We start from the raw sequence: 134,980 nt of genomic DNA on the forward strand, positions 1-134,980 counted from the left end.
GGCAGGGGACATGGGGGCCGGGGGGGGCTGGATATCCTGGGTCTCCTACATCCTCCGCAGGTGTAGAGGTCTCCGACGGACGAGGAACCAGGATGCTGGGGGAAAAAGAGAGCAGCATGCGCCTCTAGGTGCTGCTGCACAGGACGGATAACAGCTACACTAGCGCTGCTGGCAAATGGAGCTACTCCTTTAGCTCCCCCGAGGGGATAATGGCTATATTGGTGCTGCTGGTTTTGAGGCAGGGAAGGTCTCCTGCAATGTCTGTGCAGCACCTGGCGCAGCGGGGCCCGATCCTGAGAAGTGCCAACACAAGTGCCTCCTGACGGCGATGGCTGGGCCTGGCAGCGCCCTGTGGCCTTGACGAAGTTTCGTAATTGAAGCTGCGTCCTTGTGTCTCTTCTGGCCCCACGTAGTGCCAGGGACTTGTGGCCGAGGCGCCTGGGACTCAGGACTCCTGGGTTCTGTTTCCGGTTCTGCTGCAGACTCCCTGTGAGAAACCAGCCATGTTACTTCCATCCCCCCCCCCCCGCCTCGGTTTCCCCGTCTGTGCAGGCAGCTCACAATGTATATTTCACAGTAAGGTGCCACCTAGAGATCTGGTCTGAGCTCAGTGCCCTGTTGTGCCAGTCCCTGCCCAGAGAGCGCCCAGTCTAAATAGGCAAAGGCTGGAAGGGGAAACCGAGGCAGCAAAAGGGGAAGAGACTTGGCCAAGGTCACGCAATTAGGTTGGTGGTAGAGGTAGGGAGAGAACCCAGGAGTCCTGATTCCCAGCCCCCGCTGCTCTAACCACCAGCCCCCACTCCCCTCCCAGAGCCAGGGAGAGAACCCAGGAGTCCTGGCTCCCAACCCCCCCTGCTCTAACCACCAGCCCCCACTCCCCTCCCAGAGCCAGGGAGAGAACCCAGGAGTCCTGGTTCCCAACCCCCCGTGCTCTAACCACCAGCCCCCACTCCCCTCCCAGAGCCGGGGAGAGAACCCAGGAGTCCTGGCTCCCAGCCCTATGTCCTTACTCACTAGATCACATTGCTTGTCTAGCTAAATTTCACATCAGCCCTTTCTTATGCACAAAGCCGGGCCTGAGCACCCCTCCGGCGCCAACACAGGAATCCAACCTGCGGCTGCCAGCTACACCAGCCGTGGCAACAATGATTCTCCTGGCCTACGGCTGGCGGGATGGGCATCGGCCTCTGAGCTGCTAGCAAGGCGTTAACCCTTCAGGTGCTGCAGGGACGCCAGGTTGCAGCAGCCTCAGCAAGATTGTTCTTGTGCAGCAAGATAATTATCTGACCATGTTCTCATGCGTCGCGAGCTGGGGTTTTGATTTCAACACCGTGTTTCCTGTTTTTCAGGAGTCCCCCTCTGCTGGAGGGCATCCAGGAGCTGACACCCCCACCCCGAGATCGAGGGCTGGGGGCCTCTCAGGGGCAAACACTGATGGGGAACAGAATCAGGGCCAGACTCCAGTTGGGGGTCCATCGGCCTTAGCTCCATTGGAGTCAATGGGGCCAGGCCTCCAGCTGGGATCACAGAATCTCAGGGTGGGAAGAGACCTCAGGAGGTATCTAGTCCAACCCCCTGCTCAAAGCAGGACCAACCCCAACTAAACCATCCCAGCCAGGGCTTTGCCAAGCCAGGCCTTAAAACCTCTAAGGATGGAGGTTCCACCCAGTTCCCTCAGCCTCTCCTCAGAAGTCATGTGCTCCAGCCCCTTAATCATTTTTGTTGCCCTCCGCTGGACTCTTTCCAATTTTTCCACATCCTTCTTGTAGTGTGAGGCCCAAAACTGGACACAGGACTCCAGATGAGGCCTCACCAGTGCCGAATAGAGGGGAATGATCACATCCCTCGACCTGCTGGCAATGCCCCTACTTATACAGCCCAATGTGCCGTTAGCCTTCTTGGCAACAAGGGCAACTGCTGACTCATATCCAGCTTCTCGTCCACTGTAACCCCCAGGTCCTTTTCTGCAGAACTGCTGCCCAGCCATGCGGTCCCTAGTCTGGAGCAGCGCCTGGGATTCTTCCATCCTAAGTGCAGGACTCTGCACTTGTCCTTGTTGAACCTCATCAGGTTTCTTTTGGCCCAATCCTCTAATTTGTCTAGGTCCCTCTGTATCCTGTCCCTACCCTCCAGCGTATCAACCACTCCTCCCAGCTTAGTGTGAGCTGCAAACTTGCTGAGGGTGCAATTCATCCCATCATCCAGATCGCTAATGAAGATGTCAATGGTCCGGAGCTTCATTGGAGTCAGTGGGGCCAGATCCCCAGCTGGGCTCAATCGGCTGTAACAACACTGAATTTACATCAGTTGGGGATCTGGCCAGATAGAATCTGTATGTGGAGGGGGAGCCCAGGACTCGGCTAGCAGGGGGCTGTGGGTCAGGATTGCGGGGCACTGACAGAGCTGGGGTGTGAGGGGAGCCAGTGCTCTAGGCACAGGCTGAAGCCCCGCTGCCCTGGCCTAGGACAGACTGTGGGCTTGGCTACACTGGAGAGTTGCAGCGCTGGTGGAGGCTTTACAGCGCTGCAACTTAGTCACCGTCCACACTTGCAAGGCACATCCAGCGCTGCATCTCCCTGGCTGCCGCGCCGGCTGTACTGCTCTGCCTTGGGTATAACTAGTGCAGCGCTGGTGATGCAGCGCTGGAGTGCAAGTGTAAACAGTGATTAATCTTACTACGCTGTAACTGACCTCCGGAATTTTCCCATAATGCTTTTAACTAAATTACTCTCTTTGTTTTGTTATGATGCCTCTTTGTTTTGTTGTGAACTCGGGGCTCTGGGAGCTGCTTATCTAAAAAACAAACACAGCTCCTGTTTGCTGTGAATGAGGCAGGCAGGGGGATGAATGTCTACAGCTAGTGTTTGCTTGAGGAGAGAAACAGCACGGCGGGGCGGGGAGTCCATCGGAGCAGCTGCTTATCTGGTCTGCAGGCTATTTGCATTTAAGAGTGAATGAGGGGTTGAGGAAATGGTCTGATTTTGCAAGGCAGGGAGCTGACACACTATGTCAGCTCCAAAAATCCACTCTCTCTCTCTCCCCTGCTCCCTGTCACACTCCACCAGGGCCGGATTTAGGAAGTGCGGGGCCCAATTTGAACAGTTTCGGCAGGGCCCTGGCAGGGAAGACTTAAAAAAAAAAACATGTAAAAAACCACGTGGGGCTTGTACTCACCGGGTGCTGCTCTGAATCTTCGGCGGCACTTCGGCGGTGGGTCCTTCACTCGCTCCAGGTCTTCAGCGGCACTGAAGGACTCGCTGCCTAAGACCCGGAGCGAGCGAAGGACCCGCCGCCAAAGTGCTGCTGAAGACCCGGAGCACCGCTAGGTGAGTAAAAATTAAAAAGGCGCCTCTAGCCAGGGAAGGGATTCTCACTGGGCGTGGGGCCCTCTTAGGCACGGGGCCCGATTCGGGGGAATTGGTGGAATAGGCCTAAAGCCGGCCCTGCACTCCATCCCACCCCCCTCTTTTGAAAAGCACGTTGCAGCCACTTGAACGCTGGGATAGCTGCCCATAATGCACCACTCCCAACAGCGCTGCAAATGTGCACACACCAGCGCTTTCCCTACACAGCTGTACGAACACAGCTGTAACTCCCAGCGCTGCACAGCTGCAAGTGTAGCCATGGCCTCAGTTGCAAAAAGCTCCCTGGAGGTGGAGGCCTGAAATCTGTCCATCAGTTCTTATCTCTCGTGCCTTCTGCTCTGAGAAACGGCCTCTGATACTCAGCGAGGCAGGAGGTTTCTCAGTCGCTCAAGGTGATCAGGAGATACCGAGCCGAAGAGCCGATGAAGCTGATCATGCTGATAGCTACGGCTTCCTTTCTGAGGCCTTTGCTGGGGGATCAGGGCGCCGGGTGTGACCCACCTGCTCGGAGCCGGTGGTGCTGATGTGCGTGGTGCTGCCAATTTCATCTCGCGGGGCGGCGTTCGCAGAGCTCCTGCCTTGCGGCCCGGCGAGCACCTGAACCCGGTGCTTGGGCGACACGGCCCAGAGGTGGGGCAAACCGGGGCCAGGTGGGGTGACGGAGACCCTCTCTAGGGGCCCGAATGCGAGGGAGATTGATGTTTTGGGGCAGTGGCTAGAATCCTGGTCTGCCCATCACCGTGGCCTCTGGGGACCTCGCAGTTTTTAACACATTGATCCTAGCCACCCTCCCTGCCCCCCGTGGGGCTGTTATCTCCAAATTGGTGGTGGGGAAACTGATGCACAGAGCGCCTCTTGCCCGAGGGACTGCATAGCGAGGGTTGGAACCCAGGTGTGCTGGGTCCCAGTCCTTCCTCTCGGCTGGATTTGGGCCCTGATTCAAGCTGCATTGGGGCTTCATTAGGGGATGATCCCAAGGGACCATTCCAGCCTAGGAACTATTGAAGGACTTGTGGTAAAGGGGCTGGGTTGGGACCCCGGACAACAGGGTTCAATTCCTAACCCTGACATTGACTTGCTGGGCGTCCTTGCTTCAGGTCCTCTCTGTGCCTCAGTTTCCCATCTGTAAAGTTGGGTGTAATCATCCTTCCCTATGTAGTATGTGCTTCAGGACAGGGAGTGTGTCTGGCCTGACTGGGGCTCCAAGCCCGGTCCAGGGGGGTTCGTGCAGTGCCCAGCGTGGTGGGGGCCCAGATCAGAAGTGATGCCCCCTAGAGGGGAAAGTCCCCATGTCTCGTTCCCCACCCAGCTGGGGATCTGGCCCCACTGACGCTAAAAGAAACATTTTCCTTAAATAGAGCAGGACAGGGACGTTAAGGCAGCCACTGACGCAGGCAATCGGACCCCCAAAGAAACAGAGCTAGACCCCTTTAAACACAGCTACAATCCTTTTATTAATGAGCCTTTAAACCCTTCCCTGGGAATTCCCAGCCCCCTTCCCATGGCGAGAGTTGAGTCTATGAAACTATTTACATTGGGAAGGGCAGCTGCAGCGGCGCCAGCTGGGAGAATGATTCAGGGATGCCTCACCCGCAGGCTCCAGGGCATGTGCTGAGCTGAGAGGTCAGGAACTGGGGCTAAATACCCAGCGGGCGAGATGGTGGGTGGGGATGAGCCCCTCAGTGCCCTTTCCTTCCCATTGTTGTGCCCTGGCCACCGTGTCTATGACCCTTGTGCCGGCGGCCATCTTGTTGCGCCATCTTCCACAACCAGCCTAGTGTGTGTGTGTGTGTGCGGACGCGTGTGTGTGTGTGTGGGGAGGAGGCATAGACTGTGGGTCCCAATGCTGAGGCCCAGCAAGCTGTTAGAAGCCTGAGTTGCCTTTGGCGCCATGGCAACGGGACCCACCACCCTGTTGGCCGGAGACAAAATGGCTGACCCAGAAGAATGGCAAGATGACTGCTGCATGTAGTACTGTATTTGCTTTGGAGCAGCCTTGGGACTTTTCCCCGGGGAATGAAGACCAAGCAGTGGCCACCTTCCCTAGACAGATGTCAACTGGTGTTGCATAAAGAAACAAGATGGCTGCCCAGTGTTGGCATATAACACGAAAGCTCGTGGCAAAACATGCGCCTGGGTGAGGTGAAGAAGGGATGGGATCCGCTCAAGCGAACAGAAAATGGCGGCCGTCACAGCCCTCCCCAGACTGGGGTCAAACTAGGCCATGTAGAAACAAGATGGCCGCCATGCGCAGGCTGAAGAGAAGCCTGAATTTGCTGCGCTGCTATAAGAATGTGGCCTGCGCTATGGGAAGGCAACATGTGGGAATTTGTTCTAGTGGGCAGGGGTAGTATGGCTCTTCCCCCTCCGTATTGTTCCCCCCCCACACACTTAAAAAACAAGCTGGCCACTGCAAGTAGGCAAAACTAGGCCACATGCAACCAAGATGGCTGCCTTGTGCAGGCTGAAGGAAGCCTGGATTTGTGGTGGTGCCACGAGAAGGGCTCCCTGATGGTAAAAAAAACCTGTGGAGACTTTGTGTGGAGGGGACAACCACAAAAGATGCCCTAGAGGGACATCAAGCCATGCCACTTCCAGACCAAGATGGCTGCTACGGGGAGGCTGAAGGGAAGGCCAGGTGTCGTGAGGACGGGGCTCTGATGCACAGAGATGCAGCCTGCAAACTTAGCCCCGCCTGGTGGCGCCACAGGGCCGACCTGGCCTGCCATCAAGAGTGCTGCTCAACTAAGAAGATGGCTGCCGTGCATAGGCCGAAGCCAGGCTGGAGTTGAAGAAGTCAGGGGGAGGCTGGCCAACGGAGCGGGGATGGGGGCAATGGGGGATGAATGGGTGGGGGGCGTCTCGTGCCATTTCCCCTCCCTGGTGCCCCCTTCACAGGAGCAAGGCGGACCCGAGCAAGACCAGCCAGGCTGAGGCGCTCAGCCCCGCCCGCGCCCCCTTCCCGCCGCTCGGCAGCTTGACGCCTGGGTTGTTTCGCCGCTCGCCCGCCGTGGTGATGTGGTGGTCGTCCCGGATGAGGTCTTCATGGTTCTCGTGATCCTCATGGTCCCTGTGGTCCGGTGGCAGGGGCGTGGCAGCGGCCGTGACCCTGGCGGCGGCAGTGACTGTGGTGGCGGCAGCGACCATGGCGGTGACCGTGGCAGTGGCCGTGGCATTGGCTGTGGCGTTGGCCCCGTGGCCGGGCATGACCTCCAGCGGGGGGATTTTGGGGGCGAAGAAGGTCTTGTTGGCCAGGTCCTCGTTGCAGAGGTGGCCGGAGCAGCAGGAGCCCACCAGGTTGACGGCTGCACTGCCCCTCGCCTCCTTGGTGCAGTCCTTGTTCTGCACGCAGCCCTTGAGGGGGCGGCTCAGTGAGAAGTTGCCTGGGGGAGACGGACGGGGGAGAGTCAGGGGAGGCCGTGGCACTGGGGGTGCTGTGCTGCAGGGAGCAGGGTGAGGGCCCTCCCCAGGCCCTTGGTGCTGGCCCCAATGCACCACTAGGGGGTGCTGTGCTGTAGGGAGTGGGGGGCCCCTCCCCTGGCTGTCAATGCTGGCCCCGATGCACCACTAGGGGGCGCTGTGCTGTGTCAGCAGGGTAGGGGCCCTCCCCAGGCCGTTGGTGCTGGCCCCGATGCACCACTAGGGGGCGTTGTGCTGTGTCAGCAGGGTAGGGGCCCTCCCCAGGCCGTTGGTGCTGGCCCCAATGTGCCACTAGGGGATGCTGTGCTGTAGGGAGTGGGGGGCCCCTCCCCTGGCTGTCAGTGCTGGCCCCGATGCACCACTAGGGGGCGCTGTGCTCAGTGCTGGGTTTACAATGGCGCCAGTGGCTCCATGGTCGAAAGGGGCCCAGGCTGCACCGCTTGCACTGCGCCCCAAGACCCCACTGGCTCCCCCTGCCCACCCCTTGCTCTGCTCCGCCCCCTTGCCCCACCCCCTGCTCCTCTCTGCCCCCTGGCCCCACCCCCCTGCTCCGCTCCGCCCCCTTGCCCCACCCCCTGCTCCTCTCTGCCCCCTGGCTCCACCCCCTTGATCCTCTCTGCCCCCTGGCCCCACCCCCTTGATCCTCTCTGCCCCCTGGCTCCACCCCCTGCTCCTCTCTGCCCCCTGGCTCCACCCCCTGCTCCTCTCTGCCCCCTGGCTCCACCCCCTTGATCCTCTCTGCCCCCTGGCTCCACCCCCTGCTCCTCTCTGCCCCCTGGCTCCACCCCCTGCTCCTCTCTGCCCCCTGGCTCCACCCCCTGCTCCTCTCTGCCCCCTGGCCCCACCCCCTTGATCCTCTCTGCCCCCTGGCTCCACCCCCTTGATCCTCTCTGCCCCCTGGCTCCACCCCCTGCTCCTCTCTGCCCCGTGGCTCCACCCCCTTGATCCTCTCTGCCCCCGGGCCCCACCCCCTGCTCCTCTCTGCCCCCTGGCCCCACCCCCTTGATCCTCTCTGCCCCTTGGCTCCACCCCCTTGATCCTCTCTGCCCCCTGGCTCCACCCCCTGCTCTCTGCCCCCTGTCCGGACCCCAGGGCACCTCCGGCTCTGGGCAGTCCCTGCTTCCCACCACCTGTGGGCCCCACCTGGCTCCCCAGAGCTGAGCTGCCTGGGACTGGGGCAGAAGCCCGGCCAGTCTCAACCTGGGGGCGGGGGGGGGAGGAACGGGACACATTGTGGGGGGCTTGGCTGGGCCCCTGCAGGCAGGTGGGTCCTGAGGGAGCCCAGTGGGGCTGATCACACCACTCCCGAGGGGCCGGAGCGATTCCCGGCCCCAGGCCCAGCCCGGCAGACACAGGCCCCTCCCAGCAGGGCCGGTGAGTGCGGCCGGGAGGCAGCGGGTGGGGAGTGGGATTCTGGGGGGTGCTGGGCTGTGGGGGGGGGGAGGATCTGTGTGTGTTGGGCACTAGGGAGTGGGGGGTGCTGGGCAGTTGTGGGGGGGCTGGGGGTGCAGGGCAGGGGTGGGGTGCAGGGCGCTGTGCATGTGTGGGGGGGTAATGGGCATGGTGGGTCCGGGGGGCTCTGGCCATAGGGAATTGGGGGGGGGTGTCCCGGTGGGGGGGGGCTGTGGGGCACGGCATGGACCCGCCCCCAAGGGAAGGGGCAGGCTGGCAGCACAGGGCTGGCTGGGCCAGTGTGTGTCAGGCGGCTCCCGTCTGTAACCAGTGCCCTGGGCTGGGCTGGGGGGATCGGGGCCGCCTCTGCCAGGCCCCATTGCCCCGGCCGGCCCCTCGCTCTGGGGACCGACCTCCCCACACCAGGCTCCATTGCCCCATGGGGGCCCACAAACAGGTGTGGTGCCAGTTCCACAAAAGGTTAATCCGGCCCTGGCTGTGCCGTAGGGAGTGTGTGTGGGGGGAAGGGGGTGCCCTCCCCTGGCTGCTGTGGGGGGGGAATGGGGGGCCCTCCCCTGGCTGGGGTGTAGGGAGTGTGTGTGGGGGGAAGGGGAGCCCTCCCCTGGCTGTGCTGTAGGGAGTGTGTGGGGGGGAAGGGGGGCCCTCCCCTGGCTGTGCCGTAGGGAGAGTGGGTGGGGGGAAGGGGGGCCCACCCCGGGCTGTGCCGTAGGGAGTGTGTGTGGGGGGAAGGGGGGCCCTCCCCTGGCTGTGCCGTAGGGAGTGTGTGTGTGGGGGGGACGGGGGGCCCTCCCCTGGCTGTGCTGTAGGGAGTGTGGGGGGGGGGAGGGGGGCCCTCCCCTGGCTGTGCCGTAGGGAGTGTGGGGGGGGGAAGGGGGGCCCTCCCCTGGCTGCTGTGGGGGGGAATGGGGGGCCCTCCCCTGGCTGTGCTGTAGGGAGTGTGTGTGTGGGGGGGGAAGGGGGTGCCCTCCCCTGGCTGTTGATGCTGGCCCCATGCACCACTAGGGGGCGCTGTGCTATGGGCCTGGAGTGGGGGATCCTCCCCAGCAGTCAGGGCTGGCCCCATGCACCACAAGGGGGCGCTGTGCTGTAGGGAGCGGGGGACCGTCCCCTGGCAGTCAGGGCTGGTCCCATGCACCACTAGGGGGCGCTGTGCTGTAGGGAGCGGGGGACCGTCCCCTGGCAGTCAGGGCTGGCCCCATGCACCACAAGGGGGCGCTGTGCTGTAGGGAGCAGGGGACCGTCCCCTGGCAGTCAGGGCTGGTCCCATGCAGCACTAGGGGGCGCTGTGCTGTAGGGAGCGGGGGACCGTCCCCTGGCAGTCAGGGCTGGCCCCATGCACCACAAGGGGGCGCTGTGCTGTAGGGAGCAGGGGACCGTCCCCTGGCAGTCAGGGCTGGCCCCATGCACCACAAGGGGGCGCTGTGCTGTAGGGAGCGGGGTGCCGTCCCCTGGCAGTCAGGGCTGGCCCCATGCACCACAAGGGGGCACTGTGCTGTAGGGAGCGGGGGACCGTCCCCTGGCAGTCAGGGCTGGCCCCATGCACCACTAGGGGGCGCTGTGCTGTAGGGAGTGGGGGACCGTCCCCTGGCAGTCAGGGCTGGCCCCATGCACCACAAGGGGGCGCTGTGCTATGGGCCTGGAGTGGGGGATCCTCCCCAGCAGTCAGGGCTGGCCCCATGCACCACAAGGGGGCGCTGTGCTGTAGGGAGCGGGGTGCCGTCCCCTGGCAGTCAGGGCTGGCCCCATGCACCACTAGGGGGCGCTGTGCTGTAGGGAGCGGGGGACCGTCCCCTGGCAGTCAGGGCTGGCCCCATGCACCACAAGGGGGCGCTGTGCTGTAGGGAGCAGGGTGCCGTCCCCTGGCAGTCAGGGCTGGCCCCATGCACCACTAGGGGGCGCTGTGCTGTAGGGAGCGGGGGACCGTCCCCTGGCAGTCAGGGCTGGCCCCATGCACCACAAGGGGGCGCTGTGCTGTAGGGAGCGGGGTGCCGTCCCCTGGCAGTCAGGGCTGGCCCCATGCACCACTAGGGGGTGCTGTGCTGTAGGGAGCGGGGTGCCGTCCCCTGGCAGTCAGGGCTGGCCCCATGCACCACTAGGGGGCGCTGTGCTGTAGGGAGCGGGGGACCGTCCCCTGGCAGTCAGGGCTGGCCCCATGCACCACTAGGGGGCGCTGTGCTGTAGGGAGTGGGGGACCGTCCCCTGGCAGTCAGGGCTGGCCCCATGCACCACAAGGGGGCGCTGTGTTGTAGGGAGTGGGGGACCGTCCCCTGGCAGTCAGGGCTGGCCCCATGCACCACAAGGGGGCGCTGTGCTGTAGGGAGCGGGGGACCGTCCCCTGGCAGTCAGGGCTGGCCCCATGCACCACAAGGGGGCGCTGTGCTGCAGCAGCGGCTGCCTTTCCGGGCGTGGGGGGATGCAAAGCCAGAGCACGATTTGCAAAGATCTGCCAGGCCCTTGGCCCCCCGTCGGGGCACGAACCCCGGTGTCCCGGCCAGCCTGCCGCCGTAGTGATTGCACCCGGCTCCCCTGAGCCGCCCTGGCTTCCCGCCCGAACCGGCTCCCCGCGGTGGCCAAACAGCTGCCGCGCCTCGCCCCAGAGGGGGCTGCCTCCGAGTGTCCCGCCCGGGCCTCACCGACTCTCATGGTGACGTTGCCGTGGAAGCAGCCCTGGTACCCGTCGTAGCACTTCACCACCGTGGCGTTGCCGGGGGAGCAGGCCTCGTTGCCTTGGCAGCTGTAGCACTCCAGCCCGTTGGGCACCCGGGCGCTCTCGTTCCCTGGCGACCGGACAAAGGGGGGGCAGTTAGAGAGGAGGAGGTGGGGGTTGGCCCCTCCCTGCCCCCCCCCCGGTGGGGCACTTACCCATCGGCTGCAGCGCCATGGCCCGGATGTCCAGCCGGGAGTTGCAGCGGCTGCTGTTGCAATTGTGCACCTGGGAGAAGGCCAAGATGCCGTGCAGGTCCACGCCCTTGTCGTTGGTGCCCGGTCTGCCCAGGCCGCAGCCCTTCTCGCCCACCAGGAACTGCCCGTGGCCTGGGGAGACAGCCGGGGGGTGAGCGAGCCGGCAGAGAACCCAGGCGTCCTGGCTCCCAGCTTCCCCCCTCCCCCGCAGCCCTAGCTCCCCTCCCAGGCCTGGAGACAGAACCCAGCCCCCCTGCTCTAACCCACTAGATCCTACCTGACGTCCCTCACAGAGCTGGGGAAAGAACCCAGGAGTCCTGGCTCCCAGCTCCCCTTGCTCTAACCACTAGATTCCCCTCCCCTCCCAGAGCCAGGGAGAGAACCCAGGTGTCCTGGCTTCCAGCTTCCCCCTCCCAGACCTGGAGACAGAACCCAGCCCCCCCCCACTCTAACCACTAGACCCCACTCCCCTCCGAGAGCTGGGGATAGAACCCAGGAGTCCTGGCTCCCAGCCCTCGCCCCGAGGGCTCACTCACTCCATTTCACGGCTGCCACGGTTTCCATGCACAGTTGGGTGTTGTCAGGACACGAGATCGTCTTCATCTTCTCGGGGCTGCAGCCGCCGTCGCTGCGCTCCACACAGCTGTGGCACTCCAGGGCCGTGGCTCCTGCACGGGGGGAAGGAATCTCTGTGAAACCCGGCGTGGCTGGCACGCCCGTGGGGGGACCTGCCTGGGCCTGTCCCCGGCGGTGGGGGGACCCCTAATCTCTCAAAGGCGGGTGACGTTTGTGCGTTTCCCCAGGTCATTTTGCACGGCTGTTTGCACGGCTCCCTCTCCTCTTTGCACGGATTCTCACCTGCTTTGGGTGCAGATTTGAACCCTTCCCTCACCACTTTTGCACTTTTCCATGTGAAATTGCACGTTTCCCTGTGTAATTCCGTCTGTACAATGTTCACCTTTGCCTTATAATGTTGCATGTCAAATGACACGGAGACCACGTGACATGGGACCACGTGAAAGTGAATATGCAAATTTGCAAGGAAAGGTGAAAATTAGCATGTCAAATTACACGGAAATATGAAAATTGACATGTTATTTTTCACCTTTCCCTTACAACTCTGCCTGTGAATTTGTATGTTGTCCTATGTCATTTGCATGTCATCTTATATGCCAATTTTCACCTTTCCCACATAACTTGGCATGGCAATTTGGACCCTTTCCCGGGTAACACGTTTCCCTGTAATTTTACGTCAATTGTCCCCTTTCCTCTCCTCGTGGATTGGTCCCCAAACTGCTGCTTCATAAACGTGCCAGTGGGTGTGTCCGCATTTAATGGCCCTGCGCGTCTTCAGAGACATTCGGTGGCACGTGTCCTCTCCCCCTTGCACCAGTTTGAACGCACTAGACGTGCGCTCCCTTGCCCACCGCTCTGGACTCCCCCACCCCCGGCTCTGTACATTCGCACGGGGGTGACCCACCTCCCCACCCTCGTTGCGTTATTTCAAGGGTACATTTGCAGAGATTTGCAGCCTTTCCCCTGCTCTTTGCACCGTTTTCTCCAGGCGTTCCCACGGACACTTGCACGGGGGGGGGGGGTTCTTCTTTGCACCATTTGTCTGGGAACTTGCACTTGCATTTTCACCTCTGTTTTGCACCGTTTCTCACCGACCTCCCTCTTCACCTCCCTCCTCCGGTGGGTGGCTGTGTCAGCTCCAGGATGGGGGTGACCCCACCCCGGGGTGAGGCTGGCGTCCCTGGGAGAAGTCCTCCCATTTGGCACTATGCCCCAGACCCATTCCAGGTGGAGCGACCTGTCCCAGCATGCATGGCACCTCTGCCCCCCGCCCCAATCCCATGGCCCTAACGGCTCCCCACTCCCATTCCGGCACGGGGAGCGGAGTCAGTACCCTGCCCCCAGAACTGCGGTGAGCTGGGGGGTCCCCTGGCCAGGAGATCCTAGAGGGGAAAGCCCCCTGCCCCATTCCCCACCAGCCAGCCCCCCGGATGCCATCACTCAGTCATTCTCTCGAAGGAGCCGGGTTTCCCTGCCAGATGCAGCTGAGATGAAAACACCCCATCAATCCGCCCCGGGCCCGATCGACCCCTCCAACCGGGGCGGGGGGGACCCATGCCCCGGCCCGGCCCCCGGGTGAGCTCCCTGGCCCCATACCTTGGAGGAGCAGTGTGGCCGCCAGCAGGAGAAGGGCACCGGCTCTCGGGGGGCAGGGGGCTCCCATGGCTGCGTCTGCCTGGACCAAGTGGGTTCTCTCGGCTCCCGGCAGCTTCCACGCGACTCCAGCTGCCAGCGCCAAGCTAAGATGATAAATAAGAGGAGGCAGACGGGGCGGGATGTCCCCGCCTCCCCCTTGCGCGTCCCACCCTCCCTGGCTTTGGTGTGGGGCCCCAGGCCGGCGATTATTCACGTTGCCTCCCCAGCGCCAAGCCCCGGCGCGTCGGTACCAGGGCGGTGGCTCTCCCAGGAACCGGCCCGGCTGGTCGGGGGAGCGGGCGACGCCTTGGCAGGGCGGCTTCGACGCCGGGGGCTCAGCGCAGGGCGGGAGCAGGAGCCCGGGGGGGCTGGGGAGGCCCCCTGCAATGGCAAGGGGTGAGTGTCCCCAACCAGCTCCCCATGGCGCGGTGCCCTGTGCCCAGACCCCTGCCCTGCTCCCTGGGGCTGTATCGCTGCCCGAGGGCACTGAGATCAGTGCCTGGCGCCTGGCATGAGCTGGCACCGAGGGCCCAGCCTCAGCCCTGGCCCGGAGGAGTCACGAAACACGCAGCCAACATGGGGGCTCATATGTGTGGCAACCAGCCCCTTAGACAGCAGGTCTAGTGGTTAGAGCAGGGGGGCTGGGCGCCAGGTCTCCTGGGTTCTCTTTCCAGCTCTGGAAGGGGAGTGGAGCCTGGTGGTTAGAGCAGGGGGCTGGGTTCTGTCTCCAGGTCTGGGAGGGGGAAGTTGGGAGCCAGGACTCCTGGGTTCTCTCCCTGGCTCTGGGGGGGGGGGGGGAGGGGAATCTAGTGGTTAGAGCAAGGGGGCTAGGAGCCAAGACTCCTGGGGTCTCTTCCGGCTCAAGGAGGGGAGCAGGGTCTGGTGGTAAGAGCAGGCGGGGCGGGTTGGCAGCCAGGACTCCTGGGTTCTCTCCCCAGCTCTGGGAGGGGAGTGGGGGCTGGTGGTTAGAGCAGGGGGCTGGGAGCCGGGAGTCCTGGGGTCTCTCCCCAGCTCTGGGAGGGGAGAGGTTTTGATGGGTTTGTGGGCAGGGCCACCCAGAGGATTCAGGGGGCCTGGGCGCTTTGGCGGTAATTCAGCGGCGGGGGGTCCTTCTGCCCCGGAGCGGAAGGCCCCCCCGCCACCGAATTGCTGCCGAAGACCCGGAGCGGAAGAAGCTCTGGGGCCCCGGGCCCCGCGAGAGTTTTCCGGGGCCCCCGGAGCGAGTGAAGGACCCTGCTCCAGGGGCCCCGAAAAACTCTGGTGGGGGCCCCTGCGGGGCCCGGGGCAGATTGCCCCCCCCCGGGCGGCTCTGTGTGTGGGGCTGGGTCGCTCTGCCCACCCTGCAGCGCAGCCCCCACCCAGGACCCCGATCCCAGCCTGGGGGGACCCCGAGGCTGCTCCGGCCCAGCAGGAGGTAGCTGGGGGAGGGGAGGAACAGGCCCGACATCCAGGAAATTGGGGTGCAGCTGGGAACCGACCCCCAAGTCCAGACACGCAGGTGCCCCTCCCTTGTCTCACCCGCTCCAGGGCGAGTCCTTCCCTTGCCCAGAGCCGGTACCAGGCAGCGCCTGAGTCACTGGGGCCAGGGTGTGGGGAGCACTGGGCCCCCTTGTCCCAGGCCCAGGAAACAGAGACACACCCAGGGAAAGACTCACAGGGAGGGGGTGGGACAGGAGGCCCTTCCCCTCTAGGGGGCGCCAGCCCCACCTGGCTCTGGGGCGGGGACAGCACCACCCTCCGAGGATCTGTCCTTGGGGGACGGGGATCGAGTTGGTTTGGGGGAGGGGGGCTGGGAGCCAGGACTCCTGGGTTCTCTCCCTGACTCGGGGGGGGGGGGGGGAGTGGGGAGTGGAGTCTAGTGGTTAGCGCAGGGGGGCAGGACTCCTGGGTTCTGTCCCCAGCTCTGGGAGTGGGGTCTGGTGGTTAGAGCAGGTGGGGCTGGGAGCCAGGACTCCTGGGTTCTCTCCCTGACTCGGGGGGGAGGGGGAGTCTAGTGGTTAGCGCAGGGGGGTTGGGGGGGCAGGACTACTAGGTTCTGTCCCTGGCTCTGAGAGGGGAGTGGGGTCTGGTGGTTAGAGTGGGGGGTGGCCGGGAGCCAGGACTCCTGGGTTCTCTCCCCAGCTCTGGGAGGGGAGCAGGGTCTAGTGGTTAGAGCAGGGGTGGCCGGGAGCCAGGACTCCTGGGTTCTCTCCCCAGCTCTGGGAGGGGAGCGGGGTCTAGTGGTTAGAGCAGGGGGGTGGCCGGGAGCCAGGACTCCTGGGTTCTCTCCCCAGCTCTGGGAGGGGAGCGGGGTCTAGTGGTTAGAGCAGGGGGGGCGGGAGCCAGGACTCCTGGGTTCTCTCCCCAGCTCTGGGAGGGGAGTGGGGTCTAGTGGTTAGAGCAGGGGGGGCCGGGAGCCAGGACTCCTGGGTTCTCTCCCCGGCTCTAGGAGGGGAGTGGGGTCTGGTGGTTAGAGCAGGGGGGGGGCTGGGAGCCAGGACTCCTGGGATCTCTGCCCAGCTCTGGGAGGGGAGTGGGGTCTGGTGGTTAGAGCAGGGGGGGTGGCCGGGAGCCAGGACTCCTGGGATCTCTCCCCAGCTCTGGGAGGGGAGTGGGGTCTGGTGGTTAGAGCAGGGGCGGGGCTGGGAGCCAGGACTCCTGGGTTCTATTCCACCGCCTGCCTCGCGTGCGCTTTGCATTACGTGCAGAGGGCTGGTTTCTACCAGGGCACTCAGCCGGGTTCCCCAGGGCCTGGACGTGCCCCGTTGGGATGGCAGCGGGTGGCTTTCCCCCCGCTGCTGGCGCCAGGCGGCAGGGCCGGCCTTACGGATGGGCACTGGTGGCGACTGCTGCTCGGGGAGCCCGGGCAGGAAACGGGCACCTGGGCTCACTTCGCCCGCCGGCCCTACCCGGAGGACAAGCTCTTCCTAATGAGAACATAAGAGCGGCCGGACTGGGTCAGCCCAAGGGTCCATCTAGCCCAGTGTCCTGTCTGCCGACAGTGGCCAATGCCAGGCGCCCCAGAGGGAGTGAACAGAACAGGGAACCATCAAGTGACCCATCCCCTGTCGCCCATTCCCAGCTGCTGGCAAACAGAGGCTACAGGCACCATCCCTGCCCAGCCTGGCTACTAGCCACCGATGGACCCGTCCTCCATGAACTTATCTTGTTCGTTTTGAACCCTGTTACAGTCTTGGCGTTCACAACGTCCCCTGGCAGGGAGTTCCCCGGGTTAACCGGGTGTTGTATGAAGAAATACGGCCTTTTCTTTGTTTTGTTCTTGGGTTATGACAAGGAGTAAACACCACGTCCGTGTCTACTTTCTCCACACCTGTCAGGATTTAAAGCCCTCTCTCATATCCCCCCGTAGGCGGCTCTTTTCCAGGCTGAAAAGTCCCAGTCTTATGAATCTCTTCTCATACGGAAGCCGTTCCACCCCCCGAATCATTTCTGTTGCCCTTTTCTGAACCGTTTCGAATTCCAATCGATCTTTTTTGAGATGGGGCGACCGCATCCCCGCCACGTCCCCTTCCCGGAGCTCTCCCTGTGGGGTGGGGGACGGGCAGCACCGCGGCCCAGGCGAGGGGGCTGGCGCCAGCTCACACAGCCGAGCAGGGGCGACGCCAGGCCTTGCAAATTCAGTGCAGGCCATGTCATGTGGCGTGAGCGCCCTCTAGGGGCGAAAGGTGGTCAGTACTCCAGGCAGTACCCCAGTTCTATCCCAGCTCTGGGAGGGGAGTGGGGGCTAGTGGTTAGAGCAGGGGGGCTGGGAGCCAGGACTCCTGGGTTCTCTCCCCGGCTCTGGGAGGGGAGTGGGGGCTGTGGTTAGAGCAGGGGGGGCTGGGAGCCAGGACTCCTGGGTTCTCTCCCCGGCTCTGGGAGGGGGGTGGGGGCTGGTGGGTCAGAGCAGGGGGGGCTGGGAGCCAGGACTCCTGGGTTCTCTCCCCAGCTCTGGGAGGGAGGTGGGGGCTGGTGCTCAGAGCAGGGGGCTGGGAGCAGGACTCCTGGGTTCTCTCCCCGGTTCTGGGAGGGGGGTGGGGGCTGGTGGTCAGACCAGGGGGCTGGGAGCAGGACTCCTTGGTTCTCTCCCCGGCTCTCGGAGGGGGGTGGGGGCTGGTGGTTAGAGCAGGGGGGGCTGGGAGCCAGGACTCCTGGGTTCTCTCCCCGGCTCTGGGAGCGGAGTGGGGGCTGGTGGTCAGAGCAGGGGGGGCTGGGAGCCAGGACTCCTGGGTTCTCTCCCCGGCTCAGGGAGGGGAGTGGGGGCTGGTGGTCAGAGCAGGGGGGGCTGGGAGCCAGGACTCCTGCGTTCTCTCCCTGGCTCTGGGAGGGGAGTGGGGGCTGGTGGTTAGAGCAGGGGGGGCTGGGAGCCAGGACTCCTGGGTTCTCTCCCCGGCTCAGGGAGGGGAGTGGGGGCTGGTGGTCAGACCAGGGGCTGGGAGCAGGACTCCTGGGTTCTCTCCCCGGCTCTGGGATGGGGGTGGGAGCTGGTGGTTAGAGCAGGGGGGCTGGGAGCAGGACTCCTGGGTTCTCTCCCCCGCTCTGGGAGGGGGGTGGGGTCTGGTGCTCAGAGCAGGGGGCTGGGAGCCAGGACTCCTGGGTTCTCTCCCCGGCTCTGGGAGGGGAGCGGGGGCTGGTGGTCAGAGCAGGGGGGGCTGGGAGCCAGGACTCCTGGGTTCTCTCCCCGGCTCTGGGAGGGGGGTGGGGGCTGGTGCTCAGAGCAGGGGGGCTGGGAGCAGGACTCCTGGGTTCTCTCCCCGGCTCTGGGAGGGGGGTGGGGGCTGGTGCTCAGAGCAGGGGGGGCTGGGAGCCAGGACTCCTGGGTTCTCTCCCTGGCTCTGGGAGGGGGGTGGGGGCTGGTGCTCAGAGCAGGGGGCTGGGAGCAGGACTCCTGGGTTCTCTCCCTGGCTCTGGGAGGGGGGTGGGGGCTGGTGCTCAGAGCAGGGGGCTGGGAGCAGGACTCCTGGGTTCTGTCCTGGTTTGCATGCGGCGGGAGGGGATTTCTGGCCGAGGGGAGGGGACGTGGGGCTCTGGGGCTGTGTCAGGCTGTTTGTGCCAACGCAAGAGCGGCTCTTGGGCAATGTCCTGTCATGTGGGCTCCTTGGGGAAGCGGCCGCCTGGCGCGGGCCCGGGGGAGCCCGGGGCTGGGGCGCCGAACCCAGAGGAGCCCTTGGAGCATCGCTGAGCCCCAGCCCAGGTACCTGCCCCCCAGGCCCTGCCCCCCAGGCAGGGGGGCTGGAGCGGGCCCCACCCTGGGTAGGGGGAGAAGGGCTCAGGGAAGCGCCCGGTGCGGCCCCCTTGCCCCAGGGATGGGCCACAACCGGGTCCTCTGCTGCTCCCAAGGGCCCCCCTGGGCTGCAGGCGTCAGTGGGGCGCCCCACACCTCCTGGCTCGTGGGGCTCGGGCTGGGGGAGCCTGGCAGCGCTCAGAGGGGCCGGGAGCCTCCAGCCTGGAGCCAGACCCCGCGCTGGCTGCACCAGCCCCCGGGGGCCCAATGTCTGGGGCCGCCCCCCTGCAGCGCCCCACTGCCTCTGCTCAGCCGGCTCCCGGCATCAACTGCGGCCGCAGGGTCCTAGTGCCCACCCGTCCCGCAGGCAGGGCAGCCTGACCTCCCCCCCAGACCCTCCCCCCGCCCCAGGCAGCCCCATCCCCCACCCCCAGGGAGGCTACAGTGAAGGGCAGCAGGAGGGGAGGAGGCACCCACGTGATGCCAGCCCCCCCCCGCCCCCGGGGTTCCTGGACCTGGGAGGGGCCCTAGGAGCACGTGCAGTGACAGTGGTGGGGGTGAGTGTGGTGCGGGGGGGGGGAGGAGAAGGGGGTCCCTCCCCCAGAGCTCACTGCTGCTGGGGGGGAGAGGGCTGGGGGGAGTCCTCCTCTCTGGCCTGTCTGCACCCCAAACTCCTCATCCCAGCCCCACCCCACCCCAGAGCCCACCCCCCCAGCCAGAGCCCTCACCCCCCCCCACCCCAACCCTCTGTCCTAGCCCTGAGCCCCTCCCACACTCCAACCCCCCAGCCCCAGCCAGAGCCCTCACCCCCCCAACCCTCTGTCCTAGCCCTGAGCCCCCCCCACACCCCAACCCTCTGTCCTAGCCCTGAGCCCCCCCCCACCCCAACCCCCCAGCCAGAGCCCTCACCCCCCCACACCCCAACCCTCTGTCCTAGCCCTGAGCCCCCCCACACCCCAACCCCCAGCCCCAGCCAGAGCCCTCACCCCCCACCCCAAGCCTCTGTCCTAGCCCTGAGCCCCCCCACACACCCCAACCCCCCAGCCCCAGCCAGAGCCCTCACCCCCCCAACCCTCTGTCCTAGCCCTGAGCCCCTCCCACACTCCAACCCCCCAGCCCCAGCCAGAGCCCTCACCTCCCCAACCCTCTGTCCTAGCCCTGAGCCCCCCCCACACCCCAACCCCCCAGACCCATCCAGAGCCCTCAGCCCGCCACTCCACAACCGTCGTTCCTAGCCCTGAGCCCCCCCCACACCCCAACCCCCCAGCCAGAGCCCTCACCCCCCCACACCCCAACCCTCTGCCCTAGCCCCTCCCACCCCCTTATCCCCAGCCCTACCCAGAGCCCTCACATTTTTACATTATTAAATACAAGGCAGGTGGGGCGGGACTTGGATCTGTTCTGGGCATCACCAAAAATTATACAAACCTGCCACCCCTGCCCTCCTCTACCGCAGCCCTGGGGTCCCCCCCCATCGCTCCCTCCCCCCATCACTATCCCGGGGTCTAGCTCCATGGCCCCCGGTCAGAAGGGGAAAGGGACGGGACCAGCCCTCCTGTGGACAATGCTACAAACTCCCTCCTGGCCAGAGGCACCAAATCCTCCCCCCTGGAAGGGGTTACGGAGCTCAGGGAACCTGGCTGGCCCCTGACCCAAAGTACCAATAAGGGGGGGGGGGTTTGTGCGCTTTGTTTGGGAGCTGTTCGCTCTTGGGATTAAGAGGGACCCGACAGCAGCCCAGGCTCTGCAGATCTTTCTGCCCCAGTGTCGCATGGGGCCAGGCCAGGCGGGTTAGTTTCACTTTGTTTTCTCGGCTTGGGAATGTGGCTCGGCTGGAGGGGGGTTTCGCCCTGTTTTGCTGTGAGGCTGGAGGGCTCCTCTGGGCTCTGTGACTCTGACCCCCCTGGACAGTTATTTCCAGCCTGATTTCACAGAGATGATTTTTACCTTTTTCTTTCATTAAAATTCGCCTCTTAAGAACCTCATGGATTTTGCAATGTCTTAGATCCAAGGGGTTTGGATCTGTGTGGTCACCAGGACTCACTGGCGAGGGGATACTCTCAAGCCTACCCAGGAAAAGGGGGTAAGGACTTGGGGGGAGGAATTAGTCTCCAATCTGCCCAGGAAAGGTGCGGGGGGGGGGTGTTAGGGACTTGGGAAATATTGGGGGGAAGGCAGAGTTCCACGTGGCTCCCCCCTACGATTGGGAACACGCTTGGTGGTGGCAGCTCCCTGTTAACCGAAGCTGGTAAATAAGCTTCGGGGGCTTTCATGCGGGTCCCCACATCTGTACCCCAGAGTTCAGAGTGGGGAGGGAACATTGACAGCACCATCCTTCCTTCCCTGAGTACCTCTCTCTCCCCATACACCCCCTCTGTCTGTCTGTCTGTCTAGCTACCAAGCCCCAGGCACCCCCCTCTGTCTGTCTGTCTGTCTGTCTAGCCAGCCCCAGGCACCCCCCTCTGTCTGTCTGTCTAGCCAGCCAGCCCCATGCACCCCCTCTGTCTGTCTGTCTAGCCAGGCAGCCCCATGCACCCCCCCTCTATCTGTCTTTCTGTCTGTCTAGCCAGCCCCAGGCACCCCCCTCTGTCTGTCTGTCTGTCTAGCCAGCCCCAGGCACCCCCCTCTGTCTGTCTGTCTGTCTAGCCAGCCCCAGGCACCCCCTTCTGTCTGTCTGTCTGTCTAGCCAGCCAGTCCCATGCACCCCCCTCTGTCTGTCTGTCTGTCTGGCCAGCCCCATGCACCCCCCTCTGTCTGTCTGTCAGTCTAGCCAGCCCCATGCACCCCCTCTGTCTGTCTGTCTGTCTGTCTGTCTAGCCAGCCCCAGGCACCCCCCTCTGTCTGTCTGTCTGTCTGTCTGTCTAGCCAGCCCCAGGCACCCCCTTCTGTCTGTCTGTCTGTCTAGCCAGCCCCAGGCACCCCCCTCTGTCTGTCTGTCTAGCCAGCCCCAGGCACCCCCCTCTGTCTCTGTCTGTCTCTTTCTGACAGTGGTTCCCACACGACCCTGTCGCTGTCCCATCCCTGAGGCTGTGCCGCTGGCTGTGCCCACATCTGCTCCTGCCCAGCAGCGGTGGCGGGGGAGGCTGGGGGAGGAGGAATCTGTTCAGCACTAGCTGGGAACAAGGGGGGAGGCATCACGGGGGACATGTCAGCCCGGGTCAGACCAGGGGCCCATCTAGTCTGGTGTCGGGGCTCAGCGGGGCCAGCCCCAGTGGTGTTACCTGCACACATTGGGGTACCCACCTTTCCCCAGTCCGTGGGGCTCCGGGTGTAACTAACCTGTCAGTGTCAGCACCCCACACAATCCGTGGGGCTCTGGGTGTAACTAACCTGTCAGTGTCAGCACCCCACACAATCCGTGGTGCTCCGGGTGTAACTAACCTGTCAGTGTCACCCCCCCCCCAATCCGTGGGGCTCCGGGTGTAACTAACCTGTCAGTGTCACCCCCCCCCCAGTCCGTGGGGCTCCGGGTGTAACTAACCTGGTCAGTATCAGCACCCCACACAATCCGTGGGGCTCCGGGTGAAACTAACCTGTCAGTGTCACCCCCCCCCAGTCCGTGGGGCTCCGGGTGTAACTAACCTGTCAGTGTCACACACCCCCCCCCCAATCCGTGGGGCTCTGGGTGTAACTAACCTGTCAGTGTCACCCCCCCCACCCAATCTGTGGGGCTCCGGGTGTAACTAACCTGTCAGTGTCACACACACCCCCATCCGTGGGGCTCCGGGTGTAACTAACCTGTCAGTGTCAGCACCCCCTCCCCCCAATCCATAGGGCTCTGGGTTTGTGCTACTTCTGCGGGTGTGCGGGGCCTTTCTGCAGGGAATGAGCCTCCCCCAGGAATATCCCCCGTAACCTCCATTCATTAACAATCGCCAGAGCCAGCCTGCACCCGCCCAGTCCGACACTCGCAGGCCAGGATCCGGCGCGGGTCCAGCCGGGGGCTCCCGTGTCTGCCCGGTGTCACTGGCAGAGCGCTGAGGTCCGGCAGCTCTGAGCTGGGGGCTGGGGCCTGGAGCTGGTTCCCCAAGAACTTCCTTTTGGACCCCAGTTTATACGGTGAAACCGCGGCACCGTAACCAGTCCTGACACCGCGGTTTGACTAGCCAGGCCTGACACAGAGTAACGATGCTCAGCCCAGCCTACCCCCCCCCCTAGTGAATTCACACCCAGCCACATGAATTATGTAACAGGCAGAAACAATCAAAGAACCAGGCCGAGACCAGACAGCCAAACCACAGGGAAGTGGGGAGGATACAGATCAAACACTGCAGCAATGAGGATTTCACACCCCAGCTACTGAGACGTGGTTTCTTGCCAGACAGCAGCTACCAAGCGACGTTTTCTGTAAGCAGGTTAAGCTGAGTTTCTGTGGCTGGCGATAGCGGGGGGCATTAGGACGGGTCCCCTTCTCACCAGCCTGACCTAACAGTGGGTGCAGAGGAAGGTGCAAGTGGCAGGACAAGCTGCCCGAGGGAGCTGTTCCTTCCTGACCCTTGCGAGGGCGGGGAGCTCACAGCCTGGAGCATGGGGGTGACAGTTGTTCTAATCCACCCCAGAGCAGTGGGTCTCAAACTTTTGTACTGGTGACGCCTTTCACATCGCAAGCCTCTGAGTGCGACCCCCACTTATAAATTTTATATATTTAACACCATTATAAATGCTGGAGGCAAAGCAGGGTTTGGGGTGGAGGCCGACAGCTCACGACCCCCAGTAATAACCTCGTGACCCCCGGAGGGGTCCTGACCCCCAGTTTGAGAACCCCTGCCCTATAGGAACCCTGGATTCTCCCATTGGCTGTACAGACCTCCCCTGCTCCCCGTGAGCTCTTCTCAAGCCTAGGACCTCGGCAAGGTCCTGTAGCAGTGAGTTCCACAGGGTAATTTTGCATCGGTAACTATATGTCGGTTAATATTTACCTATCGTTATCATGAGAAGCAGCAGTGGGACTGATATGGCACCGATGCGCCCCACGCTTGGATCAGGGCCCCTGCAGTGTGCCAGGTGCTGCAGACACCAACGTTTTCAGTGGGGCAGGACTCGGGGGCTGTATCCCTGGCTCTGGGAGGGGAGTGGGGTTAGTGAGCTAGAGGGGCTGGGAGGCAGGACGCCTGGGTTCTATCCCCAGCTCTGGGAGGGGAACGGGGTCTAGTGGGTTGGAGTGGGGGATGTTTGGGAGCCAGGACACCTGGGTCCTTCACTCACAGAGAGGCCTGATCCAATGTTAACCCTTTCCCTGCAGAACACTGACGAGTGTCCAAGAAAATGCAGCCCAGTGATTCCAGGCAGGTCCTGAAGGGGGCGCTGCTCTGCTCCCTGCTCGCAGCTCTGCTGCTCCAAGGTACTGACACGTCTCCACAGAGTCCAGTCCAGTGGGGTCCTGTGTTTACTGGTGGGGGCATGGGCTGGGACCAGGACGCCTGGGTTCTCTCCCCGGTTCTGGGAGGGGAGTGGGGGCTGGTGGTTAGAGCAGGGGGGTGGGGGCTGGGAGCCAGGACACCTGGGTTCTCTCCCCGGCTCTGGGAGGGGGGTGGGGGCTGGTGGGTTAGAACAGGTGGGGGCTGGGAGCCAGGACACCTGGGTTCTCTCCCCGGCTCTGGGAGGGGAGTGGGGGCTGGTGGTTAGAGCAGGGGGGGCTGGGAGCCAGGACTCCTGGGTTCTCTCCCCGGCTCCGGGAGGGGAGTGGGGTCTGGTGGTTAGAGTGGGGCTGGGGGGCTGGGAGCCAGGACTCCTGGGTTCTCTCCCCGGCTCCGGGAGGGGAGTGGGGTCTGGTGGTTAGAGTGGGGCTGGGGGGCTGGGAGCCAGGACTCCTGGGTTCTGTCCCATCCTCTCCCCTCTCCTCTCTCCCAGTGGCCGTCGGGCTGGAGTGCTACAGCTACAGGGGCACCTTCACGGGCAGCTTCTCCCTGGGTGAGGTGCCCAAGGTTACCTGCGGGCCGGCGCAGAACGTCTGTGCCGAGGGGCTGATCGTCTTGAGCATCGGTAACGCTGCCCGGAGAGCTGGGCATCCCGGGACTGCGCCACTCCCCGAGGGATCATCAGGGGGCTGAGCCGAGAGGGGGCAGGGTACCGGGCTAGGTGGGGCCATGGGCTGATCTGGGCCGGGGGGGACACCGGGCATGATGTGTCTGTGGGGCTGATCCTGGGGGGGCAGGAGGGGGCGGGATATCAGGGTGGCTGGGCCTGGGGGGCTGGTCCTGGGGGGGGCGGGAGGGGGTGGGATATCAGGGTGGCTGGGCCTGTGGGGCTGGTCCTGGGGGGGCGGGAGGGGGGGGGATATCAGGGAGGCTCGGCCATCGGGGCTCAACCGGGGGGGGCCGGAGGGGGCGGCATATCAGGGTGGCTGGGCCTGGAGGGATGGTCCTGGGGGGGCGGGAGGGGGCGGGATATCAGGGTGGCTGGGCCTGGGGGGCTGATCCTGGGGGGGCAGGAGGGGGCGGGATATCAGGGTGGCTGGGCCCGTGGGGCTGATCCTGGGGGGGCAGGAGGGGGTGGGATATCAGGGTGGCTGGGCCCGTGGGGCTGGTCCTGGGGGGGGCGGGAGGGGGTGGGATATCAGGGTGGCTGGGCCTGGGGGGCTGGTCCTGGGGGGGCGGGAGGGGGTGGGATATCAGGGTGGCTGGGCCTGGTGGGCTGTTCCTGGGGGGGCAGGAGGGGGCGGGCTATCAGGGTGGCTGGGCCTGGAGGGATGGTCCTGGGGGGGCGGGAGGGGGCGGGATATCAGGGTGGCTGGGCCTGGGGGGCTGATCCGGGGGGGGCAGGAGGGGGCGGGATATCAGGGTGGCTGGGCCCGTGGGGCTGATCCTGGGGGGGCAGGAGGGGGTGGGATATCAGGGTGGCTGGGCCCGTGGGGCTGATACTGGTGGGGCGGGAGGGGGCGGGATATCAGGGTGGCTGGGCCTGGAGGGATGGTCCTGGGGGGCCATCAGGGGCCCGCAAATCAGGGTGGCTGGGCCTGGGGGGCTGATCCTGGGGGGGCAGGAGGGGGCCGGATAACAGGGGTGCAGGGCCGTGGGGGCAGATGCTGGGGGGGCAGGAGGGGGCGGGATATCAGGGTGGGTGGGCCTGGGGGGCTGGTCCGGGGGGGGCAGGAGGGGGCGGGATATCAGGGTGGCTGGGCCGGGAGGGATGATCCTGGGGGGGCGGGAGGGGGCGGGGTATAAGGGTGGCTGGGCCTGGGGCGCTGATCCTGGGGGGGGCGGGAGGGGGCGGGGTATCAGGGTGGCTGGGCCTGGGGGGCTGGTCCTGGGGGGGCAGGAGGGGGCGGGATATCAGGGTGGCTGGGCCCGGGGGGCTGATCCTGGGGGGGGCGGGAGGGGGCGGGATATCAGGGTGGCTGGGCCCGTGGGGCTGATCCTGGGGGGGCGGGAGGGGGCGGGATATCAGGGTGGCTGGGCCTGGGGGGCTGATCCTGGGGGGGCAGGAGGGGGCGGGATATCAGGGTGGCCGGGGGGATGAGCTGTGGAACTCCCTGCTGCCCCTTCACTCTCCCGCGGGGGGGTCCCGTCTCCCAGGGGGCCCGCGGATGCTGGTGGTGATGAAGAAGGGCTGCCACACGGCGCCGTCTCGGGACCTCTCCGGCATCAGCGAGGGGCCGTATCTCCCCAACTACTATCACACCCGCTTCTGCAACGCCAGCCTCTGTAACCACCGGTACCGGGACAACAGCCGCGTCCCGGCCTTTCCCACAGGTACCAGCCTCATCCTGCGGGGGGCGCCGGGTCCCATCCGGCCCCAGGCAGGGACTGGCTGGCTCGGGGGGGGCGGGAATGGGGCAGGGCCCTGTCCCCTCTAGGGGGCGCCGGGTCCCATCCGGCCCCAGGCAGGGACTGGCTGGCTCAGGGGGGGTGGGAATGGGGCAGGGGCCTGTCCCCTCTAGGGGGCGCCGGGTCCCATCCGGCCCCAGGCAGGGACTGGCTGGCTCAGGGGGGCGGGAATGGGGCAGGGGCCTGTCCCCTCTAGGGGGCGCCGGGTCCCATCCGGCCCCAGGCAGGGACTGGCTGGCTCAGGGGGGGCGGGAATGGGGCAGGGGCCTGTCCCCTCTAGGGGGCGCCAGGTCCCACCCGGCCCCAGGGCGGGACTGGCTGGCTCAGGGGGGCGGGAATGGGGCAGGGGCCTGTCCCCTCTAGGGGGCGCCGGGTCCCATCCGGCCCCAGGGCGGGACTGGCTGGCTCAGGGGGGCGGGAATGGGGCAGGGGCCTGTCCCCTCTAGGGGGCGCCAGGTCCCATCCGGCCCCAGGCAGGGACTGGCTGGCTCAGGGGGGCGGGAATGGGGCAGGGGCCTGTCCCCTCTAGGGGGCGCCGGGTCCCATCCGGCCCCAGGCGGGGACTGGCTGGCTCGGGGGGCACCAGACCCGATCCCACCCACAGCTATTTGGGGTGCTCTGTGTGAACTGATTTTCTGGGTCTCAGCTCAAGTCCTAATGGGTTTCTCCCCCCCCCCCCTCGAGCCCTGTCTGATGCGCTTGGGTTTCTGCATCTCCCCTCGTCCCGCCGCCCCCCCACTCTGTCTAGGTCTGGGGGGCTGGTTCCTCACCCCTTTCCCTTCCCCCCCCTGCAGCGCCCCCAGACAACACCTCCAGAAGCCTCCTGTGCTACACCTGCATTGGGACCAGCCCGGAGAGCTGCTCCCCGCGCCGCGCCCAGCAGAGCCAGTGCCATGCCGACACCCCGCTGTGCTACGAGGGGACAGGCACGGCCACCATCGGTAGGGACGGGCGGCCTCGGAGCTGCCGGGTGGGGGGCAGCCGGGACTCTTGGGTTCCCAGGGAATGGGGCATGGGGCCTTTCCCCTTTAGGGGGCACCGGCCCTGATCCGGCTGCAGGCCGGGGCCTGGCTGGCTTGGTGGGGGGAGCTGGAGGGGTCAGGCCCTGTCCGTGGCACTGGGGAGAGGGCTGGAGCGAGAGGCGTCCCAATGGCTGGTTGGGCGTGTCTAGGCCTAGGGAGGGCTGGTGGGGGGCACATCGGGGTGGGGGACCTGGGGGATGTCCAGTGGTGAGGGGGATGGCTGGATGGAGAGGTGTGTGTGGGTGAAGGGACTGGACGGATGGCTGGATGGATGGATGGACGGACAGATGGATGGATAGGGGAGTGGATGAATGGACGGGCGGATGGACAGATGGATGGATGAACAGATGGATGAACAGATGGATGGATGGGGGACTGGATGGATGGATGGACGGACGGATGGATGGATGGGGGAGTGGATGGATGGACGGATGGACAGACGGATGGATGGATGGACGGACGGACGGATGGATGGATGGACGGACGGACGGATGGATGGATGGACGGACAGACGGACGGATGGATGGATGGGGGAGTGGATGGATGGATGGATGGATGGATGGATGGATGGGGGACTGGATGGACGAATGGACAGACAGATGGATGGACGTACGGATGGATGGATGGATGGACGGACGGATGGATGGATGGGGGAGTGGATGGATGGATGGATGGATGGATGGACGGACGGACGGACGGATGGATGGATGGGGGAGTGGATGGATGGACGGATGGACAGACGGATGGATGGATGGACGGACGGACGGATGGATGGATGGACGGACGGACGGACGGACGGATGGATGGATGGATGGAGTGGATGGATGGACGGATGGATGGACGGACGGACGGATGGATGGATGGACGGACGGACGGATGGATGGATGGATGGGGGAGTGGATGGATGGATGGATGGATGGATGGGGGAGTGGATGGATGGACGGACGGACAGACGGATGGATGGACGGACGGACGGACGGACGGACGGATGGATGGACGGACGGATGGATGGATGGGGGAGTGGATGGATGGATGGACGGACGGATGGATGGGGGACTGGATGGACGGATAGAGGTGTGGACAGGGCTGGCTGGCTGGAGGGCTGTATACGTGGCCGGCGGGGCCGTGGGGTGCGTCCGGGGAGGGACAGACAAGCAGCCCTCTGACCTTCTCTCTCTGGGTTTCCCAGGGGACTTCGTGGTCCCCATCTACCTCCGCTCCTGCCAGGCATCGGGCTGCGCATCCATCACGCCGGCCGACCCTTGGCTGAATATCCAGCTCGAGAAAAGGTCCTGCTGTGCTCAGCCCCTGTGCAACCACGCGCCGGAGCCGGCACCCACGGAGCCGGCACCCCTCCCCTCGCGCACAGCCCCCACCAATGGCAGCCCCCGGCCTGGGCTGTCCCTGCCTGCGCTGCTGCTGGGCGGGCTGGGCCTGCTCTGGGATCAGGGCAGGGGATGGAGGCTCCCCCTATAGACGACCCCTCCCAGTCCTGGGGGCACCATAAAGTCCGTCAAGCCAGCCACAGCCCAGCTCCTCCCAGGCTCCCCAGCTCCCACCGTGCCCAGCTCCTCCCAGGCTCCCTGGCTCCCGCCGTGCCCAGCTCCTCCCAGGCTCCCGCCGTGCCCAGCTCCTCCCCGGCTCCCGCCATGCCCAGCTCCTCCCAGGCTCCCCGGCTCCCACCGTGCCCAGCTCCTCCCAGGCTCCCCAGCTCCCTCTGTGCCCAGCTCCTCCCCGGCTCCCCGGCTCCCGCCGTGCCCAGCTCCTCCCCGGCTCCCCGGCTCCCGCCGTGCCCAGCTCCTCCCCGGCTCCCCGGCTCCCGCCGTGCCCAGCTCCTCCCCGGCTCCCCGGCTCCCGCCGTGCCCAGCTCCTCCCCGGCTCCCCGGCTCCCGCCGTGCCCAGCTCCTCCCCGGCTCCCGCCGTGCCCAGCTCCTCCCCGGCTCCCACCGTGCCCAGCTACTCCCAGGCTCCCCGGCTCCCCCCGTGCCCAGCTCCTCCCAGGCTCCCCGGCTCCCGCCGTGCCCAGCTCCTCCCCGGCTCCCGCCGTGCCCAGCTCCTCCCAGGCTCCCCGGCTCCCGCCGTGCCCAGCTCCTCCCCGGCTCCCGCCGTGCCCAGCTCCTCCCAGGCTCCCCGGCTCCCGCCGTGCCCAGCTCCTCCCCGGCTCCCACCGTGCCCAGCTAATCCCAGGCTCCCACCGTGCCCAGCTCCTCCCAGGCTCCCCGGTTCCCACCATGCCCAGCTCCTCCCAGGCTCCCCGGCTCCCGCCGTGCCCAGCTCCTCCCAGGCTCCCCGGTTCCCGCCGTGCCCAGCTCCTCCCAGGCTCCCCGGTTCCCACCGTGCCCAGCTCCTCCCCGGCTCCCTCTGTGCCCAGCTCCTCCCAGGCGCCCCGGCTCCCTCTGTGCCCAGCTCCTCCCCGGCTCCCACCGTGCCCAGCTCCTCCCCGGCTCCCGCCGTGCCCAGCTCCTCCCAGGCTCCCCAGCTCCCGCCGTGCCCAGCTCCTCCCCGGCTCCCACCGTGCCCAGCTCCTCCCAGGCTCCCCGGCTCCCTCTGTGCCCAGCTCCTCCCCGGCTCCCCGGCTCCCGCCGTGCCCAGCTCCTCCCCGGCTCCCCGGCTCCCGCCGTGCCCAGCTCCTCCCAGGCTCCCCGGCTCCCACTGTGCCCAGCTCCTCCCAGGCTCCCCAGCTCCCGCCGTGCTCAGCTCCTCCCCGGCTCCCGCCGTGCCCAGCTCCTCCCCGGCTCCCCGGCTCCCGCCGTGCCCAGCTCCTCCCAGGCTCCCCGGCTCCCACTGTGCCCAGCTCCTCCCAGGCGCCCCGGCTCCCGCCGTGCCCAGCTCCTCCCCGGCTCCCCGGCTCCTGCCGTGCCCAGCTCCTCCCCGGCTCCCCGGCTCCCACTGTGCCCAGCTCCTCCCAGGCGCCCCGGCTCCCGCCGTGCCCAGCTCCTCCCAGGCTCCCCGGCTCCCGCCGTGCCCAGCTCCTCCCCGGCTCCCGCCGTGCCCAGCTCCTCCCAGGCTCCCCGGTTCCCGCCGTGCCCAGCTCCTCCCAGGCTCCCCGGTTCCCGCCGTGCCCAGCTCCTCCCAGGCTCCCCGGCTCCCGCCGTGCCCAGCTCCTCCCAGGCTCCCCGGTTCCCACCGTGCCCAGCTCCTCCCAGGCTCCCCGGCTCCCGCCGTGCCCAGCTCCTCCCAGGCTCCCAGGCTCCCGCCGTGCCCAGCTCCTCCCAGGCTCCCCGGCTCCCGCCGTGCCCAGCTCCTCCCAGGCTCCCCGGCTCCCGCCGTGCCCAGCTCCTCCCCGGCGTCCCGGCTCCCGCCGTGCCCAGCTCCTCACAGGCTCCCCGGTTCCCACCGTGCAGCTCCTCCCAGGCTCCCCGGCTCCCGCCGTGCCCAGCTCCTCCCAGGCTCCCCGGCTCCCGCCGTGCCCAGCTCCTCCCAGGCTCCCCGGCTCACACCGTGCCCAGCTCCTCCCCGGCTCACACTGTGCCCAGCTCCTCCCAGGCGCCCCGGCTCCCTCTGTGCCCAGCTCCTCCCAGGCGCCCCGGCTCCCGCCGTGCCCAGCTCCTCCCAGGCTCCCCGGCTCCCATGGAGATGCTGCCCAGGGCTCTTTAATACCCGTCACTCTGGCACTGTCCCCGCTAGGTGTGGTCATGGAGCCCCTGCATGGCTGGCGACTGCCCCTCCCCCAAACTCCCCGCCCCGATCGTGCTTCATGTGGGGACTGGGGATTTCTTTGTAAACATGCAGTGGCTGAGCCGGAGACCCCGGAGCTGCCCCATCCGGCCAGGCCCAGGGTATTCAGTGGGAGCTGAGAGCCGGGGGCCCCGGATCAGCCCCACGGGCCCATCTACGCCGGGGTCCCACCTCCCCCTCGCCCCTGAATCGGCCCCACGGGCCCTGTGACGGGTCGTAGCTCCCGGGTGCCGTCTGGGAGCTGTTGGAACTGCTGTGCCCCCTTGATTATTCAGAGGGGCCGGCTCAGCCAGCCTCTCCAGGCCCTGTTATCCCCCAACACGACAGCAGGTGGCGCCACCCACCCAACTGAGTTACCTGAGTGCTTTACCGAAGCCACCCAATCGCCAGCTCCCCCGCCTGGCGCCCCCCCTGGAGCATAAACCCGAACGGGCCCGTCTGGCACCGCACAGGGACCTGGCGAGTGCAGGCTCCCCCCTCGGTGTGGGGAAGGGAGGTGTGACAGTTACTGGTGGCCCCCCTTTAATAGCTTACAAGCGGCCCGTAGGGGGAAGCAGAAGCCTCACGTACACAGTAACCAGAACTTTTGAACTGTCTTTTCTCTTCTGCCTCAAAGCAGAGAAATCTTGCTCCAAGCCGGTTTTTACTAACCAGATAACAGGAGCTCGGGGTTTGACACCCACCAATGAATTGTTAACACGGCTTGGTCTTGTCTGAAAGTGTATAAAAAGCTTGTGAAACTTGTTATGCAGCAGAGTTCTTTGTACCTGAGTACAAGGCTCGCCTTTTTTCTGCAGAATAAAGCAACCTTTCCTTATCCCTGTCAGGCTGTTATTGGCTCTCTGCTAGACGGACCCGATATTTCGGGAACAGAGACAAGGAGCCTGCATTAGCCAAGCGGACACGTCACTCAGAACCCCTCTGGTTCAGTTAAACCACGTGGATTAACTACAAAGGAGCGAACTGAAGTGATTAGAAGTGACCGCAGACAGATCACAGCAGATTACCCAGCAAACAAACCAACCACAACCTGGGGGTGATCCTGGTGCTTGTGTATTTCCTCAGTGAGCCATCAACAGCGTTTGGCCTGTTTCCTGTTGTACCTGAAAGGCTGCTCGGGGGTGTTCCCACCCTCACGACATGTCTCAGGAACACGCGCGTAGCCAAACTTCGTACCGCCCCGTACCATGCGCGTACACGCAACTTACCAGGAGAGTAATGTGCAACAGATTCAGACTTCTAGAATGATACCTCGCAAAGCAGACTTTGTACGAGCCGTAGAATTGTATGACAGTGGTGAATGTAGGGGTGTCGGGTGTCACAAGCCCATCTACCCTGGTATCCTGCTCTGTCCCTGCCCCCTGGATCAGCCCCATGGCCCGTCTACCCCAGTATCCTGCCCCCTACCTTGCCCCCTGGATCAGCCTCATGGGCCCATCTACCCTGGTATCCTGCTCTGTCCCTGCCCCCTGGATCAGCCCCATGGCCCGTCTACCCCAGTATCCTGCCCCCTCCCTGCCCCCCGGATCAGCCCCCGCAGCCTCCCTGTCACAGTCCGCGAGTGGCCAGTGCCAGCAGTGTGTGGGTGGGGGCGGTAGGTGCTGGCGATGGCGTGCAGCACCCTGGGGAAGCGCTGCCCCTTCTCTTCAATGGTGATGAGGTTCTGGATGTAGGAGAACATGGTACAGGTCTGCGGCTTCACGCAGGTCTACAGCAACCATGGAGACCTTGGCATCCCCTAGGGAGAGGGCTAGTACTGGGGAGAGAACCCAGGAGTCCTGGCTCCCAGACCCTCCTGCTCTAACCACTAGACACCACTCCTCCCCCAGACTGGAGATAGAACCCAGGAGTCCTAGCTCCCAGCAACCTGTCCCATCTGCCCGCCCGCTCTTGCTCTAACCACTGGCCTCCACTCCCTGCAGTGCAGCGCCCCCTGCTGAGCCCTTGTAGGGATATTAAATAAGGTTTATATTAGACATGGTTTATATAAAAATGATTTATTGTTAGAAATAATGTATTGTTAATTGATACTTTATAAGTGAAGGTTTATATTAGAAGTAAATGTGATTCCCAACATTTAGCCTCTAACCTGCAAGCCACCAGCGGTGTCTGTGTGAAGCCTGCTCAAAGAAATACTTTGCATAAAACTTGTTAAACATTAATTAACGCTAAGTAAGCCAAAACAGTAGCTGCTAGAGTGTATAAATAGAGACCCCCACCCTCTGTAAGTTTTCATCTCACTTTATCTTTGATTGTTAAAAGACAGGGAGTCTCACATAACTTGGTAACACCCCAAAAGGTAAAGAGACAGTGAAATAAATGTAATTAAGACAGAGAATGTATGTGAATGAATGCCTAGTTTAAATAATGAATGAATGGTTAGGGAGTTACCAGCCTGAAGAATTCAGTGTCGGCTGAAGAAGGTGTCAAGTGGAATCAACCAGATGACCCCAACTGGAAACCACCCAGCACACCTCAAAAGCATTAAAAACAAACATCTGATACCATGGAGCCAGCCACCTGCTGATTGATTTAGCAACAGCAGAATGAAGCAACTCTCATGGCCTGACATAGGAATAAATTCCTATAAAACTGGACTCTGAAGACTGAGGCCTTTGAGTCTCTGGTTCTGCTGCCAGCCTCCAGGAGCATCAGGTGCATCTGACGCAGACGCGGCTCCATCCCCATGACCAAGATACCTGGCCAGTAACTTGGCATGAGCAACGTCTAGGCTGGTAACTATAACACCTATACAGAACCTGAGTGTGTGTGTGTGTGTGTGTGTGTGTGTGTGTGTGTGTGTGTGTGTGTGTGTGTGTGTGTGTGTGTGTGTGTGTGTGTGTGTGGAATAAGTAGTGATAGAAATAAGTAGTAAAACGTTGTTTGCTTTACTATTATATTTACAATAAATGTGGCATCTTTGCCGTATCCCTCTTAATCAGACCCTGCTGGTGTTTAGTATATTGGTGTAACACCTGCCCCCCGCCATCTGAGCCATGCCCCGGCCCAGCCCTGCTTAGCATGAGCTGCCGGGGGCGGCGCACCAAACAGCCCCCATCCGCCCCCTAGAGCCTCAATCTCCAGCCCAGCCTGCCCAGGGAGCCAGGTGGTAAGAGAACGTGGGGTGCCAGGCAACCGCTCCTCATCCTTCTTAAAGAGCCAGAGGCCTGGCCGTGGGTGGCACCCCACAGACGCCCCTTTCTTTGAGTGATTCTCCCCCCACGTCCCCTCCGCTGGGCCCCAGCAGGGGAGGGAACGGCTACAGGAGCAAAGCAGCCAACTTCTGGGTTGGAAACATCACACTGGGATGTTTCACTCGGCGCTGAGATGCAGCCACCTCTGGGGCGGGGCAGCCAGGGATGAGAGACACCTAATGCCGCATGGGGACGGCTCGCCTGGCGCTGAGATGCAGCCACCTCTGGGGTGGGGCAGCCAGGGACCAACCGCACAGTGACAAAGTGTCGGTGGCAGGAGGGGAAGGGGGCCCGTTAGCCCATCGAGGTGGGGCCTGTGGACATAGGGCGGATTTATGACAGCAGAGCAGAAGGAGGAAGCTGCTGGGGCTTCCCCCGGGTGTCTGGCTGTTGTGACGTGCCCAGGAGGGGGCCGGGTACAAGGTTATTGGGCTCCAAGGTCTGTTCGTCGGCCCCGGGCCGGGTGGGCCCATCCCTCCTCTCACCACCGGGTTGTGCAAGAAAAGCACAGAGCGGCGGGGCCGCCATGGCTGACGGCTGAGAGCCCCAGGCACCTGCCCTGCTGGGATCGTCCACTGTATGAGGAGGGCGTGGGCAAGGGAGAGAACCCAGGAGTCCTGGCTCCCAGCCCCCTGCTCTAACCCCTAGACCCCACTCCCCTCTCAGAGCCGGGATAGAGCCCAGGAGTCCTGTCTCACCCCCACCAACCCATAGACCCCCCACTCCTCTCCCCAAGCCAGGATAGAACCCAGGAGTCCTGGCTCCCAGCCCCCCTGCTCTAACCACCAGACCCCACTCCCCTCTCAGAGCCAGGGAGAGAACCCAGGAGTCCTGGCTCCCAGCCCCCTCCTGCTGTATCCACTAGCCCCCACTCCCCTCCCAGAGCCAGGGAGAGAACCCAGGAGTCCTGGCTCCCAGCCCCCTCCTGCTGTATCCACTAGCCCCCACTCCCCTCCCAGAGCCAGGGAGAGAACCCAGGAGTCCTGGCTCCCAGCCCACCCCCTGCTTTTGGGCTCGGTTAACCCACCCCAGTACCCTGTATCAGGAGAGCCGATGCCAGGCGATAGGGCGGTGCCAGTTCCCACACCGTGGGGCTGCCGTGGGGCATGGTGGCTTGGCCTGTGCTGGGCTCCGCTGGGCCGGGGGGTGGCTGTGATGGGGGCTCCCGAAGCCCTGCTCTGTGGTCGCAAATGGTGTGTGAGCGACAGGGTAGGACGGCCAGACGGCCAAGGAGCGGCTGCTTCCTGTGAATGACCCCCCACCTCTGCTGGCCCCCAGCCGCCCCCTCACCCCCCTGTCCCTCCAGCAGGCTTCTGCCTCTCAGCCAGGCTGGGGCTGGCCAGAACCTGCTGTGTCGGCAGCAGGTGGGACATCATCCACACAGGGACCCCTCGCCCGGCGCTGGGATGCAGCTGGCTCTGGGGTGGGGCACGGGGGGCTGTTTACACAGGGACCCCTCGCCCGGCGCTGGGATGCAGCTGGCTCTGGGGTGGGGCATGGGGGGCTGTTTACACAGGGACCCCTCGCCCGGCGCTGGGATGCAGCTGTCTCGGGGGTGGGGCGGGGGGGCTGTTTACATGGAGACCCCCTCGCCCGGCGCTGGGATGCAGCTGTCTCTGGGGTGGGGCGCGGGTGCTGTTTACATGGAGACCCCCTCGCCCGGCGCTGGGATGCAGCTGGCTCTGGGGTGGGGCGCGGGGGCTGTTTACACAGGGGACCCCTCGCCCGGCGCTGGGATGCAGCTGGCTCTGGGGTGGGGCGCGGGGGCTGTTTACACAGGGACCCCTCGCCCGGCGCTGGGATGCAGCTGGCTCTGGGGTGGGGCGTGGGGGCTGTTTACACAGGGGACCCCTCGCCCGGCGCTGGGATGCAGCTGGCTCTGGGGTGGGGCGCGGGGGCTGTTTACACAGGGACCCCTCGCCCGGCGCTGGGATGCAGCTGGCTCTGGGGTGGGGCGGGGGGGCTGTTTACACAGGGACCCCTCGCCCGGCGCTGGGATGCAGCTAGGTCTGGGGTGGGGCGGGGGGGGCTGTTTACACAGGGACCCCTCGCCCGGCGCTGGGATGCAGCTGGCTCTGGGGTGGGGCGGGGGGGCTGTTTACATGGAGACCCCCTCGCCCGGCGCTGGGATGCAGCTGGCTCTGGGGTGGGGCGGGGGGGGCTGTTTACACAGGGACCCCTCGCCCGGCGCTGGGATGCAGCTGGCTCTGGGGTGGGGCGGGGGGGCTGTTTACACAGGGACCCCTCGCCCGGCGCTGGGATGCAGCTGGCTCTGGGGTGGGGCGGGGGGGGCTGTTTACACAGGGACCCCTCGCCCGGCGCTGGGATGCAGCTGGCTCTGGGGTGGGGCGGGGGGGCTGTTTACATGGAGACCCCCTCGCCCGGCGCTGGGATGCAGCTGGCTCTGGGGTGGGGCGGGGGGGGCTGTTTACACAGGGACCCCTCGCCTGGTGCTGGGATGCAGCTGGCTCTGGGGTGGGGCGGCTGTTTAGTGAAGAAGCCAGTGGTCAGCGTAGGGGAGGGGGGGGGCGTCAGAATAGAATTGTCTTATTTGGCGTCCCACCCGGATGCCTGGGTCCATTTTCGGTTCGCTACATTTAAAGGGCCCTGCCTTTTTTCTCACCATACTAATGAACGGGGGCGGGGTTCAATTCACTCCCCCCCCCCATACTGCTATGGGGTGGGGTGGGGGGTGCGTCCCATCTGTGCCGGAGAGGGGCTGGCACATCCCCGCCCATGGGGGACCTGAAGGGGGGTGCGGGCCAAGGGCAAGTCTTTAGGGTGCCCCCTAGTGGTGGATCTAAGCGGCACAGGGCCGGGGGGGGGGGCGGGGGCCGGAGGGGGGCTACAGAACCAAGCGGAACCACCTGACACGTCCCAGGCCAGCAGCCTCACGTCTTTGGGACCAGGATTCCTGTCACCCCCCCACCCCCCCCACCAGAAAGCCACCAGCTGGGCAGTGCAAGGGTTTGTGAGTAAGAGACTTTATTAAAAACAGAGGGGGGGGGGGAAGCGCCGGGCAGGGGGCCCACAGAGGGTTAATGGGGACTGAAAGCAGCAGCAGTAATTCAGGGAAATGGGGAGCGACCCCCCCCCCGATCTCTGGGATCCCTCCCTTTAAATGTGGGGAGTCTGAAGCATGTAATGTGATGGGGGGGGAGTGAGTTCCTCATAGCTACTAAGAGCTGGTGTCAGAACCCAGGAGTCCTGGCCCCCAGCCCCCCGCTCCAACCCACTAGACCCCACTCCCCTCCCAGAGCTGGGGAGAGAACCGAGGCGTCCTGGCCCCCAGCCCCCCTCACAGCCCCAGGCAGGCTATTCCCAGCACCACCAGCAGGGGGCAGAGGCGTAGGCCGGGCGCCTGGGAGCTGTGGGTCCCGGGATTGGGGTGCTTTTGGGCGGGGCGGACGGTGGATTTGGGGTAGCCGATTTTCTTGCCGGGCTCGGTGGGGCGGGTGCGGGGGCGGGTGCTGTGGGGCAGGTCCCCCTTGTCGCCGGGGTGGGGGTCGGGTAGCTCCGTGCTGTTGTCGTAGCCGTTGCCCTCTGGGTCCAGATCGTCTGGCTCCGTGCGGTCGTCGTAGCCGGTGACGTCTCGGTCCGGATCGTGCGGCGCCGTGTGGTCGTCTGGCTCGGGCGGCACCGTGGGCGCCGTGCCGTGGCTGCGCCCGGGGTGGTTGTGGTCTCTCCTGGCCGTGGCGGTGGTGAGGGGGTGGTCGCCGACGGGGCCGGAGGAGATTGTGTGGTGGACGGAGACCTGTGCCAGGGCCCTCTGCCCGTTGCAGTAGCTGCCGGCGCAGCAGGCGCCGGCCTGGCTGAGCTGCAGGGGGCCGACGTGGCGGCTGGGGGGCACGGCGCAGGATGGGGCCTGGCAGCTCCACACGAAGATGGGCACCGCGAGCTTCCCTGGGGGCACAAGCGGGACGTGTGTGAGAGGGACGCCAACCTTCCCAGGGTGCCATGGGGCAGCCGTCGGGTACCATGGGAGAGACGCATCCCGCCAGGCTTCCCAGAATGCAATGGGGGCAGCCATTGAGAGGTCCATGGCAAAGGGGTGGTTGTCATGGCAACTTTCCCAGAGTGCGGTGGGGTGACCATTGGGTGTCATGAGGGTGTCATGGGGAGTGCAACGGGGCAGCCATTGGGTCCCATGGGAGAGAGGCATTGGGCCAACCTTCCCAGAATGCAATGGGGCGGGTATGGGGGCGCATAGGGGGCCAGAGGCAGCGCCCTGACCCAGGCAGTGCCCCAGCCAGCAGTGCCGTCCCGGTCACTGGCGGGGGGTGTGCGCAATGCACCCCAAGGACAGCAGGGGGAGCCAGTGTTGCTGGGGTATAAAGCCCAGCATCACCCCACGTCACCACCCCCACCTGCTGTGAGGGTGCCGTTGCCGTGGTAACAGCGGGCGTCGTCACCGTCGCACGTCACCCGCTCCAGAGTGTGGGGCTGGGGCCTGAGGCTCAGGCCGGCGTAGCACTGGGTGGGGCCGCTGGGGGCCGGAGCTGCAATGAGACACGGATCAGAACCGGCGCCCCCTAGAGGGGACAGGCCCCTGCCCCATTCCCTGCCCCCCTGAGCCAGCCACTGCCCTGGGGCCGGGGGGGAGCCGGCGCCCCCTAGAGGGGACAGGCCCCTGCCCCATTCCCGCCCCCCTGAGCCAGCCAGTCCCGCAATGGGGCTGGGTGGGAGCCAGCGCCCCGTAGAGGGGACAGGCCCCTGCCCCATTCCCCGCCCCCCTGAGCCAGCCAGTCCCGCAATGGGGCAGATGGGAGCCGGCGCCCCCTAGAGGGGACAGGCCCCTGCCCCATTCCCGCCCCCTCTGAGCCAGCCACTGCCCTGGGGCCGGGTGCGAGCTGGCGCCCCCTAGAGGGGACAGGCCCCTGCCCCATTCCCCGCCCCCCTGAGCCAGCCAGTCCCGCAATGGGGCGGATGGGAGCCGGCGCCCCCTAGAGGGGACAGGCCCCTGCCCCATTCCCTGCCCCCGAGCCAGCCAGTCCCGCAATGGGGCCGGATGGGAGCCGGCGCCCCCTAGAGGGGACAGGCCCCTGCCCCATTCCCTGCCCCCCTGAGCCAGCCAGTCCCGCAATGGGGCAGATGGGAGCCGGCGCCCCCTAGAGGGGACAGGCCCCTGCCCCATTCCCGCCCCCCTGAGCCAGCCAGTCCTGCCCTGGGGCCGGGTGGGAGCCGGCGCCCCCTAGAGGGGACAGGCCCCTGCCCCATTCCCGCCCCCCTGAGCCAGCCAGTCCCGCAATGGGGCCGGATGGGAGCCGGCGCCCCCTAGAGGGGACAGGCCCTGTGTCTCATTCCCGTTACCTGTGCCCTGGCCGGGGCTCCCCAGCCCCAGCCCCTTGGCGTTGCACTGGTCCGACTGGCAGTAGCGGACATTGGCCTGGATGTGGAGGAATCGGCTGGGCGCAGCGGGGGGTTCGGTCCCTCCCTTGGGGTGTCCAGCTCTGCACCCCCTTTGGATCAGAGTCACGGACATGCCCCCTGGGGAGAAAGAGCCACGCCAAAGGCAGGTGAAGACAGTAGCAGGGAGTTCCACAGGCCTTGGGGAGGGGCCCATCTCTGGGGAACTCCTGGGTTCAGCCCCATGGGCCCATCAAGCCGGTGTCCCGCCTCCTCCCTGCTCCCTGGATCAGCCCCACGGGCCCATCTACCCTGGTATCTGGCCTCCCTGCTCCCTGGATCAGCCCCATGGGCCCATCTACCCTGGTATCTGGCCTCCCTGCTCCCTGGATCAGCCCCACAGGCCCATCTACCCTGGTATCTGGCCTCCCTGCCCCCTGGATCAGCCCCATGGGCCATCTACCCTGGTATCTGGCCTCCCTGCCCCCTGGATCAGCCCCACGGGCCCATCTACCCTGGTATCTGGCCTCCCTGCTCCCTGGATCAGCCCCACGGGCCCATCTACCCTGGTATCTGGCCTCCCTGCCCCCTGGATCAGCCCCACGGGCCCATCTACCCTGGTATCTGGCCTCCCTGCTCCCTGGATCAGCCCCACGGGCCCATCTACCCTGGTATCTGGCCTCCCTGCTCCCTGGATCAGCCCCACGGGCCCATCTACCCTGGTATCTGGCCTCCCTGCTCCCTGGATCAGCCCCACGGGCCCATCTACCCTGGTATCTGGCCTCCCTGCCCCCTGGATCAGCCCTATGGGCCCATCTATCCCGGAATCCTGCCCCCTCCCTGCCCCCCTGGTTTCAGCCCCATGAGCCCATCAAGCCCGGTGTCCCGCCTCCTCCCTGCCCCCTGGATCAGCCCCCTGGGCCCATCGAGCCTGGTATCTGGCCTCTCTGCACCGCGGGGGTGTTACCTGCGCTGAGGGTGACGGCAGCTTCCATGCAGGCGCTGGGGGCCGGGGCGCAGGACTCGGTGCCATTGTGGGTGATGATGCTGTGGAGGCGTTTACCCCCCCGGTCGCGGAGCAGGACGGAGCTGTGGCTGTGACAGCGCAGGGAGCCGGTCTCTGCGGGGAGACAGACATGGGGTGTGTGTGTGTGTGTGCTGCCCCCTGCTGGAGGAGCTGAGTCCTGCTGTGTGTGTGTGTGTGTGTGTGTGTGCTGCCCCCTGCTGGAGGAGCTGATTCCTGCTGTGTGTGTGTGTGTGTGTGTGCTGCCCCCTGCTGGAGAAGCTGAGTCCTGCTCTGTGTGTGTGTGTGTGTGTGCGTGTGCTGCCCCCTGCTGGAGAAGCTGAGTCCTGCTGTCTGTGTGTGTGTGTGTGTGTGTGAGTGTGTGTTTCTCTGTGGGCTGTGGTGGGTCTGTGCACGTGATGGTTTGTGGGTCCCTGTGTGTGTTAGTGGTTGGGGGAGGCGAGCAGTCGTGGGTGTCTAGAATTCTGCGTGTGCACTCACAACAGAGGCGGTGCCTGAGCCAGTGAAACAACAATACCACAGGTTATGCCCCCTAGGGGCTACGCAGGGGGGAATCCTGGCTCCCAGCCCCCTCCTGCTGTATCCACCAGCCCCCCCTTCCCCTCCCAGAGCCAGGAGAGAACCCAGGAGTCCTGGCTCCCAGCCCCCCTGCTCTAACCCCCCAGCCCCCACTCTCCTCCCAGAGCCGGGGAGAGAACCCAGGAGTCCTGGCTCCCAGCCCCTCCCCGCCCAACCACCAGACCCCGCTGCCCTCCCAGGGCCAGGGAGAGAAACCAGGAATCCAGCTCCCAGGCCCCGCCCTCTAACCACCAGACCCCCCCCCCACCCTCTGAGAACCCAGGAGTTCTGGCTCCCAGCCCCCCTGCTCTGACCCACCAGCCCCCACTCCCCTCCCAGAGCCGGGGAGAGAACCCAGGAGTCCTGGCTCCCAGCCCCCCTGCTCTGGCCACCAGCCCCCACTCCCCTCCCAGGGAGCCCAGGATTGGTACCTGGGATCAGCAGAGCAGAAGCCAGGATTGCCAGCAGTGCCGCCGCCGGTGCCCCGTGTCCTGCCCCGGGGCGCCCCATGGCCCCAGAGAGCCCGGCTGCCGGAGAGACGCAACCCCCCTGGGATCTGCGCAGTGTGTCCGAGGGGGCGAGTCTCAGCCACTTACGGGACTGTGTGTGGGGGGGAGCCTCTAATTTATACCCCACCCGGCGCTGCTCAGCCGGATTGCACCACGCAGCCGCTTCCGCAGCTCTGGTGCAATGACTCCATTGGGCAACGGGTACCACCACGGCCCCTGGCTAGAGACGGGGGGTACCCAGGCCCTGGAGGTGGGGGCAGCCGGGGTGCCCCCGCGACACCCCTCCCCATGCCCAATTTGCTCCCTGTTCTCCTCGCCATCCCAGTCCCCGTCCCTCACGCCCGGGGGAAGTCGGGGATTCGGCTCGTGATCTGCCCGGGGGCTGCCCCCTGCTGGAGCCCTGCTCTGTGTGTGGGGGTCGGTGGGTGGGTTCGCCGTCCCCCAGCGCCTCGGTGGGCAGTGGGCCCAGGGCCGAACAATCCAGCACCGCGTGTGGGCGCTGGACGGGGGGAATCTGGGCCGGAGGGAAGGGGGACGCTGGGGGTGAGACCTACACAGGAATCTCCCCCTCACACACATGGACACACAAACACACTCACTCAGTACCGCGTGCATGGGCAGCTCGCTGAGGCACACACCCAACACACGTAGGGACAGCCAGCCTGGCCGGTGTGCACCGCACACACAATCACACCACAACGGCCCCGGGGGGGGGGGGGGGGCGACGCGCTAAACCCGGGAGCGCAGCAGCGAGCGACACAAACGCCCGAGCGGGTGTCAGAAAACGGCCCGTTTGTGTCCGGACCGAACCTGCCGCGCACGCGGCGCCGGGCCGGCTTCACCCGCCGAGGGGCCGTTTGGCTTCGGCTCGGGCTGGTCTCAGGGAAAACCAGGGACGGGCGAGCTCAGGGGAACCTCTGCACAGGCCAAAAACGCTCCCAGGTGAAATAACGGGGGTTTCTGCTGCTGGCGTTGAGACAGGCCCAGGGCCGTGCGGGCGGCGGGTAACTGGGCACGAGGAAACGCTGGGCATGTGACTGCAGCCACACGTCACCGACCAGAGCGAGGGGCGTCGGCCGGACACACAGCAGGGGGCTGGGGAGCAGCGACGCCGGAAGAGATTGGGGGCGACGGGGGAGAATCACCCAAAGCTGGAGCCAGCCGGGCTAACGCCGTCCTGGGCTGGAGACATGAGGGGCTCCAGGCGGAGCAGGGAGGGGAGTTTCCCTCTGGCGCTGACCCGGGGGGTGACGCTGCTGGGCCCTGGGTCGGGTTCTGGGGCGCCCAGTCAGCCGGGAAGGGGTCAGTCCGGCTAGAACTGGAGGGTTAGGGCCAATATTTGAAGTCAGGGTTCGGATTTACACTTAGGGTTACAGGTCACTTGAGGTTCAAGGAACCCGCGCAAGGTTAAGGTTACGAGACGTGCTCAGGTCAGGCTTAGAGCTGCTCCCGAGGGTTCGGGCTGAGATTGGGAGTCAGGGAAGGGGCTACAGAAGACGTGGCTTTGACCTGCGTAAACCCTGCGAGGAGCCCTGCCCTGCGGGGAGAAGGGCGATCCCAGCGCCTCTCTCCCAGCCTCACACAAAGAACCTGCGGTGGCGCTAGGGAGTCCGGGGTGTCTCGTCTGACGAGGGGGGATGTGCCAACAGCGGGCAGAGTGTCCCGTTTCCATCTGTCCCTCTCTCTGCCCAGAGACCCCACAGAGACAATCCGCAGCCCCCCACTCAGAGCAGTTACCAGCCAGTCGCCTGAGAACTTTCCCCACCGACGACCAGGCTTTGGTTACATCGTGTTCTCACTGCAGCAGCTCGGGAAGGGATTTCCTCCCTTTCCATGGGCTGTGGAAGCCGCGGATTATTATGCCAATGCCCACGATGCGAATGGTCCCCGTAATGCGTCTTCATTCCCAGGCGCCCGCTCCCAGGGGTTGCTGGAGTCCGGGGGGGATGTGAAACAGCCCAGAGACTCTCTCCACCTCTCCTGCAAAGCCTCCGGGTTCATGGTCACCAGCTACCGGATGGAGTGGGTCCGTCAGGCCCCTGGGAAGGGACTGGAGCGGGTCCCCGGTACCCACAGCCCCCATGGGAGCAGCGCACACTACGGTGACGCAGCCAAAGGGCGACTCAGCAAGGCAGGCGCTAGCAAGCCCAGGGAGTCGGTAGGTCAGATCCCAGGGGCAGCAAGTCTAGGGGGAAAGCAATGGACGACCGTTGGCAGTTTTACAGAGATGTTATTAAGGGCACAGGAGCAGATTATCCCCCTGCGTAGGGAAGACAGGACGTCTGGCAAGAGACCAGCCTGGCTTAGCCGGGAGATCTTCAGTGATGTGAAACTCGAAACAGCCCTGCAAAAAGCAGAAACTCGGTCAAATGACAAAGGATGAATATAAACAACGAACACCCGTCTGCAGGGACAAAATGAGAAAGGCCAGGGCAGAAAACGAGATCAAACCAGCCAGAGACATGAAGGGTAACAAGAAAACACCCTACAAATACATCAGAAGCGAGAGGAAGCCCAAGGACAGGCCAGGCCCATTGCTCAGTGCGGGGGAAAGGCAGTGGACATGGCAGAGGTGCCCAGTGACGTCTTGGTGTCGGTTTCACCAAGGAGGTTGGTGGCGATGGGACGTCTAACGTAGCGAATGGCAGTGAAAATGGGGTAGGATCAGAGTCTAAAATCGGGAAAGAACAAGTCAAAAATGACGTAGGCAAGTTAAATATCTTCAAACCCCCCGGGCCTGTGAACTACACCCTAGAACACTCAGGGAGCCGCCTGGGGAGGGATCTGAGCCATTAGCGATTATCTCTGAAAAGTCCTGGAGGACGGGAGAGATTCCAGAGACTGGAAAAGGGCAAATCTAGGGCTGGTCTACACTACGCCGGCTACTGCGAGGTGGGTGCAAGACTGGTGGGAAAAGCGTTCCCAGGGAGTCGTTATCAGTGACTCACCGTCAGGCTGGAAGGACATAACGAGTGGGTCCCGCGGGGGTCGGTTCTGGGTCCGGGTCTGTTCAGTGTCTTCGTCAATGGTTTAGATCACGGCAGAGAGAGCCCACTGGTAGAGCCTGCAGACAACAGCCAGCTGGGAGGGGCTGCAAGGCCTTTGGAGGACAGGACAGGGTGAAAATCCAAACTGAGCTGGACAAACTGGAGAAATGGTCTGGTGTAAATCGGGTGAAATTCCATCAGGACAAATGCCAAGTGCTCCACTTCGGGAGGGACAATCAGCTGCACACACACAATGGGACATGGCTGCCTAGGAAGGAGCCTGCGGGAAGGGACCAGGGGGCTCAGAGTGGGTCGCAAGTGAAATGTGAGTCACCCGCGTGATGCTGTTGCACAAACAGCGACCGTCAGGCTGGGCTGTGTCAGCAGGAGCGTTGTGAGCACGACACGAGACGTGATTCTCCCGCGCGGCTCCGCGCTGGTCAGGCCTCAGCTGGAGGGTTGTGTCCAGTTCTGGGCGCCGCATTTAATTCAGCCAACTTGAATTGTTGGGATGATAGTTAACAAAATGGGCGTGAAACATTTTCCAGTGTTTACGATGGTGCCATACAGGCCCCTTCGCCCTCACGGTCTCGCCCCCCACACAGTCGAACCCCCCCCCCCCCCCCCCAATTTCAATCCCTGGGGAGACACTGCTCGGAGCGGCGCCCCGGGGAGGATTCGAAGCTCAGCCGCAGAGCGAGCGATGCCAGGAGCTGCCGTGACCCCGTCTGTCCGTCCCTACGCGGGAGCAGCTTTGCTCACGGCTGGTCAGTTGAGCGGAGGACGGGGGGACATGAGCCAGCGGCTGGGGGTTGAAGCTGGATAAATTCACCGTGGGAACAAGGCATCGGGGTTAACCAGGGAGGGGAATGAACCGTGGGGACGAGTCCCCGAGGGGCGCGGGGGATTCTCCGTCTGGGCAGGGCTGTGTCTCACACCTCTGCTCTGGCGCCCGCAGGGCAGGGCAGGGGAGATCTGACCAGATGTAACGGGATGTGGCTTTCCTGAGGCAGGCTGGGCTGCAGGACACCTGGGTTCTCAGCCCAGCTCTGCTGCTGGCTGCCAGTGAGACTCGAAGCCCGTCACTGCCCCGCTGCAGGGCTCAGTTTTGCCATCTGTCAAATGGGCAGAATGATGCTTGTTGAGTCTGTGTCTGTGCAGCGTCCGACGCCACGGGGCCCTGATCTCAGCTGGGGTCTGAGCAGCGTCCAGTGTGACGGGCCTGGATCTCTGCCAGGGGGTCCCTGGGGTGTCTGGCACATGGTCACCCCGCTTTTCATCTACTGCTACCATAGCACGAAGAGGAAATACCACCACACCGAGCTCCACAACACGAGTGACACGAATGCACAGCGACACGCACAGGCTGAGCGTGAACCCACGTGCCCCCCCCCCCGGCCATATAAAGCCGCACGCACCCCCCCCCCCCCCCGGCACCTTGGGCTGTTGTTTATTGCTGGGCTGACGGAGGCTTGTTGCTTAACGGCACCTTTCCCAACGAGGGCTGATGCAAGCAGGGAGCCGGAATCGCCCCGTCCCTGGGGGTGTCTCAACCGCCCCTGTGTCTTGGCAAAGCCCTGGGGTCCCGTGCGGCCACTTCTCGGCCGCGCGTGTGTCACTGTCAGGTTCAAAACCACCGACACAAATAAACACAGAGCCACCGAACAGCCCTGAACCCAAGAGACCCCTCGTCTGGCCCTGGGATGCAGCTGCCTCCGGGGCGAGTTAGACAGGGCCCCCTCGCCCAGCCCTGGGATGCAGCCACTTCTGGGGTGGGGCACCACCGGGGCTGTTTATACGAAGCAGTCAAGGCAAGGTGGTGGTGGGGGGGGGGGGGAGGTTTGGGCGGGGCGTTGCGGGAGGCGCTTTAGGGACATGGGGGAAGGTTGGAGCAGGATGAGAGTGTCAGGAGGGTTGGGGGTCACAGAGACTTGAGGGGGGTGAGAAATGGGCCCGGTGTTAGAGGAGGGCTGGGGGGGGGGGAGAAGGGAAATCAGGGGGAGTGGTTGGTTTGGGGGAACAGGGACTCAGAGGAGGGGATGGGGCCCAGGCTGCCTCTGGGAGGGGAGTGGAGTCTAGTGGTTAGAGTCGGGGGGGGGGGCCTGGGAGCCAGAACTCCTGGGTTCTCTCCAAGCTCTGGGGGGGAGGGGGGGGTCTAGGGAGAAGGGGTGGGTATGGGTGGACACAGAGCAGGGCCCCCCCCCCAGCAGGGTGGGGGCAGGGGGACAGACACTCAGCAGAGAAACAGACACGGTCCCAAACTCCCCCCACCCTCCGCCTGCGAGGCCCAGCAGCCCTACAGCGCTACACAGCTGCCTAAACCCACAACCACACACCCCACACCTCAGCCTCTGGCGCCACACGCACAGAGCCACCCCTCCCCCAGTTCCCCAGGCAGAGCATCACACACACAATCACACCTGCCGTGGCAAAAATATACTCCAGCCACAGCCCCGGCAGCAAACACAACCCCCCCCAGCTACACTCAAACCCCAGAGAAAAACACACACTGCCCCCTCACTAGCCGCCCACACTCCCAACCCCTCAGACTGTAACGCAGCCAAAGCACAACCACACTCCCAACACACCACCAACAAAGCCACACACACAATGCAACACAAACACAGCCACAATCAAACACGCACAATACACAAAACCACACACCCGAGGCTGCCAACACGAGGCACTCAAATACCCAGCGCCACCACACGCAAAGCAAGACCGCCACAACATGCCCCAGGGTGTGTGTGTGTGTGTGTGTGATTGCGAGGGGGTGGTGGGGTGTCACACAAACACCCCCCCTCCCCCAGTGCTGGCATGTTCTCACTTCCCCCGCACCCGCTGCCAGCAGCAGCCCAGGGGAATCCAGGCACCCCCCAAATCACTCCATGGGGTCACCCCCACTCTGCTCCTGGAGCCAACTTCCCTCCCCCCACACACCGGGACCCACACAGGAACTTCAGGCAGCTCCCCCTGCTGGGCAGAGCGGGAATTACAATAAAATAAAGTTTATTAACGAAATAAACCATAAATAATCAAATAATCATAATAATTAATAATATTAATAAAAACTGGGTTGTGGCCTGTCAGCTGCCAGCAGATGGGTGAGGGGCTGGGGAGGGACCCCCCGGGGGGACCCCAGCAGAGGGGTTGAGTGGGACAGGCCTTAGCATAATGGGAAAATAAATTATAGACCTTCAAATCCACGGAGATATCCCAGGGGAACAGGCCAGGGGGGCGGCCCACACAGCGTGTGGGTGTTGGGTGAAGAACAGAGTCAGTGGACTCCCAGCCCCCCCCCCCCACTCTAACCACTAGACTCCTCTCCCAGAGCCAGGGAGAGAACCGAGGCGTCCTGGCTCCCAGCCCCCCTGCTCTAACCACTAGACCCCACTCCCCTCCCAGAGCTGGGAGAGAACCCAGGAGTCCTGGCTCCCAGCCCCCCCTGCTCTAACCACCAGCCCGCACTCCCCTCCCAGAGCCAGGAGAGAACCCAGGAGTCCTGGCTCCCAGCCCCCCCTGCTCTAACCACCAGCCCCCACTCCCCTCCCAGAGCCGGGGAGAGAACCCAGGAGTCCTGGCTCCCAGCCCCCCCCTGCCCTAACCACCAGCCCCCACTCCCCTCCCAGAGCCGGGGAGAGAACCCAGGCGTCCTGGCTCCCAGCCGCCCGCTCTGAGTCGCCCGACGGGGCATTAGGAGCTGCTGGGCAGCAGGACGAGCGCAGCCAGGAGGGCGGCGCCGCAGAGCAGGGCTGGCTGGGCCACGAGCCGGTGGCCGGCCCGGCTCCTCCTGGACGGGGGGAGGGCGCCCGCCTGGTTCCAGCTGTTGCAGAAGTTGCCATGGCAGCAGCGGGCCTGGACCCCGGCCAGGCGCCTGTAGATGGAGGTGTAGGGGGCATCGCACCAGGCCGGGGTGGCGCAGCCCTTCAGCACCGTGCCCGGGCCCGTCAGCTCTGGGGAGGGGAGGGGAGGGCAGGAGAGTGAGCTGGAGCCTGGAGCCTGGAGCCGGCCCCCAGCCCCCATAGCGAGGTGCCCCCTGCCCCTCCCCCCCACGGCACAGCGCCCCCTGCCGAGCCCCGGCCCCTCCCCCGCCGAGCACCCAGCCCTGCGCCCCTGCCGAGCCCCCAGCCCCTCCCCCGCCGAGCCCCCAGCCCTGCGCCCCCTGCTGAGCCCCCAGCCCCTCCCCCGCCGAGCCCCCAGCCCTGCGCCCCCTGCCGAGCCCCCGGCCCCTCCCCCGCCGAGCCCCCAGCCCTGCGCCACCTGCTGAGCCCCGATCACCTCCCCCTCCGTGGCGCCAGGCCTGCGGCCCCTGGCGAGCCCCCGGCCCCGCCCCCGCCGAGCCCCCGGCCCTATGTCCCTGCCGAGCCGCCCGCCCCTCCCCCGCCGAGCCCCCAGCCCTGCGCCCCCTGCTGAGCCGCCGAGCCCCCAGCCCTGCGCCCCCTGCTGAGCCCCCCTCCCCTCCCCCGCCGAGCCCCCGGCCCCTCTGCCCCTGCCGAGCCCCCGGCCCCTCCCCCGCCGAGCCCCCAGCCCTGGCCTGGGACCCCTGGCAAAGCCCCCACCAGCCTGGTGCCCTCGGCCGCACCCCCTGCTGAGCCCCCAGCCCCTCCCCCGCTGAGCCCCCGGCCCCTCTGCCCCTGCCGAGCCCCCGGCCCTGCGCCCCCTGCCGAGCCCCCGGCCCTGCGCCCCCTGCTGAGCCCCCAGCCCTGCGCCCCCTGCCGAGCCCCCAGCCCTGCGCCCCCTGCCGAGCCCCGGCACCTCCCCCGCCGAGCCCCCAGCTCTGGCCTGGGACCCCTGCATAGCCCCCCCCCCCCAGCCTGGTGCCCTCGGCCGCACCCCCTGCTGAGCCCCCAGCCCCTCCCCCGCAGCACGGCGCCCCCTGCTGGGTCTGCAGCTCTGCGGCTACTCACCGTGGCTCCCCACAGCCTCCATGCAGTGGGTCATGGGCCCCTGGCACTGCACCGAGGTGACGTTTTCTGGGGCGCAGCCGTGGCTGGAGTTCCCTTCGCAGGCGTAGCAGGTGACCCCGTTCAGGGGCAGGGGGGATTCCTCGTAATCTAGGGGGAAACAGGGTCAGAATGGATCACTGGGCAGCCCGAAAATCAGCTGACGCCCCTCACTCCCGACCTGCAGCCCCCTGCCAGACCCCGCCTGGCTCCACCCAGCTCTGCCGGTGCCCCTCACTCCCGACCCGCAGCCCCTGCCAGCCCAGCCCTGCTCCCCAGCTCTGCCGGTGCCCCTCACTCCCGACCCGCAGCCCCTGCCAGCCCAGCCCTGCTCCCTGCCCCCAGCTCTGCCAGTGCCCCTCACTCCCGACCCGCAGCCCCTGCCAGCCCAGCCCTGCTCCCCAGCTCTGCCGGTGCCCCTCACTCCCGACCCGCAGCCCCTGCCAGCCCAGCCCTGCTCCCTGCCCCCAGCTCTGCCGGTGCCCCTCACTCCCGACCCGCAGCCCCTGGGTTACCGTGGGCGTCGTTATTGCACAGGCTGGAGTTGCAGCATTGCAGTAGGTAGAAGCTGTGCTGGTTGTGGAAGCCCAGGGGCTCCTGGCACTGAGAGATCTGCCCGCAGCCTTTGATGCGCCGCTCGTCCTGGGGAAACTCTGGGGACAGAGACAGTAGGGGTGACGTGGGGCCTGTCCCCTCTAGCGGGCGCCAGCTCTGATCCGGCCCCAGGCAGGGACTGGCTGGCTCAGGGGGGTGGGGAATGGGGCAGGGGCCTGTCCCCTCTAGGGGGCCCCGGCTCTGATCCGGCCCCAGGGTGGGGCCTGGCTGGCTGAGGGGGTCTCCAGCAAAGAGGTGGAGGCCTGTCGGACGCTGGGGCCTGGGCCCCCTATGTGGGGCAGGGAGGGGGTCTCGGGGCGGGTCCCTGCTCACCTTCGGGCATGGAGATGGCCGTGATGTCCACACACTGCTCCCGGGGGTCCTGGCACCGGATCCGCATCAAGGAGGGGCTGGAGCAGGAGTGGTCGGAGGAGGAGCAGGAGAGGCAGTCCAGGCTGGAGGTGGAGGGGAAGGTGCTCAGGGCTGTGGGGGGAGAGAGGTGGGGGTGAGCAGGGGACAATGGGACCCCCCAGGGCAGGGGGAACAGACTGGAGGGGAATGACCCCCGCTGGCTCTATGGACTGACCGTCTGGCGCCCCCTGGTTGCAGAGGTCGGTAGCGCACTGCTCCTCCGCCAGCATCACAATCTGCCCGTGGGAGAGGAAGGAGATGGAATTGTTGGGTTTCCCCGCCACGTCGCAGCCCTTCTGGATCCGCTTGGAGACCTCGGAGCCTAAAGGGGGTGGGGGGTAGAGGAGACAGAGTCATTGGCAGGGCTGGGCCACAGGAGCCCAGAGCTGGGCTAGCAGGGGGCTGCGGGTCAGGAGTGAGGGGCACCGGCAGAGCTGGGGGGAGCTGGGGGCTGCGGGTCGGGAGTGAGGGGCACCGGCAGAGCTGGGGGGAGCTGGGGGCTGCGGGTCGGGAGTGAGGGGCACCGGCAGAGCTGGGGGGAGCCGGGGGCTGCGGGTCGGGAGTGAGGGGCACCGGCAGAGCTGGGGGGAGCCGGGGGCTGCGGGTCGGGAGTGAGGGGCACCGGCAGAGCTGGGCTGGCAGGGGCTGCGGGTAGGGAGTGAGGGGCACCGGCAGAGCTGGGCTGGCAGGGGCTGCGGGTCGGGAGTGAGGGGCACCGGCAGAGCTGGGCTGGCAGGGGCTGCGGGTCGGGAGTGAGGGGCACCGGCAGAGCTGGGGGCTGCGGGTCGGGAGTGAGGGGCACCGGCATGGCTGGGGGAGCCAGGCCTGGGCTGGCTGGTCACTGGGGGGCACTCACGGGCGATCATGGTGAGGACAGTCGTGCGACACCGGCCCTGCTGCTCCCCACAGTCCTCCGTCTCCTGGCAGCTCCGGGCCCCATCACAAGAGTAACATCGCAGGGCCGCCGCTGGGGAGAGATGTGGAGCAATTGGAACAGAACCCACGAGTCCCAGCCCCCCCCAGGGCCGGGGAGAGAACCCAGGAGTCCTGGCTCCCAGCCCCCTGCTCTGAGCACCAGCCCCCACTCCCCTCCCAGAGCCAGGGAGAGAACCCAGGAGTCCTGGCTCCCAGCCCCTCCCCCCACCCCGCTCCAGTTCCCGGCTGAGGTGAATCAGAGCGAAGGGAAGTGAGCGCTGGGCTCACGTGTCGCCCCCCCCCCCAGGGGGCTCTGAAGCGGTGGCGAGGAGCTGCTCCCCCAGGGGACTCCCGGCCCGACCCCTGCCACAGCCCCAACCTGGCCCGGGACGTGTCCGACTCCTGCCCGCCCCCCCGCTGCGTCCCCCCCTTCCAGGATCTGACTCAAGACTTAGAGCCGGGAGGAAAACCACCGAGCGGCTGCCCCCGTCCGCACCCACATCCTGCCTGCACCTCCCAGCTGGGGGGAGAACCCAGGAGTCCGAGCACCCAACCCCCCGTCTAACCACCAGCCCCCACCCCCCTCCCAGAGCCGGGGAGAGAACCCAGGAGTCCTGGCTCCCAGCCCCCCCTGCTCTAACCACCAGCCCCCACCCCCCTCCCAGAGCCGGGGAGAGAACCCAGGAGTCCTGGCTCCCAGCCCCCCTGCTCTAACCACTAACCCCCGCTCCCCTCCCAGGGCCGGGGAGGGAACCCAGGAGTCCAGGCTCCCAGCCCCCCTGCTCTAACCACTAACCCCCGCTCCCCTCCCAGGGCCGGGGAGAGAACCCAGGAGTCCGGGCTCCAGCTCCCCCGCTCTGACCCACCAGCCCCCGAAGCGGGAAGGGAACCCCGGAGTCCGGGCTCCCGCCCCCCCCACCTTGGCTCAGCAGCGCGCCCAGCAGGACGCAGCCCCACACGGACTCCATCGCCTCGGGGCTCGAACCTGCGGTCGCGACGCGGTGACTCCGTCCTGCCTCTGGCCGCTCTGCGCTGCCGGCCCGCGCCGGGGCCGCCTTATGACCCCCCCCCCCGCCCCCAGCCTGGGACACACCCCTCCCCCCACCCCCCCGGGGCGGGGCGGGGCTGGGCGGGGCTGCGGGGCCCAGGAGATGGGGCGGGGGCTCTTGGGGGGGTGGGTATCTGGGGGATAAACAGCAGGGGGGGCTGGGGGTTGTTCCCTTGGGTGGGCAGTGGGGGAAACAGCTCGGGGGGCTGCCTGGGGGGTCCCTATCCACAGGTGCTTGGGGGAGGGGAGCTCCTGGAGGGAAGCAGGATATAGGGTTATGGGGGGGAGGCGGGTGACCCTGGGTCATGTCACCCCTCGTGGCCAATGCCAGGGGAGGATAACAGCTCTACTACTGCTGCGCTGCGGAGCCAAAGGTCCCAGGCTCTCTAGCCATGCTCCCCCCATGGGGCCAGGGCACAGCGGAAGGAGGATCCCCCCTCCCAGAACACGGCCCTGGCCTAGCTGGGGCACCCCATGGACCTTTATGGGGTGCAGAATCCCGGGGTGATGGGCACCCTGTTACAGCACCAGAATATGAGTGGTTTGAATGAGGGGACTGGGACCCAGGACGCCTGGGTTCTCTCCCCATCGGCAAGGGAAGTGGGGTCTAGTGGTTGTGGTGGGGAGGGGAGCCAGGACTCCTGGGTTCTCTCCCCAGCTCTGGGAGGGGAGTGGGGGCTGGTGGGTTAGAGCAGGGGGGGCTGGGAGCCAGGACTCCTGGGCTCTCTCCCTGGCTCCGGGAGGGGAGTGGGGGCTGGTGGTTAGAGCAGGGGGGGCTGGGAGCCAGGACTCCTGGGTTCTCTCCCTGGCTCTGGGAGGGGAGTGGGGGCTTTCTCTGGCCTGTGGTAGCAGGTCAGGCTGGATGGTCACAAGGTACCGTCTGGCCTTGGAGTGTGTGTGTGTGTCGGTGTGCGGGAGGGGTGTGTGGCGTGTGTGTGACACATGGCCATGTTCACAGTCATCCCCAGCTGGCTGATTTGAGCAGAACACGTCTGGAAGAAATTCAGCACCGGGCCCAGACGCCCTCCCGCCCACTGGGGTGGAGCGAGGGGTTGTTCAAAATCACACATCCAGACACACACGGGTTCTCGTGCGTGCGCACACACACACACACACACACTCTCCAGCTCATACACACACTCTCCAGGGTCTTGCATACACCAACACAAACACACATCTCAGTTCTTGTGCACACACACACACACCCTGGTTCTCACACGCACACACACAGAGAGACACACACAGCCTGGTTCTCTCTCTCTCTCACAGACACACACTCTGGTTCTTGCACACACACACACAGCCTGGTGCTCATGCACACACACACACACACCAGCTCTCTCTCTCACACACACACACACCCTGGTTGACGCACACAGACTCCCCCTGTTGCCCCCCACCCCAACTTGTTTTATGAAGCAAAAATGTCTGGCTCTGTTCAGCACAACTCGGGAACGGAAACTGGACGAAAAGATCCACAAACCACTTCCCCTTCCTGAGCTGGACAAAACTAGTGACGCTCCTGCCCCCGCACCCCGATTCCACCCCTTCCCATCCCCCCACAGATTCCCCCCCCCAGCCCCACTTGCCCCCTCCTCCCTGCACCGGGACACTGCCAGGGTGGGTGGTTGCTTGTCGCTTGCCCAATGTGGCTGGGGGCGGGGGGGAGGTTAATGACCGGCCAAGGACAGGACTTTACCCCCCGGTCTGTCTGCCCCATTGCGCTGCCCCACGGGCCCAGCCTGGCTCGCCGGGGCCTGGTTCTCTGGCCGGGGGAGCTGCCCCCCCGGCTTCTCCCCCAGCAGAGCTGAGAGCTGCTGAGTCTTTAACCCCAAGTGGTTTTCTCTGCCATGTCGCTCGGGCCTTTGAGTTCAATGCTTCGGTGCCACCCCCAGGCTAGACAGGTCGGTGGGAGGCCAGATGCCAGGGTGAGGGGTGGGGCAGAGATAGCCGAGAGATGTGGCTGGGATGGCTAAACCCCAGCACAGATCCCCACCCGAGATCGGACCCTGTCGTGCCAGGTGCCCCACAGACACCCCCCCTCCGAGATCGGGGCCCCATCCTGCCGGGGGCTGCTGGGACACATGGCGAAAGCAGCCCCCGCCTCCAGGAGCTGCCAGCCTAAAGAGGTTCATTCTCCCCTGTTCTACAACTGGGGAAACTGAGGCAGGGGGCCTACCGCCCTGGGCTCCCGGTCACAGCGGGAGTTTGCGGCCAAGCTGAGACAAGGACCCAGGTGTCCTGAAGCCCACAAGCCGGGCCCATCAGCCCCCCCAGGGAGCCAGGCCCTCGATGTGGGAAGCAAAGGGGAAGGGAGAGCCCCCCCCCAACCGTCCTGCCCCGTTTCCACCCGCCAGGGCACCAGGCCCGTGTGCATCATTGAAACGTGGCTCTAACAAGAAAGGAGAAGGAAGCGCCCAGCACGGGGTGAGCTAAGCGATGGGTCAGCCAGTGACCTCATAACGCAAATAGTCTGGAGGGAAGTGGGGTCTAGTGGTTAGAGAGGGGGGGGGAGGCTGGGAACCAGGACTCCTGGGTTCTATCTCTGGCCCGGGGAGGGGAGTGGTGTCTAGTGGTTAGAGCAGGGGGGCCAGGAGCCAGGACTCCTGGGACCTCTCCCAGCTCTGGGAGGGGAGTGGGGGCTGGTGTTAGAGAGGCGAGGTTGGGAGTCAGGACTCCTGGGTTCTCCCCCCTACAGGGCTGACGTCTCACCTACAAGAGGCCCCTCCCCTCCCCGAAACCCAGGTCAGACTGAATCACCGGGAATTCCTGGTGTGACATCTGCCCCCCCCCCCCCGGCATTGCTCACGTGCTGCCCCCCCGGGGAACCCAGCCCCCCCCATCGAGGGGGGGTCCCAGGGATGGGGAGGCAGGGTCCTTATCTGGCCCCCACTGGGGCTCCTTCTGCTGTCCCCCCATCAGTGCCAGCCCCCCCCATGCTGCCTGGCAGCCCCCCAGGGGCCCTCTCCCCACAGGCTCTGTGCCTGCGGCCCCCCCCCAGCCTGAGGCAGTTGCTATGTCCCTCTGCAATCCCCCGGGCAGCCCCCCGCCGTGTGCCCCCGGCTCCCCCCCCGCCTGGCGGGGTGCACGGAGGGGCACAGGTGACACGCCAGGGCCGTGCCCCATGGCAGGCTGGGGTGGGGGGAGGGGGGGCTCCCGGCCTCTCCCAGGAATCCCAGGAATTCTCCTGGCCCAGCCCCAGCGACTCACATCCCTGCTCCCTGTGCCAAGCTATAGGGATCCAGTGTGTGTGTGTGGGGGGCTGGGAGCCAGGACTCCTGGGTTCTCTCCCCAGCTCTGGGACGGGAGTGGGAGTGGGGTCTAGGGGTTAGAGCGGGCAGCTTGGGGCCAGGACTCCTGGGTTCTCTCCCCAGCTCTGGGAGGGGAGTGGGAGTGGGGTCTAGGGGTTAGAGCGGGCAGCTTGGGGCCAGGACCCCTGGGTTCTCTCCCCAGCTCTGGGAGGGGAGTGGAGTCTAGGGGTTAGAGCGGGGAGCTTGGGGCCAGGACTCCTGGGTTCTCTCCCCAGCTCTGGGAGGGGAGTGGAGTCTAGGGGTCAGAGCGGGGAGCTTGGGGCCAGGACTCCTGGGTTCTCTCCCCAGCTCTGGGAGGGGAGTGGAGTCTAGGGGTTAGAGCGGGGAGCTTGGGGCCAGGACTCCTGGGTTCTCTCCCCAGCTCTGGGAGGGGAGTGGAGTCTAGGGGTTAGAGCGGGGAGCTTGGGGCCAGGACTCCTGGGTTCTCTCCCCAGCTCTGGGAGGGGAGTGGAGTCTAGGGGTTAGAGCGGGGAGCTTGGGGCCAGGACTCCTGGGTTCTCTCCCCAGCTCTGGGAGGGGAGTGGAGTCTAGGGGTTAGAGCGGGGGAGCTTGGGGCCAGGACTCCTGGGTTCTCTCCCCAGCTCTGGGAGAGGAGGGGGGTGCAGTGGATCAAATCAGGGGTTGGCTGGGGGCCAGGACTCCTGGGTTCGCTCAACCGCCCCCACTTGTGCCTTTCCAGGAACCCTTCAGCAGCCCCTCCCACAAGGCCTTGGGACGCTTGCGGGGCGGCTCTTGCCACACAATCTGCCAGCCTGGGGGGAGTGGGGGGTGTCCAGGGCCTCATGGGAACCCCCAAACCACCCAACCCCCCGAAACTCAGCCAGGGACACTAATCTCCTAGCAACTGACCTGCCACGGCCCAGGGCGCCTACCGGGCCGGAGTCCGAGAGCGCAGGGGGCTCGGCCCAGGGCCAGGGACCCCTCGCTGGCGGCGTCAGTGGAGCTGGGGGGCACAAGGGGGCCCCAGGGCCGAGGAAAGGGAAGAGGGGGGGATGTCTCCGAGCAGGGGGGGGGTAGGGACGGACCCGCCCTCGCCCCATCCCAGGCTCTGTCAGTCGAAGGCAGCGGACACGTAGGAAGGGAAACTCTTTATTGGGCGTCCTGCAGGCAGGGGGCGCGGGTGGGGGGGGGCAGAGCCGGGCTCCGGTCCCGTCCCTGCGCCAATGGACAATAAATTAAACATCAGCTCAGAGGGGGGGTCGTTAAACTGGCTGGGGCGATACTGGGGGTGGTGGTGGGTAATCCGTCCCCCCAGGGCAGAAACTGGCCCCAGTGGCAGCCAACCAGCTGAGGGGTGAGCCCGTGTCCCCCCCTTTTCCCCCCCAACATGGGGCTCTAAGGGGCAGGGGGCAAACGGGAGAGACCCCCTCCCCCCAGGGGCTGTTGACTGACAGGGTAAAGTTCCTCTTGAATAAATGTTTACGCCCTAGCAGGCTGCATAGATAGTAAAATAAACTCGTGTGTGTGTGTGTGTACATGCGTGTGTGTGTGTGTGTGTGCGTGTGCATGGGTGTGGGCTGCCTGCCTTGTGTGTACTTGTGTTTATGTGTCTGCGAGGTGTGTGTGTTTGGATAGTGCGTGTGTGTGGTTTTGTGTATTGGAGCAGGGGTGTGTGTGCCCGTGTGGCCATATGGATGTGCGGTCTGGCAGTGCTGTGTTGTGTTGTTGTTGTGTTGTGTCGCACCCCCTCTTCCAATCCAGGCCTTGAACAGGCAAAGGAATACCCCAAACCCTCCAGCATCTCAAGGGTTAATGGATCTATTACAGGCCAGTCTACAGCGCTAGATAATCTATACGCATCTACCTATAGAGTGGATAGGGCCCCTCAGAGCAGCAGCCACTACGGGAGCTCCCAGCCCCCTGTTCTATAAGGGAAATCTCCCTCTGCCACTAGCACTATGGGGTCTATGACACATGGGGGAGCAGTTTTGATTCCAGCCAGCAGGGGGCAGTGGTGTCACCTTCACAGATGCACCCTCAGGCAAACGCAAAGAACCCAGGTGTCCTGCTCCGATACCGGCCAGGGCTTTCCTTCCGCTCGGCGGCAGGATCTCGGTGCTAGAGCGGCGCATGGCTGGAACTGATGCCAGGATGCCTGGGTTCTCTCCCTGGTTCTGGGCAGGGAGCAGCAGGGTCTAGTGGGTTAGAGCAGCGGGGCTGGGAGCCCGGACTCCTGGGTTCCGCGCAGGGCTCAATGCAGCAGTACCGCGAGCAGGAGCGTGAGGGTGACGAGGCTAAAGCTGCTGCCGAGGCCAAAGGCTCCGCTGGGGTAGGGCGGGCGCGGCTTCCCCGCGGTGTTGGTGTACAGCCAGCCGCTGGTGTTCCTCACAAGCCCCTCCGCCGGGTCCAGCCCCGGGGCGCTGGCGTTGCCAAGGTGACCTCGCAGGGAGCTGTTGGGCGTTTCCACGGTGATGGGGAAGGAGATGGTTGGCCAGTCCCGGTCGCCCTCGGTGCGCTCCAACGAGCCCTCCGGCTTGGCGGCCATCTCCAGGGCACCGGGATGGGCCCGCGCCGGCACATCTTGGGAGGACAGGCCGTGCCCGACCGGAGCCACTCCCGGGCGCTTGGTGCAGAGGGTCTTATTCTTCCCCCGGTGGGAGCCGGCTCCGGCTCCTCTGGCGGCCAGGATGGTGCCGGTGGGGCTGGTTGGGGAGGCGCCGGGCTGGCTGGAGTCTCCCTCCTTGTCCTCAGAGAAGAAGCTCTCATTCTGCCTGGTGGAGAGAGAGGGGGTGTCGATCCGGCTGCCGGGGGAGCCGGGAGGCAGGCCGTTGGTGCTGCGGGCCACACCGGAGGCCGCGGCCGAGCCGTCAGGGGCCACGGTGGCGCTGCCCTCGGCCACGAAGCTCTCTCTGCCTGACCCGCTGCTGCTTTCAGGGCCGGAGCCACCCGCGGCAAAGAGAGATGGTGAATCGGTAGCGCCGTGGCCAGCTCCTTCGGCAAGGACCCCATCGGGGTGAGGGATGCCCGTCGGCCGCGAGGCGTTGCTCTCGGAAAAGACCCCGCCCGCACTGAAGGCGTTGTCCCTGGAGCCGGCGTTGTCGCGGTCTTCGGCAGAGGCGCTCCCGTGGCCGCCTGTTGCCATGATGCGGGTGTTGCAGAGGCTCCCGGTGCAGCAATAGACCTGGGCGTCGTCCAGCTCCTGCACCAGCGCCAGCAGCGAGCTCTGGCACATGGCCGGGGTGGCGCAGCCCTTGAAGGTCACCAGGACGGAATCGGCGCCACCTGCAGGCAGGAGGGCAAAGGGTCAGGATTCCCCAGAGCCAGCCTCCCCCTCCCCCCGCCCCTGGGGGCCGGGTGGGAGCCGGCGCCCCCTAGGAGAGAAAGGGCCCATGTCCCATTCCCTGCCCCCCAAAGCCAGCCAGCCCCAGCCCGGGGGCCGGGTGGGAGCCGGCGCCCCCCGGAGGGGAGAGGCCCCGCGTGCCGCTCACCGGTGCGGGTGCGGCCGATCCCCTCCAGGCACATGTTGTGGTGCCCCATGCAGGGCACGGTGGCGCTGGAGTTGCTGGTGCAGCCGACTCCGTCCTCGTCCACGCAGCTGTAGCACTGCAGCCCGTTGTGCGGCTCGGCCTCCACGTGGAAATCTGGGGGGCGGGGGGGGGATCCATGAGCCTCTCGGTCTGATACCCCCAACCCCTCCCCCATGATCAGCCCCCTGGGCCCATCTACCCTGGTGTCCTGCCTCCTCTCTGCCCCCCGACCCGATCAGCCCCCTGGGCCCATCTACCCTGGTGTCCCGCCTCCTCTCTGCCCCCCACCCCCCCGATCAGCCCCCTGGGCCCATCTACCCTGGTGTCCTGCCTCCTCTCTGCCCCCTGCCCCGATCAGCCCCATGGGCCCATCTACCCTGGTGTCCCGCCTCCTCTCTGCCCCCCACCCCCCGATCAGCCCCCTGGGCCCATCTACCCTGGTGTCCTGCCTCCTCTCTGCCCCCCGACCCGATCAGCCCCCTGGGCCCATCTACCCTGGTGTCCTGCCTCCTCTCTGCCCCCCCCGATCAGCCCCCTGGGCCCATCTACCCTGGTGTCCCGCCTCCTCCCTGTTCCCCCCCCCATCAGCTCCCTGGGCCCATCTACCCTGGTGTCCCGCCTCCTCTCTGCCCCCTGCCCCGATCAGCCCCCTGGGCCCATCTACCCTGGTGTCCCGCCTCCTCCCTGTTCCCCCCCCCCCGATCAGCCCCCTGGGCCCATCTACCCTGGTGTCCTGCCTCCTCCCTGTCCCCCCCCCCCCCTCAGCCCCCTGGGCCCATCTACCCTGGTGTCCTGCCTCCTCTCTGCCCCCCGACCCGATCAGCCCCCTGGGCCCATCTACCCTGGTGTCCCGCCTCCTCTCTGCCCCCTGCCCCGATCAGCCCCATGGGCCCATCTACCCTGGTGTCCTACCTCCTCTCTGCCCCCCACCCCCCCGATCAGCCCCATGGGCCCATCTACCCTGGTGTCCCGCCTCCTCCTTGTTCCCCCCCCGATCAGCCCCCTGGGCCCATCTACCCTGGTGTCCCGCCTCCTCTCTGCCCCCCCCCACCCCGATCAGCCCCCTGGGCCCATCTACCCTGGTGTCCCGCCTCCTCTCTGCCCCCCGACCCGATCAGCCCCCTGGGCCCATCTACCCTGGTGTCCTGCCTCCTCTCTGCCCCCTGCCCCGATCAGCCCCATGGGCCCATCTACCCTGGTGTCCCGCCTCCTCTGTGCCCCCCCCCGCCCCGTTCAGCCCCCTGGGCCCATCTACCCTGGTGTCCTGCCTCCTCTCTGCCCCCCGACCCGATCAGCCCCATGGGCCCATCTACCCTGGTGTCCCGCCTCCTCTGTGCCCCCCACCCCCCCGATCAGCCCCCTGGGCCCATCTACCCTGGTGTCCTGCCTCCTCTCGGCCCCCCGACCCGATCAGCCCCATGGGCCCATCTACCCTGGTGTCCTGCCTCCTTCCTGCCCCCCTGGATCAGCCCCCGGGGCCCATCTACCCTGGTGTCCTGCCTCCTCCCTGCCCCCCGCCCCGATCAGCCCCCTGGGCCCATCTACCCTGGTGTCCTGCCCTCCCTGTTCCCCCCCCCCCCCCCCCGATCAGCCCCCTGGGCCCATCTACCCTGGTGTCCTGCCTCCTCCCTGTTCTCCCCGCCCCCCCCGATCAGCCCCCTGGGCCCATCTACCCTGGTGTCCCGCCTCCTCCCTGTTCCCCCCCCCCCCGATCAGCCCCCTGGGCCCATCTACCCTGGTGTCCCGCCTCCTCCCTGCCCCCCGGCTCAGCCCCCCGGCGGGTACCGGTGTCCAGGTGGTTGCAGAGGGGCGTGTCGCAGCAGCGGGCGTGGATGGCGCGGGAGCCGGCGTGGAAGCCCAGCCCGTCCTGGCAGCGCGGGAGGCTGGCGCAGCCCTTCAGCTTCATGTTGGTGAACTCACCTGGGGGCGGGGAGAGCTGTCAGGGATGTTCATACCCCCCCCCCCAGCACTCCGGTTCTCCCCTCCCCCAGCTACCCCTCCCCCCGCCTTTCTCCCCCACCCCCAGAACCTCCAGTTCTCCCCTCCCCCAGCTCCTCCTCCCTCTCCCTCTCCCCCCACTGCCTTCTCCCCCCACCCCCCAGCACCTCCAGTGCTCCCCTCCCTCTCCCTCCCCCACACTGCCTCCCCCCCAGCACTCCCATTCTCCCCTCCCCCAGCTCCCCCACTGCCTCCCGTTCTCCCCTCCCCATCATTCCCCATCGCTCCCCCCCAGCCTCCCTCCCTCCCATCCCCCTCACCCAGGGTGCCGGTGATGTCCAGGTCCAGGCACTGGTCCTGGGTCCCGGTGCACCCCAGCTGGGTGCGGGCGGAGGGGGGGCACCAGGCGCCCTGCGAGGTGCAGGCGTGGCAGCTCAGCTGGTTGGGGGTGGTCGGCTCAGGGGCTGTAGGGCGAGAAGGGAGGGGTCAGTGGGGGGAGACAACGCTCCCATGGGGGGCAGGGTGGGAGGTGAGGGGCACTGGGGATTCGGGGGGGATGTGCTGGGTGGTGCAGGGCGCTGCGGGGTGCAGGGGGCGGGGTTCGGGGCGCTGGGGGGGCTCTGGGGGGGCTCACCCAGGCTCTCGGCGTTGCAGCGGTCCCCCTGGCAGGGACGGGCGCTGGGGGGTGCAGGGGGCGGGGTTCGGGGCGCTGGGGGGTGCAGGGGAGGGGTGCAGGGTCTGGGGGGGCTCTGGGGGGGCTCACCCAGGCTCTCGGCGTTGCAGCGGTCCCCCTGGCAGTGCCGGGCGCTGGGGGGTGCAGGGGGCGGGGTTCGGGGGGCTGGGGGGTGCAGGGGGCGGGGTGCAGGGTGCTGGGGGGTCTCTAGGGGGGCTCACCCAGGCTCTCGGCGTTGCAGCGGTCCCCCTGGCAGTGCCGGGCGCTGGGGGGTGCAGGGGGCGGGGTTCGGGGCGCTGGGGGGGGTGTAGGGGAGGGAGGCAGGGTCCGGGAGGCGCTGGGGGGGGCTGGGGGGGCTCACCCAGGCTCTCGGCGTTGCAGCGGTCCCCCTGGCAGTGCCGGGCGCTGGGGGGTGCAGGGGGCGGGGTTCGGGGCGCTGGGAGGTGCAGGGGAGGGGGGAAGGTTCCGGGGGGCGCTGGGGGGGCTCTGGGGGGGCTCACCCAGGCTCTCGGCGTTGCAGCGGTCCCCCTGGCAGTGCCGGGCGCTGGGGGGTGCAGGGGGCGGGGTTCGGGGCGCTGGGGGGTGCAGGGGGCGGGGTGCAGGGTGCTGGGGGGTCTCTAGGGGGGCTCACCCAGGCTCTCGGCGTTGCAGCGGTCCCCCTGGCAGTGCCGGGCGCGGTAGGACAGCGCCAGCAGGTGCGAGCTCAGAGCCAGCGCCTCGTCGGGCCGCGAGCGGCGGGCGCAGCCCTTGGACACGGTCTGGAAGCGCAGGAAGGCTGGCGGGGGGGCGGGGGGGCCACTGGTGAGAACCGGCCCGGGCCCCTTCACAGACCCCCCCCCCGGGCAGCCCCCTGTTCCCCCCCCGCCCATTGCCCCCCCCCCGCCCGCCGGGACACCCCCAAAACCTGCCTGGCTCCGCGCCAGGGGACCAACCCCCCCAGGAGAGACCAGCCAGACACCCCCCCCGGGATCCCCCCAACAGGGCACCCCGCGCCTGAAACCTCCCCCCGAGACACCGTTCCTATGGGGCAAGGGGGGAGTTCCCCCCTCCTCCAGATCATGGCCCCCCCGATTTTACCCGGATCCATATGCCCCCCACATCCCTTTGCATGTCCCTGCCCCCACCCTGCATGTCCCCGCCCCCCAGTGCCCCCGCCTTGCCTGGTCCCTGCCCCCAACCTGTGTGCCCCCAATGACCCCGCCCCCTACGTGTCCCGCACCCCCCCGCATGCCCCCGGCAGCCCCAGTGCCCCCCGCCTTGCATGCCCCCCCAATGCTCCCATCCCGCCTGCTCCCTGCCCCCCAGTGCCCCCCGCACCTCCACCCCCTGTGCCCCCATCCCGCCTGCTCCTGCCCCCCAGTGCCCCCCGCACCCCCACCTCCAATGCCCCCATCCCGCCTGCTCCCTGCCCCCCAGTGCCCCCCGCACCCCCACCCCCAATGCCCCCATCCCGCCTGCTCCCTGTCCCCCAGTGCCCCCCGCACCCTCACCCCGGTGCCCCCATCCCGCCTGCTCCCTGCCCCCCAGTGCCCCCCGCACCTCCACCCCCAATGCCCCCATCCCGCCTGCTCCCTGCCCCCCAGTGCCCCCCCCACCCTCACCCCGGTGCCCCCATCCCGCCTGCTCCCTGCCCCCCAGTGCCCCCCGCACCTCCACCCCCAATGCCCCCATCCCGCCTGCTCCCTGCACCCCAGTGCCCCCCGCACCCCCACCCCCAGTGCCCCCATCCGGCCTGCTCCCTGCCCCCAGTGCCTCCCGCACCCCCACCCCCAATGCCCCCATCCCGCCTGCTCCCTGCCCCCCAGTGCCCCCGCACCCTCACCCCCAGTGCCCCCATCCCGCCTGCTCCCTGCCCCCCAGTGCCCCCCGCACCCCCACCCCCAATGCCCCCATCCCGCCTGCGCCCTGCCCCCAGTGCCCCCCGCACCCCCCCCCCCACTGCCCCCATCCCGCCTGCTCCCTTCCCCCCAGTCCCCCCCGCACCCCCACCCCCCAGTGCCCCCATCCCGCCTGCTCCCTGCCCCCAGTGCACCCCGCACCCCCACCCCAAATGCCACCATCCCGCCTGCTCCCTGCCACCCAGTGCCCCCCGCACCCCGCCCCCCACTGCCCCCCTCCCGCCTGCTCCCTGCCCCGCAGTGCCTCCCGCACCCCCACCCCCACTGCCCCCATCCCGCCTGCTCCCTGCCCCCCAGTGTCCCCCACCCTGCATGCCCCCCAGTGCCCCCCGCACCCTCACCCCCCGCACCCCCACCCCCCTCGGACTTAGGCTGTGATGCAATCACAGCTCATGTTCTATCTGCTGCAACCCCCCCTCCCCAGCGCCCCCGGGCCGGTCCCTGCCCCCCCAGTCACCCCGGGGAAGGCCGCCCCCCCAGGCACTCACACACGGCGGCGGTGCGCACCGCTGTCCGGCAGCTGGATTCGCCCTCGCTGCACGTCACGTCTGTCTCCGCCGAGCAGCCGAACTCCCCCTGGCAGGACTTGCACTGCAGGCAGGAGGCTGGGGGGAGATAGACAAGGACATCAGAGCCAGGAACCCAGGAGTCCGGGCCACCAGCCCCCGTCCCCCGCCCCACTCTAACCACCGGACCCCACTCCCCTCCCAGAGCTGGGGAGAGAACCCAGGAGTCCTGGCTCCCAGCCCCCCCTGCTCTAACCACTAGACCCCGCTCCCCTCCCAGAGCTGGGGCGAGAACCCAGGAGTCCGGGACAGGGGCTGGGAATGGCGTGGGTCTGTTGTTGCTAGTTCGGCTCCTCCTCTCTGGGCGATTTGTACCAGTTTCACCTCCCCGGAGGGGGCGAGAGGCGACGCTGGGGTGTTTATCTGGGATCCGGGCCAGCCTGTTCCTGGGGTGGGGCCACCCCAAAGCCTCCGAGCCGGCTGAGGGGGGAGGGGAAGTTCTCCCGGGCTGCGCAGGGAATGGGGCACGGGGCCTTTCCCCACCAGGGGGCGCTGACCCTGATCCGGCCCCAGGGCGTGGGACTGGCTGGCTGGGGGGAGGGAATGGGCTAAGATCTATCCTCAGCTCTGGGGGGGGGGAGGCAGGAGCCAGGACTCCTGGGTTCTATCTTCTCCTCGCCTCCCTCAACCATATCGAAAGTTTGGGGACCCCCCCACTGCTGTGCCAGGTGCTGCACAGACCCCACCTGAGACCGGGGTGCTGAATGGACCCAAGTGCCATTGGGGTCCCATCGTGCTGGGTGCTGCATGGACCTTGGATGGAGATCGGGACCACGCCGGCGCTGCACGGACACACAGCGAGAGACAGTCCCTACCCAGGAGACCTTCCAAGGCGACCAAGGGCAGGATCTTTGGCCCCATTTCACAGATGGGGATGCCAAGGCTCAGTCACTCTTCCGAGAGCAGCTGGGAACTGAACCCAGGCGTCCTGATGCTCCCCTCCCCCCCCAGCCTGCCTGGCCCTCCTGGTCGGTTCCGCCCCCCCCGCCCCCGGGGCTCCTTTACCTGGGGCTACCAGCGCCAGCAGCGGGATTAGCGCCAGCACCCGGGCCATGGTGAGAAACGTCGGGTGCTCCTGTCGCTTGTCCTGCGTCCGTCTCGCCTTCACTGCCAAGCCTGAGAGCGGCCTCGACTCACCCCCTAAATACCCACGCCGGGGCCCTGCCTCTCCGCGGGTGCCACCCAGCTCGGCCTACATGGCAGATCCGTGGGCACCCAGCCAGCGACGCCGCACGGCTCGTTGGAAGGGCCAGGGGGCACGGCCGGGGCCCGGTGACTCAGTGGGGAAGGGATGGATGCTGGAGAAAGGGGAGCTGGGCGGGTGGCTCAGGGTTGGGGAATCCGGGCAGGCCGGCTGGGGCAGGTGGGGGGCGGCTGGGATGGAAAATGTGAGTGAGGGATGGAAGGAGAGAGGGGTGGAGACGTTCTCTGGGCTATTCATTGCTCCCTTGTGACACCCCCACTCCCCGATGGGACACGGGGGGGGTAGGGGCCAGCCCCAGAGAGCTCCTGAGAGGCCGGGAAGGAAAGAAAGAGAGAAGGGGGAAGAGAGGAAGAATATAAGACAGGAGTCCTGGCTCCCAGCCCCCCCTGCTCTGACCACTAGACCCCACTCCCCTCCCAGAGCCAGGGAGAGAACCCAGGAGTCCTGGCTCCCAGCCCCCCCTGCTCTAACCCACCAGCCCCCACTCCCCTCCCAGAGCCGGGGAGAGAACCCAGGAGTCCTGGCTCCCAGCCCCCCCTGCTCTAACCACCAGCCCCCACTCCCCTCCCAGAGCCAGGGAGAGAACCCAGGAGTCCTGGCTCCCAGCCCCCCCTGCTCTAACCACCAGCCCCCACTCCCCTCCCAGAGCTGCAGATAGAACCCAGGGGTGCTGGTGCCTCAGAGACTCCTCCGTTGCTCTGTCTCATCCCACCAGACTGGTTAGAAGGGGTGGGTGGGTGGGATGAGAATCAGGACTCCTGGGTTCTCTCCCCGGCCCTGAGAGGGGAGGGGGAGCTAGTGGATAGAACAGGGTGGGGCTGGGCCCCAGGACGCCTGGGTTCTCTCACCCCTCCCAGGGCAGCAGGCCCTTTTATCCCCAGCACGAGTCTGTGCCCCACGTTGAGCTGGAGCGAGACAAAAACAGCCTCACCCCTGCCCGGGGCACCTCACCAGGTCACTGAAACTGGGGCAGGACGTGGGGCTCCACGAGCAGGCCACAGTCAGTGGGGTCCTCCCCCTGCATGGGAGAGCCTGGGGGCGTTCCAGCCACCCTCTGGCTGGGGGTCAGGACGCCTGGGTTCTCTCCCTGGCTCTGGGAGGGGAGTGGGCACTGGTGGTTAGAGCGGGGGGGGCTGGGAGCCAGGACTCCTGGGTTCTCTCCCGGCTCTGGGAGGGGAGTGGGGGCTGGTGGTTAGAGCAGGGGGGGCTGGGAGCCAGGACTCCTGGGTTCTATCTCCGGCTCTGGGAGGGGAGTGGGCACTGGTGGTTAGAGCAGGGGGGGCTGGGAGCCAGGACTCCTGGGTTCTATCTCTGGCTCTGGGAGGGGAGTGGGCACTGGTGGGTAGAGCCGGGGGGGCTGGGAGCCAGGACTCCTGGGTTCTCTCCCTGGCACTGGGAGGGGAGTGGGGGCTGGTGGTTAGAGCGGGGAGGGCTGGGAGCCAGGACTCCTGGGTTCTCTCCCTGGCGCTGGGAGGGCAGTGGGGGCTGGTGGGTAGAGCGGGGGGGGGTGGGAGCCAGGACTCCTGGGTTCTCTCCCTGGCACTGGGAGGGGAGTGGGGGCTGGTGGTTAGAGCGGGGAGGGCTGGGAGCCAGGACTCCTGGGTTCTATCTCCGGCTCTGGGAGGGGAGTGTGATCTGGTGGGTCAGTGTGGGGGGCTCTCGGCAGAGCCTTGAAAAACTGAGCTCCTAATGAATCCACTGGGTGGTTCTTTCTCCCTCTGGGAGAGCTGGTCCGGGCTCCCTGCAGCCCCTCCGCTGTTATGATTTATCGCCCGGTTGAGCTCACCCTCCAGGCAGACACGCTGCCGTTCCATTGCCGGCTCCCCGAGGAGCATGGCTCATCTTCCCCTTTGCCACCTTCCACGGCTCCTCCCCAGAGCTGGCTGCATTGCAGCGGCACTAAACAGAGCCTTGGAGCTGCACCAACTCCCCCAGCCAGCTCTGGGCCCGTCTCCGCGCCCAGCTCAGCCCCCCGGGTTACCGGCCCTGGGTGCTGGCACCTGCCGCAGTCAAACACCCTCCGGTACCGTCACCCAGCCCCACCGTCCCTACACTCAGCCCCTGCCTCAGGCCCCGGCTCCGGCCTGCGTCTCTCGCACGTGCAGCCAGCCCGGACTCCCCCCCCCCCCAGGAATGCAGGAGCCCGGCTGGGGCCTGGCCCTCCTGATTTACACCCAGGACCTCCCCAGGCTCCGGGACCGGCTTTTCCTCCCCTCCCTGTTCAGTCCCTGTGCACTGGGACGGGGGAGGGGCCCCTTTCCACCTGCTGGGTCGGCTCCCCCCACCCTGCGCCCCAGCCGGACCCCCGAACCACTGCCCAGCGCGAGCCCAGAGCTGTGACCAGCCCGGCTGGGGCGGAGCAGCCCGAGGACGTGGGAGCCGCAGGCCCCGGGCTACCCCCAGCTTTTCAGAGCCATGGGGGGTTCTGTCGCTCTCAGCCCCCTCAGGTGCCGGGGGAGAGCAGCTGCCCCCATCTCACTCCAGCTGCGGGGGGGGGGACCTCCTTCCATCTGGGCAGCGGGGCTTCCCCCTCGTCTCTTTGGGATGCTGCAGAGATGGGGGGTCGCTTAAGGACCCCATTCCCTGCAGCCCACCCAGCCTATGTCCTGCTGTGTGCCCCAGAGCCGCCGTAACATCCCTACCTCCCCCGCGTAACCACAGAGCACAAAGGGAAACTGAGGCACAGCTTGGCCTCATGAACATATTGCAGAAACTCCCCCCATGCCCCAGAGAGCTTGGGCCCGAGCAGGGAGCCCTGTACTGGCGACGCGGGCGGATGTTTGGAAAAGGGAGACGGGACAGAAAATGAACTGGGAGCGGCCAGCCTAATCCCTGGCCCCTGGCTGAGTCAGGGCACCTGGCCATAAACCTGGGCTGGCCCTTCCCTGCTGGGAGCCCTGCCAATGTCGGCATCTCCTCTGGGGGGGGGGGGCGGGAAGAGCCAGGTAGAAGCCCCAGGGGTACGGCGGGGGGTGCAGAGAACTCTCCCTGAAAGCTGCATGGTGAGGTGGAAATGAGAACCCGGAAGCCTGGGTTCTCCCTGCAGCTCTGGGAAGGGAGTGGGGTCTAGTGGTTAGAGCAGGGGGGTCAGGGGTATCAGTCTGAGCTGGGGGGGGGCGGATTCCTTCCCAGCCCCACGTCCGGCGCTCAGTTTGAGAACACAACCTGGCCGGCCGCCGGAAGAGGATTTCCCTGGAGGAGCTCAGGGCAGGAGCCCAGCGCGACCGGGGCTGCTCCCAGGGGAAGGCGAAAGAAAAACCCCTGACTCCCACCGGCCCACAAAACCCTGCAAGATGCAACGCGCCCACCTGGGGGCGGCTTAGAGCCGGGGGCCAGGGAGGAGCTCATGGGAAGAAGGGTGGAGCGTCAGCCCCTAGGGGCTGGCCCACAGCGGATAACAGCCCTACTACTGCTGCCAGCCCCACGTCCCCTCTCTTCGCCGCTCTGCAGTGCTAACGGTTCTGCTGCCGTGGAGGGAAGCCCCCTCTTAGCTCAGGCTTGAGGGCTCGTCCCTTCCATGCCCAGGAGGGAACCAGGCTGATGCCGTAATCTGCCCCCTGCGTAACACGGGCCAGAGCCAGGCCCTGAATTAACGCCTGGTGGAACACGAGCGGAGGGTTGGAAAAACCACCCCAGCCTGGTGTAAAAGTCGCCAGCGCTGCCGCATCCACCCCCCACCCCCGGCCCGCAGGAAAGTGTCCCGGGGCAATTCCTCTCCTGGCTACAAACTGACGCCTTAGTTCCACGCGGACTCGGGCCGGCTTCACCTTCCAGCTGTTGGATCCTGTCAGATCTGCCCCTGCCCGACCGCAGATCCCCCACGTCGGTACCGAGACACGGGGATCGCGGCACCCCGAGCCATCCTCGGCTTCAGCTGAATAGCTCCTGGCGTCGCGGAGAGCCCATGTTCTCCCCCAGGACTCCTGGGTTCCAGCCCCAGCCCCCTACATCCAGCCAGGTCCCTGCTGCAGCCTGGACCGGCATTTCAGCTCCAAGCCCCCGCCCCCAAGAATGAGGCAACACCGGCCCAGCACGTTAAACTGGCACAATAATTTATTCTGAGCCGACCGAACTGGATTCTCAATGCAGTGGCAGGGGGTGGGGGCCGACCCCCACTAAACACGGCAAGTCATAGTTGGGGGGATGGGGGGCCCCGCTAGAGCAGAGGCTCCTGGGAAAGCCGTGGGGTAAGCCAGCCCATGACCCGCCCCCTTCCCTGTGGATGTGCGATGGGTGTCGGCCTGGCTGGGGAGGGACGGGGTCCGTGGCCGGGTCTCTCAATCCACCTCCTCGATGGTGGGGCCGGAGGAGCCTCCCCCAGCCCCGCCGGCCCCCGGGAAGCCCCCGGGCATCCCCCCCGGCATGCCCCCGCCGCCGGCGCCCTGGTACAGCTTGGTGATGATGGGGTTGCAGAGGTTCTGGAGCTCCTTCTGCTGGTGCTCGTATTCCTCCTTCTCCGCCATCTGTGGGGGGGGGGGGAACAGGGGGGCAGAGTTAACCCCTGGCACGCCAGCCCCAACGCATCCCCCCCGGCTGGTATCCACCCAGGGGAGGGGGGTGGCTCTGTGGCTGTTCCCGCTCATACAGGACAGCGCAGCGGGTCCACCCGGCCCCACCCACTGCTCCCCGAGGCCCCTCAGATCTCGGGAGCCTCCTTCCGGGGTGTGTGTGTGTGTGGGGGGGACAATGGGGCCCTGGTTGATCTCACGCTCTGCCCCCCCCCCAGAGGAGGCCGCTAGGAGCCAGGGGGCTGCCGAGCCCCGTTCGCCCCTGCAGAGGTCCCATGGGAGGCTGCCCCCAGGCCTGGCCATCCCCCCCCCCCCCCCCGGCCTCTGGGGCTCTGCAGATGCTGGAACTCGGGCCCGGCTCTCTGCCGCCACCCGCTGGGAGAGGCGCCCAGCTGCAGGCTGCAGCCTATATAGGACCAACCCTGCTTGCCTGTAGCTCGATCTACGGAGCTTTCCTTACAGTGTAAGAATGTGGTTGATTGTAATAGATTCACATAAAGGAAGTTTGGCTGCAATGCAAAGGGCCCTACAGGCCAGAGCCCGGACGTTACGCTAAGGCAGAGTTAGCAGAGCTATAGTCAGATCCGTTACCTAGATAGGCGCCCACACGTGGCTGAGACCTTTTATCGAGACAGACAGACACTGGGAGAAAGGTACGAGGGGGTTTCCAAGGTGGCACCCACAGACCTCACAGGTGCACCTCCGGGAAAGGACAGGACTAACCTACGTGCAGGTCGTGAACACGGAGCAGCACCCGAGCCCGTGGGCTCAGCGCACCCGACCACCTTGTGGGCGAGCAATGAGATTTGGGCAGAGGAGGGAGGGTTCCGGCCTGTAAAGGTGGTGAGCCGCCTCGCTGGAGTATTCCCCGTCCTCTTCCGTTCTACCTCCTGCGACTGCTACTATTAGTGGGCGTCCCTGTTCGACTAGGCGACGCCTGGTTCCCCTCAGATTTTGTTTGTCGTTTTAGTGGGTTTTGATTTTAAGTTTAAGTCAAGAAACCCCCAAGTTCGCTTCGGTCGCTTCTTCCAGGCTCTGCATCCCTCACTCAAGAGCTGAGAAACCTGAGCCGCCAGGCTGGGCCTGTGTCTCGGCGCCAGGCGATCGAGGACGGGTGCGAGTGCGTTAGCCAAGGCTCTGGAGCCTGGAACACCAGGCGTGTCCTCTGAAGAGCAGTGATGCAATTGTAACTGTCTCACTCTGAGTATTTACCATTTAATTACTATTTCACGGATTCTAATCAAAAGTCTGTAAGGCCGGATGGGTCTCAGCGGGAGCCTCCCGTCATACCCCCGAGGGTGCTTTGTAAATCCTGTGCGGCCTGATTCGGGACAAGAACTTTTATATTCTGAACAAACAGATCGGCGAGCCTGAAACCCGCATTATCCAAATTAATATTAACACCTTAGCGCGCGCGCGTGTGTGTGTGTAAACACGCAGGGTGACCCAGCGGTCCACCCCATTGCTGCTGGTGGGAAGGGTCCTTTCACCTTGTCGGGGGGGCGGAGGGGGAACACCAGCTCTGGGACCATCTAGTGCGGGGGTGGGAGGGGGGCCTGCAATCTATCCCACTCCCCCACCAGAGCTGGAGGTGGGGGCTAAGAGCCAGGACTCCTGGGTTCTCTCCCCAGCTCTGGGAAGGGAGCTAGAGGCTCCTGGTTCTCCAACTCCTCCCTGTCCCTGGTTCCGGCCCAGAACCCACCCCCCGGTTCTGGCCCAGCCCAGAGGCCCCCCCCCCCCACCTCACCTGGTTCCGGTCCAGCCAGTTGATGACCTCGTTGCACTTGTCCAGGATCTTCTGCTTGTCCTCGGGCGCCAGCTTGTCCTTCAGCTTCTCGTCCTCGGCCGTGCTCTTCATGTTGAAGGCCAGGGACTCCAGCGAGTTCTTGGCCGCGATCTTCTCCCGCTGGACCTCGTCCTCCGCTTTGTACTGCTCCGCCTCCTGCACCATGCGCTCGATCTCCTCCTTGCTCAGCCGGCCTGGCGGGGGCAGGAGACCGGCTCAGCACGGGGCTCCCCGGACGCCTGGGTTCTCTCCCTAGCTCTGGGAGGGGAGTGGGGGCTGGTGGTTAGAGCAGGGGGGGCTGGGAGCCAGGACTCCTGGGTTCTCTCCCTGGTTCTGGGCTCCAATGGGTTAGAGCTGGGTTTGGGGACAGACACCTGGGTTCTCTCCCTGGCTCAGGGAGAGGAGTGGGGTCTAGTGGTTAGAGCAGGGGGGGCTGAGAGCCAGGACGCCTGGGTTCTCTCCCTGGCTCTGGGGTCCAGTGGGTTAAAGCAGGGCCGGGGGCCGGATGCCTGGGTTCTCTCCCTGGCTCAGGGAGGGGAGTGGGGGTCTAGTGGTGAGAGCAGGGCCGGACGCCTGGGTTCTCACCCTTGTCGTTGGTGATGGTGATTTTGTTCTCCTTGCCCGTGCTCTTGTCCACGGCCGAGACGTTGAGGATGCCGTTGGCGTCGATGTCGAAGGTCACCTCGATCTGGGGCACCCCCCGGGGGGCGGGCGGGATGCCCGTCAGCTCAAACTTGCCCAGCAGGTTGTTGTCTTTGGTCATGGCCCGCTCGCCCTCGAAGACCTGCGGCGGGCGCCCGGCAGGGGGTCAGGAGGGGACCGGCCGCACCAGCCTGCGGACGGGCATGGGGTCCCGCCCGCCCCGCTCCCCAGCCAGACACCCCCTCCCCCGAGCTTCCCCCCTTGTCATTCTGGGGGGCTCATCTCTGGGCACCCGCTGCTCTCTGCACCCCTGCCCCAGCCACCCTCCTGGCGATGCCCCACAGCTGCGGTGCCCCATGCCCATCCTCCCCCCCCAGCTGTGTCCCCCCCGGTCTGCACCCTCCCCATGTCTCCTAGGCTCCCCCAAACCACACAGCCGCCTGGCTGCACCCCCAGGTGCTTTATTCCCTCCCCACACACCTGGATGAGCCCCCCCTGCTCTCTGCACCCCCTTAAAGAGCCCCCCCCCAATCTGCACCCCCTCCTGGCCTGCGCCCCCCCAGCTCCGTGCTCACCCTCTCCTTGCTCGGCACTACCCACTATGAGCTCTCCACCCCCCATCCCCCACGGCCCGGCCCCCCCACCTGGATCAGCACGCCGGGCTGGTTGTCGGAGTAGGTGGTGAAGGTCTGGGTCTGCTTGGTGGGGATGGTCGTGTTGCGTTTGATCAGGGCCGTCATGACGCCGCCGGCCGTCTCGATGCCCAGGGACAGGGGCGTCACGTCCAGCAGCAGCAGGTCCTGCACGTTCTCCGACTTGTCGCCCGACAGGATGGCCGCCTGCACCGCTGGGGGGCGGGGGGAGGGGTCAGCGAGGCACCGGGGTCCCCCCAGCCCGGGCCCAGGATCGGATCCGCCACCGGAGGGGCACCAGGGGGCATCATATATGCACCCACGAATGGCTCATTTGCATAATTTATGCCAAGGGGGGGCTCATTCAGAGACGTGCCCGGGACCCCGTTCGCACGGCCCGTGAAACCACCTGCCCCGTCGGTGCCTCCCCAGGGCTGGGGGGGGGGTGCCCGAAATCGGGCGTCACCCAATCTCTGTGTGGGGGAAGGGGGGTGGACAGAGTCCTCCAGAGCCAGGAGCCAGCCCCCCCCGCCCCCGCCATGTCCCCCCCCGGACAGCATCACCCCCATCACCTCCAGCCCCCCACCCTCTGCCCCCCTTACTCCCCATGTCCCCAATGTCGACCTCCCCGTCTGACCCTGCCCCATCACTGCCCCTTCCAGACCCATATCTACGCCTCCCCCGCCCCCACCCTGCCCCATCTCCCCCCGTCTGACCTACCCCCCAGTGCCCCTCCCATCACTGCCCCACCTACCCCATCACTGCCCCTCCCAGACCCATATCTACGCCTCCCCCGCCCCCACCCTGCCCCATCTCCCCCCGTCTGACCTACCCCCCAGTGCCCCTCCCATCACTGCCCCTCCCAGCCCCCTCCCCCACAGCTCACCTACCCCCTTCAACCTGACCCTCCCCCCACCCTTCCGAGCCCCCAGCACACCCCATCTGTTCCTCATTGCCCCTCCGAGCCTCCCCCCCGCCCCCATTTACCCCCGTCTGACCCTCCCCCACCTGATCCTTCCCCCGCCGCCTCTGGGCCCCCATCCACTCCTCTGACTCTCCCCCACTGCTCCACCCCCTTCCCCTTCCCCTCCCCCGATCCAGCCCCTCCAAGCCCCCACTCCTCCAAGCTCCCTGCCCCGGCCCCGCCCCCGGCCCCTCTCCCCATCCGTCACCCCACCCCCACCGGCCCCTCCCCCACCATCGCCCCGCCCCCGGCCCCTCTCCCCATCCGTCACCCGTCCCCCACCGGCCCCCATCGCCCCGCCCCCGGCCCCTCTCCCCATCCGTCACCCCACCCCCACCGGCCCCTCCCCCACCATCGCCCCACCCCCGGCCCCTCTCCCCATCCGTCACCCCACCCCCACCGTCCCCTCCCCATGCATCGCCCGGCCTCCTGCCGCTCTCCCCATCCGTCACCCCTCCCCCACCGCCCCCCCATCGCCCCGCCCCCGGCCCCTCTCCCCATCAGTAACCCCACCCCCACAGGTCCATCCCCCACCTTCGCCCCGCCCCCGGCCCCTCTCCCCATCCGTCACCCCGCCCCCACCGGCCCCTCCCCCGCCATCCCCCCGCCCCCGGCCCCTCTCCCCATCCGTCACCCCACCCCCACCGGCCCCTCCCCTTCCATCGCCCCGCCCCTCTCCCCATCCGTCACCCTGCCCCCACCAGCCCCTCCCCTTCCATCGCCCCGCCCCTCTCCCCATCCGTCACCCCGCCCCGGCCCCTCCCCCCCACTGCCCCACCCCAGCCCCTCCATCACCCCTCCCCCCCTGGCCCCTCCCCCCCACTGCCCTGCCCCGGCCCCTCCATCACCCCACCCCCACCGGCCCCTCCATCGCCTCGCCCCACCCTGGCCCCTCCAGCGCCCCGCCCCTCCCCGGCCCCTCCCCCCCCACCGCCCCGCCCCGCCCCTGCCCCTCCCCCCCGTCACCCCGCCCCGGCCCCTCCATCACCCCTCCCCCACTGCCCCTGCCCCCCACCGCCCCGCCCCGGCCCCTGCCCCCCCCGCCCCGCCCCTCACCGGCCCCGTAGGCCACGGCCTCGTCGGGGTTGATGCTCTTGTTGAGCTCCCGCCCGTTGAAGAAATCCTGCAGCAGCTTCTGGATCTTGGGGATGCGGGTGGAGCCGCCGACCAGCACCACGTCGTGCACCTGGGCCTTGTCCAGCTTGGCGTCCCGCAGGGCCTTCTCCACGGGCTCCAGGGTGCCGCGGAAGAGGTCGGCGTTGAGCTCCTCGAAGCGGGCCCGGGTGAGGGCCGTGTAGAAGTCCACCCCCTCGTAGAGCGAGTCGATCTCCACGGAGGCCTGGCTGGAGGAGCTGAGGGTGCGCTTGGCCCGCTCGCAGGCCGTCCGCAGGCGCCGCACCGCCCGCTTGCTGCCCGTCACGTCCCGCTTGTGCTTCCGCTTGAACTCCGCCACCAGGTGGTTGACCAGGCGGCTGTCGAAGTCCTCGCCCCCCAGGTGGGTGTCGCCCGCCGTGGCCTTCACCTCGAAGATCCCGTCCTCGATGGTCAGGATGGAGACGTCGAAGGTGCCCCCGCCCAGGTCGAAGATCAGCACGTTGCGCTCCCCGCCCACCTGGGGGGCAGGGGGAGATGGAGCACGCCGGGGGGGGGGGCAGGGACCCCCGGGTGCCCCCCCGCCCCACGCGGGTCCCATTCCCAACCCCCCCGAGCTAGCTAGCCAATCCCCACGCCCTCCCAACCGGGGCCAGCCAGTCCCGGATCGGCCCCCCCTAGAGGCCGGGGCAGGGCCCATATCCCATCGCTCTGCCCCCCACCATGGGGCCAGCCAGACCAGGATGCCGGAGCAGGGCCCCCATATCCCACCTCCCCACACTCTGGGGCCAGCCAGTCCCGGATCAGTGCCTCTAGGGGGGCAGGGCCCCCATATCCCATCATCCCCCCACACTCTGGGGCCAGCCAGTCCTGGATCAGTGCCTCTAGGGGGGCAGGACACCCATATCCCACCTCCCCACACTCTGGGGCCAGCCAGTCCTGGATCAGTGCCTCTAGGGGGCAGGGCCCCCATATCCCATCATCCCCCCACACTCTGGGGCCAGCCAGTCCTGGATCAGTGCCTCTAGGGGGCAGGGCCCCCATATCCCATCATCCCCCCACACTCTGGGCCCAGCCAGTCCCGGATCAGTGCCTCTAGGGGGCAGGACCCCCATATCCCATCATCCCCCCACACTCTGGGGCCAGCCAGTCCCAGATCAGTGCCTCTAGGGGGCAGGGCCCCAATATCCCACCCCCCCACACTCTGGGGCCAGCCAGTCCCGGATCAGTGCCTCTAGGGGGGCAGGACCCCCATATCCCCCCATCCCCCCACACTCTGGGGCCAGCCAGTCCCAGATCAGTGCCTCTAGGGGGCAGGGCCCCCATATCCCCCTATCCCCCCACACCCTGGGGCCAGCCGGTCCCAGATCAGTGCCTCTAGGGGGGCAGGACCCCCATATCCCATCTCCCCACGCTGGGGCCAGCCAGTCCCGGATGGGCGCCCCCTAGAGGCCGGGGCAGGGCCCCGCGTTCCCTGCTCACCTTCTTGTCCAGCCCGTAGGCGATGGCGGCGGCCGTGGGCTCGTTGATGATGCGCAGGACGTTCAGCCCGGCGATGGTGCCGGCGTCCTTGGTGGCCTGGCGCTGGGAGTCGTTGAAATAGGCCGGCACGGTGATGACCGCGTTGGTGACCGTCTGCGGGGGGATGGGTGGGTCAGTGGAGGCTGGGGCTGTCTCCCCCCCAAAAGGAGGGTGTGTGGGGGAGACAGGACCTGGGGGAAGCTCCCTTCGCATCCCTTCTGCCCCAGAGGGTAACGATCTACTACTGCCGCCGGCTATCGGAGCGCCTCCTCCAGCCCACGGGGGGCGCTCTGGTGCCCAAGGTTCAAACTCTGCCAGAGGCTCATTGAGTGAGGGTGTCTGGCACCTCGGGACAGGCCGGGGTGGTGGGGTCCCCAGGGGCCCAGGAGCCCCGGCTGTGGGGCCCAATCCAGGCATTGAGTTAACCGGTTAGCAGGCCTCAGCATACGGGCGCTGGGTGCTTAGGACGCTGCCCCCTGCAGGAGGGGGAAGGAACCCACTAGACGCCCCAGACCCAGGGACAGAACCCAGGAGTCCTGGCTCCCAGCCCCTCTTCTCCCCCCCCCGCCCCGAGCCACTCAACCCCACTCCCCGTCCCAGCTTCCAAAGTAGGGTCCAGCATGGCCCATGCCCCCAAGGCCTCCTGGCCCCGCCCCCAGGCCTCTTGGCCCCGCCCTCCAGGCATGCCCCGCCCCCAGGCCTCTTGGCCCCACCCTCCAGGCATGCCCCGCCCCCAAGGCCTCTTGGCCCCGCCCCCAGACCTCTTGGCTCCACCCCAAGGCATGCCCCGCCCCCCAGGCCTCTTGGCCCCGCCCCAAGGCATGCCCCGCCCCCCAGGCCTCTTGGCCCCGCCCCCCAGGCCTCACCTTGCCCAGGTAGGCCTCGGCGATCTCCTTCATCTTGGTGAGCACCATGGAGGAGATCTCCTCGGCGTAGAAGGTCTTGGTCTCACCCTTGTACTCCACCTGCACCTTGGGCCGGCCCCCGTCGTTGATCACCTGGAAGGGCCAGTGCTTCATGTCCGACTGCACCACCGGGTCGTCGTAGCGCCGGCCAATCAGGCGCTTGGCATCTGGGCGGGGGGGGAGGGAGGGGATGGGGGGGTCAGTGGGAGAGAGACGGGGAATCCCTAGGGGCTCCAGCCTCCACACCCCCTCCCCAGATCAGAACCCCCCCCAGCCCCCTCAGGGGTCCAGCTACCCCTCTGCCCCCTCCCCCTAGGGATCTGACGCCCCCCGGTGTCCCCCCAAGGGGCTCCTTGCTCCTCCCTAAAGACAGCACCCCCCCCCCCCCAAGGGACCCCTGTTCTGCCTGGATGAGAACCCACCGACTTGTTCCACAGGGACCAGACTGTCCTTGGCCACCAGCCCAGAGGGGAAAAGCTCCCGATCGCCTTCCCCACCCCCCTGAGCCAGCCAGCCCCGACCCTGGGGCTGGATCGGAGCCGGCGGCCCCCAGAGGGGACAGGCCCCATTCCCCACCCCCCTGAGCCAGCCGGCCCCGACCCTGGGTCTAGATCGGAGCCAGCGGCCCCCAGAGGGGACAGGCCCCATTCCCCACCCCCCTGAGCCAGCCGGCCCCGACCCTGGGGCTGGATCGGAGCCAGCGGCCCCCAGAGGGGACAGGCCCCATTCCCCACCCCCCTGAGCCAGCCGGTCCCTACCCTGGGGCTGGATCGGAGCTGGCGCCCCCTAGAGGGGACAGGCCCCATTCCCCACCCCCCTGAGCCAGCCGGTTGCTATCCAGGGTCTAGCTCGGAACCGGAGCCCCCCACAGGGAACAGGCCCCGCGTCCTGGCTCTCACCGAAGACGGTGTTGGTGGGGTTCATGGCCACCTGGTTCTTGGCGGCGTCCCCGATGAGGCGCTCGGTGTCGGTGAAGGCCACGTAGCTGGGGGTGGTGCGGTTGCCCTGGTCGTTGGCGATGATCTCGACCTTGCCGTGCTGGAAAACCCCCACGCAGGAGTAGGTGGTGCCCAGGTCAATGCCCACAGCTTGGCCCTTCGACATCTTGGCTGCAAAGGGGGAAGGGAGGGGGTCAAATGGGATGCAGGAGTCCTGGCTCCCAGCCCCACCCCCCCTGCTCTAACCACCAGCCCCCGCTCCCCTCCCAGAGCCAGGGAGAGAACCCAGGAGTCCTGGCTCCCAGCCCCCCTGCTCTAACCACCAGCCCCCGCTCCCCTCCCAGAGCCGGGGAGAGAACCCAGGAGTCCTGGCTCCCAGCCCCCCTGCTCTGAACCCCCAGCCCCCACTCCCCTCCCAGAGCCGGGAGAGAACCCAGGAGTCCTGGCTCCCAGCCCCCCTGCTCTAACCACCAGCCCCCGCTCCCCTCCCAGAGCCGGGGATAGAACCCAGGAGTCCTGGCTCCCAGCCCCCCTGCTCTAACCACCAGCCCCCGCTCCCCTCCCAGAGGCGGGGAGAGAACCCAGGAGTCCTGGCTCCCAGCCCCCCTGCTCTGAACCCCCAGCCCCCACTCCCCTCCCAGAGCCAGGAGAGAACCCAGGAGTCCTGGCTCCCAGCCCCCCCGATCTAACCCCCCAGCCCCCATTCCCCTCCGAGAGCCAGGGAGAGAACCCAGGAGCCCTTGCACCCAGCCCCCCCTGCTCTAACCACTAGACCCCACTCCGTTCAATAGGATTTAGTTCAATAGGATCCACTGTTAAGCTTGAATTCCAGGGTCCCATCTGAGGGCTGTGGGGGGAGGTACTGGGCCAGATGGGCCCTGGGTCTGCGGCAGGTTCTAGAGGCTCGGAAGGATGCGATTTTGAAACCCGAGGTCGGTGCCCCGGCCCGGCCCCACACACAACCCCCCGGGTGGTGTTTCTCTCGCTGCTGGACCCATGGGCCGAGGAAGATCACCGCTGCCCGAGCAGCGCCGGGACCCCCGGCTCCGGTGAGACAGGGATTCCCACGGGAGGCTGGCGATCTCAGCGGCAGTCGTTAAATCGTTCACGTCTGACTCACCCAGAGGAGCCAGAGAGCAAGGGTGAAAAATCGGGACGGGTAACAGGATCCTAGAGAAAGCCCCGAACATCGGGACGTCTGGTCACCCGAGACCCACCCCCCAATTTCCTACAACGGGGAACATTTCAGTAGATTTTTGTAAACACCAATATCATCCGTCAGAATGAGAAACTCCCCAATTCTGCCTCGAGATCGACAGGCTAATGTCGTGCGGGTGCGTGTCCCCATCTGCCCCCTGCTGCAGGGGTGAGCCCCGTGTCCCCGTCTGCCCCCCTGCTGGAGGGGTGAGCCCCGCGTCTCCCGCTGCCCCCCTGCTGGAGGGGTGAGCCCCGCGTCCCCGGCTGCCCCCCTGCTGGAGGGGTGAGCCCCGCGTCCCCGGCTGCCCCCCTGCTGGAGGGGTGAGCCCCGTGTCCCCATCTGCCCCCTGCTGGAGGGGTGAGCCGTCTGCCCCCTGCTGGAGGGGTGAGCCCCGTGTCCCCGTCTGCCCCCTGCTGGAGGGGTGAGCCCCGTGTCCCCATCTGCCCCCTGCTGGAGGGGTGAGCCGTCTGCCCCCTGCTGGAGGGGTGAGCCCCGTGTCCCCGTCTGCCCCCTGCTGGAGGGGTGAGCCCCGTGTCCCCATCTGCCCCCTGCTGGAGGGGTGAGCCCCGCGTCCCCATCTGCCCCCCTGCTGGAGGGGTGAGCCCCGTGAGCCCCGTGCCGAGCGAAGTTGCTGGAACAGCCCCGGTCGGGGCTGCAGACCCTTCCCTGGCCCCGTGCCCCCACCGGTCTTTCTAGAAGCACAGGCCTCACTGGCCCCTGGCCCAAGGGGGCGGCCCGCCCGGCTGCCCAGCCAATCGCAGGCCCTGCGCCCCCCCCCCAGCCGACCCATGGGGCAGCGCTGCCAGCTGGCAGGGGGACAGGGAGTTTACGCAAGAGGAAGGGGAGGCCCTCCAAGCTCAGGCCTGGGGTAACACCCCCATCTCCCTGGGGCACCCTGCTGGTCCCAGGGTACAGCCCATGCCCCCGCCCCACCCCAAAGCCTGGCCAAGATGGCCAGCCCCCATTGGCACCCCAGAGAGGGAAGCTGCTCATCCCTACTCCCTGTGAAGTAGGGACCCCCCCCCCGCTGTAACCACTAGACCCCACTCCCCTCCCAGAGCTGGGGAGAGAACCCAGGAGTCCTGGCTCCCAGCCCCCCCGACTCTAACCACTAGACCCCACTCCCCTCCCAGAGCTGGGGAGAGAACCCAGGAGTCCTGGCTCCCAGCTCCCCCTGCACTAACCACAAGCCCCCACTCCCCTCCCAAAGCTGGGGAGAGAACCCAGGAGTCCTGGCTCCCAGCCCCCCCACTCTAACCACTAGACCCCACTCCCCTCCCAGAGCTGGGGAGAGAACCCAGGAGTCCTGGCTCCCAGCCCCCCTGCACTAACCACAAGCCCCCACTCCCCTCCCAAAGCTGGGGAGAGAACCCAGGAGTCCTGGCTCCCAGCCCCCCCCGCTCTAACCACTAGACCCCACTCCCCTCCCAGAGCCAGGGAAAGAATCCAGGAGTCCAGGCTCCCAGCCCCCCCCACTCTAACCACTAGACCCCACTCCCCTCCCCGAGCTGGGGAGAGAACCCAGGAGTCCGGGCTCTAGCCAAGTGACCTCACTGCCCCATCACTCAGCTGGGGACAATTCTCTCAAGCGCGGCCTAGCCTGGCACTCGGGACAGAGCCCGGCCCCGGCTGGGGTCCATGGGCCTTCGCTCTCCTGGAGGCCGGTGTTGGGCACCTGGCCCCACGCGCAGGTCCTGGCAGGGCGCTAGAGGAGAGCAGTGGGTTTCCAGGGCCACACACACAGCTCATGCTCCACTGGAGTTAGGACCCGAGTTCTTTACCCCCCCAGCCCGGCTCTCGGACGTCCCGCGCCAGCGCCAGCGCGATAAGGGCTGGAGCCCCCCGGCTCAGAGCCCCGCCCGGCTGTGCCCTTGCCCGAGCGACGCGGTGAGAGGCTCCGCTGGTCGCCAGCGGCGGGGCCTGTGGTCGGGGCAGGGCGCTGGCTCTGGGGAGTGCCGGGAACGGACAGCGCAGAACGCAGCTCCCAATGTCACCGCCAGCACGAGAGCCGCGTGTCCCAACAGATAGCGGGAACCCAGGAGTCCTGGCTCCCAGCCCTCCCTGCTCTAAGCCACTAGGCGCCCCCGCCCTGGCCCCTGCAACCCAGGGATAGAACCCAGGAGTCCTAATTTGCACCCTGGCTCTGGGAGGGAAGTGGAGTCTAGTGGTTAGAGCAGGGCTGCGAGCCAGGACTCCTGGGTTCTCTCCCCAGCTCGGGGGGAAGCGGGGTCTAGTGGTCAGAGCAGGGCTGGGAGCCAGGACTCCTGGGTTCTCTCCCCAGCTGGGGGGGGAAGCGGGGTCTAGTGGTCAGATCAGGGAGGGTGGGGAGCCAGGGTGGGGTTGCTGCCAATGCAGCAAGTTGAGCAGCGGGGGCAGGACCCTATTTCACAGCCCCCCCCCCCCCCCCCGGGGCTGTCCCTGTCTGGCGCGCAGATAAGGGGGGGCGGGGCGTTTGTGGCTCCGTGTTTTGCTCCGATCCGAGCCCCCGTTACAGCCCCAAGGGCGTCGCCCCGGCGCTGCTGCGCCGCTCCAGCCCCCGGGGATCGGGCCCCAGAGCCGCCGGGCGGTTCGGGGAGCGGGGCGGCTCCGGGGGGGCGGGGGGGGTTTGGAGCCGGGGCTCCGGCGCTACGGGGGTCCCAATGGCGGGTCCCCCCCGCCCCCCGGGATTCGCAGGTCTCGTTTCTGCAGCTTCTGAAACTTCCGAGCCGGGGGGGTCCCTCCAGTTAACCCCTAAGGCCCCGCTCCCGAGGGGCGGCGCTCCCGGAGGACGAGTGGGGGGACCCGCCCGCCAGAGCCCCCGCAGCTGGGATACCCCTCCGCCCCCCCAAACCAGAGACCCCTCCGCCGCGGGGCAAGCCAGCCCCTGTGCCCCCACATTCTGCCCAGGCCTCTGGCGGCGAGGGGGGGGAGCTGTTTGAGCTGCAAAGTCTGGGGGTGCCTGGGGGAGTTACCCCTATTTACAGGGCACCTCCCCAGGCGGCAGCACCCCCAGAGGGGCAGGGTGGGGTGAGAGCCAGGGGCTAGGTGGGGGCTGGCTGGCCCGAAGGGAGAGGAAACACCCCCTGCCCCCCCCCGCCAGCCAGCGAGGGGCGCTGGGTGCTGTGCCAGGGGCCGCCCGCCAGGGACTATTTATGGGGGTGACGCTGCTGTGCCGTATATGGCCCGGGTCCCAGTGGGGAGACCTTCCCCGGCCCCAGGAAGGCAAATTATTCGCTCTGCTGGGACGGGGAAACTGAGGCACGAGGGGATTTCTCTCTCTCCCCCCCTCCCCCCGCCACTTAGCAGCCTAGCTAGGGAGAGAACCCAGGAGTCCTGACTCCCAGCCCCCTCCCCCAATCCACTAGACCCCCCCACTCCCCTGAAGAGCTGGGGGGAGAAACTTCCCTCCCCAAGGTAAGAACCCAGGAGTCCTAGCACCCCCCGTCAGCCCGGCTCCAACCAGAGGGAAATGAACAGCAGCGGGGAGCACCAGCACGTGAATAAATCCTGGTGAAAACATCTCTGGGCGTGAGCCAGCCCGGCCCCCCCCGCTGCAAGGAACCTGCCCCCCCAGGTCCCGGATCCCGCCCCCGCTACCTTGGCTCCGTGCGCCCCGGGTGGCTCCGTGCGCCCCAGCTGTGGCTCCGCTCCGGCCGGGCGCGCCCCCCCCCCCGGCTATATACGGGCCCGGCCCCCCACCCCGCCGCCCCTTTGCAGAAGCTTCTGGACTTGGCCGCCTGCCTGGGCCAATCGGGGCCGGCCTGGGCCGCTCCGTCACCGGGTCCGGGGGGGGGGGGGGGCGCAGCTGCCGGAATTGGCATCGGGCTGGGCGCTTTGGGGAGCTGGGAGGGTCCTGGGCTGAGCCGGCCCCGCCCCCATCGGGGCCCCCCTCCCCGAGGGGGAGGGGCTAATTGTAGCCTGGCCAGGGGCTTATTTTGGGACTGGGCAGGTGACACAAAAGGGGGGGGCGGACCCGCAGAGCACCCCCCAGCTCTGCGACCGGATCGGGGCCAGTGCCCTCTAGAGGGGAAAGGCCCCATGCAGTGCTGGGTTCAAATCCTGTTCGAGGTCACAAGTGAAATGAGTTTCCCAGTCTCAAGACAACCCCCTGAGGGACACTGCAGAACCGGAGCAGAGTTCAGCCTCTCAGCCCAGGACTGGGCTGGCAGGGGGCTGCGGGTCGGGAGTGAGGGGCACTGGCAGAGCTGGGGGGCAGGGCTGGGCTGGCAGGGGGCTGCGGGTCGGGAGTGAGGGGCACCAGCAGAGCGGGGCGGGGCGGGAGAGGCTGGAACTGGCACGATCAGCTGTTTACCGGCCTGGATCCATGTTCCCTTCAAGGCCTGTTATCGACTCTCAGCGCAAAGCTCCTGGCGGGATCGTCCTGGGGCTCGGCGGGCGCAGAGATCTCTGCTCCTGTGGCTGAGCTGCGGCCTAATCCTGATCCCCCAATAACCCCCCAGGATCCCCAAACCCCACCTGATCCCCCAGATCCCCCAATACCCCAGAGCCCCCAAACCAACCTGCTCTCCCCAATTACTCCCCAGATCCCCCAATAACTTTCTTATGGCCAATTTCCCCCTCCCACCTCTGCCCTGTGCAGCCCCCCACCACGTGCTCAGGCCCCCTTTACCCTCCTCCTGTCTGGGCCTGGGGACCCCGATGGGGGCAGGGCCTGCTGCAGCAGCTGGTGCTCAGTGGACTCCCAAGCCGGCAGGAGGGGGGAGCTCTGGGGTCCTGGCATCAGGTCCCCCTCGGACAGACACGCTGCGTCTAACCGCTACGGAACCCCCCACCCAGGGACACCCCCCCCGTATGGAATCAGAGCCACAGACCCCGGGGGTTGGAAGGGCCCACAAGGGTCGGCTAGTCCAGCCCCTGCCAAGAGGCAGGATTGGTTGGGTCTAAACCGGGGTTCTCAACCCTCGCTGCACCGCGACCCCCTTCTGACCATAAACACGACCCAGGGGTGGGGGGAGCCTGAGCCCGCCTGAGCCCCACGGCCCTGGGGGGGGAGGCGAAGCCAACGCGTGAGCCCCACGCAGGGGGCCTGTAACCTGAGCCCACAGCCCAGGGCTGAAGCCCTCGGGGTTCGGCTTGAGTCCTGGCCTGTCCCAAGCACCTGCTTGCTGCGCTGGTGCCCGGAGCCGGCCCTGCTGGCCAGTGAGGATCGGGTTTTAGTCCTGGGCCCCAGCAAGTCGGAGCCAGCCCCGGGCACCCTGTTAAAATGGGGTCCCGACCCCCAGTCTGAGAACTGCTGACAGACGCTCTCCAGCCTCCTCTCGAAACCCTCCAGTGAAGGAGCTTCCAGGAGCTCCGGAGGCGTCGGGGCCACTGGCCGTTCTTACAGCAGGGGAGTTTGTCCTGAGGTTTAACCGAAATCTGCTCTGCTGCACTTTGAACCGGTTGCCTCTTCTCCTGTCCTCTGTGACCAGCGAGAACAACTTGTCTCCATGCTCTTTGCGGCAGCCTTGCGAGTATCTGAAGACCCCGATCACGTCCCCCCCTTAATCTCTTTTCCAAACAAACCAGCCCCAGTTCCGTCAGCCTTTGCTCCTATGACTTGCGTTCCGGCTCTTTGAGCATCTTTGTCGCTCGCCTCTGGGTCCTTTCGTTTCTCTCCATCCTTTCTATGCAGCGGTGACCAAAACTGGACACCGTCCTCCAGCTGAGGCACAGAGCGGCCCTGGCCCCTCCCGCGACTCGCATGCTCTGCTAATGCAACCTAACAATGCATTTGTTGTGATCCGCCCCGACTCCCAGCTCCTTCGCAGCGGCGCTGCGGCCAGGCCAGGCCTCCCCCGGCCATATTGGGGCACTTGCCCCTTTGTCTGGCTTGAATTTCATTGTCGTCTACAGCCCAGTTCTCCAGTTTCTCGAGGTCCCTCTGAATAAGGCGCATCCTCCAAAGAGTTGGCAACTCCTCCCGCCCCAGTTGTGTGTCCTCTGCAGAGCTGATCAGTCTCCTCCCTAGTCCTACACCCAGGGCATTGACGCCCAGGGGTGTTAAACACCACGGGGCCCAGAACAGAGCCTTGGGACCTCCCTCCAATCCCACGTGTCCTTCCAGTCACTTACTCCTTGTTTGCGGTTGTTTAACCCAATTTTTACCCACTTCATGGCCGCATTTCCCCAGCTGACCTATCAGACCGGCCTGTCACGGAGGTCACAGGTTCCGGGTCTCCCAGTCCCTCGCAGTGGCCAGAGCAGCTGTCAGCCCCCCCCCCCCCCCGCCCCAGGAGCTGCGGCAGAAGCGGAGCAGTGGCTAGTGGTCAGCCCCGGGGCCGGAGCAGTGGCTAGTGGTCAGCCCCTGGGGCCGGAGCAGTGGCTAGTGGTCAGCCCCTGGGGCCGGAGCAGTGGCCGGTGCTCAAGGCCCCGGTAGTCGCCCCCGCCCCCGCTGGGTATCTTTATTAACACTCAGGGGCAAGTCACAGGCTTCCGGGAATTTTTCTTTCTTGCCCGCGACCCGTCCGTGACTTGTACTGAAAATACCCGGGACAAAATCTTACCCGCAGTCCCGTGGGACGGGGACGGGCGCCCGGCTGCACTGCGGGGCCATTCCATCCCCTGCATCCCCCCTCCGCCAAACCTGCTCCCCTGGCAAAGCCGGGCGCCGGGCTGGTCGCCCCGGGACTCGCGGACTGAATGTTGGACACTTGCTCGAGGAGCTCCCCAGGGACGGAGGTCGGGCTGGGCTAGACTCCAGCGCTGCCCGGCTCCATGGGGGCACCATGTCAGCCCCTCCCCAGCCACGGACCCCCCCCAGCTAGGGAACCCCCCAGGGAACCCCCCCAGCCACGGAACCCCCAGGAACCCCCCCAGCCACAGAACCCCCCCGGGAACCCCCTCCCCAGCAGGGACCCCCAGGAACCCCCCCAGCCACAGAACCCCCCCAGCCAGGGACCCCCCACGGACCCCCGCTCCCCAACAGGGACCCCCCCGTTCCCTCCACGCCCCCCCCAGGCTCTGTGAGCAGGGCAGTGGCTGGCTCAGCAGGGCCCAGGGGCCGGGCTCACGGCTCCTCCCCCACAGCCAATCAGGGAGGCCGCTGGAAGAGCTCGGCCAATGGGGTGGGAGCTCTCGGCCAATGGGGTGGGAGCTGCCTCCTCTCCAGCCCCGCCCTGCTGGGTCTGTCACATCCTCCTGGCACCCTCCTCCTCATCCCCACCCCCCCGGTAACCATGGCAACCCGGGAGGCCTGGGATGGGGGAGAGAGCGGCCCCCCCCCAGCTCAGCTGGTGCCCCTCACTCCTGACCTGCAGCCCCCAGCTCCCCCCAGCTCAGCCGGTGCCCCTCACTCCCGACCCGCAGCCCCTGCTAGCCGAGCCTTGCCCCCCCCGCAGCCCTGCTGGTGCCCCTCACTCCCGACCCGCAGCCCCTGCCAGCCCAGCCCCTGGCTCTGTCCCCCCTGTGCCCCCACAAGGGCTGGGCTAGCAGAGGCTGCGGGTCGGGAGTGAGGGGCACCAGCAGGGCTGGGCTGGCAGGGGCTGCGGGTCGGGAGTGAGGGGCACCGGCAGGGCTGGCAGGGGCTGCGGGTCGGGAGTGAGGGGCACCGGCAGGGCTGGGCTGGCAGGGGCTGTGGGTCGGGAGTGAGGGGCACCGGCAGGGCTGGGCTGGGAGGGGCTGTGGGTCGGGAGTGAGGGGCACCGGCAGGGCTGGAGGGGCTGTGGGTCGGGAGTGAGGGGCACCGGCAGGGCTGGGCTGGCAGGGGCTGCGGGTCGGGAGTGAGGGGCACCGGCAGGGCTGGCAGGGGCTGCGGGTCGGGAGTGAGGGGCACCGGCAGGGCTGCGGGGGAGGAGCCCTGGTGCGGTGCCAGCCTGGCTGCTGGCCCGGTGCTGACGTGCAGGCGGCTGCTCTTAGTCCAGCCCTGGGCTCCTCCCCCGGCCGCCTGCCTGGGCCTTTCGGTTTCCGTTTCCCCCCCACCCGCTTCCCGGGATTGGAGCAAAACCGCCCAGCAGCTCCCTGGAGCCTCCGGAGAAATGCTGTGAGTGGGGAGCCCGGACTCCTGGGTTCTCTCCCCGGCCCTGGGAGGGGAGTGGGGCCTGGTGGTTAGAGCAGGAAGGGGCAGGGAGCCCGGACTCCTGGGTTCTCTCCCCAGCCCTGGGAGGGGAGTGGGGCCTAGTGGTTAGAGCAGGGGGGGGCTGGGAGCCAGGACTCCTGGGTTCTCTCCCCGGCCCTGGGAGGGGAGGGGAGTGGGGTTTAGTGGTTAGAGCAGGAAGGGGCAGGGAGCCAGGACTCCTGGGTTCTCCCCCCGGCCCTGGGAGGGGAGTGGGGTTTAGTGGTTAGAGCAGGAAGGGGCAGGGAGCCCGGACTCCTGGGTTCTCCCCCCGGCCCTGGGAGGGGAGTGGGGTTTAGTGGTTAGAGCAGGAAGGGGGCGGGGAGCCCGGACTCCTGGGTTCTCCCCCCAGCCCTGGGAGGGGAGTGGGGTTTAGTAGTTAGAGCAGGAAGGGGGCGGGGAGCCCGGACTCCTGGGTTCTCCCCCCAGCCCTGGGAGGGGAGTGGGGTTTAGTAGTTAGAGCAGGAAGGGGACGGGGAGCCCGGACTCCTGGGTTCTCGCCCTGGCTCTGGGAGGGGAGTGGGGCCTAGTGGTTAGAGCGGGGGGGGGCTGGGAGCCAGGACTCCTGGGTTCTCTCCCCGGCCCTGGGAGGGGAGTGGGGTTTAGTAGTTAGAGCAGGAAGGGGGCGGGGAGCCCGGACTCCTGGGTTCTCCCCCCAGCCCTGGGAGGGGAGTGGGGTTTAGTGGTTAGAGCGGGGGGGGGGCTGGGAGCCAGGACTCCTGGGTTCTCTCCCCGGCCCTGGGAGGGGAGTGGGGTTTAGTAGTTAGAGCAGGAAGGGGCGGGGAGCCAGGACTCCTGGGTTCTCCCCCCGGCCCTGGGAGGGGAGTTGAGTCTAGTGGGAACCTGGGCCGAAGGGCGAAGAAACCTCAATCCTGCCCCTTTTCCAAGCCAGCTCCTCCGCCATGCAGAGCCTGGAGCTGCGGGAGCAGGACCTGACCGAGATGGGCTCCCTGATCCAATCCCGGGTGGTGCTGGAAGTTTCCACCCAGGTCCAAACCCTGCTGGATTCGCTGGACTCTGCCCCCCTGGACATCGCCGTGACGGGCGAATCCGGCGCTGGCAAATCCACCTTGGTCAACGCCCTCCGTGGCCTGAGCGACTCGGACCCCCGCGCCGCCCCCACCGGCGTGGTGGAGACCACGGCTGAGCCCACGCCCTACCCCCACCCCGGCCTCCCCAGCGTCCGGCTCTGGGATCTCCCCGGCACCGGCACCCCCAGCTTCCGGGCCGAGCGGTACCTGGAGCAGGTGGGGTTGATGCGCTTCGATTTCTTCCTCCTGGTGGCTTCGGAGCGGTTCCGGGAGAGCCACGCCCAGCTGGCCCAGGCCCTGGCCGCCGCGGGCAGGCGCTTCTACTTCATCCGCACCAAGGTGGATCAGGACCTGCGGGCGTCCCGCCGGCGCCGGCCGGGCCGCTCCCAGGAGGGCCAGGTGCTGGCCGAGATCCGCGCGGACTGCGCCCGCCAGCTGGAGAAGGAAGGCGCAGCCGCCCCGCGGGTTTTCCTGCTCTCCGCCTTCCAGCTGCATCGCTTCGACTTCCCGCGGCTGCAGGCCACGCTGGCGGAGGAGCTGGCCGGGCACAAGCGCCACGCGCTGCTCCTGGCGCTGCCGGCCCTGACGGCCGAGGCCGTGGGGCGCCGGAAGGAGACGCTGCGGCGCCACGTCTGGAAGAAGGCCCTGCTGGCCTCCCTGGTCTCGGCGCTGCCGGGGCTCCCGCTGCAGCTCAACGTGCCCATGCTGGTGGAGACGCTGGGCTCCTACCGCCGCAGCTTCGGCCTGGACGAGGAGTCCCTGGGGGCGCTGGCCCGGGCGGGCGCCGGCTCCCCGCAGTGGCTGCGGGCCCAGGTGCGCTCGGCGCTGGCCCGGGAGCTGTCCCCGGCGGCCGTGCGGGACGTGCTGAGCCAGGCCGCCCTCTGTGGGCAGGCGGCCGCCCGCCTGGCCCGCGCCCGCCTGCCGCTGCTGGAGAACCTGGTGGCCGGCGGCATCTCCTTCGTGGCCGCCTACTTCCTGCTGCAGGGCGCCCTGGAGGACTTCGCCGGGGACGCCCAGCGGGTGCTGGAGGCCGCCTACAGGACGGAGGAGGAGGGGGGGCCTTGTGACCCCCCTGATCCCGGGTTCCTCTATGACTGAGGGAGGGGCCCTGCTGGGTGAGGGGGGCTGCTGGCGGCTTCGTGCCCCCCCCAGCCCTCTCCCACTTCTGTCCCTCTCCCCCTCTCTACTTCCACCTCTGTCCCTTCACCCGGCCTTCCGGGGCTCCCTTAACAGAGCAATAACCCCCCCCCCATCCCAGCTCCATGGTGGGGCCAGGGCTGGGAGGACGCCACAGCTCCCTGGAGAGCGAGGTGCATTGTGGGTGGCCTGGGAGGGACGTGCGACCATGGTTGGACCTCAGCAGAGCGTTGAGGGAGGAGGTGCCCAGGAGGGGAGCGGGGTGGCCTGCGGGGCAGGATGATGGCTGGTGGTCTCCTGCACTGACGGGACGGGCACCGTGTGCTCCCCGTGGGGGCCGTGTCCCCTTCCAGCTGTGGGGTGGGATTGTGCAAACCAAGGTCTATGCATCAAATGTAGGTCATCAGAGCCACGTTGCTGCGGGGGCGGGAAGGACCCGCTGTGGCTAGGCCGACATAACCCTGGTGTAGACACCGCTAGGGTGATGGAAGGAACCTTCCGTTGACGCAGCTACCGTCACTTGGGGAGGTTACGTTCCTATGGCGATGGCCAACCTCTTCCATCGCTGTCGGGCGCGTCTACGCTACAGAGTTAGGCCGGCATCGCCACGGCGACCTAGCTACGCCCCTAACATCCCGTAGGGTAGCCGCGGCCCAGGGCGTAGGAGACTGCAGGAGGCAGAGGTTGGGGGCGACTTTCCCAGCGGAGCAGCCTTCTGTCGGAAAACAGCCTCTTGTCATTGGAACAGTGTGTGAGAAACGGCCACAAAATTGTGCGTTGGGGAAAAAAATATCAAGGAAAAAAATTTCATTTTGCTACGAGCGTTTGGATGTCTGGGTTCAAAATTTGTCTTCTGGTTGGTCGTTTTCAATTTTTAACAAATTTGTAGATGGTCAAAATTGGAAGGAAACGGTTTGGTTTGATCAGTTTTATTTTCTTGGATTTTTTTCTGTTTTGTTGGTTGGTTTTGATTTAAAAAAAGTCAACGTTGGAAAGAAACATTTTGATTTTATTTGATTTTATTTCATTGTATTTGTTTACATTTACAAAAGTCAATATTGGAAGGAAACATTTCATTTATGTTGGATTTTTTTTTAAATCAATATCAGAGGGAAGCATTGTATTGGATTTTATTGCATATTTTATTTTATTATATTAACTTTTAAAGTTTGTAAAAGTCAAAACCAAAAGGAAACATTTTGTGTTTATTTTATTGGATTTTATCAAGTTTTATTTTATTCGAATTGATTATATTGGAGTTTATTTGATCAGACCTTTTAAAAAATGTTACTGAACAGAAATGTTCCAATCAACCCCAGACCGCACTAGTTTTTCCCAACAATTTTGTTCATGGGGAAATTATAGAATTTATTTTTGGTTTTCATCCTGATTCGGAACAAAACCAAATTTCAAAATATCCAAATTTCCCATGGAGCAGAAATTCTGACTTTGGAGCTGTTCTGACGAGGCGCTAATCTTGGCCACAGGGTTTGGCTTGAGAGATGCTGGATGGAGACGATACACAAAGGCTGCGTCCTTCTCCCTGGGCTGAGAATCAGGCTCCTCTTTCAGTATCCAGGGTGTGGCTCGAATTGCGACCTCAAATCCAGATGTCAGAGGCCAAGTTCGGAGCCATAATACAGGTAACCTCTTGATCTCTCACTTGTTACATTAACTGGACAGTGGTAACAAAATAGCTCCTTATTTTTGTAAAGCAAAGGATGTTTATTAAATAAAACCTCTATTTTTCTCAGATGTTTATTGAAGCATCTGTTTTTCTCAGACGCTGGCCACTGCGCCACCGAGCATCCAGAATGGCTGGAGCGCAAAATGGTCTGAAAAATATCAAAACTGGCCGATTTTCCAACAGGTAAGGCAGAAAATTCAAAGCGAATCCAAGGGAATACTTTTCAGTGCGCGATTGGCCTGTGGAACTCACCACCACGTGATTTGGAAGGTTCTGGAGCAGCCTCCCTGTAGGACGGGTGTGTGACAAACAACCTACTTGGTTTTAAGATAGAGCTCGATACATTTATGAGTGGGGTTGTGTGACAGGGTGGCCTGCGGTGATGAGGGGCTGGGACTGGTGGTCCAGGGGTCCCTTCCAGTGCTATGTCTTGTGTTCCTAATCTCATGCTTCAGGGCATCTGCCTTTTGGGATCAGGAAGGAAATCTCCCCCCCACGTATTCCAGGTTGAGGTTTTTCCCCTCCTGCCTCTGCAGCATCAGAGATCGGCCACAGCAGGAGATGGGACACAGGATGGGGTGGCCTGGTGCTCTGAGCTGAACCGATCCAGCGAATCCTGCCCATGCTCAGGGCTAGCGGATCTCCAGACCTGGGCTCGGGAGGGAATTCCCCCCGGGTCAGTTTGGCAGAGACCCTGGGCAGGAGGAGTTCCCCATCCTCTGCAGCGTGGGCTGTGGCCCATCAGCCTCACGCATCGGTGACACCTTGGTCCCTCCTGTTCTCTGCCTGTGGCGCACAAGAGGTTAATCTCCGGCTGCCGTACTGGAGTCTAATCCAGGTTGCCGGGCCCAGGAGTGGGGTAGCTGGCTCTGGGGGGCTGTGCTCTGCGGGAGGTCAGGCTAGCTGATTGAATGCGACTCTGAAGCTCTGACCTCCACCGGGTAACAAGGACACCGGAGCGAGACCAGCTCACGCTGCACCGTTCTGGGCTGGGCTCAGGGAGCTCTCGGGGTCCCTCCCAGCCCTGCGTTTCGATGGATCGAGTCGCCTCCTCGCTGGGTAATAGAAATCACAGAAACGTGGGGCCGGAAGGGACCTCGAGAGGTCCCCGCGTCCAGCCCCCGGCGCTGAGGCAGGCCCGAGTCAACCGAAACCAGCCCTGGTTGGGGTTTGTCCAGCCTGGTCTTCAAAGCCTCCAGCGATGGGACCCCACAGCCACGCTTGGGAGCCGAGTCCTGCCCTGGGAGGTAGAGAGTTTTCCCTAATCTCCAACCTCCGTCTCCCTTGCTGCGGGTTGTGCCTGTTGCGTCTTGTCCTGTCTTCATTGCACATGGAGAATAATGGATCCCCGGCCTCTTTAGACCGGCCCTTACCATATGTGCAGCCTCTCTCGTTTGTCCCCATCTCTCCTAAAGCGCAGTGCCCAGAATGGACCCAGTTCTCCAGCTGGGGCCGCGCCAGGGCCGGACAATGAGCTCCCGTGTCCGACCTACGACACGCCCGTTACTACACCCCATTGCGGGATCAGCCTTGTTCGCAGCTGCATCGCCCGGTTGGCTCTCGTTCAACGTGTGATCCGCTCTAATCGATGGAGCTCCGTAAGCCTCTCCCAGGCAGGTTCTCCAGACCTCGGCTCATCCTGGCTGCTCTTCTCTGAACCCTTTTCAATAGCTCAGGGCTTGCCGGGGTCACGGGGGTCAGGTCTCAGTGACCCGGGAGGCCCAGTCCTACGTCCTAAGATCCGTGTCAGCCAGAAGTTCTGGGCTTGGTGAAGGAAGAACGAGGTGGGACTTTCCGACCTGAGCTGGACGGTCCCGTGTGGCCGTATCCAGTGGTGCCGCGCGGAAAGCGAACGGCCTCCCCTGACTTCTGCTCCGGCCCAGAGGGAGGGGGATACATCGGAGAAGGTTCAGCGAAGAGCCACGAGAATGACTCCCGGGGGGTGGGGATCATAGGCCAGGGCAGGCTAAGCCTCCCCTTACCCACGCTGTGGCCCCGCCCACGGTCCCCTTCTCCCCCGAAGGTGGCGGGGGCTCAGCTCTGGCCGGCGACTTGGAGCTCGGTGCTCAGCTGGCTGGTGGCTCGGGCCGGCCGGCGGCCAGGGGCGGGTTGGGCCGGCCCGGGGGTCGGGCTGGTGCTTGGGCCAGGGCTCGGGGTGGTTTGGCTGGGGCTCCTCTGGCCACGGGGGGTGGGTGGGGGTGGGGCTCTGGCAGGTGGGGGAGGGCAGCAGGGGCAGGGCCAGGGGGCCGGCCTCCCCAAAAGGAGGGTCCATGTGCCACCCACGCCTAGATCTGCTCTGGGAATGACTGTGGGGCAGGTCTCTGGCCTGTGCTATCAGCCGAGATGAGCACCGTGGCCAGTCGAGTTACCACCCGGAGCGCAGAGCTCCCAAGCCCGGGGACGTCCCTCTGGAAAGGAGCGAACCAGCCGTCAGTCGAGGGCTGCCAACACCCGGTCGAAGCGGGACCCTGGCGGCTCCCGTCAGCACTGCTGACCGAGCTGTTAAAAGTCCGGCCGGCAGCGCTGTGGAGCTCCCAGGCTCCCTTCCTGGCTCCACGCAGCTCCTGGAAGTGGCTGGTATGTCCCTGCGGCCCTTAGGTGCAGGGGCGGCCACAGGGGCTCCACGTGCTGCCCCCGTCCCGAGCGCCGGCTCTGCAGCTCCCATTGGCTGGGAACCGCAGCCAATGGGAGCTGCCGGGGAGGCACTTCCGGGCGAGGGAAGCATGCGGAGCCGCCTGGCCGCGCCTCTGCCTTGGAGCCAGAGGACAAGTTGCTGCTTCTGGGAACCACCTGAGGTAAGCGCCAACTGGAGCCTGCATCCCGAGCCCCTTCCCACACCCCAACCCCCTGCCCCAGCCCAGAGCCCTCACTCCCTCCCACACCCAAACCCCCTGCCCCAGCCCTGAGCCCCCTTCCACATCATGAACCCCTCATTTCTGGCCCCACCCCAGAGCTCGTACCCCCTCCCACACACCCCTGCCGCAGCCCAGAGCCCCCTCCCACACGCTGAACCCCTCAGCCCCAGCCTGGCGCCTCCTCCTTCACCCCAAACCCCTCCGCCCCAGCCCGGTGAAAATGAGCTAGTGAGAGAGGGAGGGGGGGAATGGAGTGAGCCGGGGGCGGGGCCTCGGGGAGGGGGCGGGGCCAGGGTGTTGGGGTCTCTGCTATTAGGAAGTTGGCAAGGCTAATGAAACCGGTCAGGGTTACGGTGTCGGAGGCCCAGCAGAGGGCGCTCTCTGCGCTCCTGGCTGTGGTGCAGGCCCGTGCACCAGCCTGTCACCAGAGGGCCCCGTGGCACCACTGAGCAGCTGGGGACGGGTCACAGATCCCCAGGCGGGTTTCACAAACCAGCGTGAGGCTAAAATTCCTCCCTGGGCAATCGTATTTCACCCCCCTCCCTGCATTTCCACTGGCCCCTTGCTGAGCTTCGGCTGCCTGGCTTGGAAGCAGGGGACGCCCGGTGACCACCACGTCCCGGCACGATGGTGCGTCGGCCGGAGAGCCGTCCTCAGTCACCTCCCCGGCCGGGCCGGGGGTTAAACGGCTTCTCCCAAGCTAGCGAGGCTCTGCCGGATTTACAGGCCTCAATCCGCAGGTCCTCTAGGCCGGGTCAGTGTCGCCTGCACGGGGGGCCGCAGGACTCCTGGGTTCTCTGCCACAGGCCGGCTGGATCAAGCTCAGGCAGGTCATGTCCCCTGTCTGGGCCTCAGTCTCCCCATCTGGAATATGGGGTGTGTAAGGTGCTCTGAGTCAAAACACGACATAAGAGCCGGATGATATAACACGGACCCCCCACTTCGAGATACACAGACCCCCACTTCGAAGCCTCTGAATCCGGCAAAAGTGACGTACCCGTCGGTCCTTAAAGCAATTGAGGATCAGACTCATAGACCCGCAGGCTGGAAGGGACCACTCTGGCCATCCAGTCTGAGCTGCTGTGTAACCAGGCCAGAGAACTTCAGCCAGGGACTCCTTCCGCGAGCCCCAGGAACTGGGGGGCCGAACAAATCTGCTACAGGCTGGGCCTCTTCTTTAGCTGAGGGTGGTTTTTTTTATGCTGATCAAGAGAGTTCTGGGTCGTCTTCAACTCCCACGGGCACTGCATTTCCGCTGTAGCCGCTAGACCCCACTTCCCTCCCCAAACTGGGAATAGCACCCAGGAGTCCTGGCTCCCAGCACCCCCCCGACCTCATTCCCATCTGAGGACTGGGCAGAGAACCCAGGAGTCCTGGCTCCCAGCCCCCCCTGCTTTAACCCACTGGACCCCACTCCTCTCCCAAAGCCAGGAATAGAACCCAGGAGTCCTGGCCCCTAGCGGCAGAAATGCCCCAGTTTTCCTGAAGAGCAGAACTGCCCCCGCCCACGCCCTGCTGGTACCTGCGGAAAAGGACAGGAAACCAGGGGACTGAACTTTGGACTCCTGAAAACTGCACAAATATTGATCCTTCACCAGAATGGGAACCTCCCTGGAGACAATGGAATTTAAAACAATAGGAACCAGCCACGAGAAGCCATAAAAGTTAAATAGTAAAAGCTGAAGCCACCGTACCAGGCCAAGGGCCTCCCGCGCCCAGGAAAGACGCCCCACAAGGCCAGGGGGTCTGTGCTGCCTTCCTCTGTCTTGGCAGTCGCAGCGGTGGGACCTTTGCTTTCCCCTGGAGGACGCCTTGGAGGTCTCGGAGATGTAGCTTGTCACCGAGCAAAGAGAGTCAGTGGGGCCAGACCCCTCAGCTGGGGTCAGTCGGCCATTGATCTGTTAGAGTGAACGGACTTTCTGGTACAATAAAGCCCAGTCTCCAGTTTTACTGCTTGACTGGGAATATTCCCGGCCACGGAATTCGTCTCCGCTTTGCGTGACGGGCACGAGGGCCCGTGGTCCGGTGAGGAACGAGTGACGAGCGGACACCAGCTTTTTAGCCTACAGAATGCAGCATTGTCGGGCTGGAAGGGACCCAGAGAGGTCCTCACGTCCAGCCCCCAGCTCTGAGGCAGGACTGAGCCAACCAAGACCAGCCCTGATGGGGATTTGTCCAACCTGGTCTTAAAACCCTCCCACGATGGGGAGCCCACAACCCCCCTCGGAAGCCTGTTCTAGAGCTGGACTCCCCTGAGGGTTATCCCTAAAATCGAACCCAAATCTCCCTCGCAGAAAACAAAATGATTCCTTTGTCTCTCCCCCTCGGGAGAACAATGGATCCCTGTCCTCGTTAGAACAGCCCCAAACATCTGATGACCGATCAGGTCGCTCCTCCGTTGTCTTCTCTCCACACTAACCAGGCTCAGTGTTTTAAACCTTTCCTCACGGGTCGGGTTTTCTAAACCTTTCATCCCTTTTGTTTCTCTTCTCGGGACTCATCCCAGTTTGCCCACCTCTCTCCCAAAGCGCGGGGCCCAAGCTGGACACGGGACACCGGGGTGGGACAATTCCCTCCCGTGCCTAACATCCGACCTGCTGGGTAATCCGCCCCGGAAGGACAACGGCCTGGTTTGCAGCCGCGTCACGCTGCTGGTGCCGGTACCGTTCGGGATCTGCCGTCGTCCCTAGACGGCGGTACCGCGGCCCGGCCGGTTATGGCCCGGGATGGCTTGTCCCTGGCCCTGCTTGGAATAATCAGACTTTCACACCAATTTCTAAAGGTGAATTCACGTCGGGAGAGGGGGTTCCTGCATGGTGCGTGAGCGGCCAGAGGCCACGGTGACGGGCATTTCAGAGAGGACCAAGTTCTCTGTTACCGCCCATCCCACCGCCAGCCTCCTGGCACGGCAGGCGTGACAGGGGAAGGGAGTGGGAGCAGGTGGGGAAACTGAGTCTCCTTCTCACACCAACAGCCCAACCGTGCCATGAGCGGAGTTCCCATCAGCCCTCGCTGCAGGGGACCCCGGGAGCGAACGCAGCTCTCGCCCCGCTGCATCTTCCTGCTGCCGGAGTCAGTGCCTGCCGGGCGCGTGACCCCTCGTAAACGCAGGGGCTAGAAATCATTAACTGGCCCGCAGAGCCGACGGTGCCAAAGGCACGCGATGAGCTGTGGGCGGAGCCCAGCCACCCGAGAGCTGCTGGAAAATATGACAGGCCCTGGCTGGGAGATGATTTCCTACGTGCGCTTCGTGCCAGTCGTCCGTCCGTCTGTCCCCCAGACCTCCCATCTGTCTGTCTGTGTCTATCTACCCATTCATCTCCATTTATCCCTCCCTCCCCACACACCCATCCATCCGTCCACCCACCCATCCCCTGACACCCCCCATCCATCCATCCCCAACACCCACAATCATCCATCCCCCCATCCCCCGACACCCCAGCCAGCCAGCCAGCCGAGAGACAAGCGACATGGGGTATTGCATCTTTTACTGGACCAGCTTCTGTTGGTGGAAGGGCCCAGCTCCCGCGTGTCACAGACTCTGCCTCGTGTCTGTGAGAGCTCGAAAGCTTGTCCTGCCCATCAGCACAAGCTAGTTCCTCCTCCTCGCCTCTCATACCCTGCGACCAGCATCGCTACAGCACGGCAAACAACACTGGAAGACTGACTGTCCGTCCGTCCATCCCCATACACCCCCCCTCCATCCCCGTACACCCCCCCTCTATCCATCCCCATACACCCCCCTCTATCCAGCCATCCATCCCCATACACCCCCCTCTATCCATCCCCATACACCCCCCCTCCATCCATCCCCATACACCCCCCCTCCATCCATCCCCATACACCCCCCTCCGTCCAGCCATCCATCCCCATACACCCCCCTCTATCCATCCGTCCCTCCCTCCCCACGCACGTGATCTCTGCTCAGCTGTTCTGCGTGCTGGGCCTGGCGTAGGGGAGCCTCCACCCCCCTGCCCCGCCCAGGGTCGGCAGGACAGAGGCGAACAGGCCCAGCCGTGGGGCTGCTCGCGGAGCCAGGCGGTGCCGAGATGCCAGGGCGGCTCATGCACAGGGCCATGCAAATCCGGAGCAGCATGCAAAGGAGCGGGCGTGGGAGGGACACCGCAGGGCACCACCCGGGGCTCATTTCCCTGGTTAGAAGGAACAAGAGACTCAAAGACACAAACCACAGGTTCTAACCAGCCATCATGTCCATTGCCTTCCTCCCCCCACCTTGTCTGCCCCATTGCATTCTGGGAAGGGCACCAGCCCCCTATTCTGTCTGCCCCACTGCATTCTGGGAAGGGCACCAGCCCCCTATTCTGTCTGCCCCACTGCATTCTGGGAAGGGCACCAGCCCCCTATTCTGTCTGCCTCGTTGAATTCTGGGAAGGCTCCCGGGGTGCTAGCCCCCATAATCCTATCTGCCCCACTGCATTCTGGGAAGGCTCCTGGGCACCTATCCCCCCTACCTATCTGCCCCACTGCATTCTGGGAAGGCTCCTGGGCACCTATCCCCCCTACCTATCTGCCCCATTGCATTCTGGGAAGGCTCCCGGGGTGTTAACCCCCCAACACTGTCTGCCCCACTGCATTCTGGGACGGCTCCCTGGAATTCTCGGGTCTAACAGGCTCGGTGGTGGGGCAGCCGGGGAGTTACAGGCGCTCGGCCCAGGAGAGGCGCTAACGGCCCAGGAGAGGCGCTAACGGCCCCTCTGGCCCGAGGGGCTCGGAAACAAGGCCACAGCCCAGGGCCCCGAGTTGGAGCCACTGCGGCCTGTGGCTGGGAGCCAGCCCCCGAGGGCTGCTCTGGGGCCAGGCAGATCACAACAACGGTCCCTTTGTCCTTCGGGCCACGCCTGGGCTGAGGTCACTGGGCCCTGGACACCCCCGGCCACACGGTCAGCTGCCGGCGGCTGCGTCACTTTGCGCAGCTGCTGCACCCGCAAATAGATTGTTTTCCCCTTTCAGTCACCCTGGGCTGCTATTCTGAGCGTCTCCTTTCTGTTTATAGCCCTGTTTATAGCCCCCACCGCAGCGCCTGGGACCCGCCCACGGCCGGTTTCCTGAGGCCGTGATCTGCAAAACAGAAATGGAACGCTTCAAAACCAATAAGGAAACTCACTCGTTTGGGAGATTGCAGTGAGAATCAGGGGCTGTTATGATGTTAGCAGGGTGCTGCCCAGAGCTGGGGAGAGAACTCAGGAGTCCTGGCACCCAGCTCCAACCATTAGACCCCACTCCCCTCTCGGAGCTGGGGAGAACCCAGGAGTCCTGCCTCCCAGCCCCCCTGCTCCAACCCACCAGCTCCCACTCCCCTCCCAGAGCCGGGGAGAGAACCCAGGAGTCCTGGCTCCCAGCCCCCCTGCTCTAACCACTAGACCCCACTGCCCTCCCAGAGCCAGGGAGAGAACCCAGGAGTCCTGGCTCCCAGCCCCCCTGCTCTAACCCACTAAACCCTCCATCCCTTCCTAGATCTGGGAATAGGACCCAGGAGTCCGGACTCCCAGCCCAATGGATAGGCACCTAGAGGCTTATCTCAGTTAAGTGTCTCTGCTTTCGTTTTTGTTCCTTTGTGATTTCTTAACCTCTTTTACTGCTCAGGAGAGAAGGCACCACAGAACCACAACAAATAGAGACAACGGCCGGTTTCGCAGGGCCACCAAACGCTGTATCTGCGGCACTGCTGAGTGGCAGCCAGCTCGGGGGCGGAGCGGCCGGCCCCGCCGCACCACCCGGGTGAAACTTCAGCCCAAAGTGCAGCGACCGAGCCCTGAAACGCAACGGCCGTCAAGCTGGCCGGGAACTTTCCGACGCTGTTTGATCGACAGGGAGAAAATGTGGGTTTGTCGGTGTCGTAGGAAGAGAGCCTGAGACGTAAGGCCTTGTATCCGAGGCCTGGGCTAAAGTAGTCAAAACTTTACTACTATAAACCAACGACAAACTGTGAGCAAGAGGCGATCGGGCAAGAACAGGGCTGATCCTGCAGAAACACACATTGCTAAGAAGCGCTAGGCGCAGAGCGCTCATGCAAACACACCCTGATAGCAAATGGTACCAGAACATCCTGATATCAAGGATGGTACGAAACCGTCCCCCCGGATAACGGGAACGCACTGACCCCTCCTGAAAGATCAGGTCAGGATGACAGTACGTCGTAGAGATGTTTTAATCAAGGCAACATGTACAAGGTGATGGGTGAGAACTGGCCACGTCAGAGGGGCACTAGGTAATTGGTTTGTATCTCAGGGAGTGTCTTTGTCTAGCCTCGGGAGGAACGGAAAGTCCCGCCGGTCACTGAGCTGGTCCATTGTTACGGGGTGAGGGAGCGGACTCACCCCTGCGGCGCCTCCTGCTGGTCGTCCATGGGAATTGGCTCTTCCAGCATCCTGGAGCGCCCCCTGCAGGCTGGTGATCCGCCTTACCCCGGCCCCCATGTCTCTCCCAGGACCCCGGTGCCCCTTTCTCTGGGCTGCTGCCCCCCTGGCAGTATCCCCCCACTCTGGGTCTCCCCACCCAGGGGAACCCCCACCCACTAGCCCCACCTCACCTCAGTGTACAGCTACTGCCAGTCCCCATATAGCCCCACTCCCCGGGGCAGACGGCAGTGTTGGCCCCTCATCACCGGCAAGGGGGGGGTTGGACCTATCCCTGGGCTGCCCCCTGCAACCCCAGTAACCGTTGGCCTTGTGCTAGGCCGCAGCCTGGGGCTTTCCTAGGCCAGAGCTCCCCAGCTCCTCAGCCTTCCCCCAGCCCTGCTCCACTCCCAGGACCCTGCTCACTCCCTGCAGCCAGGCCCCTCTCCCTCTACCAGCAGAGAGAGAGTCCTGAGCTCCTGCCTGCCCTGGCCTTCTTATAATGCCGGGTTGGTCTGTTTGGGGCGTGGCCCCAGCTGCAGCCACTTCCCCCCATCAGCTGGGGCCTTGCTCCCTTCCTCAGCCCCAGTCCTCTGCAGGGCATTTCCAACCCCTTCAGGGCTGGAGCAGGTGCTCACCCTGCTACATACGGGCATACCTGTATTAGTGATCCGGTAGAGTCTGCAGGATACTAGTACTGTGCTTTGTGAATCATAAGCCTGGCCAGGTGCCTTCATCCCTTAACGGATCTTATGGTCATTGGGCGCTTCGCTCAAGGTCTGCTGTGCCGGCTGCCTGCGCAGAGCTGGGGCAGCACACACGGGAAACACACACACACACACAACCAAACAGCTAATTACAGTTGGAATTGAAATGTTTGCCCAAAATGTCTCAGGTTCCCCAACACTTTTGTCTGGAAGATTTCTCAGGGCTAAGAAGGAAAGTCTGGGTAACACTAGACAGAAAGACCCTCCCCCAACCACCCTCCCCCGCCAGATTAGCCAAAAGTCCAGTGGCGAGCGCTTTCACCTGGGCTGGAGGAGACCCAAATATGAGATCAGGATCCTGTCGCTCCGGGCGCTGCCCAGACCACAACTGAGATTAGGGCCCCGTCGCGCCAGGTGCTGTACAGACCTCGACTGAGATCGGGGCCCCCTCACGCCAGGAGGTGTACAGACCTCGACTGAGATTGGGGCCCCGTCACGCTGGGCACTGCCCAGACCCCGACCGAGATCAGGCCCCGTCGCGCCAGGCGCTGCGCAGACCCTGTCTGAATCAGGAAGAGCAGGGACTTAAATGTGGGTTTCCCACATCCCAGCTGATTTCCCTAACCCACGGACCCCTCGCTACTCCAGCACAGGGAGTGTGTGTGTGTGTGTGTGTGTATGTACGATTTCTTTCCAGAGCAGACAGACACTCATGTCTAAACCTCAGCGCTTGTCACAGAGCAGAATCTAGTTTTCCAACCAGCAATAACCAGGGGCTCTTCAGGGCTACTTGCCAAAACGGCCTCAAAAACCACCCACTGCAGCTCCGCAGTTCTCCTGCCAGCTTTGCCCCTGCAAACCCCTCCAGCCCAGCGACCGAGGCGCGAGGCCTCCACAGGCGCGTTGGCTTTGTCTGGAGGGGGGATCAAAGTCACCACTGGACACAACACTCCAGCTGAGGCCTGACCAGCGCGGAGCAGAGCGGAAGAATCACTTCTCGTGTCGTGCTCACAACACTCCTGCTGACACAGCCCGGCATGACGGTCACTTTTTTTACAACAGCGTTACACTGTTGACTCATTTCACTTGGGATCCAGTCTGGCTCCCAGATCCCTTCCCGCAGGCTCCTTCCTAGGCAGTCGTTTCCCATTCTGTGTGTGCAGCTGATTGTTCCTTCCCAAGTGACGCACTTTGCATTTGTCCTGATTGAATTTCATCCTATTTACCTCAGACAGTTTGTCCAGCTCAGTTTGGATTTTCATCCTGTCCTGTCCTCCAAAGGCCTTGCAGCCCCTTCCAGCTGGGTGTTGTCTGCAGGCTCTCTCTGCCGTGATCTAAACCATTGACGAAGACACTAAATGGAACCGGACCCAGAACCGACCTCCGCGGGACCCACTCGTTATGTCCTTCCAGCCTGACGGTGAGTCACTGATAACGACTCCCTGGGAACGGTTTTCCCACCAGTTCTGCACCCACCTTATAGTAGCTCCACCTAGGTTGTATTCCCCCCGTTTGTTTATGAGAAGCTCATGCCAGACGGTATCAGAAGCTTTACCACAAAATGCCACAAAAGGGCCCTGGACTGCTGCTTTCGGAGGGAAATGGACCCCCCGCCCCGGCAGACATCGCTGGATCCCCTGGGCTTGCAGGGTCCACGTGGGGGGAATTGGCCCCTACGTATGCCGTGCCCGGGACCGGCGCGTGGGGGTGAATTCCCAGGCCTGTCTTCAGCCAGGAGTCGTCATTCGCTGTCTCCGCCGAGCGCCCGGATGGCGCGGTTCCCGTGGGCCCGTCTCCTGTGCAGCAGCCAAGAAACCCACCAGAACGAGGCGGGGGCGGGCCGGGGACTCGCTCCACTGCAGGACGAAGGCCTCGCTGCCTTCTCAACAACCGATCCCCGCCCTGGTCTCCTCTGCCCCACACCAGATGCGCCAGGCAGGGGCTAGTCCGCTCCAGGCTGGGGCGATCGAATCCAGGCTGGCGAAACGGAGAGAACACCGGGCCTGGCAGTGACGGGAGGTTTGGGTCTCAGTCCAGCCGGCCGGGCTGCGGGACAGGGGTCCATGCGAGGGATGGGGAAGAAATGGGCACAGAGTCAGAGACATGTGGGGCTGGAGGGACCTTGTGAGGTGCCCGCTGTGATGGGTTGGATCACAGAAACCCCCTTGGGAACTGCCACCTGACATGCCAAGACTGCTTCTGCCCCTGCTTTCCCTGCCAGCCTGGGACCCCAGCACCCTGTCCTGCTGAGCCAGACACGCCCGTCTGCGCCAACACAGCCCCAGGGTCCGAACCAAGTGCCCCAAAGCTGCAGACTTACCTGAAAGCAGCTCACAGAAGTGTTCCTGCCTTTCACACACAGATGCCCAACTCCCAATGGGGTCTAAACCCAAATAAATCCATTTTACCCTGGATAAAGCTTATACAGGGTAAACTCATGAATTGTTCACCCTCCAGAACACTGATAGAGAGAGATGCATGGCTGTTCCCCGCCCCCCCGGTATACCCTGAGTTAATTAATAAGTAAGCAGTGATTTTATTAAATACAGTCAGTAGGATTTAAGTGGTTCCAAGTAGTAACGGACAGAACAAAGTGAATTATCCAGTAAAATAAAATAAAACACGCAAATCTAAACCTACTACAGTAACGCAACTGAATACAGGCAAGATCGCACCCTTAGAGATGTTCCAATGAGTTTCTTTTCTCAGACTGGAGACGCCTTCCTAGTCTGGGCCCAATCCTTCCCCCGGTCCAGCCCTTGTTCCAGCTCAGGTGGTAGCTGGGGGATTCCTCGTGATGGCTCCTCTCCCCCTTTGTTCTGTTCCACCCACTTATCTCTCTTTTGCGTAAGGCGGGAATCCTTTGTCCCTATGGGTCCCCCTCCCTCCCCGCCATTCTCAATGGAAAAGCACCAGGTTAAAGATGGATTCCAGGTCAGGTGACATGATCCCATGTCACTGCAAGACTCCATTGCCCACTTGCCAGCACACACGTGTACAGGGAGACGTACAGGTAAAACACACCCATCTGCGGTCAATGGTCCTGGCTGATGGGAGCCATCAAGATTCCAAACCACCATCAATGGCCCCCACTTTGCATAGTTACAATAGGCCCTCAGAGTAATAGTTGATATTTCTAGTTCCAGATACAGGAGTGGTACATTTATACAAACAGGACGACCACACTCGGTAGATTAGAAGCTTTGTAATGATCCCTTACAAGGGACCTTTTGCATGAAGCACATTTCAGTTCATAGAATCATAGAATCTCAGAGTTGGAAGGGACCTCAGGCGGGATCTAGTCCAACCCCCTGCTCAAAGCAGGACCAAACCCAACTAAATCATCCCAGCCAGGGCTTTGTCAAGCCTGACCTTAAAAACCTCTAAGGAAGGAGATTCCACCACCTCCCTAGGGAACCCATTCCAGTGCTTCACCACCCTCCTAGTGAAAAAGTTTTTCCTAATATCCAACCTAAACCTCCCCCTCTGCAACTTGAGACCATTACTCCTTGTTCTGTCATCTTCTACCACTGAGAACAGTCTAGATCCATCCTCTTTGGAACCCCCTTTCAGGTAGTTGAAAGCAGCTATCAAATCCCCCCTCATTCTTCTCTTCTGCAGACTAAACAATCCCAGTTCCCTCAGCCTCTCCTCATAAGTCATGTGCTCCAGCCCCCTAATCATTTTTGTTGCCCTCCACTGGACTCTCTCCAATTTATCCACATCCTTCTTGTAGTGTGGGGCCCAAAACTGGACCCAGGACTCCAGATGAGGCCTCACCAGTGCTGAGTAGAGGGGAATGATCACATCCCTCGACCTGCTGGCAATGCCCCTACTTATACAGCCCAATATACCGTTAGCCTTCTTGGCAACAAGGGCAACTGCTGATTCATATCCACTTCTCGTCCACTGTAACCCCCAGGTCCTTTTCTGCAGAACTGCTGCCCAGCCATTTGGTCCCTAGTCTGTAGCAGTGCATGGGATTCTTCCGTCCTAAGTGCAGGACTCTGCACTTGTCCTTGTTGAACTATAGTCACTCATTAGCATATTTTTATAAAATCATATCGACTGCCCACGTCCAGCCCCCGGCGCTGAGGCAGGGCCAGGTGAGCCCAGACCAGCCCCAATGGGGGTTTGTCCAACCTGGAGCTAAAACCCTCCAGTGCCGGGATCCCACAGCCCCCGGGAGCCGATCCCAGAGCTGAGCTGCCCTGGGAGTTTGAGAGCTTCCCACCTCCGACCTCGACCTCCCCTGCGGCACCTGAGCCGGCTCCTGCTTCTCCTTCCGCCAGGGCCTGGAGACAATGGCTCCCCGGCCGTGGTATAAAAACCTCTCACACATTCGAGGGCTGTTGTCAGGTGCCTCCCACTCCCCCGTCTCCGACTGAACGCCCAGTTCCTTCAGCCTTTCCTCCGGGGCAGGTTTCCGAACCTCGGAGCACGTCTGTTACCTGTCTGGGCTCCCTCCAGCTTCTCCACATCTCCCCTAGAGCGCGGAGCCCCGAACCGGGCCAGGCTCCAGCCGGGGCTCAGCAGCGCCGAGCGGAGCAGGACAACGACCTCCTGGGTCGTACCGACGACAGGCCTGTTAGTACAGCCCTCAATGGCATTGGCCTGGGTCGCAACAGCCTCCGGCGTTGACACAAGCAGCCTTCCTGGCTTGGAGCTGGGCCAATTTCAATCAACGAGGTTGAAATTTACCCCTCTACAGAGGGTTTCATTTCGGGGGTGTGGGGGGGACTTTGTGGCGGCCCCTCTCTGCAGGAGGGGTGGGTTTCACACGCCGCTTCTGGAGAGAGTTTGGGAGTTTCTGGCTGCTGTCTGGGTGCTGGGAGGCCCACGGCTGTTGTGGCTGGTAAAATCTAGAGGTAGGCGCTGAGCTACTGCAGAGATGGGGAGGGTGTGAAACCTTGGGCTGGTGCGGGGAGAGAGAGAGAGAGTTTGCCTACCACTCACACCAGTATCCCACTGCTAGCACCAGTGTCCCACTGCTAGCACCATGATTCCACCACTCGCACCATGATTCCACCGCTAACACCAGTGTCCCACCACTCGCACCAGTGTCCCACCACTCGCACCAGTGTCCCACCGCTGACACCAGGATCCAACTGCTGTCCGCAGTGTCACCCTCTCTGCTGAGTGGTTGCAAAACTTCTGACCTTGAAAGCCAGTTCCCCATCGTTCTCCGCCAGCTCCGGTTGTTAGTGACTCTGAGGGCAGCTGTGTTTTTCACTTTCCATCTGGATTTTCCCCCGAGTTGCTGAGCAAGGGTCATGTCAATACAATGGCACATAAATGAGATAAGGGCGGAGTGGAAGCTTTACCCCTGACTCCCAGGAACCAGGCAGTTTCCTCTTACTTGCCTTTGGCCTCAAGCCAGGAATGTTTCCTGTAAATATGACAATTGCCCTGAGCTCCTGTGTAATGTGGCTCCGCAGGTGACAATCGGCTCCCAGGCCTCATCCCCTCGTGACGCTGGTTGAAGCTCGTGCTGCACTCGGCTCCCCCAGCCCCCGATCAGTGCAGCTGCCCTGGGGCTAAACCCCAAAGTAAATATTCTGCATCGATTACAGCCCCATTTCACAATCGTGGAGTCATCAGCACTGCGGGTCGGCACGGTGCCAAATCAAACCTGCAGGGAGACAGGGCCTGTGCTGCCCCACCCTAGAAGTGGCTGCATCTCAGCTCCGGGTAAAGGATCCCTGTATAAACAGCCCCGGTGCCCCACCCCAGAGACAGCTGCATCTCAGCGCTGGGTGACCAGCAGTGTGGACATTGCAGGGGAGACCCACAGGGTCCCAGAGCCCAGGCTTCAGCGCAGGTGCAAAATAAAACCTACGTTCTACGTTCCCAGAACCCCATGCGGGTGCCCAGGGTTGCCGGCACAGAGGGCCGAGGACAGCAACAGTGGGGGTTCGTTGCCCGGTGTGCGCTGCACTAATTAACACACCAGGGTGGAGAAGCAAAACCAGGTTTATTTGAGCCCAAATAAGGTGCAAGGGAGACATCGCAATCTCAAATCCTGCACACAGATACAAGCCGTTTTTCTCTTCTTATACATGATTTCAGCTAAGCATTCCCCATTACCCCCCACACTCCTCCCCCTTACCCCCCCTGCTTCCCCCTCCCGTCTATTCCCATGTAGCAAATACACTTTGCAATAGCAATTACATTAAGCAGTTAAGTCATACTTGGCAAAAACCACTGTAGCTCGTTAGTAACTCTTCTGTGAACAGTTATCTTGTCTCACTGTTATTCTGCCTTCCCTTCCTCCTCTTCAGCCAGGTGCAAGCAGGCCTTATAATTGCCTCCTGGTATCAGTGTTGCACTGATAACTAGCTGAGGTCGATTAAAGTTTAGCTTGAGGCCCCCTAGGCATGTGTAGAATAACTTTGGTTCATTCAGGCCTAATACAGATGCCTGATGCCACCAACACCAGGGTGTGGATATACACAGAGCCGAGCAAATTCTTCCGTGGCTAATGCATCTGACAGCGCCTCAGTCTCATGCGGACGGCTCAGCAATGGGCAGCCCGCACACAACACCACACCGGGGGCTTTTATTTCGGATCCTGATTTATTTGGTGAATTTGCTAATGCACAGAGAGATTCCAGCCAGCCGTGAGGTACCGGGACAGACACACCCATGCGCTGGGCAGACCCTTAGCTATGCAGCGGCCCCTTTGCATTGCCCGGCAGTGTGGAGGGGCCTCGGAGGGGGTGTAGCTGGGACTTCAGGCCTTTATTCACAGGCACCAGGTGCTGTGGGGCCGTGCTGGGCGGGGGTCAGGCGAGCAGCTTCACCAGCAGAGCCCAGTCAGGCCAGGCAGGTAGAGGGCAAAGGAGAATCTCCCCAGCACCGGGCTGCCCTCAGAGGGGGTTGTTTGGGGAGGGGGATTGTTTTAAGAGCAGGTGTTTGTGGCAGGCCAGTTGTTTCAAGAGCGGGTACTGTAGGGGTGGTGGGTGTTTCAACGGTGGCGGTGGGTGTTTCATGGGCGGTTGTTGTAGGGATGGTGGTGGTGGTTGTCATTATGATGGTGATGGTGTTGATTGGTGTTGTGACGGTGACGGTTGTTTTGGTGATGGTGCCAGTGGTGGTTGGTGTTTTGATGGTGGTGGTGGTTGCTGTGATGGTGGTGTTGATGGGTGGTGTTAGGAGGGTGATGGTATTTGTTGTTGTTATGATGGTGGTAGTGACTGTGATGGTTGTTGTGGGGATGGTTATTTCAAGAGTGGTTTGTATAGTGGGGGTGGGGTGGTTGTTTCGAGGGTGGTTGTTGTAGTGGGGGTGGGGGTGGTTGTTTTGAGGGTGGTTGTTGCCATGGGGGTTGTGGCGGTTCTGTGAGCCGGAACGGAGGTTGCCCGTATACAGATGTATATGTAGGCTCCTGAAGCCAAGAAAGTTCCAGATTTAATCTCTTTTGCGGATGCAGTAGCGCAGCCTTTTGCAGCAAATGTTAAAAGAGTTGAACCAGAAGGAGGAAATCAGCCTGTTATTAGGCGGGGGCAGCTCTGGTTCCTTCTCTGCCCCCAGAACCTCTGTCTCCACCATCCAGCGGTTCCCACCTCTGCCTCCCGTTCCCACCCCCCGGTGCTCTCCCTGCTCTCGCTGTAACCGGCCACGGCAGGGCGGGCGTCTGGTCCCCTCCTGCCTCCCCCGTGCCCCTTTCTGCAGCTCCACATGAGACTGAAGCTGGAGTTTGGAGCCAGCTGATCTCCGGGGAAGGCTCCTTCCCCAGCGCGCGGCCCTCCAGGGAACACACCCGGCTCTCACCGTCCCCGGCAGCACCGGCTTAGCTGTCCCCGTGCTCCCTGCTGACGTGCGTGAGCCATTCATTAATGTGCTTTGAGCTGGTGCCCTGCCAAGGCGCTCGAACGAGCTGTTCACGTGCATCAGCAGGGGGCACACGGAGAGCTGGATTCACACCCCGGCTCAGCGCCGTCTAACTGTGCGTGTGGACAAGCCATTAAAGAGGGACGGTAAAAACAGACCCCTACGTACCGTCCAGTAGAGCCGAGTTACAGTTCCCTGCATCGTTGCATCGTGTGGTGCCGATCCTCAGATACCTGCCGTTCCCAAGAGTGACAGTGACGGGGTCTTTCATGCCACCAGTAGAGTCACTTCGACATTGGCTGCAGAAGCCCGTGCTCCTTATCCCACCTGCTGTAAAGAAAGAAAACAGAGAACAGAACTGAGAGGCTGGGAGGGGAACCTGGAGGCGGAGCAGGGAGGTTATTTTACCTCCGTGTCTGGCCCTGGGGCGACGCTGCTGGGAGCCTGTGCCCAGTTCTGGGCCCCACCGTTCAGGAAGGAGGTTGGTCAGAGAAGAGCCGTGAGGACGACTGACGGGTTAGAAAACCTGCCCTAGCGCGAGAGACGCCAGGAGCTCGATCCATGGAGCTGAACACAGAGACGTGACGTGGTCCCCGTCTGCCAGAACCTACCCGGGGAACAAACGTTCACTGACGGGCTCCTCAGTCGGGCGGCGGAAGGTCGGACGCCGTCCCGTGGCTGGGAGTTGGAGCCAGACAGACTCAGACTGGGAATAAGGGGAAGGTTTTTCACAGGGAGGGTCATTAACCACTGGGACGATCTCCCAGGGGCCGGGGTGGATTCTCCATCAGGGACAATGTGTAAAGCCAGACGGGAGGTTTCTCTCCCAGCTTTGCTCCAGGGATGATCTGGGGCAGGTCTCTGGCTTGTGCTGAGCAGGGGTCAGATGAGATGATCCCAACGGTCCCTTGTGGCCCTGGGGACTAGGACTCGGTGGCCGTGTCTGCACTGCAGAGTGAACCCGGGTTAGCCACGCCCTGGGGTGAGCGTCCGCACTGCGAAGCCTCCCGGGGGTTGGATCCACCCGGACACCACCCGGCCGGTGCTGCACTAACCCCAGGGCAGCGCTAGGCCTTTGGGGGCATGTCCCAGGGCTCCTAGCGCTGCCCTGAGCTGGGCCGTTCTCTGCCGCGAGTCTCTGCGACGGCGTCTCTGCCTGAGAGCCGGGTAGAGCCGGAGCCGGCTGCAGGGAACATGGGGTTTGAAACATCACCAAGGGCTGTGTAAACTGGCAGGTGACTTCCAGGACAAAAGAACTGAGTGGGCAGGAGGGCAGGAAAACCTGGCTCTGCAGGAATTATGGGAAGGCGTTGGAGGACTATCGGCACCGTGTGAAGTAACCCAGGTCACAGCCGCGTCCCCACTGCAGAGTAGGCAGGTTCCAGCCAAGTTAAAGCGGAACCAGGGTCTAAGCTGCACCCTGAACTGCATCAGCCGGGCTGAGCTCAAAGCTCGTATCCACGGAGGCTAAAGGGGTTTGTGTGGGGGTAGTAGGGGATGGCGGGGGTGGGAGGGCAGGTTGGGGCTAAATCAGAGAGACAGCTCACATTAACTCTGCAGTGAGCATCGACTCACAGACTCTCAGGGTTGGAAGGGACCTTAGGAATTATCTAGTCCAACCTGCTGCTCAAAATGGGACCAATGATAACATACCCTGAGTGGGGGAAGTTTTAATAAACTCATTTGTAACTTTGCTGGGAAAATTTCCTGAGTGTGGTCAGAGAGTGAGAGAGGGAGAGAGAGCTGGGTGGATGGGTATAGATAGATAGATAGATAGATAGATAATGACAGAGCACGTTAAAGCTGATGCTGTGCTATGCATCCTTCTTACAGGGTAAATGGAAGGAACTGTTAAATCTCTTTAATCCAGTGGGAGGATGAACAAAACCAGGTCTGTAACTCAGGTTTTCAATTCCAAAGGGCAAACGTTGAGAAATGACGGAAACTAGTGAAATCCGCCGGCCTGAAGAGCTCAGGGAGCTGAACACGGGGAAGGTTTGGAATCTCTTTAAGTCAAAAGGGCAAAAACCATCTTGAATTTGCACCCCAAGCCAGGGGAAGAAAGTTGTTCAGCAGGGCTCCAGCCCTGAGCAGGGGACTAAGAGCTCCAGACAGGACATTGGGAACAAGCCGACACTCTACCAGGGATCTGATCACCAATTTCCTTTTTTAACATGATTCAGAACGTGCATTTTCACCCAAAGCAGCTTTGCTTGTTGCAGCGCAGCCGTCCATTGCGGAGCTGAAAACGTAGTGAATGAAATTCAGTAACTAAAGCCCCAGGGGTGAAATCCTGGCCCCGCTGACGTCAATGGGAGATTTACAACTGACTCCAATGGGGCCAGATTTCAATGGCACGTAGCCGCCGTTACTGTGCAGTTCTCGATAGGAGTCTCGCAGGTCTCCGGGAGGCCGTAGCATGTGCCACATGTCAGGGTACCTGCTGGGGGATGAAGAACAAGTGTTTCCTTGTTACTGTGCGTGACAGTGTCACTCTGACATGTCCCTTAGCCTCAGTCCTCACCCTCTGCCCCAAACAAGCTGAGGGGTTAACGGACCCGATTTCCTCCCGGACTCTCGGCAATTGCACAATCTCAGCCCCTGGGCCAGCGGTACCTGGGGGTCAGACTGGGGACGGGTGAAGGGGATGATGCTCTTCCCAAGCTCCGCCCACAAAATAAGCTCCGCCCACCGCAGATGTGGCTCCTGTTGTGCAGGTATTCACAGGACTGGGGCTCACGCGCACCCGGCTGGGGGAATTTAATTACAGAGTCACTGAGCGCAGAAACGCGTTCCGGCCTTGGTTGCATTCCTAACGAGCTTTGCTCCCGGGGGGGTCGAGATGGGTAGGGGACTTCCAGGCGGAATCCAGGAGTCTAAAGAGAGAGGGAGAGAGAGAGAGAGTGTTTGGAAACTGACTGATGAACAGTGCAATGGAAAAGCTGGGGGCTATTTATATCCAAGTATTAACGCGAGGCTCAGATTTAGCTAGCATAGAATCGTAGGACCAGGGGTGGCTCTAGGCACCAGCAAAACAAGCTGGTGCCTAGGGCGGCAAAATCTAGGGGGCGTCCCCTGCGGCCGGGGGGGGGGGGGGCGGCAGGCTGGGCCGGCGGACCTGCCGCAGTCATGCCTGCGGGAGGTCCACCGGAGCCCCGGGACGACTGGACCTGCTGCAGGCATGACTGCGAAGGAGGCGCTCGTCCCGCGGCTCGGCTGCACCCCCCGCCGGCATGACTGCGGCAGCTCAAGCGGAGCCGCTGGACCCGCGAACCGTCCGCAGCCACGGGAGGTCCAGCCGAGCCACGCGGGACCGGTCCCTCTGCAGTCATGCCCGTGGGAGGTCCGCTGCTCCCGCGGCTCCGGGACGCCTCCCGCGCATGACTGCTTGGGGCGGCCAAAAACGTAGAGCCGCCCCTGCGTAGGACTGGCAGGGACCTTGCGAGGTCTCTAGTCCAGCCCCCTGCACTCATGGCAGGACTAAGGATTATCTAGACCTTCCCTGACAGGGGTTTGTCCAACCTGCTCTTCAAAATCCCCAGTGATGGAGATTCCACCACCTCCCTGGGCAATTTACCCCGGTGCTTAACCACCCGGACAGGCAGGAAGTTTTTCCTAACGTCCAACCAGCAGGTGGTGGTTTTGTATTGGCTGAATCTGCAGCCTGGTTCTCTTGAACGCACACGAGTAAGGCCGGGTCGACACCAGAAACGTTTGCTGGCACAGCTCTGTGGGGCGGGTGCGTGATCTCCTGGGACATCGCTGTGCAGGCTAAAGCCCCAGCATGGGGCAGTTATACCGGCAGAAAACCCCTTTTACCCATAGACGTTATTTCTGCCTCCTACGGACGCTGTCCCACGGTGTGTAACTGAAACATTCATTGGAACAAGAGCCTGAGTCTCCCAATCTCCAGATCCATTCTTCTCTCACTTGTGCGCTCGTTCGCTGTGACCCAACAAACAAGGGGACTCTCACGCAGGAGCAGGGAGGGGATTTTCCCTCTGGCTTTGGCCCTGGGGCGACGCTGCTGGGATCCAGTGTCCAGTTCCGGGGCCCCCGGTTCAAGGGGGTGGTTGGTCAGTTGCAGAAGAGCCACGAGAATGAGGAAAGAATTAGAAAACCTGCCTCACAGCAACAGACTCCAGCAGCTCGGTCCACTGAGCTTAGCACAGAGAAGGTCCAGGGGTGACCTGATCCTGGCCTGTCAGTCCCTACACGGGGAACGAATATTTATTAACGGGCTCTTTGATCCAGCAGAGGAAAGTCTGGTGCGATCCCATGGCTGGAAGCTGGAGCTGGACAAACTCAGACTGGGAATAAGGCAGGGTTCTCACCACAAATGTTTTGGTGGCCTTGGAGTGCAGCCACCAACTCTTTTCCTAAAATTATTTATTTTTCCTTAAGTTAATAAAGGAATATGCGCCTACGTACCTCCAAATCATTGTCGTTTAGTTATGTAAGGTTTGGGGTTTCTTTCTTGCAGATTCAATCATAAAAATCATGCACAGTTATCGCCATTCTTCACCGGACCTAATGGAATAGAAACACATTTGCACATTCTTGTCTTTTTCATGATGGTTTCTTTTGCTTGTTTGGTGAAAGTGGTCGTCTGTCCAACAATTTAAAAATACTTTGAGATAATAGAAGTCCAAATAATAATGAAAAAAGATATGTGCAAATAGGTCCAATTTTTTTATTTGAGAAACAGAAAAAAAAAGGCAACCCAACAGTAATGATACTATGAACAGCAAACTCAATCCTTTTATATTGTATCTTAGAAATACAATGTGAAAATAGCAAAAAGAACAGGAGTCCTTGTGGCACCTTAGAGACGAACGAATTTATTTGAGCATCAGCTTTTGTGGGCTACAGCTCACTTCATCAGATAAAAGTTCTGGGTTTTACCACATCCACTGTGTGGCTCCGATTACTTGCAATACACTCAGCAGCTCTTTGAAAGGAAAGTCTGCAGGATCTTGTGCCTCTTGTGAAATTAGAAGAGAAGATTCAAGGTTTGCATCAGTGAAGCGGTTTCAATCCATGTTTTTCGGGAAATGCAGGGCACCGAATGCCCTCTCCCACGGCACAGGAGTAAAAACGGACAAGCAAAGCAATGCTAGGGGCTTGTAGGTGTCCTCAGACAGGTACACGTTACTCCAGAACTCCTGTACTTTAACCGCCGGCGGACTGAAGTGTGTTTTCATTCTTGAATCATTGCACATTTCAGCATGAGGAACCTGAGAGTCATTAAATCCAGAGAGTCGGCGGAAGCTCACCTGGCTTGCAAGGCAGTTAGTTTGTTTGCAGCCAACAAAGCCGAACCAGAATTGTTGAATGGGTCCGTCACAAAGAGGCACTGATGGAAAAAGTTTCCCTCACTGAAACGATTTTCAAGATCCTCCCAGAAGATACTCAGGGATTCGGTTACCACTAAGTCGCCTTTTTCCGGCAGATTCTCATCCTGACAGCTGAGAAACTGACTAAGCTTGTAAAACACTGAAAAGGCCCGGTCCTCTTGTAGGTGCTGGATGCTTGGGGGGCCAGGTTTGTATAATTTTTGGTGGTGCCCAAGCAGAGCTGTCCCGTCCATAGGATGGACTGGGGCAAGCATCCCAGGCTTGTGCTCTGGGGGGCCCCGTGCTTCAGGGGGATGCAGGGTCCAGGGCGGCCTGGGGGGGCAGTGGGGGGGCCGGCGCTGTCAGCAGCGAACGACCCAGCCCCAGCCTGCACCGCTCTCCTTCTTCCCACCCCGCCCCCACTCCACCCCTTCCCCCAAACCCCCACCCTGCCTCTTCCCACCCCTGCTTCGCCCTCTCCCCGCCCCCATTCCTTTGGTCTGACCCATTCGTATGTTCTTATATTCAAGCACCGACGGTCGAAAGGGCTCGCCGTGACTTTTCCAGCTCTTTCATTTTGCAGAACAGTCACCAGATCTCTTGTTCTCCTCTGTACCGTGCCATTGCCCCGTGGCAGCTCTCCGAAAAGCTCACTTTCTGGTTCTACGGCCAGAACCATTTTCTTCAGGCGTTCTCCATCGCGGGGTGGTTTCCTTGCTTCCCGCATAAGTAGTGCAACTTTAAAAGTCGCCCCTTGAATTTGATCCCCCGTATTCAAAAAATCTTTGAGCTGCCGCTGTTGTCTTTCGAACTCGGTTCTTGCATCATGTGACAGCTTGCGCCTCTGAAACTCGTCGTGGTAATTCTGTTCCAGCTAGCGTGACGTTGCATTGCATGCATTCTGATTTGGTGAATTTCTCTCTTACAAACAGCACTCGCTGCCACGTGCTCGGAAACGGAATCAGACGGCTTCAGAAACACGAGAAACTGCATTTCCCACTGGCCCTGAAACGTTCGTTTTTCTTCCATATTCCACTTTTCTTAGCCGGAGGTGGCTCCTGCGGGACCATCTCTGTATCACATCCGGGGTGCTGTCTGGCACGGATTGTCTGAACAACTTTCTGGTATCCGTTCGTGTTGTTACCTCTATTGCCTTCTGCCCCGAACAATCTCAGCCTAATCACACACCGCCCAGGGATTCCTGCCGAGCAGGAGGTTGACCCATAGCTGCTTATGGCGCTACAGTAAAAACACAGCGTGACTAGGTTTGGGGATGTGAAAGGAAACCACATCTACGTCATTCAGCTCTGCCTGCGCTGTAGTAATGTTTACAAGGGAACGGGTCTGAATTAGGAGTTATGGTGTTTGCAAGGCAGCTTTAAAACTTGGCATCTCAGCGACTGCCGGGGTGCTCTGGTGCAGAGGAGTATTTTGACGTCTATCTCTGGGGGAGCAGGGTGGTGTGGATTTAACCAGGACCAAACGGGGCCTTATGGGTGGGCGATGTGGCCAACCACCCACGGTGCCGTGGTGAGGGGAGTGCCAGGGACAAGAGGCCAGGAGTGGGGCAGGCCTGGGGTGCGAGGCCGTGGAAGGGAGCTTGGGACCATGGTAGGGAAGCAGCAGGGCCCCTGGGTGATGGGGCGGTGGGTGGGGAGCCCGGGAGGCAGCGGGAGCTGGGGCGATGGGGGCAGAGCTGAATTTGTAATGAAAGAGGCGTCAGGGCGCGAGCTGGGGGGCTGCTGGCGGGTGCCCAGCTCTGAAGGCAGGTGGCACCGGGGCGCTCACTGGGCTGTGAAATGTGATATTTGTATGTGTTAAAATATCACGTTTCACAGCAAGTCCTGGCAAACGGAGACCTGGGTGGAGGGGTTGGGGGTGAGGGAGGAGGCCGCTGGTCAGCACCCTGGGCCGGCACCTGCAGGATTCCCAGGTCGGCATCCGGGGCCTGCGCTTGGGGTCTGCGACCAGAGTCAGAGGCCAACGCGCACGTCTCGAGTACTAAATCTATTCCTGACTATCCCGGGGTCTAACCTCACCGCTCCCTCCGCGGCGCGGCTCTCGCCCTCGGCAGCTCGACTCCCGCCGTATCTTATTTATGGCCCTTTGCGTTGATTTAATCTTTGATCAGAGAGCTCAGCATGTCCGGCCGCTTCTGGGGAACGGCCACTTGCAATGGAATTTCTCAGGAGTCTGAAGCAACCAGCTGGGGGCGAGAGGAACTAGGAGACCGGAGGAAGACAGAGGAAAACTGAGGCTTGGGGAGTAGAAACATTCACTTGTTCTCCCATTCATACTCCCCACATCCCTCTCTATCTATCCTCATACACCCTTATCTAGCTATCTGTCTATCTTCCCAGGGCAGGACAGTGTCGACACATCTGTGCAGCGCCTGGCACAACGGGTCCCTGATCTCTAGGTACTACCCTGGCACGTTCCTTTCTCTCTCACGTGCCAAGGGACCTGAGCTCCCTCTGGGCTAGGATAGCACTGAAATGCAGCCATCTCTGGGGTGGGGGTGAACCCCAGCCTGGGGAATGTCCGATGACAGCAGCGTTTAGGAAACAGGCCCTGGGAGATTAAATATCCTCCGAGGGGGCCCAGTCGCTTTAACAGAGACACGGGCGGAGATCGGCGACTGTCAGAAGCACAGAGAACCGAGAGAGAAACAAGCGATAACGTCGGATTGGTCCCGTGAGCGAGCAAAGGGTTAAGCTGAGCACAGCCCAGTGAGATAATTTGCGGCTTTCTGCCACCTGGGCCCTTATCAGGAACCCTCCGTGCTGCTTCCTCCATCTATATAAACGAGGTGCCCAGTTTGCATAGCCAGAGAACCTGCTTCCCCATCCTCGCCAGCGCCGGCCCTGGCAGGCTGAAGGTAAGACTGCCCCTGGCCCACTGCCCTCTCCTCGCCCATGAGACCCAAAGTCACACGCGGGAGGATTGTCCGAAACTGGGCCCTAGGAGCCGATCGACGTTTTCCACTGAGAAAAGTTTCCCACCCGCGCTGACGTTCCTTCAACCGAACCCTGCGGGTGTTTTGAACGGGGAGTAAACGTTCCCCTTTTCCATCCCGCAGCCCCCCAATTTCACACAACGAATTCCCTCCGAGTTTGGAAATACGGTGTCTCTTTCCGCGCCAATCAGAGCGGGCCAACTCGTGTGTAAACCATTGCGAAATGGGAAAAGGCCCGAGCCGTGATTTCGATTGAGAACCGGGGGAGGGGGGGCGGTCACACAAAAGAATCCTCTTGAAAGACACCGGTGAAGAAATCCAAAAATAAAGCAGTGAGAAGATTCCTGAAACATGAAAAGCACCTGGATCTTATTGGGTTTTTACTCTTCCCATTTCTGACCAGCTCTGCCGCTGCTAAAAGGGTTAAGTTGTAATTTAAATTCCATTGCGAATCTCACTTGAGGTCTCTGTGTTGCCCAGTATGACGGTGAGCGTCTCTGGATCTCAGGTGGGGCCCTGGCACGATGGGGAACTCACCACCCGTGATTTTGGGTGGGGTCCAGGCATGCATGGCAAAATGGGAAGACCCTTCGTGTCTCGGGCAGGGTCTGTGGGGCACCTGGCATGACAGGGAACCCCCCTGGATCTCGGGCAGGATCTGGAAATTATTCCTGTGGAAATGGTAGGAAAATTCCCACGCTCTGTTCATTTTTTTTTTAAAGTTTTCCTCTGGAAAAGTGGAGTGGGGAAAGTTTTCAAAAATTAAAACAAGGGAGAAAGTAACTGTCTGATTTAAAATCATACTAATCCCTGCCCCTAGCTCTCAAAGCGCTTTACCAAGGAGGGTCAGTAGCATCACCCCTGTTTTACAGATGGAGAAACCGAGGCATGATGGGGAAGGGGTTTGTAAGCAGCAGCCTGATGAGTAGCTCTGAAGCGCAGGGCTCTGTCCAATCCATCCCGCTGCTTTGTCTCCCTGTTCAACTGTCTCTTTAAGCGAGCCAAAGTAACACTTTGGTTTAGGGTTTTTTCCTGGTTGCAAAAGGGCTCAGAAAGTTTTCTTGGGGAGGGGGTGAAATTAACTCAAACTTTCACAATTTGTTGCTGTTTTCTAACTGGGGAAACCAGACAAGAAGTGGGGAAAGGTCGATTCCGCCCCCCCCCCGCCGCCGCCGCCGCTTTCTTACTTTTTTGAAATTTCCACATTGGGGAAAAATGTTCTCACCCAACGGGGGGAAGAAATTCTGACTGGAGATTTTTTATCCTGGGGAAATTCCAGTGAGCAAAATCCCCGTTGTCAAGCCAAATCTTCGGATAAGGCTGCGAGGCTTCGTCCATGGGATTTGCCAGACTGGGCAAAACCGAGGTTCTCTCTTGTCCCATTATCTGGCAGATCAGATACGATGCGATAAGAAGAAAGAAACTGTCAGTTTCAGTTTTCTCTGTCTTGTAACACAAATAGGAGTCGGATTTAAAGTTTCAGGAACCTAGTGGAGTCTCAGAAAGTGCCTAATTCCCTTGGTTTCAATGGGAATTAGGAGCCGAACTCAGTTCAGTGCTTTAAAATTTCCACCTACAGGCACTTGAAAAAGTTACCCTGGGTTTGGCTCGTCCTTTATTTCCAGCTAGTTCTCAGGAGGAAAATATGAGATCCGCAGTCTCGGCTGAACTGAAAGAGGCTGCTTCCAGACACTTTAAAGCTACTTTCTACTACCAGGGCAATTCCAAGGGCCCATTTGGCTGGAGGCACCCGCTTCAGCTTTGAAATAGCGAGCAATGTGGCTATCAGTAGGGTTCAGAGTTAACCTGCTGCCTGCAGTTGTTTTTAGCTGCTGGTGCCCCATGCAGTTGAGGCTGCCTCAATTTCCCCTTTGTTCAGCCAGTGACTGTTTAGCCCGGTGTCTGGTAGTTCCTTGCTAGGATTCCACCTGGCTTTTTGGGGCAGAAGCTACTCTAGTGAGTCAGGACCAGGAACCTTAGTGAAGAGCTGAGAGACTCTGGCTTCAGTGTGTTGACTCTGGACCCTACTGACGACAGGATGGGGCGAGGAGGGGAGAACAAACAACACAGGACTAAACAAAGACTGTGAATGGCTTGCCAATTACAGAACCAGTTTCTCCTCCCTTGGTTTTCACACTTCAACTGCTAGAACAGGGCCTCATCCTCCCTGATTGATCTAACCTCGTTATCTCTAGCTTGCTTCTTGCTTGCTTATATATACCTGCCCCAGGAAATTTCCACCACTTGCATCTGAAGAAGTGGGTATTCACCCACGAAAGCTCATGCTGCAAAACGTCTGTTAGTCTATAAGGTGCCACAGGATTCTTTGCTGCTTTTACAGAACCAGACTAACATGGCTACCCCTCTGATACTTAACACAGGACTGGTGTGTAGTCACGCCACTCAATCCCTGACTGGAAAATGCCCCAGGACGGCAGAGAAGGGTGCTGGGTACAACCTCGCAGGCTGCTTCTCTGACTCCCACTCATTCTCTGCCTCTGGCGGCCCAGCTCTGCCCCCAGGGGTCCCTCCGCCTTCCCAACGGCTCCTCCTCTGGCCCTGCTGCCTTTTCGTGCCCCAGCTGTAGCAGGGCCACCAGTCTGCCCCTGTCAGGGATCGAGCACACTGCAGCTAGGAGGGGTCAGGCCCAGCCCGGGGAGAGGGACCTGAGCTGTGGATAGCAGTGTGGCCACACGCACGGCTCGGGAGTGGGCGGAAGGGGCGTGGAGGTGGGTTGTATTAGGGAGGGTTGTGGGGGGGAGAAGATGTGCGAGAAGTGGGGGAGGGTTGTGTGGGGTGAGGCAGGGGAGGAGGTTATGTGATGGGGGTTGGGAGGGGTGTGTGTGGGAGGGCTGTGGGGGTTGTGGGGAAGTGGGGGAGGTTGTGGGTGGGTGGGGGGTTGCAGGGGAGGCTGTCAGTGGGTGGGTTGTGTATGGGAGGGGTGTGTGTGGGAGGGCTGTGGGGAAGTGGGGGAGGTTGTGGGGGAGGCTGTCAGTGGGTGGGTTGTGTATGGGAGGGTGTGTGTGGAGGTTATGTGTATGGGGGTTGGGAGGGGTGTGTGTGGGAGGGTTGTGGGGAAGTGAGGGAGGTTGTGGGTGGGTGGGGGGTTGCAGGGGAGGCTGTCAGTGGGTGGGTTGTGTATGGGAGGGGTGTGTGTAGGAGGGCTGTGGGGAAGTGGGGGAGGTTGTGGGGGAGGCTGTCAGTGGGTGGGTTGTGTGTGGGAGGGGTGTGTGTGGAGGTTATGTGATGGGGGTTGGGAGGGGTGTGTGTGGGAGGGCTGTGGGGAAGTGGGGGAGGTTGTGGGGGAGGCTGTCAGTGGGTGGGTTGTGTGTGGGAGGGGTGTGTGGCAGTTGTGTGTGTGTGTCACGTCTATCTGTCGTGCACTAGCTGGGTCAAAGCCAGCACATGCCCATCGACCAGAACTGGACCTCACCCCTCTCCCCGCAGGGCCGACACCCCCTTAGCGGCGGGGATACCCGGTGCACCCCAACACACACACACACGGAGCATTACAATGCCCAGGGATTTGCGATCCCCGGGGAAGGGGCTTTCCTGGTCCCGTGACAGGCTGGGGGCTCTGCAGGGCCGCGTGTGTGCCTGGAGCCGGTCCGTGGAGAGCTGGCCTGCAGTGCGGTGGGGTAGGTTGGCCGCTGTACCTTAGCGAGCAGCCTGCTTCGTCTCCCTCTGCTTTCAGTTCCTGCAGTGATTGCTCTGGATTCGAAGCAGTAAAGTCGTGTTATGGTGCCACCTTCAAGCTAGAGGCTTTGGTGCTGTTAGCTCCTGTCTCCTTGCTGCAGACCCAGCCTCCGTTAGGGCCGGTTCCCAGGGCTAGAGATGCCATTTTCATTCATTGCCGTGAGTCGCAAGCTTAGACTGGGCAGGAGAGGAGCAGTTTCTCTAGTAAATCCTACAGCCCCCCAGGGCATGGAATCCTGGTGCTCTCCACTTCCTGTGTTTTCCCCCAGCCCGTGCGCACGGTGGCTGCAGAGTTCGGTGCATCCAACGCAAACAAGAGTCCAGTCCGGCTCCGAGCCCAGCCCCACACTCTCCCGGTTGCCATGCAGGGCTCCCTCGTGCTCAGCCTCCTGGCCGTGCTCCTAGCTGCAGCTAATGGCCAAGGTAAGTCTCCGAGCCACACGTTTCACAATTATCCTTTTCAACCACTGGCTCCAGCGGAGTCACCCCTGATTTACCCCAGTGTCACCCTTTTGGCTAAATTGGAGTCACTCCTGATTTACCCCAGTCAGGGGCGGCTCTACAAATTTGGCCGCCCCAAGCAGTCATGCCCGGGAGGCGCCCCCGAGCCGCGGGAGCAGCGGACCTCCCGCGGGCATGACTGCGGAGGGTCCGCTGGTCGCGCGGCTCGGCTGGACCTCCCGCAGCTGCGGGCGGTTCGGTGGTCCGGTGGCTCCGGTTGAGCTGCCGCAGGCGTGCCTGCGGGAGGTCCACTGGAGCCGCAGGCCGAGCATCCCCTCCGCAGTCATGCCTGCGGCAGGCCCGCTGCTCCCGGGGCTCCGGTGGACCTCCCGCAGGCATGACTGCGGCAGGTCCGCCGGCCCAGCCTGCCGCCCCCCCGGGAAAGGGCCGCCCCACGCGGGTGCTTGCCCCGCTGGGCTCTGGAGCCGGCCCTGACCCCAGTGTTACCCTATTAGCTAAATCGGAGTCACTCCTGATTTACTCCAGTGTCACCCTATTGGCTAAATTGGAGTCACTCCTGATTTACCCCAGTGTCACCCTATTGGCCCCAGTAACTCATACCCATTTTATGGCTCCTTTGTGCCAATTGTGCAAATGGCCTTCGTGTAAACTGCTCAGGCTCAGACTGACCAGCCACGCCACCTACCCTTCAGCCATCGCTCCGTAACCCTCTATCAAGTTCCCTCTGATCATTCTCCCATCAAAGGCCTTGCCTACAGGCGGACACTCTGGAAAATTAATCCAAATTAACCAAAGATGTGATTTTTAACCTGGATTAAACCCACCTAACTTGGAATATAAATGACTTTAATTCAGTTTCTTAATTTACCTCCAAAGTGAATTAAACTAAACCGAATGAAGGCCACTTTAATCCTAACAGAAAGTGTGCGCAAAGAACTTTAACCAATCCAGTTTAAATTCACACTTTTGGTTAATGCAGATTAAAAGTGGCTTTAATTCAGTTTCGTTCACCTCCAACTAAATTGAATTTATTGAGAGTGTCTACACTGGGACTTAATCTGGTTCAACTAATCCAGATTAGTGACACCTGTAAATCCCCCACACGAGAAGCAGGGAGGGACCTTTGCACCAGAATTAATCCTGGATCCTTGGTGTTTCTTCCTACAGATTCCTGTTCATGCAAGAATCCCCCAGCGAAATGTTCTCCCAGTGTGAATCAGTGCGCAGTAAACTTCAGAGATGGGGCCTGCATGTTCACTCTGGAAACAGTTTCCTCCGGTGAGCGAGATGGGCCTGGCACTCCCCTTTCCCTCCCCCAAACCTGCCTAACTTTCCAGCCAGCCCACGGTGCTCTTACCCCTTTTAACCTGAGTGGATTAGCCAAAATTTGGGGCAGATTAACCAAAATTTGCTTCCATTAGGATGAGAAATAAATGAGATGGGTCAGATCTATTCTTGAGGTGTGGGGTTTGTGTGTGTGTGTGTGCGTGTGTGCAGGGGTTGTGTGTGTGGCTCGAGGGGGTTGTGTCTGCTATGGGCTGGTTGTTGTGGGGTGGTTGTGTAGGGTGTATGGGTGTATGGAGTTTTGGATGTGGTGGGTTGTGTAGAGTGTGGGGGCAGTTGTGTGTGTTGGGGAAGCTGGGGTGAGTGTGTGGGTGTTGTGGGGGGCTGTACTTGGTGGGGGGAGGGTTGTATATGCAGGTACTGTGGGTGGGGTGTGAGCTGGGTGGCATTTGTTGTGGGGCAGGAGCCTGTGTGGGGAAGGTGAGTGTGTGTGGGTTTTGTCGGGTGTGCCTTGGAGAAGGGTTGTGTGGTATGGGAGAGGGGGTGTGTGAGTGGGTGGGTGGGTTGTGTTGGGTGTGTGGATGGAGGAGTTGTGGGGTGCCTGGGTGTGCACACACATGTAGGCTGATTTTTGTCTTTTTTTTCCCTTGCACCTAGGAGGACGGGACAACGAGACCGTCTACGCAACTTGTGTGGAGAACTTCGCTACCTGCCGCACAGGCCCCATCAGCCTGACCGTCGGGACTGACAAACAAGTGAGGACCAACTCCATGTGCTGTCAGAGCAATCTCTGCAACCAGAATATAACCATGGCCGGTACGTCCCGAGCGCAGCCATTCGCGGGCACGGCTGCTCGACAGGCGGGAAAACAATTTGCCTGCAGCCATTAGAAATTTCCAAACTGTTTCTGTTTTGCAAGGTTAAAAAACAAAACAGAGCTTTACGCTTCTGTGTGTGAAATATTGTTTTACAAAAACTCAGACTGGCCCCATTTCACCCAGGCCTCGGCACAAAGAAAAGAGACGGACTTTTTTTCCCTTCGGTTTGGTGGCGGCTGCGAAAAATCAAAAACAAATGATGTTTCAGCTAGTACAGGGCTGGGCAAACTGCGGCCCGCGAGCCGGATCTGGATCCAGCCCAGCAGGGCTTTGGATCTGGCCCGGGGGATTGGTACCGTGGGCCCCGCGCCGCTCCTGGAAGTGGCCGGCACCACGTCCCTGTGGCTCTGGGTGGGGGGGAGGGAGAGGGCTCCGCGCGCTGCCCTCGGCTGTAGGCACCACCCCCGCAGCTCCCATTGGACGGGAACGGGGAACTGCAGCCAATGGGAGGGGCCGCAGGGACATGGTGCCGGAGCAGTGCGGGGCCAGGGCAGGCAGGCAGGAAGCCTGTCTTAGCCCCGCTGCGTGCCGCTGCCACCCCAGAGCTGCTCCAGGTAAGCGGTGCTGGGCCGGAGCCCACATCCCGACCCCCTGCCCTGAGCCCCCTGCTGCATGCTGCACCCCAACCCCCTGCACCCCGCACCCCCGCCCGCACCCCAACCCCAGAACTAGAGTTTAATCCAAAACGTTTTCAGACATTACTGGAAATTAAAGTCAATTTTTATTTTTTTCTACCCTATTTTGAACCTGGGTCTCCCCCTTCCTTCTCTTCCCCTTCCTCTTCCTCTGGCATTTTGTAACTAAATAAACCCCAGGGGTTGTTTGAGTTATTTCCAGTTTTCTCCTTTTTCCTCTCTCTAATGCTTCCAAATGTCGCCAATGCTGGCAAAGTTACCAAGTGCCGGAGATGCCTCATTTCATTTTTATTCCTTTAACTGCTCCGCACCTTTTCCCGAAACTGGAGACGTTTGGAAACGTTACAGGAAAAACCATCCGAAAACACAGATTTCATTCCGTCTATTACATTCGCTGGCAAAAAACGGCCCGCTGGCCTCGAAAGCTGAAAAGCTTTTGAAAACCAGAATGAAAATCAGGTGGCGGCAAATTGAAAATGTTCCTTTAGGAATTTCCCGTAGAAAAAAGTTTGATTTTCCAGTGGGACATTTGGCTTATGCTTGATGCAATGGGAAAAAGGCAGCGACACAAAGAATTGGGTGCCATGGGCCAAGCGACAGGCTTGGAGAACTTTTGCAGCAGCAGTTGAACGGGGCCAGGTTGCATTGGTCAAAGCCAGAGAGCAGGCTGTTGCGGGAATCGAGAGGAGGAGATCCTGGCTGAGAGTTCTAGCCGTGGGGGTGGATAGTTCTGTTGATTCTCCATCATGAGCCTCTTTGTGTCCCAAAATTCTGACCCATGGTTCTTTCTCCGATTGTTCCCAGTGCCGCCGAAGAGCTCACTCAAGAACGGGCTGCAGTGCGAAGCCTGCAATGATTCGAACGCTGACCAGTGCAAGAACCGTGTGAACGTCTCCTGTATGGGCTCTCAGGATCGTTGCATCGACTTTGCTGGGACACCTGGTAATTCTGCCGAACATATAGTCTGGCTGGATCTTGGGAACTGACCCGAGCTCTCCCAGGCAGCGGGGAATTCTTACCAGAGCTGGTGAAATCCAGAATTCCCTAACCGTACAACTGGTGAAATTTATTGCGCGACACCTTTATCTTCATTGATACGGGGCCCCGTTTTTCAGCATTGAAGGTTTATGAGATTCAGTATTTGGAGTCCTAGTTTTTCCTGGGTTGTATCCCAAGCTGTGAGAGGGAAGCGGCGTCTAGTGGTTAGAGCCAGGGGCTGGGTGCCAGGACTCCTGGATTCTATCCCCAGCTGTGAGAGGGAAGCGGCGTCTAGTGGTTAGAGCTGGGGGCTGGGTGCCAGGACTCCTGGGTTCTATCGCGAGCTCTGGGACAGGAGTGGAGTCTAGTGGGTTAGGGCCGATTCAGGCCAACTGAAGCATTTAGAGAATTTGTGTCAAATTTGCCAAATTGTTTTTGCCGGAAAAAGACAAAATGTTCCAATTCAGTTTTTATATTTTAAAAAAGCATGAAGAGCCCCTTGGAAAAAACCTCCAACGAAACATTCCCTTTCAACCCCAAAGGTAACTCACTTTTGTCACCGCTTCTATTTTGCCAAAACCCGCCCATTCTGGGTCGACTCAAAGCCGAGTGTTTCCAACGGTTTGTCAGGCTGGAAATCGACCCCCCAAAATGGGCTATTGGCAAAGCTCTGTGGCCCAGGCTGGTGGGGAAGGGGAGGAGACGAAAAGGCCAGGCCATTCTTGATTCTTATCTCCCGTTTATTTCCATCTGCAGTTAGCAGCACCACCACCCCATTGATCTTGAAAGGCTGCGCTACCCAGAGCGCCTGTGAGCTGAAAGTCAATGGCAACTTCCACTATTCCAAGCAGACGTATACGCTGACCAAAGCCGACTGCGTTCCGGCTACCAGCAAGGGCTCTAACGCCGCGATTCACGCCCTGGCGTTCTTCCCAACGTTGGCCGGGCTGCTCCTGGTGAAACAGCTGTCCTGATTTGCGCTCTGTCTGCAAGATCCTGGAGAACCCCCCCCGCCAAACACCCCCCTTTGGGATTTAGGGGTGCCTTTGGAGAGATGAGTTCATCACAGGTTGTCGGGCTCTATACAGGGGTGTGCGTCAGTTATGCGGGACATCAGCCATAGACGGCCTTAAAATGGGTGAATCAATGAATCCAGTGGGTTGAATAAAAATGGTATTGAAACCATTCAGGTGCCTGCTTGTTTCTTGTCGAGGGGAGGTGGCGGAAGGATTTTCCCAGCATGCACAGCACTGTTTTGTGGGGGTCACTCCCTCTGCATAACCCTATAAGAACAGGCCATCCGAAGGTCAATCACACCCAATCTGCTGTTTTCTGACAATGGCCAGTACCATAAGAACATAAGAACAGCCGTACCGGGTCAGACCGAAGGTCCATTTGGCCCAGTATCCTGTCTTCCGACAGGTTTCAGAGTAGCAGCCGTGTTAGTCTGTATCCGCAAAAAGAACAGGAGTACTTGTGGCACCTTAAAGACTAACAAATTTATTTTAGCATGAGCTTTCGTGAGTTACAGCTCACTTCTTCGGATGCATCCGAAGAAGTGAGCTGTAACTCATGAAAGCTCATGCTAAAATAAATTTGTTAGTCTTTAACATGTCTTCCGACAGTGGCCAGTGCCAGGTGCCCCAGAGGGAATGAGCAGAACAGATAATCATCAAGTGATCCATCCCCGGTCGCTCATTCCCAGCTTCTGGCAAACAGAGCTAGGGACACCATCCCTGCCCGTCCTGGCTACCAGATGCTCCAGAGGGAATGAAGAGAACAAGGCAATTAGCGAGTGAGCCATCCCATCGTCCAGACCCAGCCTCTGTTCCAAGCTGCCTCTCACCCTCACTTCCCTGTCAGAGTGAAAAGCAAGTCGGCGTTTCCTTAGAAAATTTTGATGAATGTGAAAACAAAAAAAAAATTCTCAATTTTTTTTGGGCGCAGAATTTTAAATTTTGTTTGGCAGAAAATTTGGATTTTTTTTTCCGGATGGAGATTTGGAAGCTGGAATATTTCCGTTGCCGTGACGCCTCATGGGAGTTCTAGTACATGTGCCTCACTCATCCACTCTCTAGAGACTGGTCTCGCTGGTTGGCCTACATCTCCCATGATGCAACACAGTTACTCCTCTTGTGCTTCATGGGAATACCTAACCATGGTGCCTCATGGGAGTGAATTCTCTTTTTCCCCCTTCTTACTCTATTTTGCTCAGGAATGTGAAAATATTCACACTCCGCTGCACCATAGATATGCCCACCTAACACCTGGTGTAGATGTGGCTAGGTCCATGGAAGAATGCGTCATTTGACCTAGCTGTTTCGGCTTGGGGAAATGGATTAGCTACATTGATTGGAAAATCGCTCTGCTGCTGTAGGGTCTTAATAGTTTACACAAGCCCATATTCTTTCTCTCTCCTTTTTTCCTAGGTAGGGCTTTGCAAAAGCATTTTTGTTTTGAAGATGACAACATTTTGCACTAGACAAAAATTGTGGTGAAAAATGTTTGCAACATTCAAAAGGCTCCATGGACTAATTTGAAAGAAACAGAATTGCAATAGGGTTAGGGAGACAAACCCTGCCGGATTTTCACCCCAATTTCAAATCCCAGATCAAATCCCTCTTTTTATTTTTTTTTGAATCACTTCATAGGAAAATCCCTCACAACATTTCAAACACAGTGAAAGTTTGTCTATGAAACAATGTCCCCCAAATCATGCCCGTTTTCTCAACTAGGCCTGTGTAGGTGGTGTCTACACTGAAGCGCTACAGCTGTGCAGGTGCCGTGTTTGAAGTGTAGACAAGCCCAGAACCATCTCTTGTTAAGGCGACATTTCACAGGCGAGTTGTGTGAATATCTATTTGGGAGACACACGGTTGCATAGTGTCATTCTTCACTGCCAAACAACTGCCAGGCAGTGCCCCAGAACTGGCTGCATTTTGGTGGCAGGTGGAATCCTGTGTAAGATTGTATAAACCCAAGTCACGGAAACCTCCGCCCCAAAGAGCCAACAATGTAACTAGACAAGCAAACCCGGGACAGGGTACAACGCACCAGCGGAGTGACCAATGGTGGGCAGCGAATGGCATGTTAATGCCTTGATTGTTTTTTGTGGGGGCAGGTGGGTTAGTTAAGAGGGGATCTGCTGAATGGGACAGGAAGTGGGTCTAGGGGGCCAGGGCAGAGAGGCTGGCGTGGAGTGAGCTGAGAGGAAGAGACTGAGCGAGAGGGAGGATCGGAACGAACAATCAATCAGCACCGGGAAGAGAAAGTCCAGTGAAAATTGTAGAACGTTCTTTGATCCAGCCACCATCACCCGGAGAGGTGGTGTTCCCCCGGCTTTGGCAATGGGGCTACGCCGCTACAGACCCCGTAGTGTAGCCATAGCAACACAGAAATGTAGGGCTGGAAGGGACCTCGCAAGGCCAACTATTAAATGAAATTAACAGGCAGCAGGTTTAAAACAAACAAAAGGAAGAATTCCTTCACACAACGCACAGTCAACCTGTGGAACTCCTTGCCAGGGGATGTTGTGAAGGCCAAGACTATAACAGAGTTAAAAAATGAACTAGATAAGTTCATGGAGGACAGGTCCATCAATGGCTATTAGCCAGGCTGGGCAGGGATGGTGCCCCTAACCTCTGTCTGCCAGAAGCTGGGAATGGGCGACAGGGGATGGGTCACTTGATGGTTCCCTGTTCTGTTCATTCCCTCTGGGACACCTGGCACTGGCCATTGTCAGAAGACAGGACACTGGGCTGGATGGACCTTTGGTCTGACCCAGTCTGGCTGTTCTTATGTTCTTACAGGTCTTTGTCTAACCTGCTCTTAAAAATCTCCAATGAGGGAGAGTTCACAACCTCCTTAGGTAATTTATTCAGTGCTTAACAACCCTGACTAGACGGGTCAAATTTTTCCTAATGTCCAATTCAAATTGCCTGTGGACGAGCGGACTCACCCCTGCGGTGCCTCCTGCTGGTGACTTCTGGGAATTAGCTCATTCCAGCATCCGGAGCGCCCTCTGCAGGCCGGCGATCCGCCTTCCAGCTACTGGCCTCCGTGTCCCTCCTGGGATCCTGGGTCTCCCCCTTCCAGGGGAACCCCCATCCCACTATCCCCACTTTGCCTCAGTATTGGCTACTGCCCAGTCTCCATCTAGCCCCTGTTCACTGGGGCAGGCTGCAGTATCCGCAACTCATCATCGGCAAAGGGGTTTGGACCCGCTGCCTTGGCCTACCCCTGGGTTGCCCCCTGCAACACCCAGTACCTCTTGGCCTAATGCTAGGCCGCAGCCTGGGGCTTTCCAGGCTGGAGCTCCCCAGCCTTTCCCCAGCCCTGCTGCACTCAGGTACCCTGTGTCCAGCTCCCTGCAGCCAGGCCCTTCTCCCTCTACAGGCAGAGAGAGACTGTCCGGGCTCCTGGCTCCCAGCCTCTTTATACAGGCCATCTGGGGCCTGATTAGGGTGTGGCCCAGCTGCAGCCGTTTCCCCAGTCAGCCCAGCTTTTAGAGCTGCAGCTTTCAAGCCCTGCCAGGCCACTTTTTAAACCCCTCAGGGCAGGAGCGGGTAACCAGCCCGCTACGTGGCCCTTGCTGCAATTTAATCCTATTGCTTCTTGTCCTGGTCCTCAGAGGTTAACTCTCCTCCTTGTAACAACGTTTTATGTACTTGAAAACTGTTCTCATGCTCCCCCTTGGTCTTCTCTTCTCCAGACTAAACAAATCCACTGTGACGGGTTTGGTCACAGAGATCCCCTTGGGACTGTCCCCTGATGTGCTGAAATTACCTCTGAGCCCGTTTTCCCTGCCAGCTTGGGACTCCAGAGCCCTGCCTTGCTGAGCCAGACACGCCAGCCTGCTGCAACACAGACCCAGGGTCTGAACCACGTCCCCCAAAGCTGCAGACTTAAATGAAAATGGCTTAGCACGTGCTCCGGTCTCCAGCACCCAGACACCCAGCTCCCAATGGGATCCAAACCCCAAATAAATCCCTTTTACTCTGTATAAAGCTTATACAGGGTGTGGCAAAGCTCCGACCTTGTCTCCGTGGGTCCTGCGCTTCCAGGAGGTTTCACGAGCCTCAGAGGCTCACTGCGACCCTCCACGTAGCCCTTCTCCCTCCAGGGCCAGGGTTACAGTCTGCTGAGGGCTTTTCATCATAGGCTGCAAGGAGGTTGGGGAGAGAACTCCCACCGTCTCTGTTGTCCCCGGGAGTTTATTTCAGAACCGTTTAGCCTCCTGTCCCGACAGTGGCCTGACTTCCTCTCCCAGGAGGTGTTTCTTTAGTGGCGGGTTGGGGGAACCCGGGCCCACCCTCTACTCCCGGTTCCGGCCCAGGGACCCTAATGGTAGCAGCTGTTGGCAGCCGACCTTTCCCTGCCAGAGTTGCTACATTTCTCTGGGCCACTTCCCCACAGCTGCCCTGCTTCTCTCTCTCAACGCCTTCTTCACCCGTACCCTAGGGCTCCCTTCCACTGGCTTGAGGGTGTCTTCATTACCCAGCCCTTCGGCCGCACTTCCTCTCCTCCGGCCTGACTGGAGCGAGCCCTTTTATAGTATCAGAGGGGGTCTTAATTAGAGTCAGGTGTTCACATTAGCTTAACGGCCTCACCTGGCTCTTTGAAGATTAATTAGAGTCAGGTGTTCACCTTCGCCTAATGGCCTCACCTGACTCTTTTCAGGCTAACTGGAGTCATGTGTCCACCCTAGGCTGGAGCCCCCACTCTGGTCAGTCCGGGAACAGGGAACTGCTTAGCCAGTGGCCAGTATCTCTGCCTTCTACTACTCTGCTGTGCCCAGCTGGCCTGGGTCTATCACGAAGGTAAATACATAAATCGTCCGCCCTCCATAACACTGATAGATAGATGCACAGCTGTTTGCTCCCCCAGGTATAAATCACTTACTGTGTGTTTATTAATAAACAAAAGTGATTTTATTAAGTATAAAAAGTAGGATTTAAGTGCTTTCAAGTAATAACAGACAGAAATCACCAAGGAAAATAAAGCAAAAACATGCAAATCTAAGCCTAATAAATTAAGAAACTGATTACAGGTAATATCTCACCCACAGAGGTGTTCCAATAAGCTTCTTTCACAGACTAGACTCCTTCCTAGTCTGGGCCCGATCCTTTCCCCTGGGCCAGTCTTTGTTAGTTCCAGCAGACATATCAAGTGCTAAGCCGGGATTTTCTCATGACTGGCAGCCCCCTTTGTCCTGCTCCACCACCTTTTATAGCTTTGGCACAAGGTGGGAATCCTTTGTCTGTGCTTGGTCCGCACCCCTCCTTCTAAATGGAAAAGTACCAGCTTTAAGATGGATTCCAGTATCAGGTGACATGGTCACATGTCACCGTAAGACCCCTAGTCGCCATTCCCCACGGGCTGGCCCACACGTACACAGGGAGGCTTTCAGGTAACTAAGGCCATTTACAGCTGATAGTTTCTGAAGCCATAATGGCCTCCACTTAATATGTTTACATCAGTGATACAAGTTTATAACTTATTCTCCCAACTCCAGATATAGAAATAAGACATGTAAACAAATAGGATGAACACACTTAGTAGATTACAAGCTTTCTAATGACACCATACAAGAGGTATTTAGCGTAAAGCATGTTCCAGTTATGTCATATACATGAGCATACTTCCATAAAGCATATGGAGTGCAACGTCATACCCATGTTTTTTAATCTTCCCTCATAGCTCATGTTTTCTAGACCTTTAATCATTTTTGTTGCTCTTCTCTGGACTTCCTCCAATTGGTCCACATTTTTCCTGAAATGTGGCACCCAGAACTGGACACAAAACTCCAGCTGAAGCCCAATCAGTGTGTAGTGGAGCAGAAGAATCACTTCTCGTGTCTTGCTTACCACACTCCTGCTAATACATCCCAGAATGGTGTTTGCTTTTTTTGCAACAGTGTTACACTGTTGACTCATATTTAGCTTGTGATCCACTATGACCCCCAGATCCATTTCCGCAGTGCTCCTTCCTAGGCAGCCATTTCCCAGTTTGTATGTGTGCAACTGATTGTTCCTTCCCAAGTGGAGCACTTTGCATTTGTCCTTATTGAATGTCATCCTATTTACCTCAGACCATTTCTCCAGTTTGTCCAGCTCATTTTGGATTTTAATCCTGTCCTCCAAAGCACTTGCAACCCCTCCCAGCTTGGTATCGATCACAAACTTTATCAGTGTGCTCTCTATGCCATTATCGAAATCATTTATGAAGACATTGAACAGAACCGGATCCAGAATTGATCCCTGCAGGACCCCACTCTTTATGCCCTTCCAGCATGACTGTGAACGACTGATGACTACTCTCTGGGAACGATTTTCTAACCAGTTATGGACCCACCTTATAGTAGCTCCATCTAGTTTGTATTTTCCTAGTTTGTTCATGAGACGGTCATGTGAGACAGTATCTAAAGCTTTACTAAAGTCCAGGTTATATCACATCCCTCCCTGCACAAGACTTTTTACCCTGTCAAGGAAATCTATCAGGTTGGTTTCACATGATTTATTATTGACAAATCCATGCTGGCTGTTAATTAGCACCTTGTTATCTTCTAGGTGTTTGGAAACTGATTGCTTGATTATTTGTTCCGTTATCTTTCCGGGTACTGAAGTTAAATTGGTCTGTAATTCCCCGGCTTGTCCTTATTTCATTATTTATAGATTGGCACTAGATTTGCCCTTTTCCAGTCTTCTGGAATCTCTCCTGCCTTTCATGACTTTTCAAAGTTAATTGCTAATGGCTCAGATATCTCCTCAGTCAGCTCCTTGAGTATTCTAGGATGTATTTCATCAGGCCCTGGTGCCTTGAAGACATTTAACTTGTCTATGCAATTTTTAACCTGTTCTTTCTCTATTTTAGCCTCAGATCCTACCTCATTTTCACTGGTGTTCACTACGTAAGACGTCTGATTGCTACTAACCTTTTGGTGCAAACCGAAACAATAAAGACATTTAGCACCTCTGCCATTTGAATTGTCCATTATTGTCTTTCCCCCCTTCACTGAGTAATGTGCCTACCCAGTCCTTGGTTTTCATCTTGCTTCTAATGTATTTGTAGAAAGTTTTCTTCTTACCCTTTCTGTCTCTCGCTAGTTCAATCTCGTTTTGTGCCTTGGCCTTTCTAACTTTGTCCTGACATGCTTGTGTTGTGTGTTTATATTAATCCTTCATAATCTGATCTAGTTTCCACTTTTTGTAGGACTCTTGTTTGAGTTTCAGATCATTGAAGATCTCCTGGTTTAGCCAGAGTTGTCTCTTGCCATCTTTCCTCCGCAGTGGGATAGTTTGCTCCTGTGCCCTTAATAACGTCTCCTTGAAAAACTGCCAACTGTCTTCAATACATGGACAAAAATAATCCCCAGCTTTTCCATCACACTTTTCATCCGTCAATCACAAACCACTTTCTTTCTTTAGATTCCTGGAGATCCTAACACCTGGAAGCCCCCTACCCACCTCGACAACCTCAGGGAGAAAAACTGGCCTGAAATACAACCAAGGCTGAAATGCTCTTCTCCGCTCAGTTATTCTGTAACTAAATTCCCCCAGCCGGGTGCGACGTCATGCGCATGAGACCCAGTTTGACGTAACGCCCTTGACATGGGGCGGGTAAGAAAATGTGTCACCAATGAATGTTTACACAATTTAGTGACAAGGAATTTAGCAACCTGTTGTGGGAGTGGAAGGGCAGCTGTTGTAATGGAACCAACTCCATGGCCATCCTTGGTTCCCTTGGGATAGTTTCAGTGGCCCCCCACATTTGGTGTCAATCGGCCATCACTCCATTAGAGTAAATGGCCCAGATCCTCCACTGTGTCAATTTGCCGTTGTTGTGTGATTTCCAGGACCTGCCGATCTGGCTAAACACCTCTAATGTGCAAACAGTCACTCCTCTACCCCTGTGACTAAGCTGAGTATCGCCTCTTATCTCTGTTGCACAAACCAGCAGACTGGATGAGACAAGTTCTATAAAACACAAGCTGATGGGTTGAGAAAGAGTCAATCTGAATTATATTTAAAGAGGGAGTGGCCAGGTATGAGGGTCGTATAATATGTCACATTTCAGTAAATCATTCACTGGGACTCCCAAGGTATATATGACTCCGATTCTGTCTTTGGCCTAGACAGAGAAGAAAGGGGCCGTGTTAGACAGGTTAGCGCATCTCTTCGGTTTTACCGAGACATTGGAGAATTAACTGAACTATTTTGCAGTGGAAGGTAAGAGTGTTTAAGCCGGGTTCAATTATTGTTTGTATCTTTCATGATCTGCTGCAAAGCGCGTAAAGGCTGGAGATATATTTCAGGTGGAAGCTCCCATTGTAAACCCCCCTGACGACGACAGAGCAGGGGTAAAGCG

General features: G+C 62.6%; 6 protein-coding genes, 1 long non-coding RNA gene and 1 pseudogene across 11 annotated transcripts; 3 read left to right on the forward strand and 5 right to left on the reverse strand.

The window, feature by feature from the left end:
- Positions 1–5,178: 5,178 nt before the first annotated feature.
- Positions 5,179–13,345, reverse strand: LOC123351921 (ly6/PLAUR domain-containing protein 3-like). Its single transcript, XM_044991612.1, has 5 exons — positions 13,272–13,345; positions 11,636–11,767; positions 11,061–11,231; positions 10,832–10,975; positions 5,179–6,748 (listed from the first exon to the last, which is right to left on the reverse strand). Exons 1-5 carry the CDS (start codon positions 13,336–13,338, stop codon positions 6,258–6,260), a joined length of 1,005 nt encoding a protein of 334 aa, XP_044847547.1. The 5' UTR covers positions 13,339–13,345; the 3' UTR covers positions 5,179–6,257.
- A 5,020-nt stretch (positions 13,346–18,365) lies between these two features.
- Positions 18,366–32,992, forward strand: LOC123351342 (ly6/PLAUR domain-containing protein 5-like). 5 transcript variants are annotated; one of them, XM_044990623.1, is made up of 8 exons: positions 18,369–18,483; positions 20,519–20,596; positions 22,707–22,860; positions 23,756–23,854; positions 24,364–24,495; positions 26,028–26,204; positions 27,074–27,220; positions 28,491–28,941. In XM_044990623.1, exons 4-8 carry the CDS (start codon positions 23,779–23,781, stop codon positions 28,775–28,777), a joined length of 819 nt encoding a protein of 272 aa, XP_044846558.1. In that variant the 5' UTR covers positions 18,369–18,483; positions 20,519–20,596; positions 22,707–22,860; positions 23,756–23,778; the 3' UTR covers positions 28,778–28,941. The 5 variants fall into 5 exon arrangements, with proteins under 5 accessions (XP_044846556.1, XP_044846560.1, XP_044846558.1 ...); XM_044990621.1 differs by lacking the exon at positions 20,519–20,596 and having other exon boundaries at positions 18,366–18,483; XM_044990625.1 differs by lacking the exon at positions 22,707–22,860 and having other exon boundaries at positions 18,368–18,483.
- Positions 32,993–37,174: 4,182 nt separating this feature from the next.
- Positions 37,175–40,700, reverse strand: LOC123352117 (ly6/PLAUR domain-containing protein 5-like). The gene is made up of 4 exons (XM_044991867.1): positions 40,487–40,700; positions 39,484–39,660; positions 38,541–38,672; positions 37,175–38,076 (listed from the first exon to the last, which is right to left on the reverse strand). The coding sequence occupies exons 1-4, from the start codon at positions 40,512–40,514 to the stop codon at positions 37,472–37,474; spliced, it is 942 nt and encodes a 313-aa protein (XP_044847802.1). The 5' UTR covers positions 40,515–40,700; the 3' UTR covers positions 37,175–37,471.
- Positions 40,701–48,210: 7,510 nt separating this feature from the next.
- On the reverse strand, positions 48,211–52,449 carry LOC123351871 (urokinase plasminogen activator surface receptor-like). The gene is made up of 7 exons (XM_044991555.1): positions 52,380–52,449; positions 51,402–51,512; positions 50,721–50,867; positions 50,468–50,617; positions 50,056–50,193; positions 49,505–49,651; positions 48,211–48,550 (listed from the first exon to the last, which is right to left on the reverse strand). Exons 1-7 carry the CDS (start codon positions 52,426–52,428, stop codon positions 48,291–48,293), a joined length of 1,002 nt encoding a protein of 333 aa, XP_044847490.1. The 5' UTR covers positions 52,429–52,449; the 3' UTR covers positions 48,211–48,290.
- Positions 52,450–69,600: 17,151 nt separating this feature from the next.
- LOC123351535 (heat shock cognate 71 kDa protein-like) lies at positions 69,601–83,391 on the reverse strand. The gene is made up of 9 exons (XM_044990927.1): positions 83,328–83,391; positions 78,515–78,724; positions 77,577–77,782; positions 76,672–76,824; positions 75,154–75,709; positions 73,146–73,348; positions 72,445–72,643; positions 71,821–72,053; positions 69,601–70,028 (listed from the first exon to the last, which is right to left on the reverse strand). Exons 2-9 carry the CDS (start codon positions 78,717–78,719, stop codon positions 69,843–69,845), a joined length of 1,941 nt encoding a protein of 646 aa, XP_044846862.1. The 5' UTR covers positions 78,720–78,724; positions 83,328–83,391; the 3' UTR covers positions 69,601–69,842.
- Positions 83,392–87,637: 4,246 nt separating this feature from the next.
- LOC123351353 (interferon-inducible GTPase 5-like) lies at positions 87,638–91,704 on the forward strand. Its single transcript, XM_044990644.1, has 2 exons — positions 87,638–87,711; positions 88,672–91,704. The coding sequence occupies exon 2, from the start codon at positions 88,686–88,688 to the stop codon at positions 89,910–89,912; it is 1,227 nt and encodes a 408-aa protein (XP_044846579.1). The 5' UTR covers positions 87,638–87,711; positions 88,672–88,685; the 3' UTR covers positions 89,913–91,704.
- A 14,253-nt stretch (positions 91,705–105,957) lies between these two features.
- Positions 105,958–122,535, reverse strand: LOC123351906 (annotated as a pseudogene).
- Positions 122,536–123,847: 1,312 nt separating this feature from the next.
- LOC123351659 lies at positions 123,848–126,409 on the forward strand. The gene is made up of 3 exons (XR_006574047.1): positions 123,848–123,939; positions 125,441–125,578; positions 126,371–126,409. It is a non-coding gene; the product is annotated as an uncharacterized LOC123351659 (long non-coding RNA).
- Positions 126,410–134,980: the final 8,571 nt, after the last annotated feature.

Source organism: Mauremys mutica, chromosome 17 (assembly GCF_020497125.1).
Source record: "Mauremys mutica isolate MM-2020 ecotype Southern chromosome 17, ASM2049712v1, whole genome shotgun sequence".
Classification (NCBI taxonomy): Eukaryota; Metazoa; Chordata; order Testudines; family Geoemydidae; genus Mauremys; species Mauremys mutica.

Excerpts from the sequence above, each read along its gene's own strand:
- LOC123351921 (XM_044991612.1), bottom strand. The coding sequence starts at position 13,338 with ATGGGAGCCCCCTGCCCCCCGAGAGCCGGTGCCCTTCTCCTGCTGGCG. Across the intron at positions 11,768-13,271 it reads GGCCACACTGCTCCTCCAAG|GAGCCACGGCCCTGGAGTGC; the intron begins GTATGGGGCCAG and ends CCCCCCGTGCAG. Across the intron at positions 11,232-11,635 it reads CGTGGCAGCCGTGAAATGGA|GCCACGGGCAGTTCCTGGTG; the intron begins GTGAGTGAGCCC and ends CTGTCTCCCCAG.
- LOC123351342 (XM_044990621.1), top strand. The coding sequence starts at position 23,779 with ATGCAGCCCAGTGATTCCAGGCAGGTCCTGAAGGGGGCGCTGCTCTGC. Across the intron at positions 26,205-27,073 it reads CGTCCCGGCCTTTCCCACAG|CGCCCCCAGACAACACCTCC; the intron begins GTACCAGCCTCA and ends CCCCCCCTGCAG. Across the intron at positions 27,221-28,490 it reads GACAGGCACGGCCACCATCG|GGGACTTCGTGGTCCCCATC; the intron begins GTAGGGACGGGC and ends TGGGTTTCCCAG.
- LOC123352117 (XM_044991867.1), bottom strand. The coding sequence starts at position 40,514 with ATGGAAGCTGCCGTCACCCTCAGCGCAG. Across the intron at positions 38,673-39,483 it reads GAGCCCCGGCCAGGGCACAG|CTCCGGCCCCCAGCGGCCCC; the intron begins GTAACGGGAATG and ends GTCTCATTGCAG. Across the intron at positions 38,077-38,540 it reads CAACGGCACCCTCACAGCAG|GGAAGCTCGCGGTGCCCATC; the intron begins GTGGGGGTGGTG and ends TTGTGCCCCCAG.
- LOC123351871 (XM_044991555.1), bottom strand. The coding sequence starts at position 52,428 with ATGGAGTCCGTGTGGGGCTGCGTCCTGCTGGGCGCGCTGCTGAGCCAA. Across the intron at positions 51,513-52,379 it reads GGGCGCGCTGCTGAGCCAAG|CGGCGGCCCTGCGATGTTAC; the intron begins GTGGGGGGGGCG and ends ATCTCTCCCCAG. Across the intron at positions 50,618-50,720 it reads CAACCAGGGGGCGCCAGACG|CCCTGAGCACCTTCCCCTCC; the intron begins GTCAGTCCATAG and ends CTCCCCCCACAG.
- LOC123351535 (XM_044990927.1), bottom strand. The coding sequence starts at position 78,719 with ATGTCGAAGGGCCAAGCTGTGGGCATTGACCTGGGCACCACCTACTCC. Across the intron at positions 77,783-78,514 it reads CCCCACCAACACCGTCTTCG|ATGCCAAGCGCCTGATTGGC; the intron begins GTGAGAGCCAGG and ends CCCCCCGCCCAG. Across the intron at positions 76,825-77,576 it reads CCGAGGCCTACCTGGGCAAG|ACGGTCACCAACGCGGTCAT; the intron begins GTGAGGCCTGGG and ends ATCCCCCCGCAG.
- LOC123351353 (XM_044990644.1), top strand. The coding sequence starts at position 88,686 with ATGCAGAGCCTGGAGCTGCGGGAGCAGGACCTGACCGAGATGGGCTCC.